The sequence below is a fragment of the Perca fluviatilis genome, chromosome 17, assembly GCF_010015445.1.
Source record: "Perca fluviatilis chromosome 17, GENO_Pfluv_1.0, whole genome shotgun sequence".
In the NCBI taxonomy this organism is placed as follows: Eukaryota; Metazoa; Chordata; class Actinopteri; order Perciformes; family Percidae; genus Perca; species Perca fluviatilis.
In genome coordinates, this window is record NC_053128.1 from 18,334,078 (window position 1) to 18,473,137 (window position 139,060).

The 139,060-nt window shown below is 40.0% G+C and overlaps 15 protein-coding genes across 29 annotated transcripts in view; 6 read left to right on the forward strand and 9 right to left on the reverse strand.

Annotated features, from left to right (window-relative positions):
• Positions 1-8,641: 8,641 nt before the first annotated feature.
• Positions 8,642-26,510, forward strand: rnf34b (ring finger protein 34b). 3 transcript variants are annotated; one of them, XM_039779741.1, is made up of 8 exons: positions 8,642-8,777; positions 14,519-14,737; positions 18,591-19,118; positions 22,151-22,213; positions 22,350-22,551; positions 22,667-22,690; positions 22,927-22,968; positions 24,211-26,510. In XM_039779741.1, the coding sequence occupies exons 1-8, from the start codon at positions 8,772-8,774 to the stop codon at positions 24,393-24,395; spliced, it is 1,269 nt and encodes a 422-aa protein (XP_039635675.1). In that variant the 5' UTR covers positions 8,642-8,771; the 3' UTR covers positions 24,396-26,510. The 3 variants fall into 3 exon arrangements, with proteins under 3 accessions (XP_039635675.1, XP_039635677.1, XP_039635676.1); XM_039779742.1 differs by lacking the exon at positions 8,642-8,777 and adding an exon at positions 9,465-9,625; XM_039779743.1 differs by lacking the exon at positions 22,927-22,968.
• A 191-nt stretch (positions 26,511-26,701) lies between these two features.
• On the reverse strand, positions 26,702-51,502 carry LOC120545434 (lysine-specific demethylase 2B). 4 transcript variants are annotated; one of them, XM_039779736.1, is made up of 21 exons: positions 51,173-51,502; positions 50,437-50,581; positions 50,188-50,266; positions 49,962-50,008; positions 48,606-48,784; positions 48,364-48,470; positions 46,564-46,657; positions 45,772-45,925; positions 45,478-45,593; positions 44,315-44,441; positions 43,785-44,191; positions 43,599-43,685; positions 38,199-38,429; positions 35,909-36,052; positions 35,569-35,655; positions 35,108-35,443; positions 32,806-33,881; positions 32,551-32,714; positions 30,771-30,932; positions 29,671-29,889; positions 26,702-28,667 (listed from the first exon to the last, which is right to left on the reverse strand). In XM_039779736.1, exons 1-21 carry the CDS (start codon positions 51,215-51,217, stop codon positions 28,486-28,488), a joined length of 4,188 nt encoding a protein of 1,395 aa, XP_039635670.1. In that variant the 5' UTR covers positions 51,218-51,502; the 3' UTR covers positions 26,702-28,485. The 4 variants fall into 4 exon arrangements, with proteins under 4 accessions (XP_039635670.1, XP_039635672.1, XP_039635671.1 ...); XM_039779738.1 differs by having other exon boundaries at positions 35,108-35,434; positions 51,173-51,217; XM_039779737.1 differs by having other exon boundaries at positions 32,806-33,878; positions 51,173-51,217.
• Positions 50,731-53,395, forward strand: orai1b (ORAI calcium release-activated calcium modulator 1b). 3 transcript variants are annotated; one of them, XM_039779746.1, is made up of 3 exons: positions 50,731-50,867; positions 52,033-52,153; positions 52,251-53,395. In XM_039779746.1, the coding sequence occupies exons 2-3, from the start codon at positions 52,040-52,042 to the stop codon at positions 52,806-52,808; spliced, it is 672 nt and encodes a 223-aa protein (XP_039635680.1). In that variant the 5' UTR covers positions 50,731-50,867; positions 52,033-52,039; the 3' UTR covers positions 52,809-53,395. The 3 variants fall into 3 exon arrangements, with proteins under 3 accessions (XP_039635680.1, XP_039635679.1, XP_039635678.1); XM_039779745.1 differs by lacking the exon at positions 50,731-50,867 and adding an exon at positions 51,633-51,929; XM_039779744.1 differs by lacking the exon at positions 50,731-50,867 and having other exon boundaries at positions 51,636-52,153.
• A 1,681-nt stretch (positions 53,396-55,076) lies between these two features.
• On the reverse strand, positions 55,077-57,564 carry morn3 (MORN repeat containing 3). The gene is made up of 6 exons (XM_039779752.1): positions 57,218-57,564; positions 56,498-56,667; positions 56,212-56,369; positions 55,957-56,116; positions 55,660-55,844; positions 55,077-55,511 (listed from the first exon to the last, which is right to left on the reverse strand). The coding sequence occupies exons 2-6, from the start codon at positions 56,640-56,642 to the stop codon at positions 55,404-55,406; spliced, it is 756 nt and encodes a 251-aa protein (XP_039635686.1). The 5' UTR covers positions 56,643-56,667; positions 57,218-57,564; the 3' UTR covers positions 55,077-55,403.
• A 97-nt stretch (positions 57,565-57,661) lies between these two features.
• tmem120b (transmembrane protein 120B) lies at positions 57,662-64,802 on the forward strand. Its single transcript, XM_039779754.1, has 11 exons — positions 57,662-57,827; positions 59,223-59,341; positions 59,553-59,669; positions 59,762-59,821; positions 59,936-60,031; positions 60,125-60,214; positions 60,355-60,420; positions 60,544-60,700; positions 62,610-62,690; positions 62,974-63,042; positions 63,447-64,802. The coding sequence occupies exons 1-11, from the start codon at positions 57,765-57,767 to the stop codon at positions 63,561-63,563; spliced, it is 1,035 nt and encodes a 344-aa protein (XP_039635688.1). The 5' UTR covers positions 57,662-57,764; the 3' UTR covers positions 63,564-64,802.
• Positions 64,803-65,061: 259 nt separating this feature from the next.
• rhof (ras homolog family member F) lies at positions 65,062-70,458 on the reverse strand. The gene is made up of 5 exons (XM_039779753.1): positions 68,453-70,458; positions 68,100-68,187; positions 66,919-67,028; positions 66,480-66,614; positions 65,062-66,301 (listed from the first exon to the last, which is right to left on the reverse strand). The coding sequence occupies exons 1-5, from the start codon at positions 68,588-68,590 to the stop codon at positions 66,137-66,139; spliced, it is 636 nt and encodes a 211-aa protein (XP_039635687.1). The 5' UTR covers positions 68,591-70,458; the 3' UTR covers positions 65,062-66,136.
• An 842-nt stretch (positions 70,459-71,300) lies between these two features.
• Positions 71,301-87,372, forward strand: setd1ba (SET domain containing 1B, histone lysine methyltransferase a). 4 transcript variants are annotated; one of them, XM_039779749.1, is made up of 19 exons: positions 71,301-72,328; positions 72,766-72,882; positions 75,225-75,376; positions 75,630-75,728; positions 76,039-76,309; positions 77,126-77,247; positions 77,805-78,908; positions 80,375-81,103; positions 81,808-81,981; positions 82,087-82,180; positions 82,282-82,490; positions 82,611-82,683; positions 82,768-83,112; positions 83,229-84,521; positions 84,950-85,116; positions 85,222-85,347; positions 85,505-85,624; positions 86,091-86,228; positions 86,335-87,372. In XM_039779749.1, exons 3-19 carry the CDS (start codon positions 75,239-75,241, stop codon positions 86,506-86,508), a joined length of 5,376 nt encoding a protein of 1,791 aa, XP_039635683.1. In that variant the 5' UTR covers positions 71,301-72,328; positions 72,766-72,882; positions 75,225-75,238; the 3' UTR covers positions 86,509-87,372. The 4 variants fall into 4 exon arrangements, with proteins under 4 accessions (XP_039635683.1, XP_039635682.1, XP_039635685.1 ...); XM_039779751.1 differs by lacking the exons at positions 71,301-72,328; positions 72,766-72,882 and adding an exon at positions 74,687-75,001 and having other exon boundaries at positions 83,229-83,363; positions 83,829-84,521; XM_039779748.1 differs by lacking the exon at positions 71,301-72,328 and having other exon boundaries at positions 72,574-72,882.
• A 4,167-nt stretch (positions 87,373-91,539) lies between these two features.
• car15 (carbonic anhydrase 15) lies at positions 91,540-95,441 on the reverse strand. Of its 2 annotated transcripts, XM_039780637.1 has the most exons (8): positions 94,651-95,441; positions 94,499-94,528; positions 93,367-93,543; positions 93,146-93,291; positions 92,939-93,031; positions 92,796-92,862; positions 92,540-92,700; positions 92,228-92,452 (listed from the first exon to the last, which is right to left on the reverse strand). In XM_039780637.1, exons 1-8 carry the CDS (start codon positions 94,700-94,702, stop codon positions 92,228-92,230), a joined length of 951 nt encoding a protein of 316 aa, XP_039636571.1. In that variant the 5' UTR covers positions 94,703-95,441. The 2 variants fall into 2 exon arrangements, with proteins under 2 accessions (XP_039636570.1, XP_039636571.1); XM_039780636.1 differs by having other exon boundaries at positions 91,540-92,452; positions 93,146-93,543.
• Positions 95,442-98,384: 2,943 nt separating this feature from the next.
• Positions 98,385-114,066, reverse strand: dgcr2 (DiGeorge syndrome critical region gene 2). Of its 3 annotated transcripts, none has more exons than XM_039780777.1 (11): positions 113,646-114,066; positions 105,086-105,118; positions 103,963-104,085; positions 101,909-101,995; positions 101,581-101,791; positions 101,075-101,151; positions 100,803-100,985; positions 100,513-100,716; positions 99,630-99,782; positions 99,023-99,259; positions 98,385-98,926 (listed from the first exon to the last, which is right to left on the reverse strand). In XM_039780777.1, exons 1-11 carry the CDS (start codon positions 113,725-113,727, stop codon positions 98,694-98,696), a joined length of 1,623 nt encoding a protein of 540 aa, XP_039636711.1. In that variant the 5' UTR covers positions 113,728-114,066; the 3' UTR covers positions 98,385-98,693. The 3 variants fall into 3 exon arrangements, with proteins under 3 accessions (XP_039636711.1, XP_039636712.1, XP_039636713.1); XM_039780778.1 differs by having other exon boundaries at positions 99,630-99,779; positions 113,646-114,065; XM_039780779.1 differs by lacking the exon at positions 105,086-105,118 and having other exon boundaries at positions 113,646-114,065.
• A 1,585-nt stretch (positions 114,067-115,651) lies between these two features.
• On the reverse strand, positions 115,652-120,190 carry ess2 (ess-2 splicing factor homolog). The gene is made up of 10 exons (XM_039780703.1): positions 119,796-120,190; positions 118,653-118,821; positions 118,444-118,527; positions 118,067-118,236; positions 117,630-117,747; positions 117,388-117,521; positions 117,136-117,238; positions 116,886-116,995; positions 116,653-116,768; positions 115,652-116,444 (listed from the first exon to the last, which is right to left on the reverse strand). Exons 1-10 carry the CDS (start codon positions 119,949-119,951, stop codon positions 116,165-116,167), a joined length of 1,440 nt encoding a protein of 479 aa, XP_039636637.1. The 5' UTR covers positions 119,952-120,190; the 3' UTR covers positions 115,652-116,164.
• Positions 120,191-121,098: 908 nt separating this feature from the next.
• Positions 121,099-122,515, reverse strand: LOC120545650 (homeobox protein goosecoid-2). The gene is made up of 3 exons (XM_039780190.1): positions 122,195-122,515; positions 121,838-122,073; positions 121,099-121,474 (listed from the first exon to the last, which is right to left on the reverse strand). The coding sequence occupies exons 1-3, from the start codon at positions 122,457-122,459 to the stop codon at positions 121,397-121,399; spliced, it is 579 nt and encodes a 192-aa protein (XP_039636124.1). The 5' UTR covers positions 122,460-122,515; the 3' UTR covers positions 121,099-121,396.
• Positions 122,516-124,434: 1,919 nt separating this feature from the next.
• Positions 124,435-127,695, forward strand: LOC120545648. Of its 2 annotated transcripts, none has more exons than XM_039780187.1 (2): positions 124,435-124,668; positions 126,443-127,695. In XM_039780187.1, exons 1-2 carry the CDS (start codon positions 124,539-124,541, stop codon positions 127,153-127,155), a joined length of 843 nt encoding a protein of 280 aa, XP_039636121.1. In that variant the 5' UTR covers positions 124,435-124,538; the 3' UTR covers positions 127,156-127,695. The 2 variants fall into 2 exon arrangements, with proteins under 2 accessions (XP_039636121.1, XP_039636122.1); XM_039780188.1 differs by lacking the exon at positions 124,435-124,668 and adding an exon at positions 124,874-125,122.
• On the reverse strand, positions 127,427-132,008 carry rnf185 (ring finger protein 185). The gene is made up of 6 exons (XM_039780189.1): positions 131,382-132,008; positions 130,602-130,620; positions 130,374-130,486; positions 130,182-130,236; positions 128,689-128,806; positions 127,427-128,599 (listed from the first exon to the last, which is right to left on the reverse strand). The coding sequence occupies exons 1-6, from the start codon at positions 131,558-131,560 to the stop codon at positions 128,502-128,504; spliced, it is 582 nt and encodes a 193-aa protein (XP_039636123.1). The 5' UTR covers positions 131,561-132,008; the 3' UTR covers positions 127,427-128,501.
• Positions 132,009-133,140: 1,132 nt separating this feature from the next.
• LOC120545647 (chemokine-like receptor 1) lies at positions 133,141-135,025 on the reverse strand. Its single transcript, XM_039780185.1, has 2 exons — positions 134,932-135,025; positions 133,141-134,823 (listed from the first exon to the last, which is right to left on the reverse strand). Exon 2 carries the CDS (start codon positions 134,807-134,809, stop codon positions 133,808-133,810), a length of 1,002 nt encoding a protein of 333 aa, XP_039636119.1. The 5' UTR covers positions 134,810-134,823; positions 134,932-135,025; the 3' UTR covers positions 133,141-133,807.
• A 2,144-nt stretch (positions 135,026-137,169) lies between these two features.
• Positions 137,170-139,060, forward strand: part of LOC120546057 (iron-sulfur cluster assembly scaffold protein IscU-like) — a 2,793-nt gene continuing 902 nt past the window's right edge. Inside the window, exons 1-3 of the mRNA XM_039780813.1 lie at positions 137,170-137,325; positions 138,573-138,686; positions 138,928-139,038. Of these exons, the coding sequence (XP_039636747.1) occupies positions 137,224-137,325; positions 138,573-138,686; positions 138,928-139,038 (327 nt within the window). The 5' untranslated portion in view covers positions 137,170-137,223. The remainder of the gene's footprint in view (positions 137,326-138,572; positions 138,687-138,927; positions 139,039-139,060) is intronic.

Below are 139,060 nucleotides of genomic sequence, written 5' to 3' on the forward strand. Positions count from 1 at the left end.
AGTCAAAGTGTATGTACTGTAATTCATGCAGTAATTTTTATTTGTCTACAGATTTTATTTGTTTACAGTAATTGATATCATTATTGGTTGATGACTGAAACTGATTATGGTAGAAATACTGTAAGTATTGAAATAAATACTTGAAATATTCAGTCTGCAGCATCAAGTGTTGTGCAGTGCTTGGTAAGGTTATAGTTGGCCTACAGTATTTGTGTACATTCTCCTTAGATCTCAAAACAAATCATGAATGATGTTGTGAGTTTCTCACTATTTTTTGTCACCTAAATTATCTCTTACATAAGAATGTCTGGCCAAAAATCTAATTGCCTACATTTTTTTTTTTTTTACAAATGTGTTTTTTATTTATCACAGCAGTGTGAAACTGGCTGCAATAGTGTATGATCATTGACAACTGTGTTGGTTAAAATGAAAACTAATAGCATTTTTACAAATATGTGTATATGTTTTGACTGAAGTGTGTATTTTTTGACTGAAGTGTTTCATTTTGCAAACAATCTAGGAATTTTGCAAATTGATTGTGGTGTTTGGATAATTGTGATTATATTTTGACAAAAAGAACCCGGTTTTCAAAATTGTGTGTAAACAATTGAAAAAAACTGTAACATCGCATTGGTGTTTACAGTGTACTTTTGAAACCTTCTCAGCAGATTACTTTCACTCTAGAACCTTGTATGGAAATGTAGATATAAACCTATGAAAGACAACTGAGCTTTAGATTTAGAACTTACATGGTATATCCAAAAATGTACTATTATGAAAACAGTGTTTTCCATGCAAATGCTTCATTTTGAGATGTGTTTATGGCATTTTGAATGCAGTGTGTGAATTTTGCATTTTGTGTGTGCAGTTTTGGGAATTGTGTGTAGAGTTTTGAAAAAAGGAGAGGTTTTCTTTTTATGAAAAACTGTAACAAGGGGCATGCATTTTGGTTATTTTGCTAACAAGAGGGATGACCTCCCCCTTCATCACCCCTCAAATCGCCTGTAATGTAGTATTATTGTGACATTGCTAATGTGTTTAGTTGACCACTTCTTAAGGACATGAAACAAAAAAATGTCTGCAAAGATTTTTCAAAAAGATTACACCCCTTGTTTACTAAACCAATATTCCAGCCAAGTCATTATTCATTGACCTGGTTATTTTGAGACTTGGGATGTGTGCAGTAACAGGCCAAAGGTTAGTACACACAGTGCTACAGTGATGTAGAAGGCAGAAGGAATGTTTTCATTAATTTGGCCTTCTGTTTCTTTCTTCCTGTGGTTTGACCCTGGTAAAAACTCTCTAACAACATCTTCCCTTCTTGAATGACAGGAGCAGCGAGTGGCTCGCAAGACTATAACGCAGTCTGTGCTGGCTTGCCATTCTTGGTGGTGGAAGAAGCATTCAGATAATTTACTTTAGTAAAAGTACCAATACCACAATATAAAATATACACTGGAGCAAGTTTTAATTACTTTATGTTTATACAATCAGGCACATTTAGTCCAGCGGTTCCCAACTTAGAGGTCAGGCCCCTCTAAAGGGTCTCAAGATGAATCTGAGGGGTCGTGAGAGGATTAATGGGAGAGGGAATGAGAAAAAACAATGTTCTGCTACACAAATTTGTTTTAATTTTTTTGACTTTTCTCTAATCTTTGCTTTTTGTGAAAAATTTGATTATTTAACCTCTTTGGGCCTCGAACAGTTATATAAATGAAACCATGTGAGAAGTTTGCAAACAACTCACATCTGAAATGTGACAAAGGGCCCTAGCCATACACTGTGTTTATATTTTTCTTTTTTTGTAAATAGAAGTTCATCATGTGTTTTTATGTAAAACCTTAATCAGAAAAGTAACTAACTATAGCTGTCAAATACATGTAGAGTAGTAAAAACAACAATATTTTCCTCTCAATTGTAGTGAAGTAGAAGTATAAGGTAGCAAAAAATGTAATTACTCAAGTAAAGTTCAGGGATGTAAAAACGTATTAACATTAGTTACATCAAAGATTCAGATTAATAATACAAAAAGATCAACAAATAAATGAAGATGTATTACAGTTTTTTCTGAATGCTTAAACCCTAACTGTGATTTTTATTTTTTATTTATTTATTTGATTGGGACAGTGCATGTTAATGAACAAACATGGAATACGTGCATGTAAACATGCCGGATTGTAGCCAAGGGCTAATTTCCATCCATAGTCCCACGGTTGTCATAGCACAATTTCTAAAACTATTAATACTTATAGCAAAACCACTCACTGAGTTTGCAAAACTAAAAGCACAAACACTGCTTTGAACTCAGTTTGCAATGTTGTAACACACACTTTGCAAAACTGTAGGTACAATCCACTGCACAGCACTCTTTTTGCGGAACTGTAAACACAACTAACTGCTTACACTCATTTTCCAAATGATCAACAAACTCCTAGCAAAAATATACACATGTATGGCTATTATTTACACTATTTTTCCAACTGTCTGGCACACTATCACATGTGAAAACTGTTTTAGATAATTAGTTCACTTTGCATTCAGCCTAAGCACTATAAATAAGCCACAGGTGAGCTGTCCGTGTGGAGTACAATGGATCATTCACCATCGTTCACCATCATGCAATCCTAGGCCCATATAACACTGCACACATCATTACATTCCTGGACACCTTACTTGACATGCTCACTAATGTTCAGAGACCAGAGCTGACCAGATACATTATCATATGGGACAATGTTAGTTTCCATAGGGCTGCTTTGGTCTGCAACTGGATTGTAGATCACCCACTCTTCACTGTACTCAACCTCCCCGCATACTCTCCATTCTTGAATCCAATTGAAGAGTTCTTCTCTGCCTGGCGCTGGAAGGTCTATGACCGTCATCCCCATCGATGAATATGCCCCCTGTGGGGGCATGTGGGGATATTGACCAGGCATCATGTCAGGGCTGGATACGGCATTCCAGAAGATATTTTCCCCGGTGCCTTGGACTAGGGGACATTGCATGTCATGTAGACAACATTTTGTGGCCAGACCCAGAGAGACGACACAATGTAGACAGATTTTTTTTTTCTTCTCAGTGAAATTACTATTTTGGGTTTTGACTTGAAAAAAATTGTGTTTGTTTTGATGTGTGTAAATAACACCAATACTTGAAGTTTGGATCCCTGTATGTTTACAGAACTATGACAACAGTATGACCTCAAACTGACAATAGCCTACCTTGTGCACAGAGAAAGCAAAAGTCAGATGTGTTCTTTATTCATGCCATCAGTGTGTAGTTGGCGCATTGTGTGCTTATTAATGTGATGGCTTGTGTTAACTCTTTATTATACGAAAATACCATTTTAACAAAGGTTTGAAGAGTTAAGCAAGGTTTATTAGCTTTTGCAAGAGAACTACAATGTTTTGCTGATTTGGTGAAAGGTTTTCTTATTTGTGTGTAGAGTTTTGCAAAAATAGCCAATAGTTACAAAAAATTTGCCTAAGCCATCAGAAAAAACTGTAATATATATTACAGTTTTTTCCAATTGCAAACACACTAAAATGACATGCACAATTATTTAAACTGACACACAGAGAGCAAAACCTCTTCTCAAGTCTCCATGTTCTGCTTTACACACATTTTCCAATTCAAAGTGGCACTTTTTAAATGCACTGAACACTCTCTGCATAAGACACTACAATCTAACATAAAGTCACATATTTCCCATTTCAAAACACTGCCATTCAAAATGACACTAATTGGCCAATATATATGCCACCTGGCCAAACACCTCAATGGTTAATTGTTACCACTTTAATCAGGAAGTAAACTTCTGCAATTTTCTTTTTCAGTTTATTGTTTTTTTGTGAGCATATTTTGGTTCAGTCCAACGTAAATATATCTGCTGTGCATATGTTGCACTGACTTGTTTGGTGAAAAATAAAAAATAAAAATGTTTCAACAGCATGTGTGTGTATCTGCAAATATTTCTGTGCATGTGAACAATCTGAAGAATTTTCTACAATTTGAACTATTTTAGTATTACGACAAAGCATACTAAAGATGAGAGTGCTTTTCATTATGCCCAACAGTGTGTAGTTGGTTAGACAAAAATCTGTTTATATGAATGAAGTGTGCACCATGTGGTGCAAAAGTTTGATTTTGATAATGCTATATGTAGTTTTGGTTGCAGTGCTTCATTTTGCAGGATATATGAGGTATTTTGCAGTTTGGGTGTGTGGTTTTGTGAATTGTGTTAAGTATTTGATAAAACCAGCCTAGTTTGCAAAATTGTGTTTTAGCAATTGGAAAAAAACTGTAAAGGTGCTGTAGGTAGGACTGTGAAGATCCAGGACTTAGACAAAAAATTTGAACATCGACAACTTCTCAGTCCCTACCCCCTTTTCTGCTGAAGCCGAAACGGTCTCCTAAGCCCCTCCCCCTACAAGGGAGAATGAATGCGTGTGCATGAGCAGAGACTGACACGCAGTTAGACAACCCCCTGGCCCTGATTGGAGGATCTGAACAGGGAGCTGTGGATTTTTGCAAATCACACTATAGGCTGTAGGTGGTGCCAGAGGAGCTGGAAAGTAAGTAAATCTATAAATAGATGACTTTAACTTGTAGTATTTCTACATTACTTTTACTTAAAATAGCTGAGTACTTCTTCCATCACTAATATTATATAGCCTATTTCAGTTTTCATTTTCTATTATTAATGCTTATATTTTATAATGTAGTTAGTGGTTTGCAGATGAGCCAGTAATGAGAAATTGTCTAACATCTTCAATCAGACAAGCAATGAGCAGCAGATTTCTATCTTTCTGAAAGCATACACGCTCCATCTAGTGGCCCTTGTTGGCAGCACAAAACAGCTGCGGATGTCGGCTCCAACTGGGGCTTGTCTGTACAAGAAGCAGCTGAATGGTTGTCTAAAATGTAATAAAATCCTTTATTCATTCTGCCCTGACTGAATGTCTCTGGCCTTAGCAGGAGCACAGACGAATAATGATGTAAGTGTTTGGAGGAAATTACTGTGTTTGTTTAGCACAAACCACCTCCTTAACTCTGAGTTCGTAACACTCCCCTCAGTTCGCAGATTTAGAGTACCCTGGTTCAAGAGCAATAAGAGTAAAAACTCCTTTGTTCTATGTGCAATAACTTGGCTTAATTTGCACATGTAATGTAGAATTTTCTAGAGATTGCTCCTGTGGTGAGAAAAAGATGTTGTACTCATGTCTTTGTATTGTTTGTCTTGTTTATGTTGATTGAATGTGTTTTTTTATTTTGCACTCCTGACTGCATATCAAGTTTCCCATTTGGGATAATAAAGTGACTGAACTAAACTGAACTGAACTGGAATCATGAAACACTGAGCTGCAGTTGGTTGTGTTGCATTGCAAGAGCATTGTTGCACTAATGAGCTGTTTCAATTGGAGTCAAATTAATAAAATATTTACGTAGGAGCAATGATGTGTGTGTTTGTATATGTATATATGAGTGTTGGGGAGAGAGACGGGGGTGGCTGTGAGGTGATCATATAACTCTCTTTTGTTTTTTATTGCTCATGTTTCACAATCCTGGAGACAGATGGGAGTTGAACTTTCTCCCAGAGCAGCCAATAATCCTCGTACAGAGTTTAAACTTGTCATCTGGTTTTCATCCAAAAGTTAGTCTATACAGTCAACTGACCGTAAGCCACCCCCAGAAGTTCAGGGGATCCAAATTCAAACCCAAGACGGTGTTATAGGTTTTGGTTTTGCTTTCCCATTTCTTTTGCCATTTCTTTTCCCAGATGGAAAACACATTTCCAGTAAATTTGGGAATTTTCAAAGTGAGAGTGAAGGAGAGGATAAATTACAATCTATTCTTGTTGAGTTGTGCAATAGGGGGAATATGGGGAGCAGCTGTGTGAACAAAGCACAGATGTTAATGGGAGACAGTGTGGGAAAAAAAGTTATTATTCAAGAGTGTGTTCACTCAATGTGGCAAAAACTCTCAGCTGACACACTTCAGTGGTCCACTGATCATAAATTCATTAATAACAACTTTAATAATGAAGTGTCTAAATAACTAAAAAGAAAGTAAAACTCTTGCCAAAAATCTCTCTAGTTCCAGCTTCACTAAAGTGAAGATTTACTGTTTTTCACTGCATATACTGTACACTAAGAGAATGGACTTTTCAGGGACGAAGGGGACATATTGCATCCAGTTGTCAAACCTTTCAAATTACTAATATGTGCATTTTCATAGATTCTGGATTTCCTAATAAAGAAAAGGGAGTAGCTGTAATTTTAAAGTAATTGGACTTTTTTGTAGAAAAACTATATGAGACACAAATTATTATTACAAACTGCCTTTAATCAATTTTTTTTTTAAACCAGACTAATAAATATAATGAAGCCTTAAAAAAGTCTGTAGCAGCTGACCAGGAAATACTCTTAAACATTTCCTTCAGATACAAAGGTCAATTTTCTCTATTAAAACCCAAACATTGAATGTGTTGTTAAAAAGCCAGTGATGTAGAAGAGTATTATATTTTCTGTGAAGCCATGTGAGGAAACTGAAACTCAAACAAACAAATGTGCAGGAAAATGAAGGAACAAGGGTTGACACAAACAAAACTCCCACTCTAGTGGTGGGTCAAGATTAAGCAGGAAACATAATATGAGAGACTGAGAGGAGCCAACAGGACCACTGGTGTTATTTCTATTTTTACAGATGTTTATTCTCACTGTTTATATTTGGGTGGACCAGATAGATAATGTCTATTTATTTAATATTTATTTATTTATGATTTGGCTTCACTCACCAGCCTTTTTCCCTTTGTTGCTCACTTTAGATCTGCTATCCTGTCTCTGTATCACAGTCTTCTTCTTCTTCTTCTTCTTCTTCTTCTTCTTCTTCTTCTTCTTCTTCTTCTTCTTTAGCAGTTATGGTTAGGTTCAGGGTAGGCATAAAAAGAGTCATAAACACATCTGTGTGGTTCACTTTCTATATTCAGAGGTAGGGCAATTGGCTCAAACTTTACAGGCATCCTCACTGCCAAACAACTTGAGAATAATTGTATCATTCTGTGTTATATAAGGAGTCAATCCTAACACTTGGTTACGGTAAATGCAAAATGGTCAAGTTAAAGGGATTTCATGTGGTGCTCATAGCATCAAATATTAAATATATCAAAATTAGCAGCAAGGTATCTTTTGAGAAACAGTGACCCATTTACTACAGATTATCCGCTGACAGTTCTTATTTAATTTAACTTTCTACTGAAGAAGTAAGAACTGTTGGCAGTAAGCTCTATGGATTATCCAGAGAAATGGGGACACTATTTCTGGAGAAAAAACATGTTGCTGTTGATGTTTTTAAATGTGATGTTTCATAGCTGTTAGCACCACAAACAGAATTCCATTCATTGTCATTGTATTTGGGTAGAGGCAGAAATGTCAGAAATAGATTTGTCAAAACTTGCTCACATAAAAGCAAAGTATCTGTATTGCTCAACACCAGTAAAGGTAGGTGGAAAGATATGTAGTCATTTGGGTGGCTGTCACATCGACATTAACCTCACTGATAATTTGTCTGCATTTGCAAATGTGAGAAAGAGTTTACACACTTCCATCCTCCAATACAACTTTGATGTTTGAACACTGTGGAAGAATATTCAGGCCAAGTCTGAAGCTCTAAAGTGTGTCACTGGTGGCCCGAGGGCCTCCACAGATCTTTTAATGTGGTTGTGTGAAATAAGATCAACATAGTAGGGTCACCGTTTGATGTAATGGCAGAGCATTTAAATAGACACAGGCTGCGGCATAATACTGTATTTGCATCATTATGATTCCTCAGACAGACACCTTATATGCACTTTCTGTCTCATTCTCTACTGCTGCAACAGCTGCATAACTTATAAGTTGTGTCTGACTTCAGAAACATTATACAGTAATAACATAATAAACAGCACGAGCAGCCTTTTCCCCTGCGGCTCAGTTATGTCTGAATGATAATAATGATGTGGCAGGCTATCTGCTGCCCCCTGCGGGCTCACAGCGGTACCGACCATGTAATGGATGAAAACCCCCCTCTAATCTCTTTACTGCAGACAGTAGCCTTGTGTGCGCACGCACACACGGACAGTCACAGACATGCACACATGCACACACCGTGGCACACACAGGCTAAATGTGACAGTAAATAAGATTGTAGGCGTATTTTCATTTGGTACAAAATAGAAATAACACTTCATGTGTTGGTGCAGAGGATAAGGGATAATGTTTTGCCTACTGCGTTGAATCAACAGCATGATAATAAAAAATATAACCCTCCAGTTGATTAACTGGAGGTTTTTGCAACTAAATCAATAGCGCAGAAATGTTTTGTGATATAAAACAAAAACAATTGATAGCATTTGATTTAAGTCTGAAAGTCTGATGCAGCCGAGCACCTTATTTTATTATAAGACACAAGTTTTGGTGGGGGAAAAAAAATGCTAATTCACCAGAAAAAAACGAAGCTGTGAACATAGCAAGATGCGTCTGTCAGACTCATGCGCCTGTACGCACGGCACTGAACGCCCTCTCCGGTGATGTGTTAAAGCGGATTGGCCGCTAAAGATACCGGCGCCTGTGTGCGCTCTGTGATTGGCTGCGGCTCTCTTGGCCATTACGTTATGCTTACTCCACACACACAGGCAGCTGGAGAGAGGGAAGACGTAATGGTTTGATTCCCTGTGCATTTGCAATGGTCGTCGTTCTGACATTACTCGGCAAATTCCTCAAACGGAAGGTGCAATGAAGGTACGTGATCCATCTGTAGTTCGTCTGCGATCCGGATTCCATTATGCTGTATATGCCTTGTGATTTACGCACGATGCTGCACCGAGAGGCAGGGAATACCTCCATCCAAATGTCAAGTAGATGTGTTTGCGTGCATTTAAACATAATTACATCAACAGGCTCGTGTTAAAATGCAGCATTCACGGTTCGATTTGAACTTGACACCCTGATATCTTCTCGCCGCTTGCCCTTCCAGGTCTGTCAGTCTGATTTTTATTTTCCCGGCGAGCTTGCAAGCCTGGAAATGCTTTTCCTGCCTCTCCAGTCGTCCTGATAAACAGTAGGCTATAGGTACAGTCTATGGCCTTGATGAGCCTACTTTGACCCCAGTGTGATAGTTCAGTGACCAAAGCCGCTGGAGCGACGTCCATTCATCGCCAGGCTTTTAATCCGGTCTAATGAGATAGAGACTGCGGTCAGCGAGAGTGAGTGAGTGAGTGAGTGAGTGCGGGGATGTACGGGAGACGTCTCGGTGTGTGCAGAAAGAGAGATTTACCTCTCAGCTGTGTCAGGAGTCTCCTTCCTCTCCGCGTGTGTGTGTGTGTGTGTGTGTGTGTGTGTGTGTGTGTGTGTGTGTGTGTGTGTGTGTGTGTGTGTGTGTGTGTGTGTGTGTGTGTGTGTGTGTGTGTGTGTGTGTGTGTGTGTGTGTGTGTGTACTGTAGCAGAGACAGGCTGCAGCACAGGGTAGGAAAGGTGATGATGCTGCCTGGCAGCTCGAGCTCAGGACGGATAATCATGAAGAAGATGATGGCGATGATGTCATTGGTGCTCTGGTGGCGGCAGGTTTGTGGTGACAGTCACGGTGAGAGGTGAGGTTGAGGCAGGACTGATAGATTTTTTGCATTTACACTGCTGTTCGGATGCTACTTATTTAAAGATGACTGCATGCATTAGTGAGGTGGATGACACCATTTTGCAGAGAAAAATCTCTGTTATTGATAGAGTTGCAAAGTAACTAAGTAGCCTACATTTACTTCCACACTGTTTTGAAGTGCACATAGTATTTATACTGTGAGACATATCACTCTGCTACATTTCATAGTGAAATTTGGTTTAGTGATTTGTGTGCCAGGTCAGAGGGCTTCCCCAAGCAGCTGCTGCAAGCTAAATAGCCAGCTACTGAGCTCTGCTTGATCAGGTATTGTATTTATATAAATGTCCCAACATTTCTGGACTTAAAGGAGGACAAAGTTTAAATGCAGGCCTGTGAAAGTGATATTGGTCTTTTATTTTGTCCAGATAAGTTACTTCCACCAAATCATCTTTTCAAATACACCATATGTGTAATGCTACTCCTCCATGTTGGTTTTAATTCAGCATTGGAAATTTCAGGGTGGAAAAAATCCATTATTTAGTAATTTGGCTTTCATAAACACATTAAAGGTTCGCATATCACAAATTAATAGAAAAAAATCTAATCTGGATGGCTAATCAAAAACATTTGCGGAACTCCCTCCACAACACTGCATACACATTTAAATATTTCTTTAGCTGCAGTTACCTTTAAATAATATGGTTTTACATATAAAACCTACAGGGAGCTCATAAAATATGATGCAGTGAAGAGAATAAACATGCCAGCGGTATATGAAGCCTTTGTAATGGTTACAGTGTTTTGTAGGTTTAGGCCGCACTGACATGGGACAAGATTTTCTGCAGCTCAAACAACAAAAAGTAGCTTTGATCACACGCAATGCAACAATGTAACACGCAATGCAACAATGTAACATTTAACACATTCTTCTTAGTGAATTATTCACTTTTGAAAACTGAAGAAGATGTTCTGCAAATACCTCAATACTTACAATTTTTTTATGCAGTAGGTCAAGCACTTCAATACTGTTTGTCACATTATTGTGGAAGACAAAAGTATAGAGGTGCTTTACTCCTGGTAAACAGTGTGGCATCACTCTTTGTGTCCCCAGGAAAACAAAATGGACGTGATGTTTTATTGACTAATCTGGTTTAAATTGAAAAGTAGCTTTTCTGCACCTGTGGAACGGACGATGTTAGCTAAATTGTGTCAGCAAACATCTCAAAACTGGAAAGACTGCTGTACAATATGTGTTTCAATGCCATTTTAATCAGGGATAGTCCTATGACTTGGTCTATGAAATATACTTTATATTGAAAATGCTCTTACAGTTTAATTTTCAATCCAGTGTGGATGCAATTACTCAAAAATCTAGGATGAAATTATAAGATGTAACACTGATGTAGCATAGTGGATCATGCTTATTCCAAATGAGACTGTTATTTTTCAGACACAAATCCAAATTTGAGTTTCAACAGATTCCGGCAGACATCACTGAACATATATTTGAGTAATGCCTTGTTTAGATAAAATATCATATTTATTCTCATCATTTTTAAAAATTGGAATTTTAGATTTAGTTGTAGTAGTTCAGTGGCAACCTTACTCTCCAGTCTCAACAGTGAGGGAGCTGAATTCACTTTTAAACAGTAAAAGAGTGACATTCCAGTTGATGCCAGAGGAAAAAGAAGGTGTGCGTTGGTGGTGGTGGGGGGGTTCAGCAGAGAGATAGAGGAAATGAAATGCGAGAGACAGACAGTGATGGTTTACACTGAAAACCATCTGATATGTATGTATGTATGTGTGTGTGTATATATATATATATATGTGTATATATATATATGTATGTGTGTATATGTATGTGTGTATATGTATATGTGTGTGTGTTTTTGAGTTTTTTAGGTGTTACATTTGTTGTATTAACCAACAAACATTGTGTCTCAATTTAATTTCTGGAAAATTGTATCACGATATATTGTGTATCGCTATCATGAGCTTGACATATACTCCCTGATTGAGATTGTGTCCCTATCACCCACCCGTTGGTTAGACTTATGGTTAATGGAGGAGTGCTGAACTTTCATTAAGCTGAGGGACAAGAGAGAGACAGATTTAACCAAAACAGCAGAGGAAGAGATATCCTGACTTTTGTCCCTATTATGAGGAAACGCTGGATCCTATATTTCCCACAATGCAACTAAATAGCATTTTCATTAGAACCCCTCTGCCTCCTAAATGCCTATCGTCTATCAAACCCCACACCTCCAGTTTATATTGCAGGCTTTCTGTTAAAAATGTTAAGTCTCAAGGCCAAGCTGAAATGACATCATCAGCCAAAATGACCCCAATGACATCATCAGAGTTTTTTTTGATAGACTTTAATAATCTCCTCCAGAGCCACACAAAACAGTTTTTACAGGCTGTGTACAGGCTCCCTTGTTTTTTCTATTTAAATATGTGCCTCTGTTACTTTTTTGCTGTTTTCCCCTCTCAGTCTTTATGTTTGTTTATGTGCTGGGCTGGATTATTTGCTGACCCTATTTGATGTTGAGGATCCAGCAGCAGTGTAAGAAATATCTCAATTAGTTGGTCCAGACGTGACACTCAAAAGTGTCCGAAGGTGATTGGAACAACAAAAATATAAAAAGTGTTCCCAGAGGTATATCCTACGTGATTGAGCTGCAGAGAAAATCTAAATGATACAAGTAAAAACAAAACAATGTACCACACGTGATGTTTGCTCTTGTCACTTGTTTGTTCGGGACTCCCTGCCTGCAGAGCTTACAGTGTGCTAATTGAAGTGACAGAGGGAACTCGTGCTGCTGGCTCAAAGCCAAATAGGACTGATTTTGTGGCCAGACTGCAGCGGCTCCTCATCCTGGAGAATGCCGTAAACATTCCTTTTATTGGCTTCACTCCCGTATGAGGGGAGGCTGTATCTGTATCTGTATTAGGTCAAGTTTACGCCACAGGCAAATAATTCCAAGTTGTTCTGCATCATGGTTTTATTGAGCACATAAAGCTGGAAGAGTATACTGTATCATGATGAAGTGAGCTGCCTGTGTTAAATTGAACTGATGCATAATAACATTTACAAAATGTACAAAAGTGCTGAAAATTTACAGGAAAAGAATTGGCAATGGTTTTAGTATTTGATTAAACCCCTTTAAGTCATATTTAAAGCAATCATTCCAAGTATTCACTACTTCCTGCTTCTGTGGATTTCATGATCTTCTGTTATTATATCACTTTAAATGAAATATTTTTTTCAGGTTTTGGACTGTTGGTCAGACAAAACAAGCTATTTAAAGATGTCACCTTGGGCTGTGGGTAATGGTGATGAACAATCCAACAAATCATTCTAAATGTCCAGTTTAATGATATATTTAACCTTTACATGTCCATCCTGACTGTCCCACTGCAGCAGGGGCTTCCTTCTTCTTACCCTGACTCCACATATAGTGCCTCGTTCCTAAGATTGCATAACGAATCCCTAAGCAGATGGGTGAGGTCAGATCACAGGGTGTTTGTGACAAGTCCGAGCAGAGTGCTACTTTAAGAAGAGATGTGGCAGGACCCTGTGAATTCCATTGTTTTCCGCATACAGCCGGGAACCACAGAGAGCTTACATTATGCTCATGTCAGCTATTGATTCTGCTGGCTGGGGAACAACAGAAGACATATTCTCTCCTCGCTGTCCTCCCCTCCCTCCTCCTCTCATCAGTATGCTCCAAGGAGCCGTGGCTCCCATCACGCCATCTTTGCTCCCTGTGCCTGGCCTGTCTTGTGGTCAGCTAACACACCCGACACACTTTAACTTTGCAGGCTGAGTACACTAACTTAAAGCTAGTTTGCACGTTTCCTCAGGCTACGCAGAGGAGACATAACATCCACCTCTTCCCATTTGACCCTCACAAGATATTTGTTGTGTGGCTTAGACTATTGGACTATTTGTTTATAAAATTGTATAAAATGACGCAGTGACTGAGAAATTTAACTCGCAGCTCTCTTTGGAGATTGTCATTAATAGGAGCTTTTAGAGTCTACTTCTGTCTAATTATCTCTAACCTCAAATACTCTCACAGAGCACTCTCAATAATGTGCTGCCCAGTACTTTGCCCCTCCTCTCTCTCTTTCTCATTCATTTTCTCTCTTAACCCATACCAAGGGAGGCTCTCTCCTTAAGCTGTTTTTGGTATTGAGCAAAGGACTGTACGTATATATGCTTCAAATCAGTATCATGATAAGAATATTTTTACAAGATTTATTTTTATTTGATTAGGAAAATGCACATTAATCAACATTTCTGTAAATGCGCCAGTGTTAGCCAGTCAGCTAATTTTCAACTGTAGTCCTAGTTACCTAGCACGCATGTCTTTACATTGGGAAGAAACCGGAGTACCTGGAGGAAACCCAGGCACATTGTTCGTGTACAGACGAGTAACCAATTGTAGGAAATACTTGGAATAAAATGCTTGCAAGGCCTCACCGAATGGTTTGATCAGAGATGTGATGCTGTGGCCTTTATAGTCACCGAACCTCAAAGGAATCGAACACCTCTAGGAGATTTTGGACCAGCGTGTTAGACCCTCCATCACTCCATCATCAAAATATCAAATGAGGGATTTTCTTTTGGAAGACTGATGTTTATCCCTCCAAAGTTTCCCAATATGGCAGACTGAACTTTGGGGAAATGTATAGAAAATGATGCACAAGACAAAATTATTCATAAAGAAGATATTCACATGTATGTCCCTGATGATGATGATGATGATGATGATGATGATGATGATGATGATGACACAGAGAGACTAAACGTCTGTGTTAGATGTCTCTGAAAGTTTTAAATGTGTGTACTTATGTGTGTTTCTGTGTGTGTACTCTGAAGGCAGGAGCATCGTCCATGTGGGCGTCATGCTGTGGGCTGCTAAACGAGGTGATGGGCACGGGCACGGTGCGGGCGCAGCAGCCGGGGTTTGGAGCAGGGGCGGGGCCCTTCCGCTTCGCCCCCAGCGCTGGGTACTCCACCTACCCGCCCACCAGCTCAGGGAGCGCCGGACAGCTGTGCAAGGCCTGCGGACTGGCCTTCTCTGTCTTCAGACGCAAGGTAAGCAAGAGCTGTGGGAGTGAAAGTGAAGAGATGCCAGTAGTGGTTTTGATGAGTTTGGTAGTAGATGTACTGTACATTTTCCAAAGAAAACTATATCTTTTGACTGCTTGGTTTCACTTCACGTCAGCGCTGTATAAAAATCAACTTGCATACTGGAAACCTGCTTGAGTAATCCTTCACAGTCAACGTTTAGTCAGCTTTTTTTTTTTTCTTCTCAGAATTATGTAATCATTGCGTGCAGTTGTGACCAGGGACTGTTCCTCATGGTGCGTTCAAGGAAACACTGAATTTCATAATTACTGAGTCACTTGCTGAACAGAGATCTTTTTAATGTAAAAAAACTTTAGAAATAACATTAATGTGGTTCACACTAAAAGTATCCTTTCAATCATCATTTACATCATTTTGTTTCTCTTTCAGGATTAAATCACTGACAAAATATTCATACAGGGTAGGTTGGCTAAACATACATGCTATTTTACAGCAACGCCCTGTTAACAGAAACGAAATAACAGGAACAGACCTAGCAGAATAACAGCCAGTAAACAAGACGCAGGTTCAATTATGACCATGACAGGCAGGTAGAGGATGATTATGTTTGTATAATGTGAAAAGACAACAGGTTGTTCACTGTGATGAAAAACTTATTTTAGGAGGTTTAAAGACTCTGCAAGCTGATTTTCATTTTTGCTGTGGTGAAATGAATGGAAACTAACATCTGTATTAAAGGCAGTGGTGGAAAGTAGCAAATACATTTACATAAGTATTGTTCTACTTACTGTATGTACAATTTTTACTTTAGTTGATGCTACTTTAAAGTTACTCCGAAACTGTGTAATTGTTCATCTAATGATCATAAATGACCTGTAACAGCAAACGAGACCAACAGTGAAAAGAATACTATTTTTTTATAGTTTTTATTAATGCCTTTGCCCGGGTCCGATTTTTCCTGCAAAGTCACAAAATGATTTACGGCAGGTAGACGATGCTAGTCACACATTCTCTCGGGTCACAGATTTCGGCGTAACACCGGAAAAGCCTATGCAGCCAGGTAAAAGGTAGCAGGAGAGTTCTTTATATAGGCCTAATTGTATTTTTATTTTATTTTAGAAGTTATCTGTTGTAGTTATGGCTGATACTGGGGCAGGGCCATCAGAGAAAAAAATTAAATGAAGAACAACTAAAAGCTAAAAGGGAGAGTGACAGACGACGGGCGAGTCAACTTCAGTCAGGCTTTCAACCGATGGAAACAATTACGGGATTGTAAATGATTCAAAACCGACCCCAAATTGGCCCTCAGGTATGTAATATGTCTATTTCATTCCTAAAATAACTTTACAATGTGCAATGTGGTTGTACGTTAGTAGCCTATATTAAATGACGTCCCCCTTCCCTTTAGCGCCTGTTTTTTATTTATTTTCAGTCCGTGTTTGTGTTGGCATACTATTTATCTTTTCCCTTGTCCCCCTGTCTAAGTTATCTAAGTTATTATTACGTTGGTTGCTACAACAAACTCTTAATGCTGGGTTCGTGACACAGTGATACCCGGTTTATCTGACGATACATCCAAAGTAGGCTAAGTTACCGTATGCAGCACTTGAAATACAACAATGCATCTGTAACTTATTCTCTTATTGTAGCCTAAATTAATGATTTTCTGTCTGAGCAAAACATTTATCGCAAATATATGACCTCCCTGTAGCGCTAACTCGGTAATACAGTGGGCAGTACAGCACCGTAAAGAAAAAACCTTTACGGCAGCAGGACGACTACCACACCTGTCTAAAGGGGCCGCTAGAATCAACACAAACTGAAAGTCACAAATAGCCACTTTAAACGTCCACTCCAATACATTTATTTGTCAACTATAGTCACTACCTTTCAGATTAAAGGGATAGTTTGGATTTTTTGAAGTGGGGTTATATGAGGTACTTATCCATAGTCAGTGTATTACCTACAGTAAATGGCAGTCAGCAGGCCCCCAATTTGGAGAAGCAGGCACTGTGTACTGACATGGTAGCTAAGCAATGTACTGCTGTGGATGGGGGCGCCAGCTAAAAGGATTTTAGACACCTAAAAAAGCAATATGTGTGTATGCTATATACCACTTTACCTTTCTGTCAGACAGTTATCTATTCTTTTTTCAAAGCCACCAGAGTCCTTTTAGAAAAACTGCATCTTTACCTCTCAGAATGCAGGAGTTTCCGGTATACCACTGCCTCGATCTGTTAGTTTGTGTTCTTGTGTGACTTTGGTGAATCCAACCAAATCCTTTAAAACACCAAACTTTACTCAAAAATTAAATATTTTTTTAGGTTTTGGACTGTTAGTCAGACAAACCAAGCTATTTAAAGATGTCCCCTTGGGCTGTGGGTAATGGCGATGATCAATCCAACAAACCATTCTTATGTCCAGTTTAATGATATTTAACCTTTACAAGTCCGTCCTGACTGTCTCACTGCAAACAGGGGCAACAAAAATGCAAAATCACTGGCATGTTCCTTTAAGAACATGAGCACCATTCATATTCATTTTGGCATTTGCAGGGTCTCTGCACTGCTGAACATGTCAGAGTTTAATGGCAGAGTGTCTGTCTGGCATTCAGACGCACAGAGACACTGATGAAACCGCTGCATTGCCCAGCTTCCTCTCTGCTCGCTGCTTCAGATATCTCTATCGTCATCCACACACCAGTTGCCTTTCTGACGGCAGGTCAGCTCACTGGAAACACACACAGTTATGTGTCAACGTGATGTTTTCATAGTATGAAAATGACACGCCGGGGGCTAACAACACATGATTGAAGAAAAATATCTGTTGTAGTGCAAATGTGCTTCTGGTGGAGCAGAGCACATTTGTGCACAAGTGATAAGAAAATGTTTACAGCCATGGCTGACCTGCTTTCCTGCCCATTTGAAGTGTCAATCTACTCCGCTGCTGTGTATCAGTAGACAGTAAAATGTCAAACATCACCAGCTACAGATTATTTCTCTTTTCTTTACTCTTTTTCTAGAAAATAACTCACAGGAATACGAGCCACGGTTTCAGATGTTGCTGGTTTGTAAGGTTTTCAAGGGAACACACTCAAAGACAGCTAACTGTAAGAAATACAAAAATGATATGGGGATATGGTTAAAATTATATATATGAATCTGATTATTTTTTTTATATTTATTGATATGATAGCTGATTATTATTTTCACAATCAATCTGTCTATCTACATACAAGTTTGGGAAATAATAAAAAATCGCCATCATCATTTCCCAAAGTAACATTACTTGTTTTATGAAAATAGCAAAAAGCAGTAGCATGCAAATGTTTGGCATTTTTGCATCCTAAATTACTACTTAAAAATTCTGCTGATCGACTGTGCTAATTGATTGACTCAACTCAACATATATTCACTATATGGCAAAAAAAAAAGCACAGTTACATGTAAACTAATCAAACTGATAAATCCAATCTTTGTCCACCGACATAATTCGTCACACATGTAAAATAAAAATCTCAGTAATTCATACAGTTAGTTTTTTATTACATTAGATTAATTATTCTGAACAAAAATATATTGTGAAATTATAAAAAAATAAGATCATGTAGTAAAACCATGTGCTGATGGATTATTCTGGTGCAAATGAAGACAATGTTAATCATTAGTACAAACCCATTTTTCAGAGCTCAAATCGGATAATTGTCAGTAAATGGGTAATGTGTGGATAAATAGTTTAATATGCTAACAGAAGTCAGACATCAGGGCCTATTTAGAAATGATGGAAAATAGAGTTTCTTAAAATAAAAGTATAGCTCATCACATCATGTCTGTCTTTGACTCTCTTTTCCCTCCAACAGCACATCTGCTGTGATTGTAAGAAGAGTTTCTGCGCCCTGTGCTCGGTGCTGCAGGAGGACCTGCGCTGCTGCACGACCTGCCACCTGCTGCGTGGCACGGCCTTCCAGAGGCCCCGGCTCATGCAGCTCCGAGTGAAAGACCTGCGGCAGTACCTGCTGCTGCGCAACATCCCCACCGACACATGCAGGGAGAAAGAGGACCTGGTTGACTTGGTGCTCTGTCATCAGGGGACGAGGGAAACCCCGAGACCAGTGGCGGAAGAGGACGAGGAGGAAGGGGACGAGGAGGAAGAAGAAGAAGAAGAAGAAGAGGAGGAGGTGGAGGAAGATGGAGAGGACACACATGAGGAGGAAGAGGATGAGGAGGAAGATGAAGGGGGAGATGACACAGACAGTCTGCACTCCCTCCCCCACTCGCTTGCCGCCTCGCCCCCCCCTGCCACGCGCTCTGCCTCCGAACAGTCGGTCCTCTCCGCCTCTCAGGGAGACGTGCTCAGCCCAAGTGACAGCTCAGGGACCACCAGCCAGGTAAGACACACACGCTGCTGTTCAGTGTGTGTCTGCCTGCAGAGCTAACACTGCGTACTGTGCAGCCACACACAAACATCCGCTCAATCATTCTCTAATTTACAGTACATATGCCATATTTCTTTCACATCTGTCCTCATTCTGTCCAAGATCATTCATTTCTAAGGTGAAATCAGCTTATTTACAAGTGTCAGTGTGACTTTTTTCAGTCAAGAGAAGACTTCTTCCTTTCAACTCCCTGACAAACAAAATAATGCCCTCTTGTGTATTTCTTTAGATGTTATTTCATTCATTGTATTCTTGCCTTTGTGCCGTTTCTGCGTTTTAAAGACCGGTGGTGCTTTGCTCTGAATGAAGTGTTTCTCCCTTAAAATCTACTAGGCTACATTTCAGTGGATTTATTCCCCCTCCATTGATATTATGAAAGCTCAGATTTGCAGCACTGGTCCAGTGTTCAGCAGAATGTGCACATGACTGCTGGAAACAGCTTGTGCATGTGGATGTGTGCATGTGTGCAGAGCCCTCAGACCAGCCAGCGATGCAGCTTAAGCCCTTTGCCTTTTTTAGGTCTGTTACATAGGCTGAGTCTGTTATGTAACAGGCACACAGGTTGAGAACTCCCCACAGCGTCACAGCTGCAACCAAACAACAGAAACACTACAGTACATCCCTCCTCTCATCCCCCCATAGATCATATTTGCTTCCTTCTCTTAGTTTGTGGCACATACTGTATAGGCTTTCAGATTCTTATGGGTTATTTAGTTTTTTACAACCAAAGGTGAATGTGTGGGTATACTCTGCAAAAAAGGCAGTTCACTAACAAGCTAGATATTTGTATCAAACTACTTAATAGTATTTATTGAAACATACAAGTCAGAATTAGGGCAGCAATCTGCTTTACGTGTAGTCTGGTTCACCGAATGGAGAGTGCTGGGATAAAGCCCTACATCTGCCGCGTGATGTCTCTCTCCTGCAGCTATCACCTAGTCTGGCTATCACCAGACCAAGCTAAATCTTTTAAGATTGAGCATTAGTCTGGGGAGTCTGCTCTGTACTTTCTACTGCACAAGAGGCGTGATCAACGGGCATAGTTCAAATGACGCTGTACGCAATTGGATAGTCCTTCAACCAATCAGACCAACGACCCGGGTGACGTAGCAGCGACAGCGGCATCAACGGGTTTCTGCGCTTCGGTGGCCGGCTTGTTGAATGTAAACAAAAAGCTGCTTGGTAACTTCTCTATCGTCATCGTGTTAAACCTGCCAATAGCGCGCCAGGTGGATAAGCCAGTTTGTGATTGGTCCCCGCAAAATTGTAACGCAAGCAGGATAGATAAACAGGTACAGGTTTCCAGCCTGAGCTGGGTTTACCCAGTCTAGCTATCACCACTATCTATTTAGCAATGGGACTATCACTGTATCCGGGGCTTTCCGCCACCCAGGACAGTTTTGATTGTTTTAAACAAATACAAACAAGCCAGAGTGTTTTTTCCCCTATCCCAGAATTGATAAGCAGTGTAGCCAGACCATACTATCTGTCTATGCAAGACAACCTTTTGTCCAACTAGATTTTAAATCTGAAATCTGATCCTATATCCTACTTCCCTGACTTGGATACACAGTTTCTGCAGTGAAGACTACTTTGAATCAATACAACAAAACAAAGTTATACAATGTTGTTTTTGTTGAACACAGTTTATTGAAATAACCAATTCCTTCTAGTATCAGTTACCTTGAAACAGGTTTAATATTCTAATGTAAATGGTGCTTGACAAGATTACTGGATGAGGAAAAATACAATATCAAAATTCTGAAATAAGATATTATAGCTTTATTGAATTGACTTGAAAAGGAAAACAAAGGAAACTTGAAAGGAAATAAATCCGCCCATGATTGTCTATCCCCATGTATATTTTGATGCAGATGAAACAGTTACTATTTCTAAAATAACACATTTAGCAGTTTGTGCAGCCTTGACAGAAGTAGGCTCTGAGCTCTTTGAGTGCTTTCTAGTACTTTTACATGTTTGAAATGGTCGAATGAGATCTAACATCAAGTCAAAGAAACTGTGCTCCGGTGAGGTTTGGCACTTTGCTTGTGTCGGTGCTGCTGCTCTTGTCTCTGAGGAGTCTAGTCTGAGCAAAAGCATGATGTCTGGGTGAGGGGCAGGCATCTGGCACCATGACGCGGACTGATACATTATTAAAACATCTTCATTCGAGGAAGATGATTGGTCTGCTGGAATGTGCCGAAAGAGAGAGAATTAAATTTTTTACGGTACAGAAACCGACTGCACTCCAGTATCACACAGTTACAGCTTATTTCAACCCTTCACATGCTCTCTTTTGTCAAGCAGATAACAGAATAAAGAGGAGGATATCCTCTCCTCAATGGACATAAATGGCTGAGATAATACGGAGCTATACACTCATACCGAACAGTGTCTGCTAGTACAGACAGTAGCTCCATTTACTCCCCTTTCATCCAGCAAATTCCCGACCTCCACCTTCAAAGAGAATAATTAACCACTGAGTTAGGAGCAGCTGAGTTATAACATCTCTATTCTTTGATTACATATCGAAACAGTTGCAATTTAAAGAAGTGGATTGCAGAGAGCTGTGAAGTCATTTTTTTATCATGGTAGGCATACAGTATGGAGCTAGAAGAAACTATGAATTGTCATCAGGCTCAGTATATATTTTGATAGTGTTGAGCAATGTAATGTGATCATCTTAATGAGACAAACAAATATGGGTCAATTTAGTATTTTTCTTGTCGGTTCAGCTGCCTCAAATCTGCAATGAGGAGATTCTTTTAAACTACAAAAAAAGTAATATTTTTACATGCCATTCGACTTTGACACGTGCTGCATTCATTTTGCTCAAACAGCACGTTTTAATGGACTGATTTGATATTTGGTGATTAAACCGTAAAAGCAATGTGTTTTAATAGGCCGACCAGTGAGATTAATGCTGTAATCAGAATTTAAACTAACTTAAATGAACTTCAGCGTGTTGATTTCTACTCAAACAGGAGCAGGAGGATACTCCAACAGCTTCTCTCTTGAACCTGGAGCCCACTGAACATTTCGTGGAGGTACAACACTTGTTTTGCACATTTTCAGTACTAAATAGTGTTAATAGTGGAAGAACAAAGATTATTGTAGTGTTGACAAGGCAGGGAATGCAGGCCATGTTGTTGACTGCAGCTCTGTGTAACCCTCTGATTGTAGGTCAGTCCAGCGACGCAGAGGAGGATCAGAGCCTCGCTGTCTGATCTGGACAATGAAGAGGCGATAGAAAACCTCTCCGTCCGCCAGCTGAAAGAGATTCTCGCCAGGAACTTTGTCAATTACTACGGCTGCTGTGAGAAGTGGGAGCTGCTGGAGCGAGTGCATCGACTCTACAGAGAAAATGAGCAGAACAGGAAATCCAGTAAGAATTGTACTATTATACTATATTTTTTGCATCTAAATGTCACATTTTGACCTTTTAATGTTCTGTATGATTTAAAAAAACAAAAATACCCTTTTTTCTCCTTTTCTTTTAGTGGAAAATGTGAGCATAACTGCAGGTAATTATTGTTGTTTGATTAGCATATTTCCCAGGCTTAAACTATGACATTGCCATTTAATGTGAACACTAAGATTAACATATTAAATCTATATGCAAGTTCAATTAGCGCCCTCCTGTGATGTGATTTCAGTGTTGAAAAACGACATTGCTTCAACATTGTTTTACAGAAAAGGGTAATCAATGTTTCTTGAACTAATATATTTTCTTTATTACTGCCCATTCTTACATATAAAGTGGTTGCATATCCTCCACCTCTCTGCAACAGTGGAGTTGGAGGTAAGATGTTTTTATAAAAAGCCACTTCACAGCACCTTTTCCATCTCCTCCATGAACACATACTGTGCATCACACTGATCTTCTGATAACAGTGAAGGCATGCTGCAGCATTTCTACCCACTTGATCCTTTATATCATCCTGCATATTATCACATTACGGTCTCTTGAGTCCTTATCTCCTGCCTGATTCAGTGTCTCCACATTATGTCACTGTTGTTTCTTTTCCAGCGTGCATCATCTCATTTTATTCTGAAGGACAGCCTCTCATCCTGTCATTAATGCACTTTCTAAGAGCTTTTACCTCTTGATGAGCCATCATATTACTTCAGTAGCAGCATGTCTCCATCAGGTGTAATTACATTGTCAAGCTTCCTAGAGGCTCTATTGTTGACATAAAGGGCTTGAGGATCATATTAGCCCACTCAATAGTCAGACGTGTAGGGACAGCAGACAGGCTGCAGCTCGATTGGCCTTTTCCCGTCACACAAGATGTAAGCAGCAGGAGCCAGATTTAGGCTTGTGAGCTATTAGCCAGCAAGACATTTAGACATTTAATCAGACATTTAACTCCTATAAACCAGTGCATTGCCATCATTTGCTTTTGTAGTTGCAAATTTCCAATCCACCTTGTTTTAGAAATTCTTTTTTTGTCCTCTAACTAGTCAAGTATGTTTATCACCACCCTTTGTCCAAACATAATTTCTCCCATCTAGTAGTTTGTCCAATTAATATTTCCACTGTACAATAACTTAAAATATTTTTTTTTTTTTTTATTCTCAAGTATGAATTACTTTTGTTAGACTACCACATTTCCACAACAGGCCTTACTGAAATTAGCTTGAGCTTGGTTTCAGTTGTCAGAGGGGATCAGATCAGAACGTAACTACTACGTTACCACCAACTGCTCACCAGTTGAAATTCTCTACAGATTTACATGATTTCAAAGTGACACCTCAAGCACAAAGCAAAAGCAGTTTTGCATAAAACCTGTGTAGAATTTGTGAATGTGATACTAAATAACAGCTACAAACCTACCGGAACGTTGTATAGAAGAGAGGATGTACTGCTAATGACCAAACAGTGGTCAATGATGTGGTTATGTTGTTTATTCTCAGACTACAGCAGCCTAAGTTAGGTGCCACTGGACTGTACAGTATCTGTACTACATCACTGAACTTCTTATGTTTAACAACCCTGCAATGAACCATTGTAACCGAAAAATAATTTGTTTTCCATCCACAGATGGTGTCAAAGCTCAGCTGGCGGCTGATGACAACTTGTGTCGCATATGCATGGATGCCATCATCGACTGCGTGCTGCTGGAATGTGGTCACATGGTAACCTGCACCAAATGTGGAAAGAGGATGAGCGAGTGCCCCATCTGCAGGCAGTACGTAGTGCGGGCCGTGCACGTCTTCAAGTCTTAAAACTCAGTGTGTGTGTGTGTGTGTGTGTGTGTGTGTGTGTGTATGTGTGTGTGTGTGTGTGTGTGTGTGCGTCAGAGTGGCCCTCAGGCGTGCATGCAGCCCGAGCCCTGAATTTATCACTGAGGATGAACTGCTGTGCATGACGTCTCGCAGGGCCTAATGCTGCAGCAGGCACGAGCAACTTCCCGGTCTTTGAAACCAGACTGTTGCCTCTGGCCTACCACCGTTTGTTGTCCCCTCTCCCTTACTAACTCATGTTCCAGTCCCACTTCTCCTCCCTGGTGGACCCTCATCAGCTGCACCGGGCCACTCACTCTTTGTCTGTTTAGTCAGTTAAACACACAGCAGAGACCCATGCCATCACTTTCTACTCTCTATTCTCCATTTAGATTTTACTCGCAGGAGAGGAGAGGAGGGGAGGTGGTCCCATGGATACTTAAAGTGGCTCGGGTTGTTCTGTGTGGTCCAGAGAAGCAGAAAAATATAAGATCGCAGGGTTAGAGTCAATATGGTTTACACAGTCATGCCACATGACGCTGTGTTATCTCCCTCAGTGTTCTTTTAGGATGTGCAATATCAGAAAAAAAGAGATTTACATGTGTTTTATTAAGCGTCTATTTGTTAATCCGAACACCACATGCACCGGGTCATCTCGTCTCACACACAGGAGGGTGCAAGGTGCCAAACACCATGCCTTTTGATCGATTTTTGTTTAGGATTTCACGGTATATGCATCTCATAACCAGCAAGCTTGGTGTGATATTTTACTCTTTTTTTTTCTCAAATGAACTTTAGGAAATAAAGTGTGTACAAGTAAACATTTTTAACACTTGCTGTGTGAAGGATGTGATTGTTTCCTCATCTAGACTTAAGTGCACAGATGTGATTTCTGCCGAAGACACGAACAGGGAAAACTGCTGCTTGATCACACCACGTGCTGCACTACATTCCTGCTATTGCGCGTGAAGGTTCATTCGTCACATTTGAAACAGCAGCTGACAACAAAAAGAAAATTAAACTCAAGGCCAAATTACTAGCTTTTTCCTGGGCTTTCAAATTTTGCGGCTTCATCAGCAGGAGTTTGCTCAGTTGTCATGGAGATGGGTCAGCTTCCGTGACTTAAGGTGGTCGCATATGACGGGGAGATCATGTGAATGGCCTCATCCTTCTCCTGAGGAAGAGAGAAGGAGATAGGAAAAAGCTAATTAGTGGACCTTAAGTGAAGCTTTTTTTGTACTATTTTTATCAAAGACTCATCCCTCTTTCATTTGAAATAACTGCCACCAAGCAATACCATTTAGTTTCCAAGTCTACCAAGTGTCTTTTGCTTTGATTGTGTTGTCCGTTAATGTGTCGAATCTTAGGTAGGTGACAGGTGCTACTTCCTCTTTTCTGAGTGTAACATCAGCATACCTGTCATATTGTCATGGTGTCCTTCCAAATATCCATCACAAAGTGAGAGGTAGAGGAAGCCTGGTTTACTTTAACCTGTTATGCAATTAAACTTTGTTTTCTTGTCACGAGATCCAGTTAACTCAGATGTCACTAAAATATCTGTGTGTACAGTATGCCTGTGGTACGTTTTAAAAAAAAAAAAAAAAAAAAAGAAGCTGAATTGTTGCTGTTAAGTGAATCGCATATATATACAGTAGCTTATATTGTTGCTTACTGATAAGTCATTATATGTATATTTTTTCATTTACTTGGGAGACGACATGATTTAAAATTATGATAAGCCGTTTACCGTTTTTCAGAATGTATCTCTGCTGGTTTTGGTCAGACGAGTTCCTCAGTCCTCTGATCGTGTCACTCTTTCACCATTATTAAAGTTGCGTCAGTCATGGTCTCACTTTCTAGCACTTTTTGTTGTTGTCCCATTCAGATCAAATGCCGACACTGACATCATGCACTGTAACTCTGTAAGTCTGTTTGTTGATGCTGCTGTTTCTCAAAGATGTCATTCATGGGCAGCTACAGTATTATCAGAGTAGAAGGTTATCATGAGCACTCATAATCCTGGATCTTTATATATTGGAATGTTGAACCTTTTTATTTTGGTAAACAAGAGAAAATGATTTATTAGATTCAATAAAATGCAGTACTACAAACCAGAAAGTAAAACCCTGCTCTTCATTTCGTAATGGGCTTGATTTTGTTCACAGCTAACTTAGTGGTTGGGATACAGTTCATTTTCACTTGTAAATAATACAAATCTGATAACAGCAATAATCCAGTATTAACATATAATCGTGTTATATTTATTCAAAATGCTGAAACAAATCTAATAAACCAAATGCACACACAGCTCAGTATTTAAAATGAATTTAATATCTCAAAGGCTGATTTAACTCTTCCTAGCGGCTTTACATGTACATTATGTACAGATTGAACATTTACAGTTATGTACTAAAATATTTAATGGAGACATGGTGGTTTAATAAAAAAAATACAAATAAAATGTAAACCCATCCACTAAACCGTATTAAGTGCTATTCAAAAGTTGCACAGACTTTATCTTTAAAAAAAGTTTAGTTTTCAAGAAAATTGCAAACCTATCAAATCATTAAACTGTCGAGTCTGAAATTTTTTAGACAAGTTCCAATAGCAAAATTACCATTTTTTATAACTTGAACTATGATGAATAAATGTGAATAGAGCAATACTTATTAAAATGCTGACTGATGCAATAGGTTGCAAAGTATTTTATCTTCAGACAACTAAATTTTTTTACTTTAACATGATTTTTAAGAAAACAACCAGTGTTAATGAATGTCTATTTCAGTGGAATCTCTAAGAAAAAAGAACAAAATCCATTTTCACTTTTACATTTGCACACATCATCCAGGAAAGCAGCAGCTTGCAGCTTCTTCAAATAAACAACATATACATATGGCCTTGGCGTATGATCCATACTGTTTACATCCAAACAGTGTGTATTTGGTCTTATACTACTGGTTTCTGTGGTCAGAAGCTGATGTCTGGGGATTGACATGGATTTACAGGATTGATTTACTGATACTGGCTTTATATATCTTTTAAATAAAGATATATTTATATCTTCCTTCGGAAAGAGAATACTATGCTGCTCACTGCAAATGTAATTATATAATATATTATTCCTGGACTTTTTTTTTTTTTTTAATCATATGGATCATGACAGGAGTGAACAGATGGTGATATTGTTTCACAGTTACTAAATCTATTGACTGTGGTGTAAACATGTCTTTGCTGCATGCAGAGCTAAAACGCTTCCTTTCACAAAGAACCAATAATACTAAAGAGTGGTGTTGACTGGCAGAGACGTCTGTATGCAGCTATGTCTTAATATAACCCAGTTATCTAGAAGCTGTTCTCTAGAATTAGCAGAACATTTTAGTGTTGAAAAAATATGCTTTATACACTGTACACTGTATAGTGTATGTGTGAATACATTCATGTATTCTATTTTACTGTATCAGTGCAAATGGTATCATTGTACGGGAAAGAAAAAATGTCCAGTACCTTTGTCCGATCAGAATAGGGCACTGACACATCTGATAAAATATAAAAACACCCACACAAACACAAGCTACCATCCTACAGTTTGGCAACAAATCATTAGACCTTTGCCTCTCAACAATAAAGAGCTTAACAGTAATACCGATTGATTATCAATTCCAATGGTAATGATACTGTACAGTGGTGCAATCAATACTGCACATAAATGTATGAAACACTTTCTGATACAAAAATATTACTCTAATGCAATAAACTTTGCATTGGAACAAAAAAGTATCTATAAACACTAAAAGATAGTCATGATACAATACATAAACAATCAATATAAAGAAATAAATAACCTTTAAAACGGGTGCAAACAACAACAGAACATTTTTGCAATATTGCCTTCACAGGACAGGATTTCCATTTTTACATTCTGGCTTAGCAGCACAGCTACCCTTTACATCAGTTTTACAGAGACAGACACATCTGTCCTGGTGTCTGTTTAGTAGTCCGCAGATTTTAACGAAACACAGCGACGCGGTCATCTGCTGCCTCCATGTGGAAAGTAGTTTTACCACTTGTAAATGTCACACAGTCTTCCGTGTTCCTAACTGATCTTTTGCAGCAGTTTCTCTTCTATCAGTTCAAACTGCACGCTGACGGACATTTCTGCAATGAACTGGTCACATCCTTCCTTGGTCACCTGTTTGCAGTATCGCAGGTCGATATGACATATGCTTCCACAGCGCTTGAAATAGGTCAGCGACTGGTCTGTGACCCTGTTACAGACTGCAGGGAGAAATGGGGTCAGGAGAATAAAGAACAAATGATGCGTAACGGGTCACCTGTACTGACACGAGCTATGACACACATGGATTAATCAACCCTTTAGGATACTCTGGCACATGAAAGCCAAAGGCCTCATTATGGTGAGCAGTGTTTTAGGATAAATGTGGAGACAGAAATCCAAAATGCATTTGCCTTTCAGCTGTTTCTATAATAGCCCTTTGATTCACATTTAATGGTATTCCAGAGAGACACCAAGTATGAGATCTGATTCTTTTTAGCATCAGTGCACTTTGCAATAAATGGCATGAAATTCTATAAACATTGATTTCACAATTTGTATATAATTTCATGCCTCTTAACAAAAAGTAGCACCACAAACTACAACCTCTCTAAAAACAGTTTCAACAAAAATTGAACATTAAAACCATCACAAAGGTCAGATTTGTTGGGATTGTTGTATTGGAGTGCACGACTGAGGTGTGCCAAAAAATAACTGGACCCCTTAAACCCAAATAAAAATGTAGGTGTTTAGATGTATTTCTTACAGTACCTTTCAGACAAACTTTGGTTTCAGTAGGAGCTTTAAAAAAATAAAATAATTTGTTGGCAACTTTTTTACCATTTGACAATGACATGACAAAAAAGGTGACTCAATGTTCACTGTGCTGCGTTGCACATCTGTCACAAGTTCAGGTCTCTTCAGGTTGATTTTCGACCTGTGATGGCTGAAAAACCAGTCACTGTCTGGAAGGTAGGAAATCACTTTGAAAACTAAGCATGTACTTTGGAGAATGCTCTACGGTAGCGTATTATGTTATTTCCTTTAACTAAAGACAAATACTTTATTTACATCTATGAAATTGATGTATAAATTCATTGGAAGTGTAAATCCACTGTGGATAGACATGACAATTCAAAACATCTAATAAGGTTCAGAATTTAGCCATAAGGGGGAGCAAGTCTAATGCAGGCAGACTTACAGCCAACAAAGACAGGCTCCTACCTGACAGGTTGATGTCAGTGAGCGAGTCTCTGGTGGTCGTCCCTGCAGCAGTCAGGATGTTGACAGACTGGTCAGTGACGTGGTTGCAGTAGCTGAGGTCCAGCTTGGACAGCGAGGGCATGTAACGTATGATGAGGCGCAGAGACGTGTCCGTGATGTCCAAGCCTGCCAGGCGCAGGTCCTCCACATTCCGCAGTTTACTTCTGTTGTCCAACTGACCTACAAAGTTTTGTTTATTTTTTTAAAGAAGGAAGGAAATAAATAGTAAATATTTCTGACCATATGAATTAGCCTAAAAAGTATCATCTGTGTATTCAAAGCCTGATACAGGTTCTTCCTTTGTGCCATTGACCTCCGCCAAACATGATTAACTGGTAACATGTTCCTTCATTATTATAAACATGGGCACTGCAGTTTATATTGAGTTAATCGCACATACACCGTATCACTAGAGGACACAATATATCGTATTTTTTTATCGTCATCGTGATTTCAACTGGCGCGATAAACACAATGCAAAAGGCTGCAACAATTGCAAAAGACACTTGTGTTACTTGAAAGAAAATGTCAGTAGAAAACTGCACTTCAAAATGTAACTCGTTCTTTTTTTAGTGGTGCCTTTTATATTCAATTCAATGTTGAATTTGTTCAATAAAAGAATGTTGGAAATGATTTCCTTTCATTTGTTTTAAATTCAACAAGTAATTTGTTTTATTTTTTTATTTATAACAAAATACTGAAAGCAGCAGAAATGCAGAACTGAGTACACTTTTATATCGCATATTTTCCTCCTATCATGCAGCCCTATATTAATCCACGGCTGAAAATAGTCCCAAATAAATGCACTATTCACTCCTGTTTGAGTATTTTTTTTGCCAATAAGTACAGTGCACAGCTGTTTTACAAAATTATTTGTCCCTTTTTTTTTCCTTTTTTTTTTTAAAATGGAAAAATATTTGTGACCCATTTCAAATATGTAAAGTTATGCGTTCAATATCCACTCCTCTCATTAATTTCCTATTACTCCATGGGATTTGCTCACTCATTCAGCCACTAAAGCCTCAGACTGTTTAGACAGTGTGTAAATGGCAGTTTGGTACCTGGTCTGTTATCTGTAGGAGGCGACAGGAGGTCCCTCATCTGGGCATCTTTCAGTCCCTCAACCCACTGAACATCCAGAGTTCGCAGAAGAGGACAGCTGGAGGTGCAAAGAGCAGAGACTGCCACCCAGGAGCATCCTGACAACAGCAGGACACGCAGACCTGCAGGGACAGCAAGGACATACAGGACCTCATGTCAGACGCTTTATACTTTAAGCTACAACACACTGATCTTCTGTGAATGTTATCAAATTTGTTTCATGTGGCCACAAGCAGCTTCATGGCAAGCTAAATATACTGCAGTCTCACATTTAATCTGTTGAGGAAATGTGCCCTATTTTCAATTTTTCTGTCTCCAGAGTTTTAGTTAATCTGAGGTCACAAAATAAACCAACACAGACTCAGTGAGGAGTATTCTTATATAATTAGCTGAGTGATGCAGTAAAGACATTTAGAAGTAACAAAGAAAAAGCATCCTTATTGAACCATCTAAATTCAGGAGCCTCTGGGGATACAATTATCCATATGGAGGAGCCATATGGGGCATATGGGAATTCTAACTTATTAAAACTGCACATGCTACATAAACACGTTTTTTTTTTTATCAATACCTGAAATACTAATTACATCCCATGGTATAAAGGTGTTGCAGTCTTCATCGAGGCGAATATGTGTAATATATGCTGTCATAAAAATACTGAAAAAAAACGCGGATGCCTGCAAAACTCTGTATGTTAGAGTGAGAATTGTGAACTGAATCCTGTATGCAACACGGAGCCAGTGAAGGGACATTAGAACAGGGGTAATATGAGACGTCTTGCGGCAGCATTCTAGATTGACTGAAGACGATCAAAAGCAGACATACTAAGTCAGGACAACAATGTGTTGCAGTAGTCAACGCGAAAAGAGATAAATGCATGTATAAGCATCTCAAGTTCAGAAGTTGAAATTACAGATCTCAGTTTACTAATATTTGTTTGTGTCAAGGTGGGTGACTGTATCCCAACTAACTAACAACTAACAGGTCAAGTAAAACACTTTAACAAAACCCTGAGTTGATTCCTTTCATCCTTTTCAACCAAACTCATATAATTATGTAATGAGATTAACTACATGGTAAAATGCCATCAGACCCTACACATCTACACATCTATAATGCATCACTGTTTGTTGTAACCCATTTGCTTTGTGTGATATTCAACACACACCAAACACACAACATGAGCACTCTCATCTCCCTCCAAAAATGTCCCTCATCTCATTTATTCACTCCCTCATCTTCAACCGCTTATCCGGGGTTGGGTCTAAGGGGCAGCAGCAGCTCCAGCAGGGGACCCCAAACTTCCCTTTCTCGAGTCACATTGACTCCAGAGGCGTTCCCAGGCCAGGGTGGAGATATAACCTCTCCACCTAGTCCTGGGTCTACCCCGAGGCCTCCTCCCAGCTGGACGTGCCTGGAACACCTCCCTTGGGAGGTGCCCAGGGGGCATCCTCACCAGATACCCGAACCCCCTCAGCTGGCTCCTTTCGACGCAAAGGAGTAGCGGCTCTACTCCGGGTTCCTCACGGATAACTGAGCTTCTCACCCTATCTCTAAAATAAAAGTCAGCCACCCTCCTGAGAATTTTGGCTGCTTGTACCCGGGATCTAGTTCTTTCGGTCATGACCATAGCTGAGGGTAGGAACGAAAATTGACGGGCAGATCAAGAGCTTATCTCATTTATTGCCTTTTCATAAAAACACAAACAGTGCAGCGTTTTTACTGGTTCAATGTATTTACCTGGCAGTCTGTTGATGAGCCAGCTGAGTTGTTTCTTGGATATGTTGGTCCAGCTGAGGTCTAGAGCAACCGGCTGTCTCCGGATGATACCACTTAGCATGAGAGGTGTGATGGACTTACAGCGGTTCAGATTGATCTGCTTCCAAAGCCTCTTGTCGCAGCACCTGGTGAGACACACAGATATTTTACAGACGGCCACTGTACAATGAAACGTGGAGGACATGTTTTCAACTGCACAGTACATCTTGTACTCACCATCTGTTCCAGGTCCTGCAGACACGCATACAGACACAAAGATCTCTGTGAGCCAAGTGACTGAATACTGTCATCCACATCTCTCTTCGCATCACGTGTGCTTCACCGTCGTTCAGCGGGAGTCTGTCAGGTGGGGGGCTGATGGGAGGGGGCCGGATCACATGGCGCTCCATTTGGATACATTTTGGCGGTGACCGGCAGGGGAGTGGGCGGGGGCATACTGATGTGATCTGTGCGCTTCTGTTCCAGCTGAGTGGCGAGTAACCCCGTGGCGTCTCGCTTACCTCCCGCCCCCTATGTCGCAGCCAGTCGCCCAGGTCGCTGCTGCCGTTATTAAGAGGCCATTTGGGCTTTTGGTCGTCTACTTTGTTCTCAGGCTCAGGTTTTACAGGCCTGTGGTTTTGATTGGCCAGGCTGTCCTCGGCTTTCAGTGGCCGTCTGTTTTGATTGGCCAAACCTTCCTCTATTTTAAGGGCCCTGCGGCTCTGGTTAGTGGTTGAGTCCTCGGTTTTTAGTGGTTTACGGTTCTGATTGGTCACGGAGTCCTCATTCTTCAGTGGTCGACGATTGTGATTAGCTGCACCTTCTTCCGTCTTCACTGAGCCGTGATTTTGGTTGGACAGACAGTCTTCGGTCTTGGGAATCTCCTGGTTAAACTCTTTGCTCAGCTCTTTGTTGGGGAGGCGTCGACGCTGATGGCGAGCCTTTAGCTGAGCTGAGCTCCTCTCCTGAGCTTCTCCTGATTCACTGCTTGGTCCAGCTCTGGGAGAGTTGGACGATTGTTCACTCTCTCTGGCTGCGGATGTTCTTTGCAGTGGACTTAACAGGACCTTGGCTTTGTCCTCTGCACTGCCGTCTCTCTCTTTTTTCAATGTCCCCTCTTCCTCTCCCTCCTCATCTTCCTCTTGGTCCTCGTCATCATACTCATGTTTCCCCTTTAAATGAATCCTCTCCAAGGACAATCCATCTTCTTCGTGATCCTCCTGGCTATCTTCTTCATCACCGTGAGCATTCTCTGTCTTGATTTGCCGCAACAGCTTCGGAGTCAAAGGATCATCCGGTTTGGAAAGCTTCTTCTAAGAAAGAATAGAAGACACATCATTATTTTGCAGTTGTCAGTTAATCAGTGGGAGGATATTCTTTTAAGTTTTTGCATATTCAAGTTCACTGTATGTTTTCTTTTCAAGAGAATTATTCTCCAAATTGATTAATGAAATGCGGACATGTTGTAAACCATTTACATTTTTATTAAAAATAAACCTATAAAAATACTCTCTTCCATGACCCTGTCTGCATATCAAGCAAATTCACTCAGGGTCTTGACCCAAAGGTTGAGCATTTGCACATTTCAAGTTCAATTCTTCTGTTCTCAGGTCTTCTATATATTCCCCCTTTGTAATATTGCAAATTAACTGCGCTTTGTGACAATATTGTTCTTCTTTTGCAAATTACCCACAGCAGAGTGTAATAAAGCCTTGGAAAACCTCTTCTGCAAATGGAGTTGATCTAATTGCCATGGAATTAAAGACACTCAAATTTTTCAACCCAGACCCTATTTCCCCATGTTTTTGTGTCTAAGTGACAAATGGGGACAACAATTTTTGAAACTGGTCGAGTATTGAGTGAGAGCGCTGCAGCCGGCAGCCGCAGAGTGGGCTGCAATGTAATGGCTTGGGGCAAGTGCACCCTGTCAATGTACAGCCAATAAAAGTGCTTGTTTTTTTACCTTTCGCTTGATTGTTTGTTATTGTGTTTAACCAATTCTCAAAGATGGAAGATAGTATGTGAATTATGTGTACGCAAGAAATGCCTGGATGTTTACTAAATTAGCAAGAGTTTCTGAGTATGAGCTTACTGGACATACTCAACTGCCCAAAATGCATTGCAGCTCTTCAGACTGTCCAATGGCAGACTGCGAGGCAGACAGTTTAAATAATTAACCGTTGGATGAAATAATTACGAATGATGGCGAGTGAAAACAAAAAATGCAGGAGCCCACTTATATAATGTACTGTAGAAAACATTTTAAACTTAAGTATTTAGTAATTTCAATTTGCCTTAAAATAATAATGGTAAATATTAAATTGAGTGAAAGAGGTAATGTTGATTTACATTTGTAATAAACTATTTTCATTAAGTATGTAGTACGCAGTACATTAGTATGCGATTCCGAACACAACAATGAACATTTGAACGTTGATGATACGTTACCACTCAGAATATACGTATATGAGATTAATGCAATTTATGACTCCACTTCATTCAGTATAACTGATAAGATTACAACAGATAAGATTCTTACCTTCTTTTTCACAATGACAGGTTCATCATTGGTGTCAAAAAGTTTTCTCTTTTTCCTTAGTGGGTTGTCCTCAAGCCTCAGTCGGGGCGTACCATCCAAAGACAGCAAGGGGGGACGTTTCTTTGGAGGCTCTTCTTCTTTCCTCTTAGGGATTTCCTCCCGTTCTGCCTTTCTCTTCACAGCAGATGTGGTAGTCAAAGCAGTAACAGTTGCTGTAGCCACCATCGGTGGGTCAGGCTCCTCTTTTGAATCCCGGTTAAACCGTGGTTCTTTCAGTAGAGAGCCAGGGAGGTTTGATGCATACTTGAATCCTGGCCCCCTTTTTTGCTTTGAGGCCAAAAGGTTAGAAAAACAGCGAGCACAACTTTATTTCTCTGGTTCTGAGTTTCTGAGACAGAGTCAACTGTTTAATCATTTCATGATTTAGATACATACAGAATTAGATCCATACAGATACTTACTTTCCCTGTTTTCCCTGCATGGTTGCACTTTGGGCACTCCCAGCAGTTTGGCAATTCATCATTGACTACTCCATTTGAATCTTTTACCTGAACAAAAGCACATTAATGAACGCAAAATCTGATTATTGTAACCCAAACGAGTATTGGACGGATGTTGTGGTTTGTGTTGACCGTCAATAAACTGTAAACTCCCTGCAACTAAACTTTTTCTTTTTGTTAAGACATTTAAGTGTGCATTTGACTGCATTATTTACCTCAGCATTAACAAGTATATCAGCACCATAGCTACCTCCACCCTATCTGTCTAGCTGTCTGACAACATTCAATATGACTAATTTACCTTAAGACAGTTAGGATGAACAATCTCATTGCAGATGGAGCACTCCATGAGCATAAGGTTAAACTTCTCCTCTTCATCCTCCACTGTGTCCTCTTTCCCTGCCTCTCCACAGACGAGACACACTGCTGTGTGGGGCAGGACAGGCTGGAGACAAAAACAGAGGCTTGAAGAGAAGGCTGCTGTATCAAATTAATATCCTCTTTGGGAACAATTCCTCTTGGCCACAATTGTGATTGACAAACTAGTTAACCCACACTTCCTCCCAATTCAATGCTGCAGTCTGTGGATTACACAGTATATTGAGCCAGTTTATACGGTAGAGTAGGATATATTTGGTTGTTACTGTTTTCTTGATTTGTTTTATCACGGTTGCTCATTCAAAAATCAATAAAAGCCTTTCTTAGTCTGCCACAACTATTTATATTGAACATTTGATTTGCATTTGATTATATTCACTGAATTAAATGTCCTGAACTTAACAACTTGCAACTTGTTTGCAAATTAAGCTAGTTTGATTACAACCAACAAATGGGCTAATGTCGCACACCAGACCGTGATGAACTGAGGCACATACTTAGCTCTGAGTACTGCTCCAAAGCAGTATCATGGGGTGAGTAAACATCAAGAGTGGGTTAAGCATATTGGCATATCTTAAAAGTGGGACACAGTTACTAAAGAGCTTAAGACCGCAAGTGTGGGATATTGGGAGAGTGAAATAAGTCTCTCTCACTGTCTTGTTTATCGTGGTCAATCATTCAAACTGGTACTTTCTCAGCGGCTGTGTACAGTATGTTGCAGAAACAATCAAACCCTGTCCTTCTAATATATCTCTGTGCATGGTACTGAAACATTCAAAACATGTCTATGGGTTCATCCAAGGTCTTTAAATTGCATCCACGTTTCCTTGACTTGCTTTCCCTCCTTGAGTCTTACGTCATAGCTCCTCAGAGATCCCCTCAATAGAATGCGGATTGGGCCGCATTTTTCTGTCCGAGCCCGGCCCGCGTCCGACAGAGCAGTAACCGAACCCGACCCGAGCCCGACAGGCATTAAGAAATTTGTGTCCGAGCCCGACCCAAGCCCGACACAGTTAAAATCTTTTTTTCTCATACTAATGACACATGTACGTTTGTTTGTGTGGAAAGCCCGCTTTTATTAAGCAACTGTAGGAAGGCATTCGGAAATGTCAACAGATGAGCACATTAGCGCACACGGGGCAACAAGCACACGTTCATACACTGGCTACCTACATAATAAGCGGTTTTAAATTTAATACGTTTAATGCCTTATCGCGCTGAGCCCGACCCGAACCCGAACATCATTTCTAAATATCTGTCCGAAGGGTTAGGGTTAGGGTATCCATCCCCTACTCCTCAATTCTCGATCTCCGGGGCAGAAATAAAAGCATTGAGACGGCCTTCAAGAAGGCACACCAGAACGACTTCCAGTTCAAGCAAGGAGAGACTTGGGATCCACCCTCTCTCTCTATGGCCTTCTGTGACTACTGCTACACTAAATGTTACTTTTGCTGCTGCTGCTGCCACTACACACATTATTAGTAATACTTGTGTCACTACCATAGCAACCACCTGGAACACCCTAGTAATCGCCCTGTACTGCCCTAGAGACCATGTTGAACACCCTCACAACCACATGGACACACCCCAAATCAAGTATTCAAAATTAAATGAAAGGAAAGCTAAGAAAAGGATTAGTTCGAGATTTTGAGAAATAAATCAAGACGATTAATACCACTCTTATGTCTAAATGCTAAATATGAAGCTAGAGCCAGCAAGCAGTTATCAAGCAGGGGGAAACAGCTACCCTGGCCCTGTCCAAAGGTAAAATAAATTCACCTACAAGCATCGCTGAAGCTCACTGACTAATGTGTCATATCACATTTGTATAATCCGTACAAAAACCAAAATGTAAAAACGACAAGTTGTGGTTACGTACTGGATCCATTTTTTGGTGGTTGCCTGTCAACCTCCTGGTGACAAGATTTTAGATTAAACAAACGTGTTAATAAGTGAGCTTTTGCGGTGCTAGTAGGTTTTAGCTTTTCAGAGCACCAAGCTAGCTGTTTCCCCTTGTTTTCAGTCTTTATGCTAATCACCTGCTGGCTGTAGCTTTAGCACACAGACATGAAAATGGTTTTGATCTTCTAATCTAACTCTCTGCACACAAAAAAACAAATCAGCACATTTCCCAAAACGTCAAACTATTCCTTTAACATCATGTGTATATCAAAATGAAAATTCCCTGAGAACATTATGAACAAAGAACTTACTGCAATGCACTGCCTCATGATGCAGGACTGTTTCATCCGGCCTGGCCCACCAAACTTCTTCATGTCTTTACAAAAGTGGCACTCTCCACATTCCGTCCGCAGGCATGCCTCACACTTCCGACAGCGCGTCCTTCTCCTCCTGGCACCAGATGTTCCCCGACTAGCTGACAGCTTGACTGCTGATGCAGGAGAAGCTGCCATCTTAGGTTTCGGCCGGTTGGGAGGCCGGGGCTAAAAAGATAAAGATGATACAGGGTCAAGTACCTAAAATGATTAGGCAACAGATATTTCACAAACAGGCATTTAAAAGGATGAATTAGTTTGTTGATAAAGGATAAGTATTTAGCAATATCATGATGCTACATAGAAAGTATGCTACTTAAATATAGTTAAGTAGTTGAATACGGCAAATAAAAGTGCATTCATATTAATAACTATGAAGAAAATTTGTAGTACGTACGGTGTAAAAGGAAGAAAGAAGACTTTTAGGCCTGCAGATGCTTTAGAATCATTTTCTCACTAGATACTAAATGGTCAACACATTTAATTTTATTATTAGTTTACTAATTTGACATTTTTACCAACATTTCAGATTTAAGAAAAGAGGGAGGCATTAAGCTCTGAAGAGCACCTCAATCTAATGTTCTAAACTACATTTCATTTATAAATTGTGCTATGGCTTAATAATAAGGACGCATAATCATGTGATGTAATAAGAAAAAAATTCTAATAGTATTAAATTCAACAGGGTCAGTGTTATGGTGGATGTAGGAGGTACTACCTAATACTTTCTATGCTCTTTGTAACTCTTAGTCAATAGATCCACATAGAGATGCATCCACATAGTGTGTGTGTGTGTACACACACACACACACACACACACACACACACACACACACACACACACACACACACACACACACACACACACACACACACACACATAATATATGTGTATATATATGTGTATATGCATACATACATACATACATACATACATACATACATACATACATCTCCACAAACCCAAATCTGATCATGCTTTGTATGAACACACATTTCTTCATGGCTGTTAAAGCACAGCATCCAGGAGAAAACAAACATATCAAGAATGTCTCTGGAGGCATCTTCCAAATTTAGCACTTCACTTGCTTGCATGTTTCGACTTCAAAGAGAAACTGCACTTATGGCTACATTTCACACATGGATCACTAGGAGTCATTATTCTGTGTTAGGCGGCACATATTTCTGATTTATAACAGTACACATTAAACATGCTCTATTTAATAGAACTGGGTAATGGAAATGAGAGCCTTTGATCTCCATCATTGTTGTTCTAGTGTTATATATTCTGCTCCTTCTCAGGCTCACAGCCCCAACCACAACAATGTCTTCTTAATATGAAAACCACAAGTCAAAATACTGCCAATCATGCCACGTGAGAAAATATGTGGCAATGTGTGAGATGAAATAAACAATAAGTAGTGCAAAAGACTGCAGCTCTTGGAAATGAAGATCCGATTTCTTTAGTTACATCGGCAGTGCAGATTCTCCTAGCGTCAGCATAGCAACAGCCACGTCCCATTCCCTAACAGAACAGTCTATGACACACAGACGTGTAACCAATAAGAACTGTAATGAGACTCTAACAGAAAAAGAAAGCAGGCTCAATCTTAGGCATATTACAATAATTTATTCTAACAATAGCCATGAAATAGACTGACACAGGCAGTCAGATATGTGGTTACCAGACAGGATTAGAGTGATATATTGGGGGGGGGGGGCTTGTGCATTCTGCACTGGACTGTTTTGGGGGTATTCATGGGGATTACAGACAGGAGGTCTGCTCTAGAAGGACACTGGAATGAGACCAAATATCCCAGAAAAAGACACATATCTGTCATTTGCCAGTCCCTACAAACATGAGACAACAGGTCAGAGTAATGATCAATCTGCTAATGTCAGATGACATTAAATAACAGGCAGCTAGACACTGTAGTGTGTACCGTCTGATTACACCTGTAACTAAAACTGCAGGTTTAAGAGGCAAATGAAAAGATACATCAGAAAGCTGTCCATATTGTCCCCTAAATCCCCTCTAAACCCTAACCCTGCTAAGTGAGTGATCTCTAAAACAGATATGCCTCGGATGCTCAGAATTAAAATGACAGGAGGGTTTGACAAAAACACTGCCAGAGAAATAAACTGCCTCTCACTCTTAGTAACTACTCTCTGTATCAGGGGCAAGTGTTTTTAGTCTTTAGTTTATCATAAGTAGATGTAGTATACATACCTCCTTACAGCACATACATGTGTCCTCAGTACGAGGAGAGTAATTTCTTGGCTATCTAAAGCTCCTTTAGCTGAGCAACATTATGAGAAGCAGACTTTAATGTTCATTGACACAGCCTTGGAGCCTCTTAAGCTACTGTGGAGAACAGTGGAAATCAATTAATGTGGATATACTTAACATCACCTCGAACACACATTGACGACAGCGCATACCGAGCAAAGATTGCAGAAACAACAGGACATGTTTTGTTTTTTTCAAAAGCAGAAGATATTCAAAATCGGATACACACAACTCTGTGGTGTCTAAAAGTCATAAACAGACAAACGCTGTCCCATTTCTACGATGTTTTTTCATATTATTGTGAGCAAAATCCGTGATTTCTCTTTTCTTTACCTCTAGGAATATAATGTGGAAACAATTAACTTGGCAAAAAATTGGGTTCCCAAGTTCTCGGAGGGATTACGTTCCTGTTAAGCTTTAGAGATGGCATATGTTGTAAAGCTGTATTTTAAAAACAAACAAACACAAAAAACATATGATTGCTATAGTACACAGTATCTAGTGTTAAGCTCAGATTTTTACATGTGACAAAAGGAAAGTGGAACAAGTGTTACACCAACTCTATAAACCTCTGGAGTGTATAGTTACTCAGAAGCTGAGGAATGTTGACTGAACAACAGCAACGGTGTCAATCAGTAAAACACTTTTAAAACTCTTTATAGAGTATGCAGAGCATGTTTTGGAGATATAGAAAATATACTGTACAAGTACATATTAACTAACTAGTTGTTCAGACTGGTGCTAGATGCTGAACTGTTTGACTGTGTGACTTGACTTGCACGTACTTTAACATATATTCCACATTAGCCCTGAGCATATTTCTTTGATGTTCAAATAGCTGTGACACCAAGAACAGGTGCATTTACATCACTGGAACAAACAGAACTTAAAAATGGCGTCAATAATCTGCAGTTTAATGTTTTATTTAAATCCGAATGCAGCCACAGAATTAATGTACAGTAAGGTGTGATTCAGAGTTTAGTAGAAGAAATATTCAAATTAATTTCTTGCTGTGTAAGCAAGTCTCCTCTTAGATCTCCAAGCCATCGAATATTCCTTTCCTAATGACTGCTTTCTCATTGACAGATCACCTTTTTTGGGGGTTAACACATATTCTGACATGCGTATCTGGTGCTTTTACAATCAAACCATGAAAGATTAATCTCCTGCATCTACATGAATTTCCATTCCTCTGCTTCTCTGCTTTATAACAACCAATAGCAGCCCTGAGGCTCTGAGCTATATAAACACAGCATTCTCCTATTGCTGGTTTCACCTGACAAAAACACACAAGCATGTACACAGAAACACACACACACACACACACACACACACACACACACACACACACACACACACACACACACACACACACACACACACACACACACACACACACACACACACACACACACACACACACACACACACACAAACAAACAGCAAACCTATCAAAAACAAAACAACAAAGGGCAAAAATTAAAGACCAAACACAGAGGGTAGACTGAATCAGTGCATTTCTCTCCAGGTAGCTCCATTTCCTCGCTGCCCTGTGATGCTGCAAACTGCTCCGTCTGGCAGAAGCATTCCTCTGGTGGCCTCACTACGCCTGCCTGCTGGGGTTTGGTGTGCTAACCTGCTCAGATTCTGAGTCGTAGTCCTCATCATCAGCGCTCAGCGACATGGCCATGGCTGGTTTTCACACACCGTCCAGCTCACAGCAAACTGACATGGCTGCAGTCTCCTCCTCCTTCTACTCCTGCTACTGCCGTCTGGCCTACAGCCCTCCCTCCTACACTAAAGCTCCACAATACCACAAGCAGATGTAGGAAACACAGACAAGCCTGCCTCATTAATATGGATCTTCTCCCTGAAAAACAGGAGGGGTGTTGGGAAGCGCAGGGCCAATGGGAGGCTGCGGTGCATCAGAATATTTACTGGGGGGTGTCTGCTTCTGTCCAATGAGGAGAGGAAATGCAGAGAAGGTGTTGTCATATTCATGATGAGTATCACAGGGAGAGGAGAGCAGGCGCCGCACAGCCAATAGAGCCAGATGGCATCTCATTACAAAAGGCAAACACAAAGAGGCCCCACCACCAGCAGCTGGCCTTTGAACAAACGGGTGGGGGTGATCCAGAGGGTCCATGAAACCAATAGAAATCACCTCCATACATTCAGATACAACACATTCTATCCGTCTCCTGTTGAGGCTTCTCCGTCTGTTACACACTCCATTCATCCTTTGGACGATGAATTATTAATACAAAATTAAAAAAGCATGTACAATATATAAAATAGCAACAGTTAACTTAATAGAGTTAGTAAATTTGAATTTACTAATTCAAATTTACATTTTTGGCTAACATACCTGAGTCCTAGAATATCACTTTGGTCTAAGGAGGTATTTTGTACAGCATTCTGATGCTCAAAAGGAACATGAATAAGTAGTACTTAAGTAATGAGCATCTGCAAACATGTAAGCAGTGAATAAGTGCTACTTATAATACCGTTCTTAACCTAATTTAATTAAAATTCAGTGTTGATATTGAAAACCAGACCCTTCTTAGACAATAATTCAAATATATCAAACGCAAGATCATATTTTCAGTTGATTTTTAACTGTATGACATTAAAGCATTGATATTGAATAGGCTGTGGTTGTACTATCACTCACTTAGTCATTGTATCTCCTTTAAAACATAAACTGCACTCCTGCCATCGTCTAAATATGCATCCATTAAAAGTAAAGATGATGTAGACAGTGCAAAAACAATTTCACAAAATAAACATTTCAGGTGAAATGTTCGGAAATATTACTGCACCACAAAGTCAAGTGACAGGTGCATGGGCTCAAACCTCTGCCCATCACTTGTGCGCACTTTAATTAAGATGATTTTTGATGAATGATGATTAAGTGATCAACACAAAATCAAGTGTATATAAAGTGTGTATCAGTTTTATCTGAAAGCCCCATATAAAGATGAAGAACAATATTTGGTGCAAAAGCAATAAAAAAAAAAAAAGTCTCACAGTGGACATATGCTTACCTTTATAGTTTTCTTGGGCCAGTACACCACAGGAACTCCAGTGATTGCTAATTTGGGGTCGTCATCGGCGTGTTCTTTGAAGACAACCTAGATAGCCACAGGGACAAACGAGACCTCTGTTGTGTCTATTAAATGGTACATATTATGAAAATGACTGTGTTACTGTGTCTTCTTTTTGTTTCTTACCTTTATGTCCTCCAGCAGGGCTTGTGGGTTCTCTATTCCCACTGGAACACATTTCTTATTTTCAGGGAGCGACTCCAGCTTCTCAACCAGTGTCCTAAGTCCGCTCAGTTCAAATTCGGTCAAATGCGTCCATCTAGTTGGAGACTCCGAGGCTGGGGAGTCAGAGGGGGTTTGGGGGAACTCTAGAGAGGTGGAGCTGGGATTACAACTATCCTCAGAGTCAACACATAAAACAGCTTTGAGATGCTGGCCCCTCCGGTTGTCAGGAGAGCTGGGGCCATCCTGGGCAGCTCTCTCTGGTTTTTCACCCGAGCCATCCCTGACTTGAGTCTCACATGAGTCCTCATTCATGTCCTGGCTCCTTGAATCAGAGGAAAGGCTCTCTGTGTTTGCCTTTGTGTCATAGTCTGAAGGGACAAAATGAAAGAAAAATACTTACATCAAATGACTGATCGTATCTGTTCACATTGTATTTCTATTTCATCTTGTGTATGTCATTGAGTATGTATTGAATGAGTAATTGCTCTCACCCATTTGTACAGGCTCTTTGCGGATCTCCTGAGAAAGGTAAGAGCGTTTGGTGAGGCAGTGCAGGTATCTCTCCAGAACATACCAGCATATCTCATAGTAGAAAGGGAAACGGAACTTGGAATGAACCTGAAAACAGGGACAAAGCTCATCAGTGTAACCTTGAAAAACACCTCCTATGTACATGCACTGAGGTTATCTTGTTATTGTTGGCTTTACCTGATTTCTTAAATGTCGTGTAATCATGTGCATGAGCATGACAGAGACTTCAGACAGAACACTTATCACTGACCGCAACAGCAGTGTAAAAAGGGATTATTACCCGTGGTAATATGTTGTGCTCTATATTACTGCAGACACTGTCCTCTCATGCACACAAAACACACACTTCTTCAGGAACAAACTGCAATTTTAACAGGCATGTTTTATGCAATGTTAAAATAATAATTTGAAATAATACAGATTTTGAACATGCCATGGAGAAGCTAAATGTACTACACAAACGAACCTGTATAGTGAGCCAGAAATACTACTTGAAAGTAGTACTTCATTTTTGTAGTAATTTTTTTTTAAATATGGCCTAAGAGTTTTGTAATGTGGACTTTCATGTACCACAAAGTACACCACACAGATTTCTTAAAATATGATTTTCTTTCTAAGAAAAATAAATCCAGGATCTAAACATGAAGTAATATTGCTTGCTCAGTATGAAGGTGGTATTAAAATGTTATTTTCTTCCCATTTTACAAATATATTTACAATTATTATACACATTCACATTAAAAACTATACTAATATATAATGCAGTATCTATTTGATGTATAATCATTAATATTCAGTGTCCCTTCATGCCCCTCTCCCTTCTCAAGCCACCAACATCTTACAACACAAAGAAGTACTGCTTTTGGGTTCCTACATATCTTCCTGACTTTCACATTTATATTTGTTAACATTTTGTCACTCCCAAATATTTTGTTATTTTACTATTTTCCCTTATTTCTCTTTGAAACGCAGCAGATTCCTCCTTCATCACATCTCTCAATCTCCTGCCTCATTTAGGTGAGCTCACACTCCCCTGGCTCTCTTAAGAGATTGATTTATCCCAGGTAGAGTTTACCGTATTGCTGTACAGGCCACAGTTCAGCCGTACAATGAAAACTCCTACCTTAGTCCTGTTCTCTATCTCATGGATGGTAAGCTGCATAGGAATGTTGAAGCTGTGCAAAATATTGCCTCCAAACACCAGTGTGTCCTCTGGAGTGTAGACAGCATGAATCCACCCTTAATTTAAAAAAATACAAAACATATGTAAAGAGATAAGGAACATATAGAGGATTCATGCTAATTCACATTGCTGAATATACTGTATAATAGTCAGGTAAAGCTTGGGATTACTGTTCATTGAAGTGGCAGCTAATCTTTTCCTGCTGGCTACTTTAAAACAACCATGCCAACACACCAGATGGGATGAAGAAGGTGTATCCTTGCTTAAGCTCCACTCTCTGGCATCCATCAGCTCGGTCACCCAGGAAGATATCACTCTGCTTGCCTGACAGGACCCAGTCCTCATAAAGGGCAAGGTTATGTGGGGTTGGAGGCACAAGCCAAAACACCTGAGGAGAAGCAGAGATTTTTTATTTTAAAAAGGATATACTGTATAGTTGTGGCCAGGTTAGGTGAATTATCAACTCTGAGACTGTTCGCAACACTATATGTTACCAGACATACATTTTCTTAATTTCTCCACTTAAAGGTCCCATGTTGTAAAAAGTGAGAAGTCTGATTTTATTATAAAGCAGATCGAGGTGCTATATAAGTATTGTAAAAGTGTCAGAACGCTCAGTCCATGCAGAAATGCACAAAGCCTGTATTCAGAAACGGAAAGAAGCAACAGTGCCATTACAGTCATTCCCCAGCTGCAATGATGGTGCAGAGATGCCGAGGGGAAAGGCGAGCAAGACCCGGAAATGCAGACCAATCAGAGCAGCCTGGGCTTTTTCGGAAAGGGGGCTTAAAGAGACAGGCACTTAAAAAGATGTGATTCTTGCAGAGGGTGAACAAGGTATATTCAGACAGTATGAGAAAATAACATGATTTTTTTAACTTAAAGTAAGTAAACCCAAAATACAAGTATGAAACTGTGAATGAGCGTAATATTTCCCCTTTAATATTTACTGAAAGGACAACTAATAAATGAAAATTAGTTGCACAAAATATCAGATATGTTACTATGAGACTAGAATGAACTTACTTTCTGTCCCTTGAATACGTGATACCAAACAGAAGTTCCCCCGAAATCTATGTGGAAATCTGTGTAGCAGCCCTTCACACTCATCAAACAATACCTATAGCAGAGAAGGAGATAACAAAATCATTTTTAAAAATCACAATGTAAAACATGTACAGTGTGAGGATGTACAAGTATAGCATAACAGTCTGACATCCATGAAAAGACCTAAAAAAAGGAAAAACACAGCTCAACCAATTAGAAGGCAGCGGTAATCTCAGTCATGTTTTGCTGAAAACAACAGCTACCAATAAAAAACACCACTAGAAATCACTCACAAGAGCACTACAGCATAGAAAATTGTTCACAATGGGACATCTCTCCTTTGGAAATTAATTGAGGAATGATTAGCACTTCAAGATATAAATGATTCAGTAATTTAGCTAGATGGAAACAGCTCTGTTTATCTGAAAAAAATCTAGTATCTATTGTTCAGAGAAAAAAAAAACATTACCAAAGAAATCTATACAGTATTTAATACTATTATGTCTCCCACAGAGAGATGATGTGATTGTTCTTTGAAACAAATGGCTGTGGCAAACATTCAAAAATCTACCAGCGAATGCCAACATCAGTATGCCAAATAGTTCTGCTCCTTCAACACCACTTGGCTTGCTATTGCGACCAAAGCGAGGGCAACAAATTGCCTAAAGTCAGATAGTTTTGCAATAATTTTGAATAATGAAACAAAGACTGATAATAATTTAGGGCTGGGCCTCATATATAGCGACATTATATCGATATATGAGGCTATATGAGGCTAGATATCGTCTTAAATTTTGGATATTGTAATATCCTGATTTGACACAAGTGTTGTCTTTTCCTGGTTTAAAGGCTACATTACAGTAAAGTGATGTAATTTTCTGAACACACCAGACTCTTCTAGCTGTTTACCCACATAGTTATTATAACTATTATAACAATTATTTTAATTAGCAAAGAATAATCTAATGTTTGTTTTATCATGATTAATCAATTGGTAAATGAAAATGCCTGTCACATTTTTGAAACAGCAGACACTAATAACATACTGGTTTCAGCATCATGTCTGCACCGACTACAAGCATCACTGTGGCAGCATAACAATAGCTGAACTAACAACTAGTGGTGACACTGAAAAGAAAACTTTAAGTATCGGTATTGGCTGAAATAATAATGGAAATTATTTGTTACTGGATATCTGTAAAATCTGATCCTCATGTATTCCATTATGTACACCCTAGACCCTACCACCAGCACTCACCTAACTATGATTCTTATTGAATTAAAAATAATAAAAATCAATGAACAGAAAATCAGCAGAGGGACAGAGGGGTAGAAAGTAGGTTTAGTAGGTGTGATGGGAGGAAATGTGAGATTAAAAGGAAAAGCACAATTGGTTTTGACTCTTAGCTATGTAAAGCACAAATAAAAGATTTGGTTTAAGCTATGTACAAATGCTGACAGCTGACTGGCTTAAAAGTCGGTGCAGTCAGACTACAGCTGTTATAAAACCATCCTCCACTGTGGAAAATTCTGCTGCCTAGCAACAATCAAGAGCACTTACAGCGCTCTACAGTGATAGAGCGATACATGAGACATTCAGATGGGAGGAGAAATGATATTTACTGCCAAGGAAGCAGCTATTTCCTCCAAGTATTTTCTTTATCTGGCTCTATACATTCTCTCTATTTTTTTATTTATTTTTTTTTTATTTATTTTTTTTAAACACAGTCTTAGGAGTAATCTTTGTGAAAACAGAAACACATTCCAGTAAAGTCATACCTTTGCACTTTAGGGTACTTCATGTCTGAGATTACATTGGTGGCTTCTGTTTGGCTATGTTTCAGATCAGGAGGCCACATGTTGTCCACCCAGTCCACTTGATCCACCTGGGAGAGTGACCAAAACTGCACTTTTAACAATCAATCACAGTGTTATTAGTCATACATTCTTTGAATATGTACCAGATTTGTGACATTCATGAAACTTTTATGAAATCATACAGAGTGTCATGTTATATTTACCACAGTGGGCCGCTTGATGAGGTTCTCCAGCTTAGTGTGACTGAACTCTAAGCTGATGACATTAAAGAGTTTGTCCCGCTCTTCCTCTGGTGTCTCATAATAACGGACAAACTGAGCCATGCTCATTTCTGAGCCTTTCTGAGTGCTCACATCCATAACATCCACAGACCGACGACTGCCTGCAAGCCACAACCAGGACACAACTTGACTTTAAGCTTTGAGCACTTTTACTGTCATTATCATGTAATACCATATGTCTGTAAGTTTGTCTAAGAACAATCTAGCATGCTATTGGGAGAGGTATACAGAGACAACGTGTATTGTTGGCATTTGACAGATTTCATCATGAACAAGTAGCTCTAATGCATGTCATTCACCATCTTCCCCACTAGATGGAGCAACTACGCCCCGATCCCTTTCAATTTCAGGTTTACTTGTTTTTTAATGTATTAAAAAAATTGCAATTGCAAAATTTTCTGATCACATTTCTTTTTCCATAATAATAATAATAATAATAATAATAATAATAATAATAATAATAAGTGCATGATCATATATGGAAACATATTTAGAATACACAATGAGAAAGTAGAGATGGACATGCAAATATACTATAATCATCCATCACACAACAATGTTATATGACAGGCAGACAAATAGACATATACGTGTGTGTTCATTAATTAAATAATACCCCAAAAAAGAAATAACAATGAACAAAAAAACCAATAATACCATTGAAATAATAAGATATAATACGTATGTAATTTCAACATACTGTGACTATGACTATAAAACAGCTTTTTTAAATTTATAAACATGATTCCCCTATCCACAACTGGGCATTTTAGCTGATAGCACAAGTTTTGGAGCTCACTATTCAAAACAACACTACAAAATCAATCATAGTTGTGGTATGGTTTGAACATGTTTCTTTGTAACATTTCCCTTCCACTTACAGTACTGTGGAAGTAAACATGTACATGGATGTGAAAATATACAATACTTTTAGGACACTTCAGATCACCGTAGATCTTCTGAAAAGCTAAAACTCACTGACCTGCCTATTTTTTCCATCAGTTCTCCACCCTTTTAGATGAGTTTTTTCTTCTTTAACAACATTAATTTCTACATTAGCAAACATGTAGGCATACATTTGTGTGTGTGTGTGTGTGTGTGTGTGTGTGTGTGTGTGTGTGTGTGTGTGTATATATATGTGTGTGTGTGTATATATATATATATATATATATATATATATATATATATATATATATATATATATATATATATATATATATATATATATGTGTGTGTGTGTGTGTGTGTGTGTGTGTGTGTGTGTGGCATCCTACTTACCAACTAAGCCTTTAATTTCACTGATTGTAAATTCTGGATCAGGCATTCTATGAAAGAGAGGGATTGAAGTAACTCAGTTAATAATATATGAATATATAAATAATAAATCACATGTGTTGGTTAAAAACACAAATATACAACAAATGTAAAGTGGGTTCAATCCACGTCAAAGATTATTCTTAATAACCATCTGTAAAATGGTGAACTCACAAAAATGTCTTCTCACCTGATCCCTAGTCCATCTTTCTCTTTAAAAATGAGTGGTGTCCTGAGAGCCTCCCTTTGCACATATTCATAAGAGAAGTCTGCAAGACAGTGAGTGTGTTATGGAAAAAGGCATTTATAGGAAAATACATTTATTGTGGGAAAGACATGCATCTTACCAATCAATCTTATTGCAAAATATATAATAACAAACAGAAAAGTGGTAAATCAAAAGAAAACATGATATGCTTTGTGTAATGTGTTACTTTACCTTTACCCTCCATGCAGTGAACAAATGTGGAGCTGTAACTGTCACTAACAAGCTTTTCCTCCACACTGAAACCTCTGATGTTTGCAATTTCTTCAACATCGGACAAATCCTCGTTTTCGTCGTACATCCTCCGGCAGATGGAGCGCTGCCATTGAAAACGAGATGATTTACATGACATAACCATAGACTGTTAATACAGTCAATGGACAGAACTGAAACACGCGTGGAAAGCAAACTCTTTCTGTTATGACGGCCATCTCTGTCTCCATTAACAGCCAGTAAACATTTATTTTATTCCTAACTTAAAACTGGAGTAAAGGGTCATATTCAGTTTCTGATAACGTTACTATAGTAGCATATTTTTTTCCTAAACGTGACGTCAAGCACGATAACCATTAAACGACACTTGTCCTGGGAAAAGACAGCAGTTGGTATGTTAACGTTACTCCACAATGATACATCTCAAATGTTTGCAAGATTTCACTCATCTAGCTAGATGTTGGTTTATCTTGAACGTACGTCCGCTGAACTGTTACAAATATACAATAACTTATAACGTTAGCACCTAATGCGAGAGAGCTATCGTTTCTGCTCATGCATCTCTAACTTGGAACAGCTTAAGTGACTTGACAAACATGCCAACGTTTACCGTTGCAAACGTTAGCTTTAGCTAACTAATTAGCTCGCTGCCAATCTCGCTTCATAAGCTAACATTAACACGGCAGATGATACACACCAGCCTGCGTCCAGAATCAGCACACGTTTCCACGGCCTGAGCCATCGTCTCTTATCAATGTTTTCCAGTCACTCTGTTTCGGAAATGCATCTTCATGCGTAGTGAAGTTAAAGAAACAGTTAGCACGCTTTTCAGGTTCAAAACAAGGGAACCATGTTTTTGTGTATTACGTCACCGCCAGGAACCAAAACATTGTTGGACAACGTCACGGCATGTTAGTTCACTGCTTTTAAACTGGTTTTACAAAGACGCAACCACATCAGACAAATCACTGTTTGTTTGTTGTCTAAAGCAAAAAGCATTACGTTTAAACCATTATTAACGAATAGTTCAGCCTAGCTACCACATTAAAGAAAAACAAGCGATAAAATAGCCTATTTATAAAAAAATAAAAAAATAAAATCTCTTTATCTAATTCCATTCATTCTAATCGTAATACTGTTTCTGTACGCTGGACGTGATGTGTGTCACGTGGACTGGTGTAATGGTTCATTTAACCGTTCAAGTTGACATTAACATGTTTTGACCATTACTATACATTGGACGTGGTGATTACATCCGTATTCACTAGGGCTGATCAGGAGCTGATAATGGGGCTGATTCGTAATCTCATAACAGAGAAAATGCAACCCACAGTTGAGTGGCGGATGTTCGCCTCAGAGCGCGCAGGCTTATGGGTAATGTGAGGTGCAGGCAGTACACGTTGAAGACTGGTGGTGGAAAAATAGCTTCCGCAGTTGGCGAGGTTAAATGTTTTGTAAGTGTACACTGTTGGCATGTTGAACGCTTGTTTCTGTCGTGTTCCGCAAGAGTAACAAGGTAACCACGTAAGCGATGCTCGCCCAATCCTTTGATAACAGGAGCAACATGAGTCTGAACGAGCATTCACTGCAAGCACTGTCCTGGAGGAAGCTGTACCTGAGTCGAGCTAAACTGAAGGCTTCTAGTCGGACATCAGCTCTGCTTTCTGGATTCGCTATGGTAACATTCTCTTTAAACCACCCTCTTACTCTTTTGTAGAATAATCAGTCATTTTACACAGTATTGCAAACGTGCTTTCCGTTCTCTTTCTTTTCAGGTGGCTATGGTAGAAGTGCAGCTGGACAACAGCTATCCTTACCCACCTGCTCTACTCATTGCCTTCAGTGCCTGCACCACTGTGCTTGTGGCTGTCCATCTGTTCGCTCTGATGGTCAGCACCTGCATTTTACCCAATATAGAGGCTGTCAGCAATGTCCACAACCTTAACTCTGTGAAGGAGTCTCCACACGAGCGAATGCATCACCACATTGAACTGGCATGGGCTTTTTCTACAGTTATTGGTACCTTACTCTTCCTAGCCGAGGTGGTTCTACTCTGCTGGGTCAAATTTTTGCCAGTTAAGCCCAATAAGTCCAGTAATAATACCGTTTCAGCTGGTGTGGCTGCTGCTATTACCTCCACCTCTATTATGGTTCCTTTTGGTTTAGTCTTCATAGTGTTTGCTGTGCATTTCTACCGTTCCTTGGTTAGCCACAAGACTGACAGACAGTTTCAGGAGCTGGAGGAACTTTCTAATCTCACCAGGCTACAAAACGAGCTGGACAACAGAGGGGAGTCTTCCATCTTGCAGTCTCCAAGCTCACATTTCCCATAGTGAAGTATGGCGGATACGCATCTATGGTGAAACTCTTGACTGCAAGTCAGAAACCACATTATTGGCTTCTAATTTTTTACAGGAATGAGGATGTCTCAAATCTTTGTTGTGACATTTACTTTTGTGAAAAGAGTTGTATTTTTTAGAAAACACGTTCGTTCAACTGTGAACTCAAAAATCTGCCGTAATGCATGTGACTTGAAATTGGAGTCTTAATTGAAGTTTTAACTATAATAGTTGTTTGATTTAACTTATAGACTCATCTCATATACACAATGGCAGAGGCTTCTGAACAACTTGGAACCCTGTCTGTTGCCTGCTGCATTTATTTACCTGTTTGTCAGTGAACACTGCATTTGTTAATATATATATAGTACCTTGTTGTGTTTTGTAAACCACAAGTATTTAATTATCCTCCTTGTTCACTGTGTACATGATTTCTTGTGATGTCCACCAATTGTTTTTGTAATGCTTGTAGACTGACTCAACAGCTGCTAAAACAACCATGTTATTAGTATAGTATATTTGCTGACATCTGTAGCACAGGCTGTGGTGTTAAAATAAACGTTTTTTTTTATCAAATGCCATTCAAAGTTTCAGAATTTCACAAATAATTTGAATGTAATATTAGAGAACATTATATCTATGTTATCTATGAAATGTACTTGCAATTATTGACACAGGCTAAGCAATCACACCATTTTGCAAATGCAACATTTTAAGTTGATATATACAGTACATATCAGTTTTCACCTATCATCACTCTTATGCCGGATAACCAACTGAGCCAGCCATATCTGATACTGAATTGTCATTTATCCTCATGAGATTTTTAAAGAAATCCCACTTACATTTCAACATCTGTGGACTACTTGTCTACATTAGACACTAGTGTTCCTCTGTGCTTAATTTTGTTGAGCCTAAGCACTCTACTTGTCTCACCTATCTGGAATTAGCATGTTGCTTTCATCATTTACTCAGAGTACCCATGGAGTGCTTTTCAATTAAGCTGTTTATTCACATTTATTTTAACCAGGGTTTTATTCTCAACAATTTAGAGAAACTGATCAATCTTTAAGTTTATGAGTTAAAAGTCTGTATTGGAGAGATAGAAGTTCCAAAGTGAAAGTTAAAGTAGTGGGATGTTGATGGGATGGTGGTGTTATCTTGTCACGTGTGCTTGTGGTTGCAATTATTCCCTCATAATTAGAGGTTGGGGTGGGTTGGTAATGAGAGGAGATCCTTTCATCTCAGGGTATGAGTATTGTCAGAGTCCAGCGTATAAAAAAATACAGTAATGCTAATATTTGATCAGTCCTTACAAGAGAAAATAAACGGATGTGTCATTTTGATATTGCCATATACTAGTATTAAATGTATCACATAACCTTTGATTATGTGTGTACATTAGTATCAAGTCGGTCTAATGTAGTGAATTCAGTAACTAGGCATATCATTAGGTATTTTCTTAATGTATGTAGTCTAAACTTCAAACTCTCCTCTTCGATAAAGCTTCTAGTTAGGGAGTGAGGAGTTGCAGCGTCCGCCTAGCCCGGCCCACCTGCTTCTCATCATAGTTGTCAGATTCATCTACCATATAATCAATAATATAATCAAGGTAGAGGAAGGCAGGCCAGTACAGCCCGATCCGGTTGCGGAGAGTTCCAGGCTCCTCTCCTTAACCTGTCTCTCTTAATTATGCTTTTATAGTTTTAGACTGCCGGGGGACTTCCTTTGACACACTGAGCTTCTCTCTCCTCTCTCTTTCCATTTGTGTGCATCCATGTCCCAGAAATGCTTGTTACTAACCTAGCTCTGAGGAGCTTATTCCCCGGAGTCCTGATGTTTTTTTTTGCCCAGCATGTTTCCTTGGATTAGGGTGGCACCAAAATCATGGTTGCAGCTGTCGCCGTGGTCCTGCTGCACGCCCTGCTATGCCCTGTTACACCCTGCTACACTCTGCGGTGCCCTGCTACGTCCTGCTATGTCCTGTAACACCCTGCAGTGCCCTATGTCATGAACTACTACAACTACTATTTCTAGTCACTGTTCCATTATCTTTATTGTGACTGTTATTGCCACTGTTCATCACACTCCCAACCGGCACCGTAAGACACCACCTACCAAGAGCCTAGGTCTGTCCGAGGATTCTCCCTAAAAGGGAGTATTTTCTCTTCGCACATGTCACACTAAATGCTTGCTCTTGGGGGATTTACTAGAATTGTTGGGTCCTTGTATGTTATAGAGTGTGGTCTAGACCTATACTCTATCTGTAAAGTGTCTTGAGATAACTCTTGTTATGATTTGATACTATAAATAAAATGTAATTGAACTGAATAGTCTAATGTTGTTTTAGGAACCGTTGAATTGAGCTGATCTATTATATGGTAATTAGAGTTAGCAGCAAGCTTTTTACTATCATGATCTGTGTTAGTAGTAAACTGGATTAACATGTTCAATTATATCACTATTGTTTTCAACTCATTTGAAATATCAATAGATGTTTTTGGTTTGCACCACAGACACGAACAAACTATTTGGGTGCAAATATTTTTGACAAAACCGAACATGCTGAATGCCATGTATTTTCTTTTTTTATTCGTTGTCTGTTGGTGTGTCGTTGAGTGGAAACTTGCTGTTGATCCTCTCAAGGTAGGCTGACTGGGCTTCCCTTAATACCAACTGCATATCCACCAGGTGTAGCTTGAGAAAAAAAGATAGATTCATATTTTAATCCACAATAATGCATTGTAAAAGTGCTTTGTTGTCCATGACTATTTGATTGTGTCACATAAGTAGTGACAGACCACTTATAAACACTGCAAAAGTAGCCAGAGTAAAAATGTTATACCGGTGGAATTGGATACTTTGTCGGTGTCGGTGCTTCAGTCCTCCAAAAGTCAGACAGGGTCCCACATTTTGGTACTCCATCCACCCAAAAGCCTTCATAAAGCTGGCCTTTGTCAGAATAGTAGAACTTTCCATTTCCGTTCTTCATGCCATCTCGCCAGGCGCCTTCATACCAATTTCCATTTGCTTGGACACAAGTTGAAAAGTCAAATTTTAAAATCCACCATCTTGTCCCACTAAACTATTATCTATTTTAGATTTTGTTTTTTGTTATGTGTGTATAGCAAAGTGCTCTTACCAAATCGGATGATGCCCTGTCCGTGATTCTTATCCTTCAGCCACTCTCCCTCGTAGATATCTCCACTCTCATAGTACATCCTTCCCCAGCCACTTCGATGGTCCTCACTCCACTCCCCCTCATAAACGGCTGAGTTATTGTAGAAGTACATCCCATATTCCTAAAGAGATCGAAAACGATGCAAAATATATCACACAGTGTACATACATTTGTTACAGTGTGTGTGACATATATAACAGTATATCAAATACATACATGCTTCTTTCCATTTTTCCATCCACCACAGTACTTTCTTGCATACTCCTTTGTTTCTGGAAGCAGCACACTGTAGGTACCATATCCATCACGTTTTCCAAATTTCCACTCTCCATTATAAATGGAACCAGACTTCTTCCAAACCTGAGTTCCCTTTCCTTGAAAAAAAATAAATAATAAACATTTTAGCTATAGTACTGTAGCCAAAGTACGTTATGCTTCTTAAACAGGCGTTCACAAATTTCTCTGTATAGTTTAGTGGAAGGTCATATAAAAAGTATCTCACCATGCTTTTTGTTGTCCTGCCACTCTCCAGTGTACTCATTTCCATTGACCGAGAAAACTGTGTGCCTTAGTCCACATTTCTGGGACTTAAGAACCAGCAATGTTGACAATGGCTGATTTTTTTTGGATGTTTTAAAATATGGCATGGCCAGGCGTAGCTTGATGAAAACCCTATAACATAAATAACATGTTACACCCATCGATGTATTGGTTACACGCATGAAGCTGTACAGGTTAGACTATTAACAATGGAGGAAAGGAGAACAACTCTACATTGTCCTTCTTTCAATGCAGGAGGTCACATTTATAGACACTGTCAGGTAAAAGAGCGCATGCGTGCACATATATACAGTTATAAGTTTTACTAAATACAAAATAGTTTAGCCACATCACATATCATTAGAGCATGTCTAACGCATGTCACTTGTTTATTTATTCATGTATTTATTTTATAAAAGAAAGAGATAGAAAAAGAAACAAGAAAATAGGGTGCTAACTAAATGCACATTACTTAGATTTAGGATATTCAAGTTAGGTTTGTTTAAATTAGTACGTAAACCACCAGGTCATTTAGCGATTAGATGAGTTAATTAGCTAATTATGTTAGTTAAGTTTAACTAACGTTACCTACGTTATACAGTTAATTTAGCTAGCTAGCTAAGTTAACACCGGCCAAATTAGAATGTCAAACACTCATTCAAAGAAAAGAAACGTTACTTACCTTAGGGATGTGTCCAAGCGGATGACTTACTTAAACTCAATCCGCTTGTAAATTCAGGCTATGTAGCAAACTAGCTAACGTTACCGAATAAATTAAGAAAACATGTTAGACAGCTGATCGAGCTAGCAGTAAACTTTACTAGTCGGTGTCTGTAACCGACACAGTCGAGCATTCGCTGTATCCTAGCAACAGCACTGTGTACTGTAGTTGGTGTAGTGTTAATTAAATTGAAAGTAAATTTAAAGTTATAGTAAAATGTGTCGAGGAGGCCCAACTAATGTCTACATCGTTTTTATTCTTTTGATATTATTATTTTTAAATGTTATTATAGTGTCTTCAGGTTCCAACAGTGTCGTTTGTCGATGTGCGCATGCTCCCTGCAGCCCAGTTAAAGTGTACAGCCAGAGTGTGTGTGTGTGTGTGTGAGAGAGAGAGAGAGAGAGAGAGAGAGAGAGAGAGAGAGAGAGAGAGAGAGAAGATACTCTAGTCTCTATACTCGGGTGAAAGCTTGTGAAGTCGTCCTTGCTACATCAGCAACCCTACCATAATGTCCAAACCAAAGTTTCAGACGGAGTGGGAGGAAATTGACGAGGAATATCAACAATTACAGGTGACAGACAACATTAAAACGAGTAACGTACATTATGTATGGTACGTTGCTGGCTGTAGCGTGTCGTGGATGGCACTGACAGCCGATAACGTTACTCTCGTGGCTACGTTAGTTGGATGGCTCTTTCCTATTCGTCATTCATTCTCAGCTCAGCCGTGGCTGCGGCTTTGAGCCAATAACTGTGCTGTTGGTAACGATATCTAAGGGATGGAATATGTTTTACTGGATGATCAATAGCTTTGACTTAGCTAACGTTAGCAGCCGGCTTGCTGCTAGTGTGAAAGGCGGCTAATGAGCAGCTATGACGTTAGTAACTTAGCTAGCTAGCTAACCACAATAGTATTGTACGATTTATTAATGTTAAATGATTGCAACCAAAGTTACTCAGACGTCGTAAAGGCAACTAAACGCTGTTGCTTTGCTTGAGTAAATCATGTGGTCATTGAATGCATCATCATTCATCATTACCACGCTAGCTCACGTTCGCTGGCTAACGTGAAACATTCTAAGAAGTCAATAATAGGAAAGAATACAATACAGCTCACTTTGAGGTATTATATAGCATAATGTGGTCTGTGGTTAGCTAAGTGGCACGAACACCCCTCTCCTCATGTCGGTAACGTCATCAGACGTGGACCTATGATGCCATCAAAATGTAAAATCTGGAGCGGATCCGTAGGGAAACATGATGAAGGTGACTGTCAGATTGATCGGGGGTTTTCTTACATGTTCTGGCGAATAACAAATAATTTTCACCTGCACATAAACTGTCTCCCATCCATAGTCAGTTGCTTCCTTTCAGATTGTATATTTGTACATCTGTGCACCGAGTCCTAGGGTCTGTGGGTTTAAAGAGGCTTGGTGATTAACACTGTTGATTGGCCTGTGGTAACCCTTTAGAATACATCCCTTTATTTGGCTATGTGTGTATGTTAACAGCATTGGTATCTGAAAACTAGCATGTGATACATAGAATCATCAAGTTGAGTGTGATTAGCTGTCAAGTTTGCTTTTCCTCTCTGAAAGGTCAGGATCCCTTGCTCTTATTACATTTCTCAGTGTCCAGTTTTGTAGCAAGTATTATGATACAGTACATTTGAACAGCACTCCCCAAAACACATTTTCAAGCAAGCCTACAATGACAAAACACCTTTGTTTGGCCACTTCTCTCGTTTCTATGATGAAATGAAACTTTGATTGTGGAAGTCTTTTAACAAAGATTAAACTTCTATGGTCTTGGGTTCTTGAAAGTTCCACATTACGTGATCCCATAGATACTACATTTGTAAAAAATGTCCTGTCGTGGATGTGCAGGGAGGGGGGTGTTCATCAGAATATACATTTTTGTCCTTACACATTTTCTCCACTCACTTTGTGTGTTTGTCTGATAACTAGGAAACTCACAAAATATACAGACAGAAACTTGAGGAGCTCACCAATCTTCAGACAACGTGCAGCAGCGCCATCAGTAAACAGAGAAAATGCCTGAAAGACCTAAGGCGCAGCTTGACCAAGTAAGTATTCTCTGATCAGGATGGCAAACTAGCTTATACTACAGTCGGTACTCTTGTTTATCATTTTGTTTGTGGCTCATCAGCCTATTTAAAGACAAGTTTTTTGGGGGGAAATTGATTCCCTGGTTTTGTGTAAGTCTTAAAAAAGTGGTCTTTCCATTTATTGTGCTTTTGTTTGTGGACATTACCTCATTTTGTCTTCTCTCCACAGGTGTTCACAAACATGTGACAAGAAAGAATTGGAACTAATAAAAGACATCAAAACACAAATTAAAGATAAAGAAAATGTGTTCTTTGATATGGAAGCATATTTGCCAAAGAAAAACGGGTCAGTACTTTTTCATGTCGACAATTTACTCATTACAAACAATGAGTTTGAATTATTTTCATTGTTTATGAGGTTTCTTGTGTGTTTTTCAGGTTGTACCTAAATTTGGTCCTGGGCAATGTGAACGTAACGCTTCTTAGCAACCAGGCCAAGTAGGTGAAGTTGTCAGCCTTAAGGACAATGTGAAAAGTATGGTTTGGTATCTGGAGTTGTGTATGTTTAATCTTTTTTTATTTTATTTTTTTTACCTCCATTTATTCCTATAGATTTGCCTACAAAGATGAATATGAGAAGTTCAAGCTTTACATGACCATAATCCTGATGTTTGGAGCAATAACCTGCCTATTCTTTCTCAACTGTCGGTGAGATCACTTTTTCCCCTTCAATCATTATTGTCATTGACTTATTAAATTTCATAGAGTCGCTCATTATTTTATTTTCTCTATTTTGTTTAGAGTCACTGATGAAATCTTCAACTTTCTGCTGGTGTGGTACTACTGCACATTGACCATAAGGGAAAGCATCCTCATGAGCAATGGCTCCAGGTGTGTTGTGATGTTACTGCTATTTGTTGAAACTGTAAACTAAAACCACAAGAGCAATTGTTCTATGATAGGAGTATTATTTTGAATTTCTGGGGTATACCATTGTAAATCTCTTCCTATTTTCTTCTAATACTTTTTAGGATCAAAGGTTGGTGGGTGTCTCACCATTATGTATCCACCTTCCTGTCAGGAGTGATGCTGACCTGGTGAGTTTTTGTCTTTGGTTTCTTTAGTGTTACATTGTTTCAGCCATCATAATTTAAACTTTTGTACATACACGTAAGGGCTACAGTTGCTTGGTTTAGTTTTAACCTTGTGTCTTTTTACAGGCCAGAGGGGCCCATGTATCAGATGTTCAGAAGCCAGTTCCTCGCTTTCTCCATCTACCAGAGTAAGACTTTAATCTGTTCACTGGACTTGGAACAAAATGTGTTTGTTACATTGCTGTGTATGTACAGTATGGTGTTTTTAAGATGTCATAATGTTGTTTGGGTCATAACCAGAAACATTTTTGTTGATTTCAGATTAGGGTTTGAGGTAATTTCATCAAATCTGCATCCAGTTTTGAATCTGCTCATTGAATCTATTTGGGTTGTCTGTTTGATGGGACCATTTCTCTGTATTTTCTCGCCATTGTGCTAGGCCTACCCAAACATGAGTTGGTTCATCCTCATAAAGCAGCAGTAACTTCTTCCTTTGGTCGTTTGGTAGTGTATGGCAGTTAAAACAGGGAACATGTAATCCCTCCTTTTGTTGGGAGTACCTTGTAGCAAACATTGCATATCACGTTTTTTCGTTGACTTTGGTCTTGTGTAGCCACACTTTGGGACATTTAAAGGCACGCTGCCATGTGCTGCCAGACAGTATGACATCATCAGTTGTAGACACCAGCTGTGGGAGATAAAGGAGAATTGTTGATACAGATGCAGGTTTGTTTTCTGATACATACTATATTTGCTATTTAGTGTGTTTAGAGTGTTTTTTTTCCGATTAAACTGACTATTATTTTCTTGATTAATTAATAAATAGTTTGTCTATAAAATGTCAGAAAATAGTGAAACATGTCTGTTATAACTTCTAAGTCCTCAAAGTGTCTGACTAACCGTCCAAAAGCCAAAGATATTCAGTTTACAGTGACTGAAACAATTATTCGATTATCAAAATAGTTGCTGAAGAACTTTCTGTCGACCATCTACTAAGTGTCTGACTGATCGTTTAAGTTCTACCTGAATGATTTGTATGTTGCTCTTTGCTAATATAAAAAAGAGGCGATAAGAGAATTAACTCTTAGTTTTAGGTTTTTCATCTGTATTGTTATGCCAAAATCAAAACGGATGACAGAACCCAAATCTAAATAAAATATCTAATAACATATACTGTTCATGCTAGAATTCAAAACTCTACTTTAGACTGTGCTCTTGCTTCAGAGGCTGTCAATCCGTCACCCTACGGTATGATAGTAAACCAAGGCGAGAGCAGGTCAAGGATCACCTGCAGCACCACGTGTGTTACACAACCGTGAAATGTTGAAACCAACATGTAGTTGCTGGACATCTCAGTGTGATTAAATACAGTTCAAACATGTTTAGAGGAAGCAGAAACACAACCTTCCTCATACTAATGGCTGACACCGAATTGATTTTAATTTCAGTAGACCTAATTAGACATAAGAATCTTGATGTATGAAGATCTTATTAAGGACATGAATCATGGCTCAGGATAACCTTTTAGCATGAGTCGTACTATACTGTCGATCGGAGAGGTTGGGTGGAGATACTTCACCGCGAGCCTGCTGGTAATGGTTGCCTTTATAATACAACAGTTCTGTGAACATTTCTTCTCAGAATACAGAAGTGAAGTCTTTTCACACATACTGGTGGTTACAGGCATTGCGTAGTATATCACATGTAGACTCATGATGTGATAACTAATGTTGGGGCTCTCTGGTTGGGGTTTTGGGTCATGAGTCATGTTTAAACAGACAGATGTTCATTTTACAAAAAAAACTTCAATTGACAAATGCAGCTTAAACTAAGATGATATGTTAAAACTGAGATATGGATCAGATCATGGTAAGGTAATTGTTCATCAATGGTTTTTTAAAAATTGGTTTGTTGGGTTTGGGGGAAAAAAAAAAGGGGGGGGGAAAAGGGGGGGGGGGGGGGAAAAAAAAAAAGGGGGAGAGGGGGGGGGGGGGGGTTTTTGGGGGGGGTTTTTGTGTTGGGGGGGCGGGAAAAACCCGGGGGCAGACAGTTGTTAACATCAATGGCTGCCAAGCAGATGTCGGTGTAATTTGAGTACTTCCGTCAGTTTGCTTGTCAAACCATATCTGACTGACTGCAGCGACCATTTGTGTAGTATTCTGTGTCATGTTGTCCCAAGGTCACTGTTACAGTTTTGTGTCTCCACAGAGGGATTTCAGTCCTGGATGTGGAGAGGCCTCACTTTTCTTTTACCATTCCTCTTTTTTGGCCATGTGAGTCAAAACCTTTCTTTGTCTCTTTTTCTACTTTTGTTTAATATCAAACTACAGCTTTATCAACTTATTCCAAATATTTTAAAACCAGGAGGACATTTTACACCAGCATTCATTGTTTGATCTGCATTAAGTGCATAAACAGAGATTTATTATTTTTAAGAGCATTTTTTTGAGAGACTGCATCAACTGAGGAGAAGGATGTGGATCAAAGCGTAATTTGCTTGTGCATCGAGCGCGTGCGGCAACATCATGGAAGATAATGCCTCCTCTTCCTTTGCAGTTTTGGCAGCTCTACAACTCGGTGACCCTGTTTCGTTTGGGAGGACGTGAGGACTGTAAGGAGTGGCAGGTAAGGATCATACTGGCCAATCCATTGCTTAAATGGTTAAAAGGAAAAAGGTTTGACAGGTTTCTTTTTTACATTAATTTGTGTTTCTGTATCCAAGCAGTGTACACACAAGCACATTTGAGGCCATATTCAGGCCAGGGTTGGTAATGAGTTTGGCAAGTCCAAAGATGGGCAGGGAACGCTTGTCTGCATCCGACTTGTGTAGCACACATGCTTAACTCGATTTCTTGGTTGAAATGGCCTGAGTCTGGTGTAGTGTTTGAAAGAATGCTATCCCTACCTATGTAACATGTCCCAAGCCCTTAAACATTTCAAATTCCAGATGTAGCTAGTTTAAAAAAAAATAGCATTACATGACTCGTCTTCCAATAAAATCCTTTTTTTTTTTCTTCTTGTTCTTCCAGGTATTTATGCTGGCACTGACATTTCTCGTCCTATTCCTGGGAAATTTTCTCACTACCGTAAAAGTCGTCCATCAAAAGGTTCAGAAAAAACAGGAAAAGGTGCAAAAAAATGACTGAGACAAAAACTCCTCGGATTCTAACAAACGGCCAGTAATTTTAAAGCAACACGCACAATCGCTTGATAGACTGACCCACGCTACGATCAGGCCGGGAGAAGACCACTGGTTCTCTCAGGCTTTGATGGCAGCAGTGTCCAGCCAAAGTATCTGGCCAACAGGCTTCTGCTTTCAAATGACTTGTCGTCGATGTTGCTGCACAGTCGGTCTCAGCGCAGTGTTGTTCACCTGATAGACGGAACAGTTTGTCGCTATATTCTGTACATAAAAAGTGCGAGGGAAGAATGTGTTTTTATTTGGGTGTTTGTGTCAGCGCATGAATCTGTCAGAGAGCCTTTTGTTCAAATCATATGCAACTTAAAAGAGTGCAGGTAGCATCGATCAACCGAACAGAATATAGTTTGCCTTTAAAGACCTAACGTCTGTCATGTTCTTGATACTTCTGTGAAGTAGCGCTGGGCCAAATGTCTCTGGCTTGAACAAAATTGGACATGTTCAGCTTGGCACTGCGCTTCATTTCTTGAATTATCTAACTTTTTATGTGTAGTTCTTAACTCCTCCTGTTCTGCTATTTCACTGCTAACCAGTATTTTTTTTTTTTTACTAAGACTTGTAGGTCGACAACTTTAAAAAAACATAAACCTGATACTTGACTGTCCTTCAATTTCAGAATTGTTTTCTTCCTTTCGGTGTCTTTTTCGGAGTCAGTTGTGGCTCTGTTTTTTGCTGTTTTCCTAGTTCCTCAAAAAAAAGTAAGGACTACAAGGGAAGGCTACACTGTTTCTCCCTTCAGGCAGTGGTCACAAAAGCCATAACTTATTTTTTTTTTATGATCTAATGCTTAAACTTGGTTTGGTCACATGAACACAGACATAACAATTTGTACTGTCCTCAAAGGATTAAAGGGGGTTTTCATGGGAACTCGGCCCTAACGTTTACACTTTTATGTTCTCGTTAACATAATGCTCACAAGTTGTAATGTTTATCATGTTTCACTTATGATCTAACTCTTCCTTCAAGCCTATTAAACATTTTATCACAAAGCCATGCACAGAGGTGTATCATTACTGTGCTGAAACAACATGCTGGTAGTTCCCCCTTGTTATGTGATGTTGCAGAAATGTATTCTGACCAAATGCTGCTATTAGCACTGGTACTGTAAGACTAAGGTCCAGAATGATGATTAAAAATGTGCTGGATTATTGTTTTGTTTTTATTCCAATAAACGTACTAAATAAAATATTTGTATGAATTAACTTACGGCCAAACCTAGAGCTTTTGCTCTAGTTCACTGTAGTGTCGTGTGGTTCCTGTTTCATGCTTGTTAAGTAGGGTCTTTTTGTTTGTTTTTTTCAGAAATGTCTGGTCTCTAATGCCTGGTTCTCCCTCCAGCCTGTAACAGCAAAAAAATAAGTATTTTTATTTAGAAAAATTTAAAGATGGTAGTGTTTTTTTTTGTCATTTCCCAGAAAGCAATCATGCTGAAGAGAATCCCAATATTTATGTATCACTTTTATTGAGGGAACATTAAAGCATGTTGAGTTACTGACCAAAATGTTACATTTGATGCGAGAGAGCTGCCAGAATGCACAAAAAAAACTTGATTTCTTCATTTTTACGATGTAGCTAATGTGAAACAATGTTTTCATCATTCATTTCAAGACTAACTGGTGCCTGAGATCAGTAACAAGACAGTTAACAATTTCTCAATCTGTGTACATTGTTGTAAAAAATATATATTAAACACCTAATTAAATTGTTTTGCTATTTCTGTGTTTCTTGTGCAATGGGATAAAAAGTAATTTAATTTATTTCAGTGTTCCTTCCTTACTGTGTGGGAATTGTGGAAATCCCATAACTGTGCAGCCATACCACACATTCAGTATTTCCAACACTAGTGGGCGCTGCTGGTAAAGGTAAGATTCCTGCTTTAAATTGACACCGCTCCAAAACAAATTCTAGTTCACTGTTTTTTTTACTGGACATGAGCTAATACTCTTGGGTGGTGATCACTTTTTTTTTTCTTTCAAGGCTGTTAAAGCTACTGTGCCGTGATACATTGAATTACACCAGCTATTCTGTCTGGGAATTGTTATCTACCAGCAGCTTTTAAACAAGATTCAGACATTTGAAATCGATTGGCATTACAAAACCTGTGGAAAAATCTGACAACACAAGAACTAAGTGTTCAAATTCCTCCAACAGATGGCTATACATTTCAATAAAACAGGTTTGGAAACAGTACAAAGCTTCTGTCAGAAAAATATATAAAAATACAAAAAACATGTCTCATAGAAAAGTAAAAATACATTCACAGAAGGCTTTTCAAGTAGCATACCGCTCTGTCGCTTCTTCCAAAATTGTCTTTCCTGTTACGTCGTTTTCTTCAGTAAAGGGCTGATGAGTCAGTGAGGCCCAGACTTATGTCTGAACCAGTGGTCATACAGCTGCTTCCACATCTGTCTAGGACACCAAGCATCTTAAGTCTCCAAATGTCCAACCACTTTTAATGTGAATGAGTGGTTTTCAAAAAAATCTAGCCCGTGGAGTCCTCAAGAATCTGTTGTTTTGACTTCACAAAACAACACATTTCTTCTTCCTCTTGTAATTCCTTTTCTTTCGATTGAAGGCCAAAGTTCTTACGGTGGTCTCCCTGAAAATGTCTTCCACGTTCTCCTGATACTTCGCCGAACACTCGAGGTAGAGCTCTGCATTCATCTGCTGCCGTGTCTCTTCACCCTACATCCCAGACCAACCCAACATTGACACAAAGAATTAGACTGTATAAGGTGATAAATCGACTTTGGAAGAGATCTGTTGTTGTATTGATTTACTGTATCAAATTGAAGTGTACTTCCTGTTACCTCATGCATAAGTTTTTATAGATCCCTAAATGTCTGCACACTTCTTGCTTTACCTGTGTGTATGTGATGGGAGCCTGATTCATGGCCTTGAGCTTCCTTGCACACTCTTTATCCTTCCTGAGGTCAGTCTTGCAGCCAATCAGGATGACCGGAGTGTCCCGACAGAAGTGCTTCACCTCTGGGTGCCACTGGGTAAACAGAGTACGAATTTAAGGATCTGAGGCATTGTATGTCTGTTCTTTTTAACATCAGACTTTGTTCTTCAGGATCACAGCTTTCGAAAGCATTCAGAAAAGAGACAGTCCCAGCACACCTGCATGCACAAGGGGGTCAATGTCCACATGCAGGCTCAGTCGCATGAGTTAATCATAGCTAAAAGAATGCAGCCAACTCCAACATAACAGACTCCAACAATCATTTACAAACTGAATTTGAACAGCAAACCTGAAACTGTAACTTGGCATGTTGTGAATGTACCACAGAGAGTATTACCTTTATCATGACATTCTCGTAGCTGGTGGGGTTGGTGACATCAAAGCAGACTAAAATCAGATCGGCGTCTTGGTATGAAAGCGGACGCAGTCTGTCATAGTCATCCTGTCCTGAAAGAAGGAAGGCACACAATACATGTTAGCTGGTAAATGTAAACCTGTGCACACAATTGTACATAACAATTCTTACTGACTAAACAAAAAGTTTGGTCTGCTTCGGATGCAACAGCCTGAACATAAAGATATGAAGTATGTTACAAAGTTTGGGTGGTTCTATAAAACCACATCCTGGCCTCAGCTTCCTGTTACGCTGATGTAAGGGCACCCTGCTGCAATAATGCAAACGATAAGCTGTCATTGGTTTCCTGGAAATAAAATGACTTTAAAAACAATTCCGTTAACAATATGTTCTTCATGTTTCATGCCCCACAAAAGCACAGCAGTTTGGAGTCAAGCTGGGTATTGTTTAAATCGATACTGGTGCCAAATCAATACCTTAATTTAAGTACCACTAGAACACAATGCTACAGTTTACAGTACATGGCATTTTTTTGATACCAAGCCCTTGGGTTAAACAGATGTTGGTATATTGTAAACTAATAGCAATACTATTTAGTACAATATTTATTAGTCTGACTCTATTATTGGTCAAGGGCTTAAATAAAAATACAATAACTCAGCTATTTTAAAATCTGTTTAAATATAATTACACATTCAGCACATTAAATCAGGAAGAATCAGGGGTTTTATTTGATTAGTTTTTTCTCACTTATATGTGAGGTTAAAAAAAAATCTTGCCCTAAATTTGACTCTAAAGTTGGTTCCCTAACAGCTTCTAAGTAGTTGATATGCAAACAGTTGATTAGTTCCTGAAAGATGATGTCGATGCTGCTCTATGACGAACACATCAACCTTTACCACTTCCTCTGTGTCAGTTTCAGAACATCAATACAAGGACTAAACACCCAGTAGAAAGATGTCTGAACTTAAAAATCTTAAAATATATAAAACTATAAAATAATTTCCCCTTCTGGTGACCTGTGACCTGTGTGTGAGTGCTGTTCAACTGCACAATGTTTCTATTGTATTCCATCCAGTGGTCTCTCCACATCATGTGAAACGTACTAAAAAAAGGAATCAAGGGTGTTCAACATGGAGGTGATTTTTGATCAAGAATCTTACCAGCTGTGTCATACAGGTTGAGCTTTATCTCTTTTCCTCCAAGAGAGATAGTGGTGACATATTTTTCGAACACTGATGGCGCATATTTCTGTTTTTGGCACACAAGAGAAAAATGTCCATTTTATGATACAGCTACTGTATATTTATTACTTATAACATCTTATTAGTGATCCCTATAATGAGTGGAGCTCAGGTTTTTATCTTACTAAATTTTGATTGAGAAAAAGGATTTAGATCAGTTTAAACATTATTAGAGTCTCAAATATGGTAAGAAAAAAAAATATCTTTACGAACAAATGGATATACAATATCAAGAGATGAGGTACATTACATGGCATGGAAGCTCTTCTTACCTCTGGAAAGTCACCTTTAGCATAAACCATCAGAAGAGATGTTTTCCCGCAGCCTCCATCTCCCACTATCACAATTTTAAGTTCCTCTCCCTTTTTTGTGGTACCATTAGCAGTCCCAGCAGCACCGTTTTGTGTCATTTCGCCTTCAAATAATCAAACAGGTGCCAGGCAGGACGGAGCTGAAGATATTCCCTCCAGATTTAAGTTAAATACATGGCAAAGCCTGATTAATCTATATTTGGAAAGGCTGAGATGATGTACCGGCAGTGTCAAGAGAGAGGAACAGACAAGCCTCATGTTTTACCGGGTAGCTCGCTCTGTTCACCACTTCCTGTTCCTGTTACACTGAAGCTGTTTCCAATTGACCCCCTACACTCCTCTCCTGTCCTATTATCAGTCTGCTCACTGAAAGCATCACTGGGTAAGAATAGTGAGTTACACATGAGGAGCAGTTGAGTCTGGCTGCTGCTACTCCCTCTATTGCATGTTTCAATTTCTGGGTGGGCACTCAATCTGAAGCACAGCCTCCATCGACAGAAGTGTGTGTGAGAAATAAAACTGAACATATTTACTTGCTGATGTAAAAAGTCAGCAGGTTTTCGTTAACACTAACAGTCATCATTACAGTAAGATCTTGAATATATATATAATAAGTCATGAATGTGTGGCCTTGATAGCTCCATCAGAGCTTTTTACTTTTGGGAACTTGCTTTCTCAGAAACGTATACCAGTGAAAGGCCAGCCCCACTTATTTTTTAGATGACAAAAATAATAACATACCAAGTAATAAACCAGCTGCCTCACTTCTCTCAGATTCCTCAATTATATATAGTCTGTATGCATTTTATTTTGAGTTGCCCACCCTTTTAATTGCCAGGAGTGGCTGTTTGAATCAATATGGAATATTCCTTTAATGGTAATTCATTAAATGCCCATCTAATATACATGGGATTTCATGATTGACCAAAAATACCCACTTGTCTTTATGAGAAACCAAAATATGAGGTGTAAATATGAGGTACAAAAACTTTGAGCAACCAATCTGCTGAATCTAATCAACCAATTTGCTGAATCTAATCATGCAATTGGTAAAAAGCAGATTATTTGACCATGTTTATTCCTGTATTTTCCTTTTAATGTGAGCCATATTTCTCTGTACAGTCTGTATGGCTGAAAACAGCAGTGACATCACAAATTGGGGCGTCAGGATCAACTATTCTTTCTCATTCCATAAAATGAAATTCTGATTTATAGTATGTTACCTTTCTGTAGAAAACGTGTGTGTGTGTGTGTGTGTGTGTGTGTGTGTGTGTGTGTGTGTGTGTGTGTGTGTGTGTGTGTGTGTGTGTGTGTGTGAATTATGGTTGAGCCACGAGTGGTAATGACCAAAAGAAACTACTGGATATCAAACAAAATTGATGATTGAGAATGTCAATGGACCAGTATATGCAATAAAATAATATTTAACATTAGGTTTGGAAATATGTTTCAGCCAAGTCGATAATAATTACAGAAATCAGTTAAAGTGGGTGTCAGAAGAGAGATCATAGAGAATGAGCCTATATAATCAGGATACACAAAAATGTTGTATTTGAGATTATTATTGCTTTAGTAATTGTAATGTATTTTATTTAAACAGGGACAATGCAGAAGTTAACATTAACCTTGTATAAGAACAAGGAGAGATGCATTGTACCTGGTTGTAGCACAAGTGCTATTTTTGAGTGAAAATGTGTGCAAGCTGTCCCTTTAAGAGGATGAGCTGACACTGTCTTTACTTTGACTATTTTAAGAAAACATGTCATCTTAAGTATTTTTGCCAGAATACACACATTTACTACAATAACTAAAAGGGAGTTTAACCTATAAAAAGAAATTGGTGTAAAAAATGTTACCCTAAGGCATGAATTATGTCTATTGTGTATTTTAGTGTGTCTTTCTCATGACAGACTCAAATACCGTTTTAAAGGGAAAAAAAGGAAACATTTATTTAAACTTCAAAATTGCAACAACTTGATTCAGTTTTCACAACAATAAAACATAAAAATGAGAGTATATTCTATTTATTTAAAAATCTCAGAAACACAGACAGGGGATAATATGAATTGCCATGTATAGAGATCACAAACCATAATGTGTAATATTACACTAATAATGCATGCACATATTTAAGAGCTAGAAAAAAGAAAAGCCTCGAAAGAAGAAAAGCCAACGTTTATATAAATAAAATATAGTACTACTAATTAAAAATCCTTGAATAAACAAGTGTACCCATAGATTAAAAAACACAAAGCACAAAAGGATACCTTATTTGATTCAGTAAACAATCCGTCAGAATAAAAAGGCTGAGCATACAAACAAAGACAGGGCAGTTTGCCTGGCTGCCTGATTATTCTGACTGCACAGAAATAGCCATAAAACCGTTCTCATGTGCTCCATATGCTTCTACATTACGGCATGATGTAGTACAAGCTATGCAAAATGCCTGTATAAAAAAAATAAAGAGTGCTTGTTTGACTTACAAGGTGAACTGGCAGCCTAACATGTGAATAACGTAGCATATAAAGGATATTAAATTGTCCTGTAGGTGTACAAAATATCCATACGTGTAAAGCCCCTTTGCATCAATTAATAACCAGAAACAAATGTCAAAAATAGTTTTTTCGCCGTGCAGAGAGACAGCTGTCCTGCAGAAGAGAGGCCAATCCTCTGTGTGGAATATTCCAGTCTGTCAGCGGCGCGCAAAACGGAATGCATTGCGCAACCCACCGGGGAGGTTCTTTTTAACAAAGGCCTATAAATAACCTCATTGGCTGATGTGAACGCAAAATGTTCACCTTTGTAACACACACAAAACCTTCTTCACAAATGTGTCCCCATTGCACTGGGAGTGGGGGTCTCGAAACAGGGTTGACTGAGAGGAATGCTGTCTGCAGCCTCGTGACCTGCAAACGGAGGAACGCGCGCACTTGGCAGACCGAGCAAGGAGAGGATAACAAGAAAAACAGGCCTCTGACACGCACCGACAACGATTTTGTGTTCTCATAAGCAGCTATGTACACGCTCACACACAAAAAAGGGTGTGCGTAACAGGGACCATAGTGGCCCACCTGAGGACCGAATTAAGACTCCCCTTTGTCTATTTTTAACTCGTTCACCGAACAAAAGATGGAATCGCATCTTTGTTAGTTTGTATTTTCTAACCTATAGGCTAGCATTTAAAACACTCGATGTTAGTGATCCGCCGGTCTCTGTCTCGAGCCAGAGAGCACGCGCGGAAAGCCCGAAGCACCCACTCTTTCCAGTGACAAAACAACAGGGCTGCAGCCTGCTGCAGAGAGGATTCCTGATGACCTTATATGGCAGTGTGGGGGAGCAACAACACGCTCGAGCTCTCATGGCAACCGTCCAGAGCTCTCGGATTACTGCTGTTACCAGGGCGAGTCAGCCTAGCAACCGACAGCCAAATTTATTAACGTGTCCTTCCTTTCACGCACTGTCGTTTTTTATTTTTCTTCTATTTTACTTATTATTAAACATACATACATACATTCGAGTAAAATCCCCCATGTCGGTATGTGTTAAGATTTCCTGTTGTATCACCGAGAAATGTCCTTGGAACGAGGCTCTCTCACCGAGTGAACGAGCCTCTCCCAGTTATGGCGCAGCAACATATCACAGCACAGTGCTCTCCTTTGTCTGTAAAGAAGCCATTTTGAGGCAAGAGAACAGCAGATAAACCATTGAACAAGTGTAGCCTACACGTTACCAAAGGGTCTCTTTGGACAAGGGAAGCAGTGAAATTTACGAGATTTCTCCCCATAAGATTCCTTTGCTCGTTTAAGACTTGGATTAGGATGTTTTGAATACTAAACTGTAAGTTTACAATATCAATCAAAAAAAATATGGGTTACAGTTCAAATTTTCTTTTAAAGTCAATATAACGTTAGTTTTGCTGATAACGTTTAAACCACAATTATTTATTGTGGTCTGTCCTCTATTAGAACACGTATGCTACATGTAGACATAAAATGGCAAATTAAGTGAAATAGCTCAAAATCCATTACCTTTCAAAACAACATTTCCTTGTGGCATTATATGATGTAGCTCAGTTAGAAAATGTCGAAATGGAAGAGGTCATACTTGACTGCAATCCTGTCTTCAAGGAGAGAGAGGAGATGGTTTGCATATTGCCCACACAGATGATGCTTGAAGATGCATATTCGCTGGCTGAGAGGCAATGCCTACCACTGATCAAAAAGTTTTCAAAAGAGCGTTCTATCTTTCGTGCTAATGGAATCCTTCTTTTTCAGGAGACGCTATCCCACCCCTTATTAATGCCATTATTAGAGGATCCGAAGATGGAGCTGAAAACATTCCTCCTGCCCCTGCGTTTAGGCCTGTTAACTGCTTTTCACCAAATTGCTGAGGTAAATATTTTCACCATAAGAGTTTTCCCTCCATCTGTTTCCTCTTTGGTTTGAAAGTCTATTTTTTAACCGTTGTAGAAACTGTAAAGGGCTACCTAACTTGGCTTCTGAAAATACATTTAAATGTGCCCTTGAAGCAAGGTCAAGCCAACGATTACACTTTGGACACATTTTAAATGGCAAATGGACAGCACAAACCTAATCGTGCTTGAAGTTGTCTCCACTGTTGTAGGAAGGGTATAAACACACAAGCCACCAGCGTTGCTGTTGTGAGAGGAAAGTGTTTAAAGTCATTAATCAAAGCAAATGACCTATCAACAGTCAAAATTACAGACAGGCATTACAGTAAACTAGTTTGCAAAAGGCCATTAGTTATCCATGGCCTGCTTTCTGGCATTTGAGTAGCAGTGTCATATAACCTGGACTGTATCCTGAACTATATCTATATGTCAGCATGCTAGTGAACATATTCAATAAAGTTGTCTATTATACAGATGCCAACATTTGCATATATGATCAAATTGATGAGTTCAGATAACTTCAGACAGAAATCACTTTTGATAACAGTAACTGCATGCCTCACATTTTACATTACTAAATTAGCAAAACTGTTAAATTATTATAAAAGAGTTGAACTTACTCATTGCTACTCATATCCTACAAGGCCATGAGTGCAATGCCAAAAATCAGCCATTACACATTGTCACTTCAACTGTGTTTTCTCCTAATTTAACATCTCCAAAATCATACAACTGTTTATTCACAACATTAGGTTTCTTTTCACTTAAGAAATATAAATACTATTATATGGGTGTGCCATGACCTAGTTAAGACAAAGATGGATTCCAGGCAGAGGAAAAAAGGCTCAAGATGTCACAGGGTATTACATCCAGTACATTCTCTTCCTTCTTCTCAATCCTTTAAAAGGAGGAATCATAGTTTTATCATAGTCCGTGAGAGATGAGGAAATCAAGTGTAAGATCCCTTTTGGAACAAAGGAAACCCATATAGGCCATTGAGTCCTGTTTTAGGAAAATGGCTGCCGAGAGCGCTCGGCCCCCTCTCTCTGCTCTCTGTTGAAGGACTCCTGAGCCGTGCCTCTAATAGCAGACAGCTTCTCTGCTGCTGCGCTCTGATTGGCCCGCCGAGCTGCCGCTGTTAACCAGCCAATTGCCCGAGCACTGCAAAACACTAGACAATGTCAAACAAAATCCAGTTTGGTCGACAATATACAGTTTACAAATATTACAAACGAGAAATCCATACGGAGTTAAGAATATATAACTAAAAGCTCCGCCGCTGGTTAATACTTTAAGCGAGGACCAACAGAACGGTTTGGCACTAGTTTGTTGGTCTAACTGACAGAAAAACGTAACAAACCGCCGCATTCCAACGGTTATTAACGTTAGCCTGACTGTTAAATTCAATCATTTACCAACCGAGTTGCGTATTATAATCCTGTTCATCTGTCAGAAATTGCACATTAGCAGTCAACTAGCTCTACAGCAGCTCTCCAATCCCATTAGTTTGTTTTGTTTTCGTGTTTGAATCTGTGAAGGACCACAGGTCTGTCCACAGACCTGCGACCAAATCATTTTTATTAGCCTTTAGTGGCAGTTAAGAAGACATTTGCCCCCTGTGCCTATCTTGTGTTTGCCATTTGGGTAAATGCAATCGGCAGATTCCACACAAAATGATTTAGAGGTTTAGCGACAAAGAGCGGTTGTCGGGCCAATAATACGCTCATGTTTTTATTCGAACGTTACTATCGGAGTAATTTAAAACATAACGATTGTATACAATGCTATAACATAATTAAATGACCAGTAAAAATATAAATAAGTTTGTAGCGAAAGTGCGGCTAGCATCGGAGGTGGGCAAGCCTAGCGGTGTATTGTGGGAGAGACAGAAGCTACAGACCAGAGGCACACGATATGTGTTGGCTCTCGCCGAAAAGGAGGCAGTATTCTTCAAGCTAAATCATGTAATGTAAGCGGCGAAAGGAAAGCGATTTAGTCTTTTCTTCAATTAAAGAAAAAACACTCGATCGGACAAACCATGTCCAAGCCAGGGGAGAAAAACAGATTGAACGAAGACCATGGCAGAAAGCAGAGTTCGAGTAAGCTTATTCTTTTTTCCTCTTTCTCCAGCCCTCCTAATGCCTGTTTTCCGTAAATGGGATATACGCTATATCCCGTTTTTGCTCTCCCTTGGGTTAGCTACCCCTGCCACCAAAGTCATGCATCTGTAACGTTTTTAAAGTGTTGGGGGCTGGTAACGGGACCGTGTTTAGCGTTGCCTCACGATAGCTCTTCTCTCCTTGTCGCTGCCTGTCGTTTCAGGTTTGGCGAACGGCATGGACAGTCATCCCGTCTGCGGCTCAGCGGAGAAGCGGAGTCACCACTGGAGAAGTTACAAGTTGATTATCGACCCGGCGCTGAAGAAAGGACCACACAAACTGTATCGCTACGATGGACAGACTTTCAGCATGCCCGTAAGTGGACCGCCTTCGCTGCGAAACGGCTACAATAGTAACCGAGTAGCCGACCTCCATGATAGGTTACAATGTGGCTGTGTTGCTGTGGCCGGCCACTGGTGTTTTCCAGCATCTTGAACGGCTTGTCGGAGGTGTTCATTTTAATCCAACACCGCGTCTGGTTTGTGTAAAACTACTTTGCAACAAGTTCTCGCCGTGTGAAGTTGTGAATGCGATGGATAACAGTGTTGTGCCCCCTCCTCTCCTGCAGAATCCCGGGATACCACCGGTGGAGATGGTCCGAGACCCGAGGATCGGTCGGCTCTGGACTAAATACAAAGAGACGGACCTACCGGTGCCGAAATTTAAGGTATCTACTCTGACAGAAAGAATGATGCCAGCTTTTTCCTTGTGGAAAAGGGGGGCTGTCAAAAGTTGCAGACACACACCCCCCCCCCTCACTCATCTTTGGGATGTCGGGTGTGATTATGTTGTCGGATGGGCTATTAAAACCCAAATTGCATGCACTATAATGCGCGAAGGGGGATGACTGGGTATGCAAGTTCATCGTACCCACTCTGGCAAGGTTGTTCTTATCTCAGCTGTCAGAAATGACCCCACATGGTGCAACGTTAACCCGAAAGCACCCCTAACGTTAACTCCTCTTATTCTTCTTCCAGATCGACGAGTGTTATATCGGCCCTGTGCCTCCAAAGGAGGTGACATTCGCCAGGCTGAACGACAACATTCGGGAAGGATTTCTCACCGACATGTGCAAAAAGTTTGGAGAAATCGAGCAGGTGGAGATCTTGTACAATCCGAAGAACAAAAAGCACCTGGGGATTGCCAAAGTTGTTTTTGAGAATGTGAAAGCCGCCAAAGTGGCCGTGCAGTCGCTTCACAAGACGTCTGTTATGGGAAACTTCATCCACGTGGAGCTGGACCCGAAAGGTAAACAGTGATTCAGTCATTCGAGGAGAAGACGTGTAACCTACATTATGCACGATCAAGCCTGTTTTCTGCTGAAGGAGCAAAACATTCTCCTCAAAGAGGTATATTCTCTTGTTTTGAATTATTAGGAGGACAGCAATCACGTGTGTAAATTCACGTGCGTTGCCTGGTTACGTGGGGTAATTGAATTTCATTGAATGTAAGCCTGCTCCCACAAGCCCAGCGCTGAGGGGGCCTGTGTACTCCCACTGTGCATAATTTCAGACCTGTAAACAAACACAAACCAATCTGTCAGAGTCTCTGTCATCGTCTCTGTTGAGTCACATTTTAAAGAAATCTCTAAAATTGTTGCTAAATTTTCAGTCAGTAACACTGTTAAGATTCAAAGACTCTGCTGTTGCGTCTGACTAATGCAGAACAGCAACTTTAATTACTCTTAGGACAATGTAAAGTATTTATTATTTGACTTGCAACAGTTTTTTTATTTTTTATTTTTTAGTCTGATTGATGAAATGTTTGCACATTTAATCTTGGAGACTTACAACAGTTTTGCATCTGTTAATTTAATTAGCAAAATAAGGATGTTTTGAATTACAATGTGTATCGTGTTTACACAAATGTATTAGTCTTGAAAGGAATGACCGTTGCATTTTGTGTAGCACATGTTTGGACCATTATATTATAGCATCTACCTACTTTATGTATTACATATAACATTTCAGATTACCATATGCACATTAACAATCTTTATTTAGTTTTAAAAAGCCTTCTGACATTAAGCCTGCATTATAGACTTGCATGTTTATCGTTCTGCAGGTGAGAATCGCCTTAGGTACTTCCAGCTCCTGATGAATGGCAGCTACACTCCGCAGACCCTGCCTGTTGGTGGAGAGGAGGCCAGAGAAGTTTCCCCTCGTAGCCTGGCAGAAGCCTTACTGGTAAAAACTTTATTTTGTTCATAGGTTTATGAGAAATTGCTTCCTAATCTGTGGCAGTGGGAGTTCAATAATCATATAGTTTAGTACAGTTTCTCTACTGGTTTATGTAAAGTTAGCCTGATGCTTACTGAATTGCAGTGTTACTTTGTAGAAATAACTTACCAAACTAAGCTGACATGCTTATCTGTAATTTATTTTATCAGTGCAGCAGGTGGTGGAGTAGAGCAGAGGAAATGTTATCCAGACCCTTGCCTGTGGACTGAAATCACAAAGCCACTGAAACGTGCACTTTGGCCTCGTTACACGAGATCCCCCAGGCATTGCGCCCAGATACTCTTATCTACTAGTTTCTTTTTTTTCTTTTTTTAAAGATGCAATGTGAAATGTAACTATTGGGTGAAAATCATCCAACTATTTTTTTTATGACTGCATTGATATACAATAGCTTCTAAATTACAATCCAAGACATGTTTTAGTTGTGATGGTAGAGGTTTTAGTGGTGTGAATGTTTGCCTGTGACACCTTGATTAATCTTAATCCTGTTTGTCTCCTTTAAGGCCTGCGAGCCCATCCGCAGGTTGTCAGAGAGCAGTGTGTCAGCTGTTGGAGGAACACTGCCACCCAGCAGCTCCACCACTCCTCTGTCCCTGGAGACAGGCTACTCCAGCCTAAGGCAGGACACACCCCAGTCCCAGGGAACCCCTCATACCCCACGCCAGACAGGTACGCCCTTCTCTCAAGACTCCAATTTCTCCAGTCGGCAGTCCACACCGGCGTACCAGTCCAGCCGGGCTGAGAGCTCTGGAGGTTACAAATCTCGCAGACACGAGAGTAAGTTCCAGGATGCGTACAACCGCAGACCGGAGAGGCCTCAGTACCGCAGCAACATGTACCGAAGCACGACGTCTGAACAAGCTCCCTTCAAACAGCACCAACTCACCCCACCTGAACCGCCACCCTCCACCCCTTCCTTCACCTACACAGCTCCTCCCCCCGCTACGCCCAACTTCAACTCCGCCTTCTCGCCCTACCAGGCTCCTTTGCCCCCCGCGTTCCCCCCGTCAGAGCCTGCTTTCCATCACCCAGCCCAAAGGGAGGGCGAGTACCTCCGACCGCCACAGCCGCCTCTGGCAGCTGCCACTGACTTTTTGCCCGTCAAGGAGAGACCAGAAACTCCTCCGATCCCAGAGCCCCCGCCGGAGCCCGTGCCCCATCCAACCACCCCTCCTCCTCAAACACCAGAGCACTGCCCCTCACCTGGCTCCCCCACGCTTGATCCAGAGCGCAATAGCCTGGATTCCCGCATTGAGATGCTCCTCAAGGAGAAAAGGACAAAGTTGCTGCCGTTCCTGGAGACGCGAGACTCAGACACTGAGGTGCGAATGGATGGAAGTCCAATTTCCTCCTCATCCTCTCAGCTATCCCCAATTCCCCCTTACACGAGCGGCTCCCAAGGTGGCCACCAAAACTCCCGTCCCTCTAGCACAGGCTTGGAGGATATAAGTCCGACCCCACTTCCAGACTCGGAAGATGAAGAGCCAGTTCCTGGAACTGCCTCCCTGATCAAGAGAATCAGTTCTCCTGTCCAGGAGAAGACAAGGAACAGTGACCTCAAAGATGGACATTTTCGAGGCCACACTCCCACTGAAAAAATGGAAACGGTAAGACACTGATTTTTTTTCTAATATTTGCATGAAACTTGTGTTTATATGAAAAATAACAATATGCATATTTTTATGCGTTAGGTTACATTTCACAAGAAACGGCCCCCCCATTGTTCCCAGTGTAGCTAAAATGAGCTCATATTGATAGTCTTAGTTGATAGTAGCACAATGCTGATGTTTACTTACAGCTGTGACAGTTACACTGAGGACACAGGAAGTGAGGTCTAGTTTCAGTGCAAGGTGGTAGTAGTGAACTTTCCCTTTTGTTTCATTTTCTTTTATTAGGCTATGCCTCGCAAAGGAAGTTCTGATCTCACAGCAATCTATGTATGAAGGCACCTTAAAAAAGGTGTTTGCTATTTCAGTTGACCGCTACTGCTGTTTGTTTTTGTGCAGAGTACAAATATGATCTTTAAAGGATTAATAAGTAGTGTTTGTTCCCGTAATAAAAGTGTATTTGTTAGCACAGTTGTCTCTGAATATGTGTATAAAATATGCATGTAAAACAATTGACATAAGTTATGAATGAAAAGTTTTAGACATAACTCACAGCCTTAAATACTTTCACATTCATATGAAGTTGATCTCCTTGTTTGAAGTCAGAGTAACATCATCTGGCCTATGATGTTGTATTTCTACACTGTGTGCTGTGCTTTGAAAGGAGAAATAAGAGCTGCTCTGCTGTTGGAGAAACACTCTTGTTTCCTCTTTCGAACACTCACCACACGCTCACACAGAGGAAAACACAGTTTGGCAGTTAGCCCCATTCAACACCACACTTCCTGGTTTTGCCCTGACAGTCAGGATTGGCAAGTTATCACAATGCAAGCACTGCAAACAGGTCATTTTGGATAACGATGCCACTCTCATGCTGAGTTTATTCTCATTATTTTCATTCCTGCAGCAGTTGTAACGTAAATCCTTTGTGAAAGTGTTGCCCTCCCATTATGCACTATGCTTTTAGGAATAATCGCTGTGATGCCTAAAGCAAACAGCTCTGTTTGGAAATGCGCTGAGACCAACAACATGGGTCAGTTGTGTTTGAATGTGCTAGTGTGAATACTAAACTTTGAACTCAGATCAGCACTTAAGTAATTTGTTGCTCTTATTTTGAATTATTTGCTGAGTATCCAACCTCAGAGCAAAATGTGTCCATAGCACATAGTACTGTAGGATTATTGAGTGCAGGTATTGTTTAAATAACCAAAAAATAAAAATGTGTTTTAAGCATCCAAAAAAAAGAAAGGATTGCTTTGGAATCAATATGAAATCTTAAGTATTGTATCAGAACCAGTTGAAAAGCTTTTTCCTGAGCTTTTTGACCATATCTCAAGGTCTCCATAAGTTGATGGCGTTTGCTCAGTTGTCATGGAAGGAAAAGGGCAGATGATTGTTCTCGTGTAACCTGTGAAAAATACACGTTAACCTTGCATAGTCCTGACAGGCTGTCCCTTTTCACACAGGGTCATCAGTCGTCGGGAGAAGACATGGAAATCTCTGATGATGAGATGCCCGGGACTCCAATCTCCGGTGGAGACTGTGGAAAGGGCATTGTCATGAACTCTGCGGTGTCTCCGATGCAGAGCATTTCCATCCCTCCTCCCGGCTTCCCTCCTCTCCCGCACCAGGCCGGCTTCCAGATCTCACATCACCACCTGGCCCCTCACTCTGCTGTCATGGCCGGTCATCCCGGAGTGCCTCACCATATGCTACCACCCATGGGTCCCTACCCTCATAGCATGATGCCCCTGGTGCAAATGGAGCTGATGAACTGCTTGCGGTGGGAACAGTGGAGCACCGTTCCCATGTCCTTCCAGATGCAGCAGCAGATGCTGAGTCGCATGGCTCAGACTAGAGGGCCCTATCCTTATCCACATTTTATGGACAGTGGTGCATCTGGGCCATATGGGGGACCCTACGTTCCTCTGACTATGGGTGCTACGCCTGCTAGCGGCGCAGCACCCGAACAATGGCAGCATCCCAGTATACCAAAGTTCAACCCTACTGTTCCTCCTCCTGGATATGAGACTAAAAAGGAGGATCCCCACAAAGCCACTGTTGACGGTGTGCTGCTGGTCATTGTCAAGGAGCTGAAGGCCATCATGAAGAGGGACCTCAACCGCAAAATGGTGGAGGTGGTGGCTTTTAGAGCCTTTGATGACTGGTGGGAAAAGAAGGAACACTCAGCAAAGGTAAGTTATTCCAAGATGCAAATACAGTGTTACCTACTACAGAAGCAAAGAGAGCTTATATCCACACATGCACAGTATAGTATGTGTGCGGGAAAATATACTTGCCCTGACTTCTAACCTATGTAAATTGAGTCTAATAATGTCCATATTATATGATTGCATTACATTATAGAAGCCATAAATTGTAGACTTAATCAAGAAATAGTCATTAAGTTTGCATTGTATCACAACTGTTCATGATGACCATCAATTCATCAATCAAAACATGCTTTTTTGCATATTATTAAAAAAGAATAATTATAACAACAACCTCTCTGTGTAGTTTCAGATAACGTAGCTCTCTGTCCAATCTGCATCCACACGAATCTTACATTAGTGTTTAGTGTAATTTATTTATCAAGGTAAAATGCTAAATATTCCTTGTTTCCAGACTTTTAGATGGGAGGATTTGTTGCTCTTCTCTGTTTTATGTCTCTAAATTGAACACCTTTTTGGTTTTGGACTGTTGATCAGGCAAAACAAGCAAGTTAAAGACATCTCCTTTATGATTAATTGGAAAAACAATTAACTGATCATGAAAATAAAGAGTTGCATTTACATGAAGCAGCATTTGTTTCATGAAAGTTGTTGTCATTGTTCAGTATAATAACAGGGTTTGATACAATAACTTACCAGCATTAAGAATCCTATACATTTTTTCCCAGGCATCTTTGACACCAGTGAAGGGTGCAGAGGGAAAGGAAGAAGAAAGACCCAAACCCAAAGAAACGATGGGTTCAAGTCTGCTGGAGAACTGGAACAAGGGCGAGGGACTGGGCTACGAGGGAGTGGGCCTGGGAATCAGTTTGCGAGGAGCCATACGCCTGCCCTCCTTCAAGGTAAGCCTTGAAATTTGTCTTTTAGTAGGACAAGGTGGGATACTCCTTCCTTTTCTCGATCATTTGCAGATCCTGTTGTGTTTAATGGTTGCATGTTGTGCTTAGGTAAAAAGGAAGGACCCGCCTGAGGCTGCAACAGCAGGGGACAACAAACGAGCCCGACCCTCCACACCAGTGGATGACGAGCTGGAGGATGAGGGTAACCCTCTCTTTTGTCACATTTACAATTCTCTCTTCTTCCTGCTTTACTTTTTTTGTTGTTGCTAAAGGCTAATTTATCATGTGGTTCATTTCTGTCAGACCGGGATCGAGACCCAGCCGAGCTCCCATCGGACGATTCTAAAATGGATGCCGACGCTGCAGCAGCGAAGCGACGGCACTCGCGGCCACTTGAACTGGACAGCGAGGGAGAGGAGGAGCTGGACACCTCAGGAAAGGAAGAGTCATTGTCTGACAGGGAGGAGGAGCCTGATGAAACTGAGGCGACAGACAGGCTGTCGTCAGGCAAAGTAAGCCATCTCAAAAATGACCATTAATTGTGTATCTGTTGGATTGTCTTTTCGTCAATCGTGTGCATTGAATATTTCTGCATTTTGTAAACATTTTCATGATCTGTGATCATCTCTTAGGAGAGTGGCAATGAAGAGGGTGATGATGAAGACTCATCCAGTGAAAGCGCTTCCTCCGATTCGTCTGATGAAGGTACCTTAAATATCAAACAGCAGCAGTTGGTTGGGTTTTTGTCTTTTTCCTGTAATTGATCATTTATTTCCCCATTTCTTGCAGAAGCTGAGAGTTCAGCGTCCTCTAAAGCTAGTTCAGACTCTTCAGCAGAAAGTGCGGACTCCTCCGAGTATGAGTTAAGCTCGGAAGAGGATGAGGTGGAAGAACAGGAGGCGGTGGCAGCACTAGATGTGGAGGCTGAAGGCAAAGTGGCCCAGACTTCCTCGTCCTCTTCATCCTCATCAACGTCGTCTTCTGATGAAGAGGAGGCGAAGACTGAGACCAATGCACTAAGCCATCCTGCGGGACCGGTCCCAGAGGATAAGGAGAACCTGAGGAGGAGACCTCCTAGTCCTGCGGAGGAGGTGACGGGGGCCCTGAAGCCGCCATCACCCAAAGGCATCCCAGGTGAGCGTCTGTTGAAATTATGCAAGCCGACTAATACAGCATAGGTATTAATCGTTCTTTTTTGCAGTATTGAAGTCAGATGTTTAAAGAAACAAATATCTTTTCTTGTCTTCTAGTCAATGAGCGAGACCTCAGTGTGGACCGTGACATTCCTGTAGTGAAGTCTGAACCTCAGGAACATGTAGCAAACCTCCGGCCACCCACTCCCACAGGCGCCCTGCCTGACAGCGACCAGGAGACAAAAGCCAAAGGTAAAGCAGAGCCCGAGGAAGTACCCTGCACCCCCAGTCGATTAGCCCCATCCCACATAGATGCGAACACACCTGTCCCCAAATCTGTCTCCGCATCTTTAATGCACCTCCCTCTCCCTCCACACCCGGCAGTAGAAGGTCGTTCCCTCCTTCATCCGCCCCCTGGTCCCCTGCCTGACCTCCCTCAGCGGGCCAGGCTCCCAACAGACGAGGATATCCCCCGCACGCCGGGCAGGGACCTGATGGAGCGTGCCCGAAGTCTGGGCAAGTCTCAGAGCACGGACACGGTGCCCATAACACCCGGTAGTGATGCCCCGCTGACGGGCAGCAGCCTGCTGCTTAGCTCCCCTCACATCCCCGGTAGCCCCTTTTCCTACCCTGCACAGTCCCCTGTCCTTAGTGCTGGAGTCCCCCGCACTCCAGGAAGAGACTTAACCTTTACCCCTGTCTTCCCTGACCCCACAGCACTGACTCTTAACAGGAAAATATCCTCTGAGAGCCTGGACGATAGACCAGTTTTTAAGGAGCCGCCCATCTGCGCTCTGCCTAACCAGGCCCTGTCAGCTGGAGCAGAGCATTCAGCCAGTGTCCCTGAAGATCTGCCCACTGGTCTCACTCTAGATGTCCCTGTCTCATCAGATACTGCCCCATCAAAGAGGAAACCTGGACGACCCAAAGGCAAAAAGACCCCAGCTGTTTTAGCAGCTGATGAGCCTTTGGAGCTCTCATCCGAGTCCACCCCTTTGCCTCACGACGCACACCTCGGCGATCTATCCACGCAAACGATATCTGCCAAGTCCCCCGACCACCCGAGCCTGGACTTCCGGGAAGGAGAGGTGAAGCCTCAGACGGTCCTGCCTGCCGAAGACGGCTTCCTGTCCTACGAAGAAGAGGCACCTGTGGCCGTAAAGCCTCCGCGGAGGGCACGGCGATGCTGGGAGGAGCTCCTGCTGGGCAGCCTGTCCCCCGTCACCTCGCCTCCCCGGCCATACTTCAAAACGCGCTCCGAGTTTGAGGAGATGACCATACTGTATGACATCTGGAACGAAGGCATAGATGACGAAGACATTCGGCTTCTGCAGATCACTTATGACAAGATGCTCCAGCAGGATAACGGCAACGACTGGCTCAACGACACGCTCTGGGTCAACCATCCATATATCCTTTACTGCTCAACATCAGCTGATTTACACCAAATGGTTTTTATTAATAATAGTAATATTTATGTATATGTCACTTTTCATATACAGTCTCCACAGAGATCAGTCCAGTTAAATAAGTGTATTATTTTCTTTTTTAATAAGTGTGTGTGTGTGTGTGTGTGTGTGTGTGTGTGTGTGTGTGTGTGTGTGTGTGTGTGTGTGTGTGTGTGTGTGTGTGTGTGTGTGTGTGTGTGTGTGTGTGTGTGTGTGTGTGTGTGTGTGTGTGTGTGTGTGTGTGTGTGTGTGTGTGTGGGGCCCCCTCTGGTGGCGTAAATCAGGAACTGTTTCAATTCTATTGAATATCTGTTGAGCTTCAGTGTTTTGGCATCTCAGCTGTGGTCCAAAGCCTTTTTTTTTTTAGTTTCTTCCTTGACTTCTCTGCACCTACCAACATCCCCCGAGTGAAGAAAAAGAGAAGAGATGACGGCATGAGGGATCACGTGACCGGCTGCGCGCGAAGCGAGGGATACTACAAGATCGACAAGAAAGACAAGATCAAGTACCTTCAGAGCACAAAGCTGCAGTCAGAGGAGCCGCCGTTCGACACACAGGTGAGTACAGACTTCTGTGAAAGTGTACACATAAAAACCTCAGAGGCGTCACAGATGTTGTACTGCTGTGGGTGGACACGTCTGACTCCCATCTTCTTCCTGCAGGGTATGAGTATTCCCGCACAGGTCCAAGCCTCTACAAGAGCTGGCTCGGAGCGGCGGTCGGAGCAGCGGCGTTTGCTGTCCTCGTTCGCGTGTGACAGTGACCTGCTGAAGTTCAACCAGCTGAAGGTAAACACTGTCAAACCGAACTTTGCTCCAGTAGGCAGTTTGATTTCCCCCCCCGAATTTTGTTTTAAAATAAGAGCAGTAAGTAAGAACAGATTATTATCACAGACAGATTATGTCATCTACGAAAGTCACACTCTGCTCCACTTTACTCCTACAGTTCCGTAAGAAAAAGATCAGATTCTGCAGGTCGCACATCCATGACTGGGGTCTGTTCGCTCTGGAGCCCATCGCTGCAGATGAAATGGTCATCGAGTACGTGGGGCAAAACATCAGACAGGTGAGAGGCAGTTGATTGGTTCGTTTTGAAGTAGTTTTTTCTGTGGGTACATAAACAATGGTCGCATTTTTGAAAATCTGGTTGCATTTATTTGACCCCATTTATGATGGATTATACTTTGTATATATGTAGACTGTATGGGTTAGACAATTCCTGTTACAAAATGCAGTTTATTAGAATTCTGAATGTTTCAAATTTGCTGGGACACAACCAAATTTTGATGTTGCTTGGACTGCCGTAACAGCAAGTAAGAGAGAGGGTTACTAACAAGCCCGATAGCTCATTTTGCTTTGAAGGACAGGAGCTGTTGATATGTTGGCTGATAGCGAGATGCACGGTCCGGTAAATGAGCAAGTCCCACTGATGGGGTTAAAGTAGAGATCCAGTGGAATTCTGTCAGATAAAGCCAATAGTTTACTTTTAAAGCCGTCAGACCTCTTAATAAGTGATAATCCTTCATTGGCAGGTGATTGCGGACATGCGGGAGAAGCGCTATGAGGAGGAGGGCATCGGCAGCAGCTACATGTTCCGCGTTGACCACGACACCATCATAGACGCTACGAAGTGTGGCAACTTCGCCCGTTTCATCAACCACAGCTGCAATGTAAGACGACAATCCACATGATGCTCCTTTTTGTAAAAGCTTCAGCACCAAGCGCGTGAAACAGAAACCCAAGCTTATAGCAATCTAACGATGCGTTTTCTTTCAGCCCAACTGTTATGCGAAGGTCATCACGGTGGAGTCTCAAAAGAAGATTGTGATCTACTCCAGACAGTCCATTAACGTCAACGAGGAGATCACGTACGACTACAAGTTCCCCATCGAGGACGAGAAGATCCCCTGTTTGTGTGGGGCAGAGAACTGTAGGGGAACGCTGAACTAACATCCATGTGAGGTCAATCGTCTCCAGGGTGTAAAAGTGCTGTCCTCAGACTGGGCTATTTTGGAGCAAGGAGAAGAAACCTGCTCGTCTGTAGGGCCCTCTTCACATATTTAACTCTAGATTTGTTTACGATTCATGGTGCTCTTGAAATAAAAAAAAAACACATAGTTTTTTATGTCTGCCAGTGACCCAGAACTTACTTAAACACTTGACTTGCTGGTGCAGCATTTCCTCTTCAAAACGTTGGGACAGTATTTCAGCATGGCTCCTTCCACATCCAGTCCTGGTTTGTACAGTTTTACACTTCTCGTTTGTCTCATAAGCTTTACGTAGACCACACGTGGTACAAAAACAACAACACAGACTCACATGTTCAGCTGCTTACTAACACTGTTGAGACGCACAAGCCCGCCAGGAAAACGCCTCTCTGTGGGAGAAGACGTGGTCGGGCACCTGAGCAGATGGGATGATGGTGGCGTGTCGCGGCCCGACACCGGACTGCAACCCTGCTCTCTCGCTCCTACCTCCTCTGCACCAGTTTTCTTGGACATTAATCAAACCGATAAAAGAAAATTCAAGCAAAACAAATGGTTAAACCCTACCACAAAATATGGAATATTTGGATATCATGCCTGCTTTCACCAGCCAATAATGGATCATGCTGCTTCCTATTTGTTTATGCAAAAAAGGTAAAGATGACATTTAGAATTAAGGAGGGAGGTCAATTAATGATATTCCAGTGTTTTCCAGTTTTGTTTAGGTAGTTTTCTTCTTGCTTGTTTCTTCAAAGACACTATTTGTGTGTGTGTGTGTGTGTGTGTGTGTGTGTGTGTGTGTGTGTGTGTGTGTGTGTGTGTGTGCGCGTGTGTGTGTGTGTCGCGTGCGTCTTGGCGTGTGTCGCGTCGTGTGTGTCGCGTGCGGCGGTGTGTGTCTTGTAGCGCTATAGGCCACAGCGTAGAAGGCCCCCAATCATGCAGAGCAAGAAATTCAAATTTAACCAGTTCTTGTGCACTGGGCAGCGATTGAAAATACTTGTTAAACTAAGTTTTCAGCTTATGAAGAAATAATAATTTCTCTTTAAGTGCCATATGAATGTAAAACTGTCTATGTTTAACCTGAGCATGCCGGTGGTGGACATAGAAGTCTGTTTTTGCTGCCTATTTTTTCCCGCCGTGGGTGTTTGATGATGATGTTTCGGCTTCTTACATCTGTACCTGGGATGACCGTCTCATGTTAGTGTCCTATTCATCTGTAACACTTATTACTCTACCAGTGTTCTCATGCACAACAAAGTGTTTCTACGACCCAACAGACCTTCTGCCAGGGTTGTTCTTTCTTTATAAAGACATTAAGATAAAAAACAAATATTAGTGAATGCACTCATGGCTTGCACTTCTGCTTTACGCCCCCTCTCAGCCATTCATTTCCCCCATTCAAGACCAAGTCAGTCATTGCTTTTCATTCAGTTGGATCGATTATGGAGATTTTCTTTTTTTTTTTCCACCAGTGATGTTTATATGATTACTTGTACAGAAGATCTAAAGCTTTTTTATCTTAACAGGGGCAACACTTTTAAGATGCATCTTTCTCTCTCTTTTTTTTTTTTTTTTTTTTTAAAGAAAGACTGAGTATTTAAAAATATTTTCAGGGAACTGTAAAGAAATCTGAGGGTTGAAAAAGGTTGTTTATTTAAGGAAAAAGGTCCACTGTGTACAGGAAAAAGTCTCCACCTCCTTTTCTGAAAGATTGTTTCTTGTAGAAACGTCTTCATTTTCTGCCCATTTGCTTTGTAATCCTAAAATGTGTAAATACTGTTAACTGTGAATACTATATAAATATATATATTTTTGTTCCCTGGAATTTGCTACGTGAACACAGCTCAGAGCTCTATGAAAAGAGTGATGAGCTTGTAGCAGGAAATTCAGCTTGTGTCAAGCTTTGTTTTTTTTTATTTTCTGTTGTAAATTCTATGAAAAGTTGTTTGCGGTGTGGAGAAAAAAAACGAAACGGTGCAGAATCGGCATGGGAAGAGGATTGAAGCATCAGCCTGTTTCTCATGTCTATTTATTACACAACAAATGTATGAAAAAGGAAAAATGGAAATAAAGCAATTTTGCATACATCCATAAACAGTGGTTGTTTTTTATTGGGCACACAATATGGAAGATGAAATAACGTAACCATACTATAAGTGGGCTTATTTGATGGATGATCATCTGAAATAAACCCAGACAGTCATACTGATGCTGGTTTTTCATGAATGGAAACAGTAGGCAGCAGCTGACCAAACAATGAGTCTGTGTCAGGCTAGTTTGAGTGAGGAGCTCGTCATGTGATTCACTGTCCTCCGACACACACACACACACACACACACACACGCGCACACACGCACACACACGCACACACACAGCCAGTATGTTTCACACCACCAGTAACTCCAAATGAAAGCATGCACTGTGGTGAATGCAGTACAAGCGACTTTGAGTCTGTGAAAAGCGCTATATAAATTCAATTTATTATTATTATTATTAAAACAAAAAAAAAGGTCAGCAGAACATATTTGGAAAAAAAAGATTGTACGTATATAATATATAATGTAGATTATTTTTGTGTAATGTGATACAGGAATGAAAGACCATACAGATGAAATTCTCCAAACCAGACTACTGCTTTTTAGAGCTGTTTTTAAGTCCTTTTGGGCAAGTCTCAAATTTCCGGCCAATTCTCATATCCTTGAGGCAAGCCCACGCCATGTCACAAGTATTTATAGTTAAAGTACAAGGTGGAAGTGGTGGCCTTGCGGTTAGAGACGTTGGAGAGTGAAAGGTTAGTTTGATCCCCAGGTATCTGCCACTCATTCATTTTTTATGTTCTAGGTTTTTAGCAGGTCAAAATAGGGCTGGGCGATATGGAGAAAATCAAATATCCCGATATTTTTGACCAAATACCTCAATATCGATACTGCAGCAATATCGTAGTGTTGACTATTGGTGCTTTCACAAAATATTTACACAATGAGATTTTTGATGAATAATCATCAGTAATGTGGATCTGACTAAATAAGTTCAAAAAATGACATCACTTTACTGTATTGCAACCTTTAAAACCAGGAAAAGACAACACTTATGCCATATTACGATATTTTCCGATATCCAAAATCTAAGACGATATCTAGTCTCATATCAAGATATCGATATAATATTGATATATTGCCCAGCTCTAGGTCAAAACTTGAGACTTGAATGTTTTTGCTGTGTAGTCTCATGTCAGGCCTTCAGAAAGTTGCAGGTGATTTTTTGTGATGTACTGTAAGGCTGGCTCGAGCTCTACAGCTCTGCTGATTTCCCCCATCATTCTGTGGTTGAAGCTGTGTTATTAATCAGTAAATTCAGCTGCTGCTGTTTGCTTTCAGTGAAAATCTGCAGCCTGACGTCGCCTCTGCTAAACCGTAAACTCACATAGGCTACACATAGTCCAGAGAGAGAGAAAGGCTTACAGTGTGTGTGTGTGTGTGTGTGTGTGTGTGTGTGGCCTCGAAGCCATGACAGGAGCATGGCGTGAAGAGGAACACACACACACACCTCCACACCAAGTGATCTGATTGGTCAGACGTTATCTCTCCAACTGTGTTCTCTTGTTTTGTTTCCAGCTCATGATGTCATGTTTTTATTGTAGCACTTCTGATGTTTACAAGACAAATTGAGGTTAACCAGTTAAACTCATGATTGGCTGTGTCACAGACTGTATGTGCCTGCTGGGGTGTGGTATTTTAACATATGTTGATGCGGACTCACCTCAGCCACAGATTTACAGCTCACTGAAGTCTTTTTGCATAATAGTCATCGCCTCGCTAAACAGTGAACAAAGCAGAGCGAGAGAGAGCAAAAGTCTCTTATGACTTAAAAACAACAGCGCATGGGACACAGAATAGGATGTGTAGGTTTATTGTTTGAATACAGGAAATATATTAAGACATTTAAAGTGTCAACCTCATATTTAGATTTTTTTCTTGCATTTGTTTTTATAGTGTTGCCTGAAGTCCTTCCTACCTGCTGCTGGTGGATCCTGGCAAATATGCAAATGATGCTCACACACAGACTATTTAGTTGGTTGTTGGATGCAGGAGTATATTATTAATTACAGCTATTGTTTTCCTGTTATGACATGTCAAAATATCAGTGAAAAAAGCAGATTATGAGAGTAACTTAATGCAGTACATAGCCTACCATGTTCTGGCAGACATTATGTCCCCACTGCATTTGTTTTTAAAAGAAACTGAGATCTGTATTAATGAATAATACTTAATGTGAATGTTGCCTTCCTCTTTCTTTTTAGTCATGCTAGCGCCACCATGAGGTTTACATTTTTTTTTTTATTGAAGTATTTCAACTTTCCATCAAGTGCCATCACCAGGTCAACATTTTCATTTGTCCCATACTTTGATTTATGATCAAATACCTGCGAAACTAATGACATCCCCATCACCCTCAGGTGAACTTTACTTTGTGTTTATGGCTAATTAGCAAACAGATAAGTGATTAGCCAATGTCAGCATGCTATCATGCTAAACAAAGACTGAACTTAACTTTTTGAAGTGGTGTTCTATGAGCTCCATAGTCCAGTAATACACTGACTATGGATAAGTTGGCTACCTCATACAACCCCACTTCACAAAAAAAAATCAAACTATCCCTTTAAACACGTTTCAACATCAGCACGTTAGCATTGTCATTGTGAGCATGTTAGCAAGCTTACCATGGCATTTAGCTCAAGTACAGCCTCACTCACAGAGCTGCTAGCGTGGCAGTTGTCGCTTAGCCTGTTTCTAACTTTTCACTTAAACTAAAAGTATCCTTTTTTTCTTTTACTATTATCACTCTTGCTTACTAGTCTACACAGCATTCCTGGATAGGAGAAAAACGTGCTCTGGTTTATTAGCATTTCTTTAAACCAATCACAATCGTCTTGGGGGAGCCTCTGCGATATTGCCTCGGGAAGGAACTTGTTTTGAGGGAACATGTGCTTGTTCAAAAGTTGTTTAAGTCGTGCACATAGACTGTATATATTATTAATAATATTTACAGTCAATGGTCATGCAACATAAGACTCAGATTGGACAGATAGTCTAGCTAACTGTCTGGATTTACACTGCAGAGATCTGCTATATTCTCATAAATCGACCAGAGTTTAGAATGCCAACTCAAACAAAGCGGAAGGTGAGGGACATCCGGCCGAAAATAAGGGACATCTGCCACCGGAGCAATCCTCTAAATGAATCCTGTCGATTTAGACTATCACTAACATTTCTCCATATTTTTGTGGAGTTACAATGTCTGACCCAAAGCCAAATGAAAAGACAATATATAGTATTAGGATTGTACCTTTTTCAAAATGATGCTGTGTCCGCAAAAGGCCTACGGTCATTAATGCACACATCGCTGCCATCACAAAACACATTTCAATGCTAAATTCACATTATTTTAAACTGTTAATAATGATGCATGTATTTTATCACATTGTTTAGCTCAATAGAGTTAATCCTGCAGAAAGCAGGTCACAATCATGAAACTTTTAGTAACAACTCAACAGTTTACAGTACTTTTCTTCATAGTTTGTTTCATGTATTTTTTCTTTGCTGGACATCATCTAAATGTCATTTTTGTATAAGTACATCTTTGTTTATTGATGCAGTGTTTCATGATTTGGACTTAACGTGGTGTTAGAGTCCAGAAATAAAGCTTCCCAGCAAGATGATTTGAAGCAGATGCAGTGACACATCTGAGCTGAGGGGCCGACTGGCCGTCCCTGTGAGGAGTTTGGCATCTTTGGACACGGAGACAATGCGACTGAAGGCAGGGTGGATGTGTCTGAAGTTGTTCTGCAGAGGTGTCACCTGCTCTGCATCCTCCTCTGTAGAGAAGATCTGTGAGGTAAACTGAGCCAGCTGAAGAGAAAAGATAAATGATTATTTACGGCACTCCGCAAACCATTAATATGGGTTTTCTTTCAGAGAAAGACTTAAGAGACCTACTTGGGACCATGAGATGTAGATGGGGACTTCATACAGAGTCCATACAACCACTTGAGAACATGGAGGGGTGGTGAGGCTGCCGTAATACCGGTAATACTGACTCATGTTGTGCTTTGGCAGAAGGTTCATCAGCGGGAATGGCTCGATTTTAGTAGTTTGGCCTTGGGGGAGGTGGCACGTACAGCAGTGGTGAGAAAAGAGTTACAAACGACACAAACAGCAAGCAGGAGGGAATTTTCTATGAGTGTCCTCTGACCTTTATAAGCGACAGAGGACAGCTTTTGGGATACGAGTCCAAAGTGCACATGGTCTGCGTAAACAACCTGCAATAAAGCTTAAAATCAGGATGTATTTGTATGCTACAAATGTTTGAATAGAACAAATGTATGTTAAACTGACATCAATGAAGAATCCAAGAACAGCAAGTCCTGTTGGATCGCCCAAGGCCTCTGTCAGATTCGGATGGATGGACTTCATGTTGACTATGTGCATCTAGAAGTAAATAAAAACAAAAAGCACAGACATTAAGGGGAGGCTGCACTGCACCAGCCTGCTGCAACAGTTGCTTAGTGACGGTGTAGAGCTTGTCTACTGACCGTACTGTACCTCCATCGGGTATCTGCGTCTGTCCACCGTGTGCTCTGATCCGTTAGTGGCCGGGCCTCCCCAGTGGAAGTGCAGCTGGATAGTGTGGTAAACACCTGGAAGACCTCCACCGCTCACTGACATGCCACCACCAACCTGCAGCACGACTGAGAACAACCAGAAAGGTGTCATCACCAACACAATAATATACAGGGTCACGACAGGATGTGTGGTGTATTCACCAGAGTGTCCGTCGTTTTTAAGCGCCCAGTGGCCCGGTTGGATCACATCAAAGCCCTCCAGATGTAAAGATCTCAGAGACTCGTTTCTGGTCATCTGGTGGTCCAGATTGATGGGCGAGTGATGCTCTTCAAGTAAAGGGTGACAAGACGGGAACATGTCTCCCCATGCATAAGGATCTGAGGACAGCAAAGAAATTACATAAGAACCATATACACCGGTGAAAGATGGAACAGAAGAAGTGTTATCTACATTAGTAATCTTCAAGATTAACCTCCAGATGATTATTGTGACAGGAAAGAAGAAAAATGTTGAAGGTTAGAGTTCATTCTTGACCTCAGAAACAGCACAAGATGTTGACCAAACAACTTCACCACAAGGTCCTGATTGTGCAGCTGTTCTGGAGCTTTTGATCAACTCACATGATCTTCCTCAGCAGATGGAGTTTTCCCAGTTATCATCAAATTACCTTTTGTCGGTTTAAAGTTTATGAAAGAGCTAACTCTTGATCTTGGAAACTGACAAAACAATCTAACCGCATGGTCCATTTAGTAGCTTTTCCAGAGCTTTCAATCATAACATGCACTCTTCACGTTGCCCAGTTGTCATGAATTTGCGCAGGAGATGTTCAAATGTAAACTTTCTGATTCTTTTTCCGTTTTGTCAACTAGGAAGATTGCATTATACGATCAAAAACTCCAGAACAGCTACTAATGGGGTGTTGTGCTTTGTGGGGAGTTTTTTTTCTTATCACTTTCTCTAATCTTTTCCTTTTTGTCTTGAGAAGTACAGGACAATTTAACCTCTTGAGGCCTCCAAAAACAATTATTCAAAGCACACAATCTGAGAGTTGAAAATTTGCTCAATTATTGCAAGACACTGCTTCATTTTAAGGAGTCACCAACTTGGAACAGCTACACAGTTTAAAAAGAATGATAGAAACAGAAGTTTAATTGTTTAAAATCATGGTCTATTTCAGTTGATTAATGTCTCCCTATGGCCAGTAAATTATTCACCAACAAGTGGGGACAGAGTGCTAATATACTATGAGGACAGTTTACATTTTAATAAAAGATCACATTATTTAAATTGCTGTGTGAGTTTTAAAATAATAAAACATAGTTCATTACTTACCGCAGTGTGGCTCGCTGTAACAGTAGTCCTCTGGAATATAAAAATAGCCAAATATTGGCAAGCATAATGTTTCTTTTGTTTAATTAGCTTGAATTTAGAAATTGCATTATAAATATATTCTTTGTCATCTGAGACTCCAGCAGGACTCTCACCTGAATTAACGTATGAAATCACAATCGTGAGGAGAGCAGCAGTCCAAACCATGGTGGGATCCCGCAGCCCGAAGACTCCAGACAGGTGTGGTATCTGGGGTAGGCTGAAGATAGGTGCGGACGTCCTGCTTAAATAGGAACGGAGCTGGAAGCTGAGTTTTATTTTCTCCTGGTCTGATCAGTGAAGCGTGTCATTAGCAGTCTAGTGGTCTTTTCTGATCAACAGGCGCATTGATGCAGGACAGCTTCCCCCCCCCCCTCCCCTCCCTCCCACTGCTGCCAGCATAGATGCCTATAGTGACCAGTAACAAGACCCATTCATCTCATGGGAAAGTCAGTGGATGTGTAGCACGCTTAATTAGAAAGGAACATAATATATGTGCCTTCATATAAAGGAGGGTGTAGAAATGTAGCACCTGTAACAATCTCAAAAAAGTTCAATAAAATAATGTGGAACAATGTAATCCTCAACTTGACATATAAAAACTCTTATGTTTAATAGGTTTTTTAGTGAGGTTACAATTCAATCATCATCTTCTTGTCTGAACAGCGTTAATGTCTCTTCCATCCAGGAATAGATTATGTGATTCTGTCACTACTTGGCCCGTGTGAACAAAGCCTCTTTTCTTCAGCCACAGTGCTCTCCAGCAGGGTATCGCTATCTATCGCTGCTCCGCCCACTGCCTTATGAGTCACTGTGAGGTGCGCTATATCTGCTTTCTTTAAATTATTTGAATCTTTCCATTGCTGTGGATTGGATGTATCCAACAACCTCCATCTCAATGGTGGTGGAGGGGATTTCCCTGCATCCCACCTTAATCCTCTGACATTTGGTTGCTGCAGACTGAGGACTTTCCTGCAGGACTCATAGAGCAGCTAAATGTCGTGATTGTTAAGGTTCAACATAGAGTTCAGTATGATGCTGTGTTCATACCCACTGACACACAAGTCGTCCTTCATGGTGCAATTTATTTGGCATTTGATTAGATGTACATCTAGGTCAGAAAAACACAAGCCCACCCCCTGCAAATTAAGCTTATTTTTTTGTAATTAAAAGGCTATGAAATAAAAGACAATGAAATGTAGCATGTGTTGTACAATACATAAAACATTTCAAATCCAATAAAATTTGTTCTCACACCACCATAGTCTAGCAGTGTAAATGCAGCTGTTGGGGTCATGGGCAGGTTTGATGGTTGTGATGCACATGGAGATGTTAAACTATATGCAGGAGTCTTTGAACCTACTGTACAGGATGGACTGTTGAGATAAAAAAAAAACATTTCAATAGAAAAGAAAAATCCTGACATGCCAAAAGATAAAAACATGCACTGCAGCTCCAAAAAGCGGGTTAAAAAAAAAAAAAAAGAAAATAAAATTAAAACGATGAAAAAAAAATAAAAATAAAAAAAAAAAACACCCAGAACATCATCTCCTACACACAGACATGCAGACGCTACGTTTTCCCACAATTTGAGATTTTGTTTGTTGGATAATCCGCTGTGGATTGTCAATGCCAAAAACAAAAGAAAAATGGGAAAATAAGCTTCAGCACAACACACAGTACATTCAAACATGAAAATACACAGACGAGTCATTCGGACACATTTACAGCTGGTTTTCTTGAGGCAGATCAAAAGCGGTTTGAATGCTGGTGGCTGTGAGACGACTGATGTTACTTCTTCAGGCTTTGTAAAATTCATCCTTGAGTGAATCAAACGATTGTCGTCATAAGAGGGATCTAACAAGTTCCAAATATACAAGTTTACAATTTTTCTTTTTAATTAAAATATTTTGTTACTGCAATCCAACTGAGAAACAAGGACGGTAACAGACCCATCAACGCCAAACAGAAAAAGAGCCAAGCTACTGTCAGTGATCTTCATCAGGAGCTGAAAACAACCTCAATCACTGAGGCAACTGAGATGTATTGTGTGAAGAACCACACATACAAACACATCAGGAATGGAAGGGTAGCATCCAAATGTGACAGCTTCAAAAAATTCTTTGCAAAAAAACTAAAACAAAAACCTTGATTAAATCGAGGGATGAGCGTGCAAAACATTGAGCCTTGAATCACTAAACATGGTTCAGTTAGCAAATACACAACTATGCTGCAAAGAGTTGATGATAAAGTAACAATGTCTGTATGATTAAACCACCTCACGATTGGAACAGTTATCTTAAATAAATTGATTTCCTCAAATTTAATGACGGTATATCATCCCTAATCTTCACACGAACACTTGAAAAGCTTCATCGCTTCCGCTCGCTGATCAGTGTTCAGACTGCATCTGTCCCACGAGAAAACAGTCAAGATGACAGCCTGCAGTCATACATTATAATAAAAAAAAAAAAAAAAGAACACAATAACAAACTCCGATATATTTATCAGTACCACAACATTCCTTGAATGCCTCGTGTCGGCATTACCTACTTAAGAACCCCTTATAGCAGGAAACTAACTGTACTTCCTTGCAAGGTTAAACTTCTTTGCTACAAAACTTTTTGCTGCAAATATCCACTATAAACCTGGAAGACAGTTTCATTTGTCAGACTAATAAAGTGAGAGGACAGTCGATTCTTATGAGAAAGTAAAAGTTGAGATCTGGGGCTGATGAGAACATTATTGTAGCCTGGAGACCGACAGATCAACACTAGGGGTGGTACGGTTCATGAAAAAACACCCGAACCGCTCGGTTCGCTAGTCTCGGTTCGGAGCGTGTGTGTACCGCACGGTTCGTCAGTACACTGTTAAGCTGCACTAACCTCTTACTGCCGTAGTGCCCACTTTATACACCTATGTTAAAACAGTTACTGGAAATGACGAGCGGGATGAGCGTGACAAACGCAACCCATGGCAGCTGATTGGACGATGTGACGCGATCGTCCAATCAGCTGCCATAGGTCTGGCTGGTCCCTAATTTCAAAGCCAAACTGTCATGGCGGCTCGTTCAGAATACGATCTCATATTCTACTAAAATACGTATCCCGAACGTGTTTCTGAAAACATTTTAAGCGAGAAATAGGCCGTGCAGTTGCTGAATCTGTCTTCATTTCAGATCGACAAAGGTCAGTTTAAAAGATTTTCGTCAGATTTTGAGAGACACCGAGCCGACCGCTCCTCAAGTGGAGTGGGGTGCCGCTGCAGGTCACGTCACCTGCAGAAATGTCAGGTGGGAGAGAGGCTGCCCAGAGCTGGAGGATGCGCCAGCGTCGTTTATAGTCTGGTGTGTGGGAACATTTTGGATTTCATGGTACCTATGATGAAATAAAACAATATAGAACTGCCACTGTGTGCATGTTTTGTGCAACATGCATTCAATATGCTAATTTTAGCTATATATATCATATGCTGAAGTATATTCTGGAGCGTTAAAGATTAAAAGAAAAAATAACAAGAACCGTACAGAACCGAAAACCGTGACCCTAAAACCGTGATACGAACCGAACCGTGGGTTTTGTGAACCGTACCACCCCTAATCAACACAGATAAGTCAACTGGAACAACAGTAAGATGCAAACAAAAACCGCACAAGGAACAATAGCTGGCTTCACTGTCCGTCATTCTCTGTGTTGTGCTGGGACACACAAGTATAACAAATTTGACCGGCACAGACCTGAAGGGGTATTTACATCAGGGCTTCTCGAACCATCAGGCCAACTCTGAGAGGTTTTAAAAGCTTTGCTCAGTCGAGTGCAGCTTTCTCAGCTTCAATGAAGTCTCTCCCCGCGCCGTAAGAAACAGTCCTCTCTGCTCCCTCAGATGCCAGTGTTTAAAAAACAAAACAAACAAAAAGAAATACACTCAGAAGGACAACTGCAGAGGAGTCTTCAGAAAGAGGGCATCCTCGCACCTCAAAAGAAAAAAACGGGCTGCTTCTGATGTGTCTGTACAAACCTAAACTCTTGTCCCTGCAGTCAGCATTTCGATAACCGAGAACACAGTCTGTTGCGTCCTCTCCGGGTGCAGAATGCACTCAGGACCATCCTTACCCAGCAGGTAATGTCCGGATGCAGCTCCCTGCTGTCCGTCCACAGTCCTATATTACGGTACTGAGAGAGGAGGCGCAGTCTGCGGGCATGGAAGCGGAGGCGTGGCCATCTGTCGGGGTGTCGGGCCCGACCAGGAAGGTGCTGCTATCTATAGAGTCCTCCCTCTCCTGAGAGGACGGCGCCGAGTCTGGCATGGGACCAGAGGCGTTAGGAATATCGGTCTGGAGCCCGTCTCCCATGGCGTTCATCTGGCTCGGCACCATGGAAACCCCACGGTGTCCTGCAGGTAACGACAGAGAAGAGAGGGAATAAGGACAAGAGCGTTACACTCGGTACGTGATGAGATACAGGAATCAGAAACAGGATCGGCGCCTACCAAGGTCCACGTAGAGGAGGCTGTCTGGGTTGATGGATGCTTCGTAAGGAGGAGGGGGGTCGTCAGGGTGCTGGATGTCGGGGTATTTGTAGGCTGCGTACGGCGGAGGAGGCTCTTGGAAATGGAAAGCGCCTCCCTCTCCATCATCAGACAAATGCAGGGGAGTGAGGCCCGTGCCAAAGGCATCCGGGCCGTAGTCAAAGCCTGGGACTCGTCTTCCAAGGTTGAAGTGGTGCACTGAGCAGATCAAAACAGAAACAGAGGATGATGTGAAATGACTGTACAATACACAAAAAAAAACACATTCATTTACAGCACAAATTTTATTAGAAAAAATGATGTTTTATGACTGAATCTTTATAGAAATGTTGTGTTTTTACAAGATGTTTTCTTCAATATTCTTGATCTATGAGAGAGTCTGAATTGTTGCTCAAATATGCCATGACTGTTAAAGAGCACGGTGCAATGAGCGTTGGTCGCTATAGTTTAACTTAGAACTGATTATGATGAGAATTACTGATTAGGAGAAGTGTGTGTGTGTGTGTGTGTGTGTGTGTGTGTGTGTGTGTGTGTGTGTGTGTGTGTGTGTGTCAGGCTTAACGCTCACAGTTTCCTCCAATCAGAGTTTCGATGCGTTCACGTCTCCGCTGACGGAGTCTGTGGACCATGAAGAGCAGCAGAGAGAGGATGAGGAAGGAGGAGATACAGCTGACGATCAGTCTCATTCCGCTGGCCATAGAGTCAAACAGGCTGCTTCCATCTGAGGAAAAAAAGAGAAAAAGTGACAAAATAAGAGTATCACAGCACACGCTGAAAGCTCATTGGTCCTCCGGAGTATGACAAGTGCACACATTTCTCTCATCCAGCTCATAAAGGAATTCTGCATTTTTCTACATGTATGAAGATTAAACAATTTGAAAAATTATTCATTACACCTCATGTATCAACTGAGTTCATGGAAAAATCTAGCAGTAGACAGTAGATGCCAACACTTCATTTAAAAACAGGATCAATTAAATCCTTATGTTATTCTTAATCCTTGTGTTGTCTTCCCGTCAACCTTTTTTCAACGCCTTTTTTTCACAGTTTGTTTTTGCTTTTTCCAACGTTTTAAATTGTTACATTTTTCTTCTACACATTTTCAGCACTTATTTCTACATCCCATATTTTCTGATATAAAACAAAATTGAAAACGGGTCAATTTGACCCAAAGTCAACACAAGGGTTAAACTAAAATGTAACAAAATACTTATATAATACTTAAATAATATGTTGAATGGCTCTTGCAAACCGTGTATATAAAAAATAAATAAATAAATAAAAAAAAAAAAACCTGTGGCTGAAAGAGCTCGCAAGAAACGCCACACGGTGCAATAAATTAAATACACTGTAAATTTGTTAGGAGCTCCACCTTGTGCAAACCTCCAAGGATGAATACTCAAGGTTTCTATGCAGCCGCTAACACAAATCTGCTGCTAATGTGGCAGTACCTGGGTCCAGGCAGGTGAACTTGCAACACTCTTTGGGATCCTTGCGGAAGTGCTGGCAGCCCTGCGGACGCTCACACAACGCAGCCACGCACATCTCAGGCTCGCCGTCATGACACGTGCAGCTCAGACACGGGTCGTCCCCCTTAGGGGTGAAGTAGTAGCCCTCGTTTACAACGTTATCTTTTATATCCACACACGTTTGCCCTGTTGGGAAAATGCAACATCAAGACAGAGTCCAAAATAAACACTGTATGCATGTCCTAATGGCAAACACAAAAACGAGCACATACTCCTCTTGCAGAGAAAGGGGAACTTCTTGTAGCAGTTCTCAGCGTGCCAGCTGTGCAGGCCTCGTTCATTCATGCTTTTGATCTGAAAGCGCTGCAGCTGGGCACAGAAGACGTTGTCCTGGGTGGGAGGCGCGTCCCCAAAGTTGGTCAGATCCTCAGGTGGCAGAAACACCTGCATCGACCCTGTCGAGGAAAGACAAAATATTTTTAAGCATTACAACCAATCAAGTCACAAAACAGTCGGCTTTCCTGGAGCAGATAAAGCCACATACCTTTGTAGGAGACCTCCCAGCGGCCCTCCAGGGAGTGGTTCTGATTGGTGATCACATACTGGTAGCCCACCCAGAACCTTCAAAACAAAACAAAAAAACTAAATTGCTACAATGTTTAGATTTTACTGCGTCAAATGATCCATTTCAGGTTTTATTCATAAGCCAGTACTGAGCACTTTTTAACAGCCCCTATTGGCCACTAGATGGCCTGCAACCAATGACAGAGCACCGTCAGCCCCCCACCTCTGCTGGAACACACTGATACATTTGACTGTATGTGTACTGTCTAGTTATTTCATAAAAACAAAAAAGATCAACAAGAACAAAGCATAGGTTTAATTACAAAAAAACAAAACGGGTTAGAAAAGTAGATTTGCAACTCAAAAGGTTTTGAGCTCTAGAGACTGAGTTGAGTTTGCAGAGCTTCCTTTTCTATAAATGAAAGCAGCCATTTTCTACGTAAATAAAAAGGGCACGTAAAAAGGCAAGAAAGAGGAAAAACTCACTTGCACTGGTCTCTGCGCTCACAGACTTTGTCGTCAAAATCCACCTCGATCTTCAGTATGAACTGCAGCTCCTCGTTGGTAACAAAAGTAGCCAATGAGCCATTGACTTTCTGACAGGTATCCACGGCCTGCCAGTAGTTCTCATTCCTCAGGTACACTTTGTAACAGCTGGCCGTCTTCTCATAGTGGTGCCACCCACTGGGGCATTTCTCTATGGACAGAAAAGAAATGTCAGCATTGTGGTTGATAAAAGCTGTGTACGCATAATGCAGTTTCAACAACTTTATAATCAACTACAATTTACGGGGGAGCAAAGTGAGATGCTTACTGTTAAAGCGCACAGGCTGAGCCACACCGATGACGTCTTCTACCTGGTCATATCCATTGCCAAAACGAAACCTCTCCTCCTTTATAGCTGAATAAAAGAAGACTCAGGTTCAACAAGTGTAGACAAGTTTTTGTATTTGCATTATCAAAAAAATAAAAAATAAAAATAAAAAAAAAGGATCTTTGGTTAATTTTCCAGTGAACATATTGGTTTATGTTGTGCAACATGTTAAAAGCGGCACTGCTTCAGCACCGGCTCTGCCTGTTAGGACCACGTTCTAAATCATGTGTGTGCAAAGGCCTTTTTCGTTAAAAAAAATAAATGAAATGATTTAGCTATAAGTTCATATATTTATACAATTTCCACAGACTGCATGGACTACTACTGGTATTCCTCTACGTACACTTCTTTCTCTCGCTTATTATTTACTTTATGTGCTTCGGATTTCTATCCATTTGTGTCGAGGTTGATTATGATATTTATTATGACTCATCCTGAAAACTAACTGACTGGTAATCCTTTACAGCTGATTTTTAAGTGACCCTGTAGGCCATTTAACTAAAATAAACTTGTTAGCGTTTCCTTGATTTAGTGAAATTATTTCTTCTGCTTTGAATTAGTAAGAAAGAAAGAAAGAAAGAAAGAAAGAAAGAAAGAAAGAAAGAAAGAAATAGCAACTCACCTCCCTAAACTGAGACATAAACTAACCTGAACACATAACTGTTGACATTTTGAGAATTCATAAATAAAAAGCTTATAATGGATTGTATTTATTTCTGTTTAGTAGTATTAATGCAACTGGTTCTCTTGTGTACAGTCGGCCATGTGCTCGCTGCCAACTGGATATTTACAGAATACGTTTTCCTCTTTAACCTTCAGTGAAGTTACAAGGTTGAGCAGTTTCCGCTGGCATTTGTCGAGCTGGAATTAGTGTGAGGGATCGCTCCACCTCGTAATGTTATTCAAAAAAGCGCTAATCCTAAACAAGAATATTGATTTCCATGCGTGCTGTTGATTTAGCAGACAATAAGCCCTTACTGAGTTATGCGTTGGCATTGTTTGGCGTTTTCTTGCCTCTCTCTATGAAACCAAAGCTACAAGCTAAAAGGGAATGGGTAAATAATGCACAATGTTCAGCAGATTTGCTTCTGAACATACACAATATACTTTGAATGTATTTGTATTAAGGACTTTTCATGGGAAAACAAAGAACACAAGGAATCTTATTTTAACGAACAATTCCTACTTTTATTGCCGGTTCTATAAATGTGGTTTTTACTGAGGAATGAATAGAGTCCAGTGTTAAAAACTCAATCAGTACATAGGGTTGTTGGCAGGCCTACAGCATTAACGCGAGAGCATGCACAACTACTGCTCTATCGAGGTCACATGCTGAACTCAATCCTTTCAATAATTCCCATTATGCGTTCAGAGATCTGGGGATAAGGTCTCTCTGGATTTAAGAGTCGAAAACAATAGGATTTCGGTCAAAGGCTTAGCACTGTAACGTCTATGCAGTGTTGAAGAGATCAACCGGCAGTAAACAAAAACAGAGACACACGTGCAGCCACTCAGAGTTGAACTCTGCCTCCCCCCTGCCATCTGACGCTGCCAGTCAGGAGCTTCTAGTCCTGAATTTTGATTCCTTGTGGGGTTTTAGGAGGACCTGCAGTGTTGAAGCCACGTCCGAGCTGTTTGGCTAAAGTAAATAGCTGGATTGAACGGTGTTTGGGGTTTGGAACACTAGAAATGTTACAGGGTTGTCCATCGATTCAGTCAGGGATGCATTTTGCGCTCACACTAAAGGCTAATACTGTTCATATGTGGTCGACATGCATCACTGAACATCTCTGGAGGTCTCTTGATTAGATCCCAGTGCGTCCTTAAAGCATTCTGGGCGCATTCACACCTGTATTTAGAGCCATCCAGCTGTGATCCGATTGTCCAAGTGTGAAAAAGGTCCCGGTATTTTGCTGTTCTTTCAAGAAATCAATCACGTTATGGCTGTTAGGTAACTGAGTGGGTGTAAAAGGGCTTAAGTGAGCTATACTCACGGGGACAGTCCATCTCGTCACTCTTGTCCTCACATGCTGTCCAGCCGTCACACTGCCAGGACATTGGGATACACTGCATCTTCCCACTGCGGCAGGCAAACTGCCCAGGGCTGCAGCGCTGCTCTGAAATACAACAAGAGAGTTTGTGTGGTCAAACCTGCACGTGACGGAGCCTTTTCCAAACAAGAGAAAACCATTTCATGTCAGAGTACGGCCACGTGAGCGTTAGTTGATAAAATAAGAGATCTTAAGATGGTGAGGGGTGAAAATGTGGGGGCATGCAACACACACACACACAAATTTTTATTTTATTGAAAATTTAAAAAATAGGACTTTTGGAAATGTCTTCAAGTAACAGTTCAGTTATTAGGTCAACCGGAAAGACGTAGTCTTCAGACTAGGGTTGGGTATCGTTTGGATTTAGACGATTCCGAACCGGTCCTCTTAAAAACGATTCCTAAACAGATTTTTGAAAAACTGAAAAATGACATCAAAAGATATGTTTACTAGTGATCACTTGCAGTGAATGGTTAATGTGCTTTTACTTCCGTTTTGGTGAGCCCAGAGGAAAATATGACATTTTAAAAGTAGCCTACATTTATGGTAGCTAGCTAGCGGTAGACTACAGAGACAGTGTGATATTTTTACGTCCGTTTCGCGTCTACACGTTAAGTGGAACCGAAATGAGGAACCGAAATTTGCATTCTAATCCGGTCCGATTCCTTCCAGTTGCAAAGGAACCAGGTTTCGGTAACCAACCCTACTTCAGACACACACTTAATGTCTTTTTGTCCGTTTATACCCTTCAGCAACACAGTCCGTTGTGATGTTTCACCTTCAACAGGTCCCGACAATTATTGATTACAGGACAAGAAAGTTCAACCGACTGTTATCATGCTCTTGTTTTTACAAAGTTAAAATCTATCAGCTACTTAGAAAATAATATTCTTCTATTATTAAGAAAGTATAAACAATCACAGGGGTTTTCAGGCTTTATATATTTTTGCTTGGAGGTTTCTTTTTACCAACTGAAAATATTTAAGGGTTAGTAATGGTTCAAACTGAAGGAGCTGCGGATATATTCTAACAAAAAGATCAGACAGCCGCTACACTGGGTGCTTACCTGACAATAATCTTGCCAGAGCTAGCCGCGGACCTGAAACAAATAGAAAGAATAGTGTGACTAAACTGTGTTAATGGGTTGTCTTTTGGGACAATATTCATCCTGTTTGTGCTGCTCATTATGTTGTGTATAAGGATATATATTATTTATTATACTGTCAACAGTTGTCTGGTATTTGTCAGTGTGCTCAGTGACTCCCCCCAGTTGCTTGCCCAGTAGAGGGTATATTACACCATCTGTTCTGGGATACAGGTGGTTATGTTTCCCTACAATGGAGCTGGACCACCCACTCCCCTGACAAATATGGCAGTGCTATTTTCACTTGGAAAAAAATCAAGAGGTATTTCAAGTGACTATTGTTTCTGTGTACCAGCCCAGGTTACATTACAGTTTTTTCCAATTACTAACACACTAAAATGACATGCATAGCACAATTATTTGAAACTGACACACAGAGAGCAAAACCTCTTCTCAAGTCTCCAAAAGTCTAAACACATTTTCTGCTTTACACACATTTTCCAATTCAAAATGGCACTTTTTAAATGCACTGAACACGATTCTCTGCATAAGACAACAATCTGACATAAAGTCACATGTTTGCCATTTCAAAACACTGCCATTCAAAATGACCCTACATGAGCTAATTGGCCAACAAATGTGCCACCTGGCCAAACCCCTCAATGGTTAATAGTTACCACTTCAATCAGGAAGTAAGCACTGGGAAAAGACCACAGGTGAGCACAGGTGTGGCAAGATGCTGGCTAATTATTGTTCTTGCCTCTTTTTTTTTTTCCTATATATTTTTTTCTGCAATTTTCTTTTTCAGTTTACTGTTTTTTGTGAGCATATTTTGGTTCAGTCCAATGTAAATATATCTGCTGTGCATATGTTGCACTGACTTGTTTGGTGAAAAATAAAAATAAATAATGTTTCAACAGCATGTGTGTGTATCTGCAAATATTTCTTTGCATGTGAACAATCTGAAAAATTTTCTACAATATGAACTATTTTAGTATTATGGCAAAAGCATACTAAAGATGAGAGTGCTTTTCATTATGCCCAACAGTGTGTAGTTGGTTAAACAAAAACCTGGTAATATGAATGAAGTGTGTGCCATTTGGTGCAAAAGTTTGATTTTGATAATGCTATATGTAGTTTTGGTTGCAGTGCTTCATTTTGCAGGATATAGGAGGTATTTTGCAGTTTGGGTGTGTGGTTTTGTGAATTGTGTTAAGTATTTTGATAAAACCAGCCTAGTTTGCAAAATTGTGTTTTAGCAATTGGAAAAAAACTGTAAACGCACACAAACCAGACTTTCAGCTTTGATGATCCCATAGCGCAACAATCTACAGTGGGCTGTAACACTGTGATTAAAACAGACCTCTATTTGTTCTAGAGTTCTGACTGCTGCACAAATTAATGATTAGCCTGAAATAAATGAAAAATGTAGGTATGTCGTTTAAAAATGATTTACTTTTACAAACCAGATGTAAATTACAAGTTTTGACCTTATTTGCAATCATAGTGCAGCCTCGCCAATAGCTTTCTTTTTAGAAACTAACCATTCAACTGCAGGTTTAAATACAATCCAACAGGACGATTGTTCAGACCTTCAAAAAAAACACGATTAATCATATTATTCAAAAACAGGAATCTCACATTACACTAGACGTAACCTTGTTGTGTTCTAACAGAGGACACAAACCTTGTTTTATCGGGTCATAGTGACTTTATTTTGCACAGCATCCTGCTCCCTGTATAGCTCAGATGTAGCCAAGTGGAACAAGGTTAATAAAAAAGGTATCGTTTGTGTTCATATTTTCACTTGCATAAAGAGCAGAGATGTGCTGTAATGGGCTTCCTGTCTGTTTTTTAAACGTTCAGATATGGCGTTAGTTGACGACCTATCCACTTCCCCACTGGGCCATGTTTAAACAGAGTGAAGCTCCATCTTGAGAGAGCTGATGCTACACAAGGCCATACGATTATCAACTATAAATTATGAGAAAAAGGCTTTCAATAAAGCCTAGGTTGAAAAAAACAACCTATCCTTTAAAAGGCTGACCTTAACGCAGGTTGCCTTCACTCTGCCTAAAAAGGTGTCTAACAGCAGACGTCACCTTGGTTAATGCTAAGTGGATTGAGACGCATTACAGACCCATCTCTAGTCTCCTGGGACCTGATCCCAGGGAGCCTGAATATGTGTCAAATTGATGGATAACATTAGAGACCATATATCCCAAATGTGATGTTAATAATTAATGCATATAAAACAGAATAATAGACTAGATAAAAAAAATGCTTTCAATGATAGTCAATCTATATTAAGTGCCTTGCAAGGTACTATTATCATGTGAACATACAGTATGTCTATCATTTAACTATTTTATGATGATCTTTGAACACATTCACCAGAGGGAGATGTGAAGATTTCCCTTGTCTGTACATGGCTTCAAGGTGATGTAACAAATCCTGCCAAGGACTTTTAAAGTTTAAATATTTGTTTCAACAATACATATTGTAATAAGACTCGTTGCTTTGCTATGTTAACTTGGGAGGCTAGCGAGCAAACAAAACCCATTTCCAGCTGGGGACTGTTTATATAAATGTAGCAGACTCATTTTAGGCTGGATCTGCATGTGCTCACGACTAGAAAATAAACAGCTGGTTTGCGTTTTCTGCTGCCTGTGGTTTAAAGAAGGACTTGCTGCCTGCACCGATCAGTATTCATTCTCTCTGTGATTTTCCAATAACTGCTGCTGGGAAATTCACAAGAGCAAAATGTATTCAAATACGGGTAGCCTACTGCTTTAGGTTATCAGATATCATATCATATATGTTGAAGGCACAGCTTGGACATCTCCAGGTTAAAAAGAACCTTATATCTATAACAGCTTCAAGTTTAAGTGCACTTCCCTTGTCATTATCTGAACTTCCTGGTGATTGGGATTACATCTGCTGTGGTTAACAGCTGCTTTAAAGCTTATCTTCCCCTTCTTGTTTGATAGGGATTTCACCAGAGAGAGATTTTACTGTTTTGAGATACAAGCTAGGAGAAGATGATGGCTCATAATTAACCACAATATGCACGATGCAAGGTAGTGCACAAGCTTGACATGCAAGCACACATGCTTATGCATCTGCCTGGGAATCACTGCATTATTGACTGATTCATGACAAATGGAGCAGTTCTGAGGGCCATTGGCAAGCAGAATAAAAATCATCTATATCAGGCTATTTCTCTCACAGGCTTTTATAAAAAATAAAAAAATAAAAAAAAAGAAAAATAAAAAAATAAAAAGTCTACAAATGAGTGAACACTGGATACCCTGAGACATCAGGGCTCCAGACTAACTTTTTTCACTAGGAGCACAGTGGCCCCCAACTGAAAATTTTAGGGGCACAACCAGAAAATTTAGGGGCACACACCGTAAATCAACATGCTAACCAAATATTCACATTTCTACTAATTTCCACTGTATTACTAATACTTTGATAATAGATGCAGAAATTACAATGTGCTGTTTCAAATTCAGTGTCACTTTTGAAGATGCAACATAGAAGGTAAACTGACAGCCCCATCGCTGTCATGACAGTAAAAACATTTTTTTTTATTATTGTACTTGTAGATTATTTTTTAGCCCGTTTTATTTTCATCATGACCGTTTTTAATTGTTCTTTAACATTTCATGTAAAGCACTTTGAATTGCTTTGTTGCTGAAAGATGCTGTAGAAATAAAGTTGCCTTGCCTTACAACCTCAGCCTGTCAGTCGGTCACCAGGGCATAGAAACCACTGTTATGCCTGCTCGTCTCCGAGCAAGTGTTACGTCAACAGCACCGCGACCGCTTTCGGCTCGCCATTAATATCATATCTCATTAAACGCTGTCTGCGTGAAGTTATGAAAAACTGTAACCACTTTATCGGCATTTCCGTGACTCACTGTGACTTCAATAAAACTGCAGAGCCAACATAGTTTGCACCGTCTGCAGCTCTGCATGTGTGCGAGTGTGTGCGTTTGTGTCAGAGCTCTGCTTGCTGTCAATTTTCAGAGAGGACAGATAAGCTTGTGCTTACGCGCTCTCAGGTACCGAAATTTCAACGTTTAACATAAAAAAAGGGGGTAAATTTACTGGTCGCACATGTGCGACTGGATGTAAATTTAAAATTCAGTCGCACACTCAAATTTTGCTCGCAAAATGCGACCATTTGGTTGCAGTCTGGAGCCCTGGACATGTGAGCCTCTGCATGTCTTACATAACCACCAGGAAAATACAATAAAGACTATGAGACTGCCCCAACTCAGTATAATGGCAGAGTGAACCGGCCTTGTACACTGCATCATCTCTAGCCGCTGATGATTCACATCAACACTCAGGCTCACTGTTAGAAGTGAGTGGGTGTGGGCATTCATTTCTTTTTACCACATCACATTTAAAACCAATATATTTTCTTTACACTGTGTGGATGAATGCACTCTGGATCAAATTCCTTTAAAAACATAGCCGTTTGGTTTGCAAATCATCAGGATAGCCTACATATCAAAAAACAGTTTTGGGGTAGGAAATGAATACATCTTTTTAGTACTAACATGACAACTGACAAAAAGAGTTGCTCTTAAATACAGATCTGTGGCACTGGCATTTATCATATTAGGATAACATATTAATACTAGTCCTTTATAGTGTTTCAGGGATAAAAAGGACAATCTTTACTGACCTACAGCATAAAATAACCATAATCACTCTAAAAGGCAGCTGAAGGGATACCAGGCACAAGATTCTCGGCTTTTGAACGTATTGTCAGTCGGACTGAAATCTCTCTTCCCTGTGGCACTGTCAGTTACCTCCCCTGACATTTTCATTTTCTCCAAATACACTTTCAACGATACAGGACATCAGCATGAGCAAGAGGTTGCCAAATGTTTCAGGTGTGAAAGTGAAAGAGTCTTGTTCTCGAGCCAGAAATATGTGGAAGGTCAGGGCTGCCTCACAGAGTCTTGTAGCAGGAAATAATTAATCCGTGTTATTGTAACTTCTGATGCTGATAGTCATCAATAAAGCTGTTAAAACCTTACTCCTGAAATAATAGAATAATATTATTTTACCAATTTTATTTATTCCTATTGTCAAAAAAATTTGACACTAGCCGTATTGGTGGATTACTTTTCTCACATTTCAAGCCAATGACCTACTCAAAGATTATAGTTATGAACTTGTAAGAATGTTTTAATGGTTTTCATTGAGCCAAGGAACACCTCTTGGCTGTTCTACATCAGAAAGTAAATTATCTGCAAACAATTACTTTCTAGGTTGTGATGAGGAGAATTGCTGCTTCCAGTTGGAAAAAAGATACAGTAATCAATGGACCTTGTGCTTTAGAAAGACAAACATAATGTAGGTATGTCCAAGGTTGAAAACTACATAGTGTATATGCACTCAGTAACAAAGATGATTTTGAGAAAACCCATTAAGTGATCAGTGGAACCATAATCTATCTTAATATTTGGCCAATAATAATCAATTTTTCCAACACCTTTACTTTAATAGTATTTACTTCCTAGTCTTTCACTGTGGCTATAACTCAGGTCTTCTCCTTTTGGCTTACTGCACTGCCTGCTGCAACTGTAGTCTCGTCAGGGAGGTATCAGGTGAACAAAATCAGCTGACTGTTGACGGATGTTGGTCAAAAGCTAAACTACAGCCAATTTTTGTGTGCAGAACACACAGTGATAAACCAGCTGCCAGTGTAACTCAGACGACTCGCTCACCCCCAGTAACGATAAACAAAGCTCAGTGGACTGGTTGCTCAAGTTGATGGCCATGTAGTCACGCATTGCCAGACCTTCCTCCACAGCACTGCGGAGGAAGGTCTGTCTACTTCACACACCATTCCGGGATGGGAGAAAAACGTACTCTGGTTTGTTGTCATTTCTTTTAACCAAGTTAGCCATAGTCCTCATAAATTGACCGGAGTTTTGAACGCCAACACAAAGAAAGCCGAAGGTGACTAACATCCAGCCGAAAATGAGGGACGTCCGGCGGAATTTCCGGCAGCACCTGAACAATCCCGGAAATTAAACGTTGTCGATATAGACTGATGGCATTGCAAATGCAAGGCTAGATTTCAGTCTCAGAATCTCAGACATGTTTAGCCGAACGCTGCTGCTGCTGTTTAGTCTAACCCTTATTTATTGCCAGTCTCACATTCAAACCAAACCTACAAGCTGCCTGTAGCTGTACACAAAAGGCCTATTCCTCTCAAATATTGTTCGCAAATCTGTGTTAGTGAGCACTTCTCTTCCGAGAGAATCCATCCACCTCACAGGTGTGGCATATCAAGATGCTGATTAAGACCGTATGATTATTGCATCTCTCTCTCTCTCTCATAATATATGTCTTAGATCTTGGAGTTCAGCTCATGAAAAGTGGGGGCAAAAACAAAAGGGTTGCGTTTATAATTTTGTTCAGTGTACATTTTGCGATTGTTACTAAGCAAAACACACACATTGAAGCCTCTCATTTCTTAACTTCTGCCATTGCATTGGGCAGAAGGTTGGGGAACACACAGGACAAATGGCCATATTAAAATCAGGTGGACAATGTATTTATTTGCATGACATGCATGGGAGTAAACTGAACCACCACACTGTCCTGTGTATGATTAAATCTATTTGCGTTTTTTTTACATTTGTCACGTACTTTTGCAATATTGTGATTCATGAAAAACATACATGCATGAGCAACCCACAGAGACATTTGCATGTGATTATTTGGATTCTCATCATATTTTGAATTAAAAGCACCTCCAACATGTTTTATTCTCCCTTGGATAGAAAGTATGTAAGGCCCAACTACATAAAAAAATATTTCAACATTTTAAAATGTTGTCTGGCTCACTGGCATGTTCAAAGCTGGTTGTACAAAGCTGAAGGCTATAACCAAAGAGCCACTTAATGGCCATTTCACTTTATGATGCATGTACCTTTCTTAAATCAGCAGCAGTAGATGCTGTCAGATTCTGAAAAGGCGCTGACTCAAGCCTACCTGTGTGAAAGGCAAAGTGTTTCACGTTCACACCTGCTCAAACACGTTCAAGTCGTGTGGGCATCAAACTTTGGGAAGCCTGCACTTCCGTGACAGTCTGTACAAAATACGAATAAAAAAAGATAGTCTTCCCTGTATGAAGCTTGGCATGAAGGCCACACTATCCCCCAAACAACTAGGAGTGGTTTCAAACCCAGACAAGAATACTCTGTTTAAAATTATTTTAAACAAAAAAAGTGTTGTATTCACTCTTTAACATTAGAGTAAATAACAAATTCACCTTTTAAAAGATTAGTTTATTACGCTCTATCATTGAGGTTAAATGAACCACAAAGAGCATCCTAATGTCAACTTAATATTTTCATAAGAATCAATCACAAATGAACTATACAAACTTAAGTATGCAGTGTTGTGTGTACTGCATTTTTTTAGGCAATCCTTTTTTAATATGCCAAACAATGATGTGCTTATTCATGACTTGAACTGATAACGGTTTCTCAAATTCACAAGACTGTCAGGATCACAAGATCAGGCCTAAATTAAACCACAAGATGCATTTATGTTTTTACAGCTTGAAGGAATCCAGAAAAGGCCATCCAAGTGTTTGCATTCAAAGCACGAGTGCAGGCTTTTAATTTAGACAAACGACGTTAATTAATTTACCTTATTTGGATAATAAAACACTGGCATTTTATGACAGACATGACTACCGAAGATGACTTTAGTGTGCCATTAGAGTATTTAAGGTGGCTAGATTATTTTTAAACAAACATGCACACGTGTGTATTTTCTTGGGGTTTCTGTATGTTTTTAATAAGTCATACGATTGTGTCTGCAGTATGTGTTGCACAAAAACGACAGAAGCATCTTAAGGAAAGTGTCATGACAATTACATTACTGTGGAGTTTATCTCTCGGATATGTTTAACTGTGTAGCTGAAGGGTAGCTAAGTCAATGAGAGCCAGCTTTTGTGATGCAAGAACATGAATCTGACATGCATTTCAAATTACAGCTTCACGTCTAAGCGTACCCACAAACACACACCTACGTAAAATCGTTGATACCTGTAAAAATATCCACCTTTTATATTTAATGTGAAGAAAACATTTTCCCCAATACAGCTGTATTGATAATTGGCACAAAAAAAATAGCGTATGAAAGAGAGGCAACGGTCTAGCAGAAAAAATGAATAGCGATTATTGAAAATAATGTTATGTGGACTGTATACATATTTAATGTTTGTCGTTTAATGATTTCCGAGGGAGATTTTAGTTACTACTGCTACTTTTCTTTTCTTTTTTAATTCTACTGTTACAGTGGTAGCGGTGGTCCTCCACGCTGCCCAGCAGCAGTAGCACAGCAGCGGTTTAAAAACAACCAGAGTCCCTGGTTTATCCAACAGGCCTTTCCGCCTGACCTGCCGCTTTCTGCTTACAGCTGTAATCTCTTTCTCCAACTTCCGAGACGAGCTCACGGGAATGTATGCAAAGGAAAAACAACTTGAATTTATTTACCTGTCCGTGGTGGGTCCGTTAACGTGAGGACGAAGAGAAGAGAGAAGAGGACGAAACTGCTGCTGTCAGCCTTTGGCAACATTTATCCTCCATTCATAGTAACTCCTCTATCCAGAAATTAAAAAATATACCGTGGATCTGCACCGCCGCCGCCCTCACCGGAGTTATAACGTTAGACGCTTAACACAGTTTATACCCATTTTTATGCACTCAAAGAGGCAGCTAACGAAGAAAAATAGCGGATGTAAAGCATAGTCGCACCACACAGCGACACAGATTGTGGTTAATCTGTCCGAGCAGCTAACGTTAGTTAACTGGCTCTACCGTTAACGTCCTAAGTCCTCTCCTGCTGCTCAGTGTGGAGCGGCGCTGATCCAAGATGGCTGCGGCCTCCCATCACAACAATCCCAAACATTCAACACGCAGAGGCTATCAGGTGGAGGAGCTGTCGGGGCGGAGTTAAGCTGTTTATGCTGCATTCACGAGCTCCTCCGATGGCCCCAGCCATGGTCCCCGAGTTGGAAAGTCGTCCAGTATTTATTTTCAGTTTAAAGCTTTATATTAGCGATATTGTCCCATACTTGTTACTGCACGAGCAATGTTACATTCCCTAAAGCCACTAAAATATTGCTTTATCTTACTTAAATAACTTTGCTATGTCACCACATGGACAGCAACTAACTGTTACAATAAAGTATTACAAATTACATGTGAGATTTTTTTCAAATGCAATACCGTATTGCATACGATTGCATATCGCCCGCAATGTTACTGCGTAGTATGACGCCAATTCGGCACGTCGTGTAGCGAAAATGTTGCCAACTTGAGGGGGCATTTACGTGAATTTTAAATTTTCCCAGTCGGAAACTTATTTTCCCGATTATTCCGCCACCATATGAATCCAGCATTGTACCCAGTGTGACACACATAACCATTGTGTTCTGTGCACCCGTTGAGATTGTTTTGAAATGTATAGCATATGCTATACATCCATGAATAAATCCAAACCAAAATATTATCAGTGACCGCTTAGCATGACACACAGGCGGCGCTGATGACTGGCGCAGTTTATCTAACAGCACAATGCGAGCTGCTGGCACACAGGGCGGTGTTTTCAGTTGGTTACGCATATCGGATAGACTTTGAAGATTGTACTAATAAAAAAATATAGTTACATGCATTGATATAAATGGTTTACCTCAAGGTCACAAATGTACAAGAACTCATATCATTCCATCATTCCAGTTAAGAAGAGATTTATTGTAAAACCAAGCCACCTAATTTTATTTCACCAAAAGTCATAGAATGAGATTTGCCCATTTATTTGGGATCTTTAAGAAATCTTCGTACTAAAACTGAATAAGAATTTCTACCCTGAATTTGATTGTATAAATGTGCTCCATTTCATCTCCTCCTTGGACAGGCTGACCTAATTGACCTTGTGTGATAGCCCAAGGCTCAAACTCCAAGATTGCAATTATCAGAACGAGTGAGCCTATGTCTTTGAGGAAACTGTATGGCTTACTTTTGTTATCATTTTGTAAAATAATACATAATAATGTCCTAACACCCATTTTAAGGCTATAAATAAAGTGCATAATCATACCATCAAAGGCCATTTACATGTGGGCATATGAGCATTGTTTTTACAAGAAATAAACATGCAAATCAAACATTCGCCATACAACGTTATGTACTAAGGGTAAGTATAATGTCCACAGCCGAGTCAAAATGATGAACAATGAGAGTGTGTGTTGACTTCCCAACCAACAGGACAACCTCATCTTATAATAAATCTAGCTGTGGACCCTGTAACCTCTAATGCTCCAAAAAACAGACTGAGGGCATGTTGGAGTATTTCTAGCTGTAGTTGAAGCACAGAACAGTGTGGCTAAGCCTGTACATTTGAAGATTTCTTGAAAAAAAGGAGGTATAAAGTTAGTATTTACAGTTCTGTTCTATCACCAGTAGGAGGTAGAACAGATCTAATTGACGAAGCTGTCATCTGGTGATACACAGTATTTATTTTACAGACCTTTTTAGTCAAAATGTCCAATTTTATTATAGATTTTAAGGAAAGTGTTGTACAGATTTATGATGCTGAGCTTAGCTCAGCCTTAACATTATTTTCAACATAGGGCAAAAACACCAACACAAAAACATTTAAGTAATTTCTACGATGCAGAGACAAACACTGAAATGTCATGGCAGCATTTATGGAAAGCTGGGTGACAGCTATCGGATGCCGTGCATTGAAATCCCATTTGTATGTGTGATTCTCAGAAACAGCTACTGATTATAATTTCTCGCTCTCTCTCTCGCTCTCTCATCTGCGCAAACATGTAACAAATAACTCCTTTAAAAGTCTTCAGTCCTCTGTGTATTTCTTTATCCAGTCATCCAGCTGAAAGATGTGCTCTTTAATTTGAGAAAACAGGATCTGGACAGTTCATAATCAAATTCTCCACATTATAATATGTCTGTTTTGTACAATCCCAGCAGAGAACAGCTTCTCTTACTTAGAAAAAGTCTGAGGCTTTTCGTCTCTTGGGGAGTTGCAGCAGATTGTCTGTGAGTGATGTAAGGTCCTGAGAGCTCGGAGTCTTGGCTTTGTCTGGTGTTGGCGTTCCTGAGGGAGTGGATGGACCACCGAAGGGAGACTTGCAGCCAGTGACGCCATGCGAGGGTGATGGGGTGTAACTCGCTCGTAGAGCTTTGTCCGTGTATTTGCTGGATGTCCGATTTACAAGCCTCTGCAGGGCGGGGGTGAGGGCTGGACTCAGACCTTTAGGTGTACGACTGCAACGCAAAAGTTGGTGTGGTCAGTTAGTTTATAACAGTATTAATTCCTTCACAAATGCACTAATAAAGAAAACAAGTAGCCTAAAATAACAAACAAATGGAAGCTAAACTGTCCCTTTAAGAGACATGAGTTGACAGATGAAGAAAGCCGTTTGCACTTGTAGAAGCAGATATAATCAAGAGTGCAGAAGGTCAAGTGTGTTACCTTGCGAGGTTCTCTGTAACCTTTCGCAATGCCTCCTGTTTCTTAGCGCGGTTTTTAGCGGCAGCTTCATTGGCCATCTTTAAACCCAGCCTCTCTCTTCTTCCTGGTTCTGGAATCTTTTAGAAACCGATTATAAATGTCAACATTTTACAACCTAACAAATAATTGAAAAAAAAACTAACAACAACAAAAAAAACAATGATTCGTTACAGCTACCACTGTAGGTTCAGTACCTTAAATGATGGACCGTGGTTCCTCTCAACATATGGGGAGTCCGATCCATCCAGACGAAATGGGGTGCTCTCGATCTCACCCCAGGTCATTAGAGGCGACTCAGCTACACCTGAGGGGATAAAAACAGCTTTCAGAAATCTATTCTAAATGTAAGTAGTTTTTCAATGAGCCATTTAAGGCAACATTTAGTTCCATCTGTCTCGGGACTGTTACTATTGTATGTTGAGGAGGGTTTTAAGACCCACTTACCAGGTGCAGGGGACGGCATATTCTCAAAACCATATCCATTCACTGTTGGGGATTCATGTGGGATGAGCTCTTTCCCATCGGGGCCAACTTTACCCTGTTTGAACTTGACAGAAAACACAATACATCAGCTACATCACTCTTTAACAGAGAATAAACAGCCACGCAGAGACAATTCATTCACAAGTATGTGGCACATATAGGCCAAAACAAAAGTACAGCAATGTTTTCATATACTGTAGTCCTAAAATGTACCTGTGCATTTAGGGCAGCAGCCTGCTGAATCTGGCTTTTGTTGAGAGCTTTGCTGAATGGGTCTCCAACAAAGCGTGTGTTCTTGTGAATTACCTCCCGTGGCTTCTTAAATAGAGCATCATCGTCTTTAACACCTGAATAAAATAGTAATAATGTGAAAACACATGAAAATTAATTTTTTCTCTCCCAGCTAAATTTGATCAATTACATACAATAGGGATTTATGTCATTGGTCTTCTTACCCTCTGGATAATACATCAGGGCATTCTTTGCTTTGTACTCCCATGTCTCGAGTCCGGCTTTGACACATTCAAGTGCTGCTTTCTCTGCTGATGGTAAAGCAAGGTTCTCATCATGGCGCTGAAAAATAGAAAAGTGTTTAGAAATGTTTTCAATGTAGTCCAGGGGTGTACCAATACTTCAATAATCATTGACAGTGATCAACTGCCACTGCAAACAAAATCATGCAGCCCTCATAACCATCAAAGATTTTTTCCTTGCAGGAGTAAGCTACAAACTTAATCTTGAAGTATTACATCCAACAATTAGGTCATGGGCAATTTACTCAAAATAAAATTTTAATCAAATTAAAAGAATTCTATGATCAGCACACCTGTAATCCATACTTTTTATTAATTGCTTTGAATTTAATTCATGCTTTAGCTTTGCACATACATACCTGTTTGTATTCAGCCTCGGCCTCATATAACCAGTAATGCCTCAGCTTCTCCTTGTCTTCAGCCAGATCCATTATCTGCTCAAACGATGCATTATCCTCACTGGTATTTTTAGCAAGGAAGCGATCCAGACAGGGCAGCTCTTTCTCTTCCTTGCCATCATCCTTGTTCTCTAAAAATACACCATAGATAGAAATAGGGATAAATTACTGTTAAGCATTAACTAAGTAAGTCCATTCATTAGAGGATTACTGCCAAACATTATTTAAGTAAGTTGCAATAAAGGGTTTTAAAGTGTTCATATAAACACACAAATAAAGAGATCAGAATGGTATGTTATCAGGTTGTTTTTTTTTATCTTAGAAAATTAGATACTTACCGCCATCTAAACCTTTATTGCCATGAGAGGAGGAGGGAGACCCTGAGTGGCCCACTGGCGTCTCAAAGCTTGCTGGTGTCACATCTTTCAAAGAGGAACAAAAGGGGGGAAGAAATATGTGTAAAGCGCATTCAGAAGTATTTTGTTCTGCAAGTAAGGTATAACAACATGAAAATACAGTGTTCAATTTCCCTCCTCATACTACTCACAGGGCGCTGTAGACCGTGGTGTAGATTTTGTCAAAGATGATCCATATCTTATGGATATCTCTCTCATTCTCTCTAGGTCACCAGTTTCCTCTGCGTCAAGATAGTCCTTCTGCGCTTGCAATTTAGTCACATCTGGGAAGAAGTCCCGCTGGATGATCTTCTCTAAACTCTGTTAGAAGTAGACGGGTAGGTATGTATTAGGAAAGATAATGGCATGCTCTTTGTTATTATACAACTATTGTTATTGTGCAACAAAGAACAATTGTAGACATGTATTTCTCATGCAATGCTCATTCAATCAGGTATACTACTTGGCTATCTAGTTCCCAAAACAGGTTTGTAAATATTGATTAATCTGCAAATTATTCTTGCGATTGATCCTTTGGTCTATGAAATGTTAGAAAATAGAGAAAAGTGCCAATCACAATTTACCAGAGCGCCAAGAAGACATTTCTAAATTGCTTGTTTTATCTGCCTGACAGTTAAAACAGAAACATATCCAAAATACAATGATATGAAACGGAGAAAAGCGGCAAATCCTTACATTTGGGAAGCGATTACCAGATGACCTTCAGCCTTTTTTTACTTGAAAATGTAGTTATTATTTCTCAATATCGTAGCCCCTTACCTTTTTGTCAATCTGTTTATTGATTAATCAAATAATAGTTTCATATAAAAGGATGGCATCATGTGATAAAGCAGGATACACAGGCATTTTTAACCACCTTAATGTGACAAAATCATATCAAATATATTATTAGACTAATAAATTAAAAAATCACAATCTATGGTATATCATAATCCGAGTATATCATACCATATCTAGTTTGTTATACTATGCTATGACTCCTGACGTCACACTGGTATGGATCCCATCTTGTTTTTTCCACTAAAATAAACAGGAGGTGGGGTAACGTTAACTATACCTCTGATTTGCCTAGCTAGGTGATAACGTTTAAGGGCTCTAAAGAGTTGTTGTATAACTAAACTGCATTAACATAAAATGTACGTTTGTTAGATAACGTTACACAAATGATTAACCAGGAAAACACAGCACTGCTGTCATGTTGTCTGGTGATGACTGCCGATAGCTCGTCCCTAAATTGTATCATAAACCTTCAACTATCACTTAGCTTACGTTACCTCGATGTACTCCTCTTCATCGAGGACCTTTCTCTGCACCTTCCCCTTCTCGTTCTCGTTCTGCTCGGATTGATGTTGAAGGAGAGCCACTGTTGTGACCGTCATAGGGACGAGAGTCCCGGAAAGCGCTCTCCTCACGCTGGCGCTGCCCTCCATTGAGAATCCTGTTAGCCTCGGCTAACGGCAATACTACCACGACAAATACCGACTGAATCTAAACTGAAGGCGGCTACTGTACTTGAGAAACACAGGTTTAGTATTTAAAGGATATAGTATGTAACTAGATATTTAAGACTACGTGACTTTCACTAATAGTAACCAAATAGCACTGCAGTTAGCTGGCTAGCTAACTTCAGAACCAGCGTACAAACAACGCAGTACCCTGCGTAATACGTACATGTGTACGTAGTCTGTTTTTCTTCTTCTACGTAGGCTTCAAACGGCAGCTTGCATCCTTAATGTTGCTCTACTGCCATCTTTTGGAGTTAGTTAACTACTACAGTGTCAAGAGTGTCAGATTTTGACCAAGCATCTCTGCCTCGTCCACTTTTACCACACAACAGTATGTTCTTTTCTCCTGCTCCTGTTAGCCCAAGTAGTTTCATTTCTTCCAACATGTCCTTTGTTTCTGATACATATTGCCTGCAGACAAGCACATACAGCTTGTGGTAGGCTAACTAACGATCACAAAAAACACCGAAAGTTTGTTGTCTTAGGAAATTTCCAGTATAAAATATAAAGACTTGATGATTTCTCATACATAATGATAATAATATATAGGAGACAAATTAAATAATATGAGTTAATTTTCACTATAACCTTAAGATAAAAAGTTGGGTTCATCAGTGTAATAATAATATTTTTGTAGAAAATGTTTCTGTGTTTATGCCAGATCTACTTGTGTAAGAATGCAATACTGATATTATCTTTTGTAAAGGAATCTGTGATTTATTTTATTGAATAATAGAATAACGATCAAATAAATACTTGTGACCCCACTAATAACCTCCTGAGCTGAGCTGTCAATCACTGGTTTAAATTGACTTACTGATATGTGTGATAAAAGTTGCTGAAGAGCCTGGACAGTGTTCACCTTATCTTCCTACACACTATAGATGAGTTTTTGAGCTAAAAATAGAAAATAGTGAAATAATTAAATTGTATTCGGACATGCTCACTGCATGTCAGCTTTTAAATTGGTTTGGTGCTTTAAATTGGATGTGTTGTGGTTTGTATTAAAAAATGAATTTCCTATTTCTCTTAAAATAACTTTATTTATTCTCAACGACACTTGACACTCACAACCAGTGCAACCTATAACAACCCATTTACAGATTCAAGATTTAGTATCAGCATATACTGCAAGACCTTCCATCATGCACTCAACCAATCAGATTCACAAATAGGCTACACAACTGTCACATGATTTCACTGACACAAAAAAGTTTGTCTATTATATGAAAAATAACACTTTTGTCTGGCTATTATATTTAATAACAATAGCAATAAAAAAAATCCTTGTGTTTATGTAACTCAAGCTCACACAAATAACACAACTCTCTCCTTTTTCAATGTTATGGTCCATATATGTCCTTATAAATTTAGTTTTCTGTGTTTCCCATACCAAATGATAGTCTTTTCTGACGCCTCCACTTTGCTCTTCGGTTTTTAAACCAAACCTGCCAGCAAATAAAAATATGTGTTGTTTAGTTGTCGTTTCACTGTTTCATGACAGACTGCACTTATGTTATTTAGAACATTGTGTATTGACATTTAAATGAACAACAGCATTGTACATCATTACCAACACAGGCAGGCATATAATTAAAATATGACAAATTGACCAGAGCTTATGAAATCCATTGCTATCATATCAGTGCTCATATTAAGTATTTAAACTTGCACTCATCTTTAGTCATGGCCCATCTGCCATTGCTGGCACAATGAATCATTCAGTTGGAGCAGTTTGAAAGTTATCTAACTCTGTATCACTGTAAAAACAGGACCATTATTTGTTGAAAGGCTGAATGTGAAAGTCTTACCTCTACTCTTTCTTCCCTTAAATGAGTGTGCTGTGCTAGTTTCTCCCTTGTGGTCACATCTGGATACTGGTTCTGCAGGAACAGCTCCTCTAGTGCGTCCAGCTGCTCCTCTGTGAAAATAGTGCGGTGACGTCTGGTTCGCCTCTGCACCTGACCGGGTGACTGCTCCTCCCTGTGAGCTTCTCCCAGCCTGCACGTGTCTGTGAGCATCGCTGGGGACCATCCATACTGACAGGCTGCAGGAAGGAGATCTGATTTAAGGTTAGGGAGCAGAGTAAGCATTACTGAAGTCAAAACCACATTCAAACGTGTCAACAGCTGTGACTCTTCTCATAAAGAGAATGGGTTTGGTCTTACCTTCATGAATGAAATCAGTCTGGTATATGTCTCCACAGTGGGAGCAGTAGCAGCAGCACAGGCAGGCATGATGCACAGCCTCTGCATGGCCTCCAGCAGAACTCACTGCCTTCTCTTTTACTCCAGTGCTACATGTTCCACATGATGGTCTGTCTCCATTGCTGTTTGGATATTTGCTCAGTATGTTTTCAATAGTGAAAGGCAACTTTTGTCTCTCCATGTGGATCAGTCCATCCATCTCCAAAGAAATTCCCATAAAACACATGCAGTGATGATCGCAGGGTATTGACACACTTTTCGACAGTTCAGGCTCAGCTGCTCTTCTGCTTCTCCTCTCTCTACAACAGCATGTCAGGCCCTTATAGTGGAATTTGGAGGCAAAAAAAAAAAATAGTAAAACTATAATCCCCCTGTGGACCAGACACATAAAACGGTTGAAACTTAATTCCTAGCTAATCTGAGCAGTTTTGTGAAGAGGTTAGGGAGGACGGCAGATTCAGTTAATCTTGCCTTATTCCTTTCTCCAAAAGAAATCAGATTTCACTGCATAAAATGAGAAGTGGAGAGCTCCTAAGATCCTTATTGTTAAGGTTTTAGAGAAAAGGGGATTGCTTGGTATTAGAAACCTGGATTTAAAGATGAACGTTTCTTTTGGTGTGGCCAGAGACTTGTGTTATGCTGAATTTGAGGATTAGCTCTTACATTTACTTCATAATGTCACTTTCCTATTTAAGCTTGATCAATGATCTTGTGCAAATTAGTAGATATTTTCAGTAAATGACACAAGTTGAGGCTGCACTAACAACAGTGCATACTAATTACACAGCACAGCAGTTGAATAAATGACTCAAGTTGCTAGTGACATGTGTGGGGAGACTAATAGATTTGTACTTATTACTCAATACAGATAAACACAAATGGTAGTAAATTCAGAAAAGGGGTCCCTCCTCAATGTAGTTTGTATTCGCAATCATGCATCATGTGTCTTATCTGTGTCGTGCAGTCTTTCAGTCTCACTTCTCTGACAATGTGCACAGCCAAGGTAAAGCTATTACAGGTTAAATTCATCCCCTCAACAAATCCTCTGATTTCATACAAGGCAATACACCCTTTTTTCCAGAGAATTAATGGATTTCCACAATCTGTCTTAAGCTCCTCTTATAAGGGCTTTTGAAAACAGATAACAATAAACACCATCCCATCCTTTTCACTTGGGTTTAATAGCGTCCAGATTGTTGATGTATAGTTTGCGGAGCATGTGAGATCGCTATCTAGCAGTTATTATGGTTCTCAATAGAAGTAATTGTACCACATCCACATTGGTTCAAACAGTTCAAAATTCATTACTGGGGATTAGAATGATAAAGGTTTATTTTGTTGTTGTAAGAGCAATATTTGGTAAGAGGTAAAGTAACGAAAAGCCACCACCGCCCACATGGCTGATACAGTTTTTCTATAGATTTGTAAGGAGCTGCTTGGACAGCTCTTAACGTGATTTTCATCTGTAATCAACAATCAAACTCAATGTTTCTAATAACTTTATTGTGGTTCTATTCAACACCATGCAATTTTACAGGCCCCCTATTACTCTACAAATACACAACCTGAAGTGACATGTTGGACAATACTAGTGACAAATTGTATATAATTGTATTATAACAAATTATAATTGCTACTCTGCCTTATCGTGATGTGAAGCTGCAAGACAGTAGCCTACATTTCTGAAAAATATTACACATGGTGGTTCTTGAAGAACCAGAAGTATAACTTTTTTTGTAATTTGTTTTCTTCTTTAAATGCATTAGCTACATCACTTGAAAGCACAAAAGGTGCAACAACAGGTTCTTATTTTGTAAAAGTGTACAGCAGAGAATTGTAAAATTAAAAATTGTATGAACAAATCTAGTGGAATGTATTTCTTTTAAACTTGCTTTCGTTATTTTTTTTATAACCATTGTTTACATGTTTGTGCCTCTGTAAATTAGGCTCAGTATCACTTATACAAACATTCTGATATAAAACTACAAACAGTTCCCTTTCAGAAGAGACCACGATGACAGTGACCTAAGGGCTAATCATGGTGACCTGTGTTGGGACCTCGGGGTGCTGCCTGCAAAAGCTGAAATGACCCCTGTCTGGATATAATAACAAAGGGCAACATGCAGAGTCGTGCGCCCCCCTTTGACAAAAGACTACAATGCCCACCATTGAACAGCAGAGCGACACAGCGCGGCAGGCAGCTCGCCACTCGCGATAACTCGCGTTGGGGCAGCAGCTGGGCGGAAAAGGCGGGAGAAGACTGTGCCGCTTCCGCGTCCGCGCAGAGACACAACACTAGGGCAAAATGGACGATAAGTTAATATTGGCTGTATTTAATCACCCAGAGCTGTACAATGTAACTTTGCCTAATTACCGCTGCACGGAAAGTCGGATAAATGCTTGGAGAAGCATTAGTACCGTGCTGGGTCTCCCATGTGAGTATTTGATAGTTTTTTTTGTTTAACACAACTTTACTGACAGTTATTATTTCCTTAGCCTATGTTATCGAGAACGACTAAACACAGCCATTAGAGAGCAGTAGGTGTTTCTTGGAGACAGAGTGATTTCACAAATGTCTTGCAGGTAAGCTTTTTTTTTTTTTATCCGCGCGAGTACAGCCGGTGGTGTCGATGCAGTCGCGCGCACCGTGCTAGCGGTAGCAGCCGCAGCTCGCATGCTGTAGGCCGCGCTGCACCGAACGGCACGGTCCGGTGTTCTGCCGCCAGCCGCGCGTCCAACACGGCTCTTGGAGGAGGAAACATGCAGCGTCGCTGTATTTACCGAGCCGCGTGCTTTTTCGTCTCGCTCGTTAACGCCGCGAGCTTCAAATAAACTGAAAGCTTGTTGAAGTCTCGTGGAAGCGTCGGCGGCAGCTCCACCACCTTTACGGTATGTTGGCGACATGACAGCATGTCAGAGCCAGGGGACAGAGGCCCCCAGCCGGAAATATAATCAGGTGCACGCGGAGGCATGGCCAATGATGGGGCGGCATGTAACAGAGTTGAACTAAAACTGACCTCCAGAGATTGCATGACAAGACCAAAAAAAAAATAGATAATTGTGTATAGCCTCTGTGAAACTTTATAAAGATTTATAATTAAAGCCTAGTTTACTTAATTCTTTACTTGAATAAAGTAGTGTTTTGTCCATTATATAGGCCTACGTGCATTATACAGTCCCTGGCCCCTTTAGGTATACCTATATAATTTAGGCCTAATGCAATACAACAGCCACATATTTTACATTTAGAAGATTTTTTGGTAAAACTTTCTATAGGTGTTAATAGTAGTCACCGCGTGTATTGTTCCATCTAAAGCCAAATACCAGAATATAATCGACACTAGAGCTGAAAGGAGTAGTTGATTGATGGATTGACAGAAGATTAACCAGCAATTATGATAATCACATAATAATTTCAGTCATTTTCAAGGCAAAATACAAAACATTTCTTTGTTCAGAATGAGAATTTGCTGCTTTTGTTTGCCTTTTTTCTAGTACATTGAATATGCTTGGGGTTTGGATGCAAAACAAGCAATCTAAATATGCCATCTTGGACTTCAGGAATGTAATGGGGACTCTTTTCTGACGATTTATAGACAAAACAATTAATCAAGAGAATTGGCAGTTTAATTAATAATGACAATAATCATTAGTTGCAGTCATAATCAACACCTCTCTGACTGTCTCAAAAATAAATTATAAACTTCACAACAATTGAAGTGCTATTGCATTCATTATTGATATAGACCAAAAGCTATGTAAAATGTACAGCTGTTATTTTAACCATTCCTGCTGTATTATATCCCTGACAGTTTTGTTAACCCAGCAGTACTTTTTAAGCCAAAGACCAAATCTGAAGACCACTACTACTGACCATCGTCATTTAACATATTACGGTATATTTTATAACAAATATTTGTCGGGTGAGCGGAGAAGAGCATGTTTCTTCTCACAAGCCAATTGTCTGTACCCAGCGAACATCTGTGCAGCAGACTACTTTTCTACACAACATTTTTGTGAATGTTATTTTATGGAAAATATATTTTAATTCTAGTTTTTAAACCATGTGGTCAAATTCCTTCTCATATGCAGTTTTGGTGGACATCCAGGTGGCTGACTGCCTCATTGTTGTTATCAGTATTATTTTCTCATTCCTGTGCATCAACTTTTTATGAGATTTCATGCTCCTTACTTATTTTACTTTTCCAGCGGAGGAGTGTAAAAGAAAATGGAAAAACATGAGAGACAGGTACTTGAAGGAAGTCCGAATGGAGATCAAAAGCAAGAAGCAAGGAGAGATTGTGCAAAGTAGATGGAAATATAGACAACTTATGAACTTTATCGCACCCTTCACTGGATCAAGAAGCGGCGAGGCAGATATCTGCGGCAGCAATGACGATGATCACGACAATCCTGACAACGAATCTGGCAGTGCCGAGGCAGAAACCACATTGTCTGAGGCAGTCAAGACCAAGCAGTCCGTCATGAAGGTCCCTGTGAGTCAACCCGACCTCAAGTCCCAGGTAGCGTTTGTGACCCAGTATCCTTCAATGTCTCAAGATGCACAGCTGGCCCAGCTGGCTGTTCTGGCTAAGATGCCATCGAGCCCACAGATCACCCCCATCAGCAAAACTGGACGGAAACGGCGCCTAATGCAAGAGTCACTTTCACTGTCGTCTTCTCAAAGTACACCATCCCCTACAAAGTGGCTGGTCAAAGACAATGGCACCCCATTTCCCAACAGGCCACGGGATGAGGATGAACTCTTTCTTCTGAGCTTTGTCCCCGCTCTGAAGAGACTTGCTCCACAGAAGAGGTGCGAGACAAAAATAAAGATCCAGCAGGTTATGTATGAAGCAGAGTTCAACGTTGTACAGCCAGGATCTCAAGAGAAACAGCCGGAGCCAGCAACACAGGACTAGGCCAAACTGACTATTTTTATACTTTATTCTGCTTTCTAAAAACCTCTTCCACAAAATATTTTTCTTTTTTACAGCACAAAGTGGTTGAGTCTGAAGTACATCCTTTTTTAATGTGAAATAATTAACTTTGAGGAATAACTAAACATACAACTATTGAGCAAGTTGTTGAATTTTTTTGGTGTTTCTTGATTTGCATGTTTATTAGATGAGTAAGGCTTATGAGAGAATGAAGCCCTAACAGATTTACCCATTAATAGGAAAACAAACGGACTATGATTAACATCTTTATTTACATAGCTTTACTGTCAATAGAGTGAATTCACATTTAGATAGCTGGTAGGTTCAACCAGCCATCTTCATTTCAGTAATAATTCTGTAATCTACAGTATTTTACATTTAATTACAGTGATGAAGCAAAAAAGGCATTTTAGAGAGGAACACTTTCATAAATTAATATTTCAACTGCTTACATGCATCAACATATTTCTTTTTAATCACATCTAAAATAAAGCGACAATGTCTAACATTGTTTTGATTCCGCAAAACGTGTATGATTTTGATCATTTTTTGCCAATGAGAAGAATGATTGGTAAGATCAGGTCCAGCTGGATAAAAACAAAGAAACATTCTTAGCACAGGTGTAAATAATACAATTAATGATTGTACTGTCGTGGCTTACTGGGACCCTCAAGTAGAACACCGCCCTTGTTAATGTTCTAGTAACACCTGCGCTGTTCCTGCTACGACCACTCATTTAGTTAATTGTCAATAAAAGCTATCCTTAAATGTTTACACGGATCAAATGTAGGCTGAAATGACCATATACAGCATTATGGGATTGGAAGTATGAATGGAAAAGTTAGTGAGCACAGAGTACTGGTGGTCTTATTCTGTTTAGCAGAGTGTATATTTAAATACAGTGATAGTACCAAAACAATACTCAAAAAGAGAGCACCGAGAATGATCTCTTCCACTTTCTCTCACATGAACAACCTCCCGCATGTGACTGATTTAAAAAAAAAAAACAGAGACAGACATGTTGTGTCAAGCGGCATGACGTTTAAAATTGTTTGCTGATGCAGAAGTGTGTTAATGAGTTAAAACATTAGGCAACCAAAGTTACGTGCTTCACATTAAACGTTTTTTATCCTGGGGTTAACACAGATACTGTATCCTGATTTTAGAAAAACCTGCCTAATTCAAATCTCACATCACTTTGTGTCAAGGAGACAAAAGTAACCAGAAAGGCGGCAGAATCACATTGCTGCAAACTTTCATGATGTGCTATAATGTTGCATCTCTGTCAGATCTTTTGAGTTGGCTCAAGATGTTGTCTTTCCATGCATTTATGCAATCAGCAGCCAAAACATAATCACCAGAGCGACAAACAGGAAGAGTCGAGACAGAAACTGTTCATCCATGTGCTGTGGTGTCCCAGGCGCCGCTGTTTGGGAAATTGTTTAACAGAGGTTATTTGATATGTTATTGATAAAAGACAGAGTGGTCATGGTAAAGTGTGTAAAACATAAATACCTGGAGGAGGTCTGCCATCGTTGATGTTAAATGCTGTAGCAAAAATACCAAATGGAAAGGCACCGATTCCAAATGACATTTGGAAACCTCCATCTCCAAAGCCGAACCCTTGAAAGCCCTGTGAAACATATTTCATAATCAACATGAGGACGTGTGTGGATTCTCTTAATGTCTAGCCATATATTCAAAATATCAGTTATATACAGTTTAACATACAGTAAGTGAGATGTGACGCAACAGCCAGTGCAATTTATGATCATTCTCAAGAGACGTCTCTACACCTCAGTGCTTAGCATCTAATAGATCCCAGTGGGAAATGTTCTTTTGTTAATGGATAAAACGCAGGTTTACGCTACAGAACCTACATCCTATGTAATGGTTTCATCATAAATGCATTATGCAGCTGTCCAACATGTTTGGAATCAAGAAAGTATTGATCTGGCAACAAATAATGCAACCATATATATATATATATATATATATATATATATTTTCTTTATTACAATGCAAGTATACTCAGGCCAGCTGACAGTCTTGCCTGGGCCCGGGACGAGATCTTAGATGGGCCCCCCCCTCGCGGCCAGATCTCTCCTTTTCCCTTGCTCTTCCTCTCCTCACATCTCTCACTGAAATTAAGTGTGTAATCAGTCTCTGATCCATCCTGCTCAGACTCTCCGACAGGGCAGCGCAGCCTCTCTCTTTCTCTCTCTCTCTCTCTCTCTCTCTCTCTCTCTCTCTCTCTTTTTTTTTTTTTTCTCACATCTCTCTCTCTCTCTCTCTCTCTCTCTCACCGGTAGCCTGACTCTGTCCCTCCCTTCACAGGCAGCGGGCCCCTCCCGCATCACTCTCTCTGTCACCTGACTGCAGCTGGATCTCTCTCTGTCTCATCCTTACTGATGGAGCTACCAAACTCAACTGTTTCTGTCAAAGTTAACGTGTTGTGTCAGGCTTTTATACAAGCTAATGGACGTTAACATGAGAGCTGGCCTGTTACGTTACGTTACAAGGCTCGTAAACGTTGGCTGCGCTGGTTCTTACCTTGCTCTACGTTGACAGTTCCATCTTCACCGTCACCACCTTTTTTTTAAATATTTGTTTAGAAAATCTCTAAGGCCTCTATTTTCTTCTTCTCTTTTCTTTCCTTTTCCGAGCTCCGGACTTGTGCTGACCGGACATTTTGAGCGTACTGAACTTCAAATCAAGTGACAATATCAAATTTTGATCAGTGGCCAAACCATTTTTATGTTGGGGGTGGGGGGGTTCTTGACCACCTTCTCCAGGACAATTAGGAAGAAAACAAATAAAACGCTTTTATTTAATTCAAATATTATGCTACATATTTTTTCCACAAATAGGCCTATTTAAAAAAAAGATTTTTAATTCTTCCGTAATTTAATGAGGGCCCAGTTCTGCCCCTACTGTGGGCCCGGGACAACAGACCCGTTTATCCCCCCCTATCGGCGGGCCTGAGTATACTTCTACAAAGTACTTACACCACGGTTTTCCGGCTCAGGTCTCTGCCCTTGTGGTCGAGGGGGTGTTCTTTCTCTATAAAACAAAACCACATTTTGTAAAAGCCATGATTACACTGATTTGCACGGTTTATACCTTTACAACGGTTTAGAAGTTATATATTGTGTTTATACATTAAGAGTCAGCCTGAGCTGTAACACAAAAGTACCAACCTGGGGTCCTGTTGACCAGTGCTTCCCCGTCCGTATAAGGGGATTACTTTGTCTCGGCTGATGCCCGCTTTACACACTGGACACACTTGTCTGTTGGGTCTGGTCTCCAGCCACTGCATTAAGACAAAGATTCTAAGGACCTGACTTTCTGCATCAGTTATATACCATCAATAATGCATTGTCATTTGAAAATGGTGAAAAAGGAGAAAACAAAGAGGTTCAGCTTACCTGATGCAAGCAAGGCCAACTGATCAAGAGGAGGTGCAAAGGAAAATGAGAGTTGACAGGGAAGGGGTTTGATTAGTAAAACATGACAGGCTTCCCAGAACAACCTGGCTGTGCAAAATATACAACATTTACTTAAAAAAAAATGACATCCAAATAAAAACAATCACTTCACAATTGAAAGTTGAGGGTGGGCTCAGCTACTGAAGAAGAAAACAATAAAATGGCTTTCCGTTTTGGGATTTAAAATAAATAACTAAATTGGCTGATAGACCAAATGCTAACCTGTCCTGATGGCTAGACGTATATGTGAAGGGGTGGACCTGGCTACAGAGGCTGGCAAGTTTTTATGGAACTGACCAAGATGTTACACTACCAGATGTTCATGCTCATTTTATAAATTATGCTATTTATTAATAAGTCATAACATTGTTTTATTCTAGAAAAGCACTGGTTTGTTTTCTGAAGCAAATGTCAAACAATATTGTTATGTTTTTGTTTTTGTAAATCTCTTAAATTAAGTGCACAACAGGTTCTGCCTTTTGGATCAACACTCTTTTACACCATGACTGCACTTTCCACATGACCAGATGTAAGCAACAACTGATGATGGTTGTTGTTAGTTACAAAATGTTGGCTTTCAAAACTGATATTGGCCGGTCCATCTCTTGTTTAATAATATGAGAAGTAAGATGAGTTACATGAATCTGGCCTTGATACCTTGGCTGAGGTGGGTTATAACTGTAAACGTGTCACAGACACTAACGTTAACTTAGTTCTTACCAGAAAAGGTGTCCACACAGGCTGATCACTGCATCCTTGGCGGTGTCCAGGCATATATTACACTCGAAAGTGCTGTCCTGGTTGCCGCTGTCGGCCGCTGTCGAGCTGCTGGATCCGGGACTTGGGCTTTCAGTGGCCGCAGCAGAGCCAGGAGCTGGAGGGGGGGCAGCGGTGGCCATTTACAGATAGATCCGCTCAGCAAGAGGGTACAGGTGGAATGACTCTGCTGGCACACAGCGTTTCAAAATAAGTACATAGGGGGACCCAGTATATGACCGTTTGTAGCTAGCAAAGAGGAGAAGACGAGGGACTGAGCTTAATACGAATAACTCTTAAAAAAATGAGTGAAATCGAATAAAATCGACCGACTGCTAGCTAACGTGAGCTCCCATCTAGTGTCGTTAAGTAGTTGCTATCGTTAGCAAGCGAAGAAGAAAACAGACAGTTTCACCGTCTGACAAAGCAACGAACAACAGATACAGTAGCGGTAATCCAAAGTTTGGTTCCAAACGTGATTTTCTAACTAACAAAAACAAAACTTGTTGCGAGAAGTTGAGACAGCTCGTTGCATCACACATCCGTAGCGCTACGTACTGTTAACTGATCCTGGGTGTAAGGCAGGGGGCGTGGCTACGAGTCTGTTTCTTCTTCTTGGTTGGAAAATAACGATGCATTGGTGCTTTACCGCCACCAACTGGTATCCTTCCTTATATTTCTGAAAATATAGTATAACATGTTCTACTGTTTCTTCTTGTCCACAGTAATCACATCTATTGTGTTTACCTATTTCAAATAGTGTACTGTTTAGTTCAGTGTGTCCAAATATCCATCTCTCCTGTTCCTTTCTGAACACCTTATTTCTCCCACTTTTCCTTTTTACTCTGTAAAACTATCATCCTTTCCTCTTTTCCTCCCAATGCTTTTGCCACCTTTCCTTCAATATCTGTTTAATAATGCTCTGGACTTCTGTTTTGCTAACTAACTAACTAACTAACTAACTAACTAACTAACTAACTAACTAACTCACTGACAATCAATGTAATTATTTTTTGTATCCTCCTTTGCAACCTTGTCTGCCATTTCAATAACTTTGATACCAATATGCGCCAGTATCCATAAAAATATTGATGTAAGAGCAATCATTTGAATTGAGTTTGTTGTACTTCTATCAAAATCTCTGGTCTGAATGACTGTGCTAAACTAGCTAGTGATGAGCTTGAGTCTGAACAAATGATTGCTCTTAATGGTCTTGTATCCTCTATTTGAACTGTTAAAAGCCCTCCTAGGGACAGGTGTTGCGAATTAGCCATGGCTACAAACACTGTGATACAGGCATCGGATTGTTATTTCTGTAATAATCTATGTTTTTTGTATCTGTCCCTATTTAAATAAACTACAAAAAATAAATATCCACTCTAATACTGCTAACAATATTGCAAGCATTTCTCCAGTGTAAACTGATAATTCATCACTGATCCTTTCCCTACTTTAAGATGAAATTCTGGAAGAATGAATGCTACTCCTATTTTATTGACTAAACTCTTTGATGCATGTGTGTAGATCTTTATGTAACTGGTATATGTGCCTGTATCGTAAGCTATATAAATAATAAGCTTCCTATCCTTGTTCTTTTTTTCTAATAATGTCAATACTGTGGCACCAGGGAGTAAGAAGGTATTGCTGGCACAAAAAAGCTCCACCAATCAAGCATCTTATCTTAGTATCTTTTCCATTGTCCATCTACAAATATTAATAAGAGCAGGTTTAATATGTTTTAATAACTTTAAAATAAAACAAATGCAATAATATACCACAGTACAGCTTGCTAGTAGGGCTACATTAAATCTAAGGGAAGTTTAAAATTTATAGAAGTTTGCAGAAGAAAGTTACAATGTAAGTATGTCACTTATTTGTTTACTTTCCTTTTTAAATATGCATCAATTTATAATAAGATTAAGAGTAAAGATATTTGTTTAAAAAAAATGTAACATTCACAGTCAGCTCAACCAAATTATAATATATCGTAAATTATTAATTTAATACAATTCAAAATACTTTATTCGTCCTGCAAAGGGGCAATTTGAAGCAAGCTGATATGCAAGCATAACAACATTTTTTTTTATATATATTATATTTTATATATATATAATATATATAATATATATTATATTTTTTAAAGTTGAAAGAATTAATGTCAGTGGCTAATTCATAGCTGACCAACAACACTGTGTAATGCAAATTTGATATTGTGTAAAAATCAACAAGGTTTTATCATCATTATAAATAAAGCAATGACACATACAGTAAACACATCTAAGGTAAAACATGCCATGACATATGATTTTTTCAATATCACCCAGCTCTATAATCATGTTCTGTACTGTGAAATACTCATTGTCATTGATGGCAGAGGTTTTAACTTGATTTCAGATCATTTCCATTGACTTAGACTTTGAGTGACCTGTACGGAAATCCTCTGCCATTGCCTCCTCTATCCTTGATGTCAAAGACCGCTTTAGGGTTTGTTTAAAGTCATTACCAATGAACACATAGAGAACTGGGGATATGAAGCTGTTTGCTGCAGCCAGGGTGGCCCCCACCTTCAGGCCAGTTTTAAGTACTTCCAGGCTGTGATTTGTCAAGTCTGACTCTAAAAGAACAAAGCTATGATAGGGGACCCAGCACAAGAAAAATGACAAGATGAGTGCCGCCATGACTTTGTAAGGCTTTGTTGACTTGATAGTCAAACTTCTCAGCTTCACACAGAGCACCGAGCTGCAGAACACAATCATTAGGAAAGGAATCAGGAACCCGCAGACGAATCGAGTCAGGACCACTGCCTTGTGTCTAGAATGGTTCACGTAACTGGTGTGGCACTGAGTGACTGAGCCGTGGACTGTGGTTTGTCTGAAGATCAGTGAGGGCAACGTTAGTAGTGCAGAAAGGACCCACATGAAGACAACAACTCCAAATGCTTTTCGGACTGTCCGGTGGTTATGTGACCACACAGGAAATGAAATCATTAGACAGCGATCAGCGCTGATCAGAACCAACAGAAACACACAGCTGTACATGTTGAGAAACAGGGCTGAGGAGGTGAGCTTGCACAAGAACAGTCCAAAAGGCCAGTGTGAGGTGATCATGTAGAACACTTCCAGGGGCAAGAAGGCACAGAACAAAAAGTCTGAAATGGCCAGACTGATGTACCAGGTGGTGATGACCGTTCTTTTCATTTTCCATCCACAAATCCAGATCACTAATGAATTTCCTCCAAGGCCAATAACAGATATAATGATATTGACTGTCACTAGAACATGGTTCAAAGAAGACTGAGAACTATTGAAAGTCAGTATTCCAGTTGAGGTGTTGTTGTTCTCTGTGTCATTGTCTGCAGTGTAATCCTCATAGTCAACATAATCCACAGCCATGCTGGTTACTTTTCCTAAAATGTGTATTTATACAAAGATAAACATATATGATTATAACAGTTCACAATTTTATCAAGAAACTGTATTTTAGTTTATTATATAAAATGTACTCAAGTACTCACGCAATGTCTCAAAAGAGAAGAAATCACTTGAAAGTACCTTTGTCCCTTTTTGTTAAATGCAACTTCTCACTTCTGTTTTCTGGGCAGTTACTGACGTAAAAAAAAAAATCCAAATTTACATAGCGATGTGACCTCCTCTCACTTACACATTTTATATTTATGGGTGAGACAATTTTCAGCTGTTTAAGTGGGTTCACATAGTCACAGAGGTCAAAATAATTGAAATAAATAAATGTAAATGTAATATTATATGGATATTTCAAGGCCAACAGCCTTTTAGTAAACTGTTGCAATATCACAAAGGACATTCCCTTTTCACAACCCTTCGAAGTGAAGAAATCACTAGCTCGCATTCCTTAAGGGGTGTGCCATTTTACCAGAAGTGCAAGTGTTTGCAAAAACGTATAGGTCAGGGGTGATTTCCTTGTTTGTCACTCAAAGGGAATCATTTTGCTTTGTTGACTATAGATCTGCAGTAAGAAAGATAAAATGTCAAAGATACATCATGAACATCATTCTGAAAATCCCACATTATTACAAAATATACATAGAAATCACAATTAGAAGTCAATTTTTAATTTAAATTCAGTCAGTGTTAACCATTCTCAAAATGTACAAACACTCCTATTCATTTTGGAAGTGTAACATGACAACTTTTCGTAGAACTATGTATCAAGTGTGCTCAAATCCTGCTTGCTTTTTAAAGCAAAATTATACTTTGTGAAGATAAACAATTATAATCTGTCCATCAGAATTCTCTTAAGAAAGGACATTAGGATTATATGTATCACTAATGATAATAGCACTATACCTCTTTTATCTTTGATAACATCATATTAAAAGCAGACCTTGGAGGCTTTAAGATGATTAGGTAGCCAGTAGAACCAGTAGGGGGGTTGTATGAAACACTTTGTCCTACATTTTTATGTATGGAAAGTGCTACATAAAGTCTGATTGATTGTTGGATTGATTAATTTGTTTCATATGATATTTTAGTGGTGATGGAAGAAAAATTCAGATCCTTTACTTAGGTAAAGGTATTCTAAAAAATACCACACTGTACAACATACAAAATTGCAAGTAAAAGCCCTGCATTCTCAGTTTGACTTATATAAAATTATTAGCACTGAAATACACTTAAGTATCAGAGGTAAAAATACTCATTATGCAGAATAACCCCTTTTATACTCTGATATCATTATGTATGCAGTGTTATTGTGTTGTTATCATGACTGATGCCTTCATGTGTAAGTCTTTGAATATAGCAGCTATGAAAGTAAAAATGGAAAGTAAATTACAAGTAGCCTACCTCAAAATTGTAGCCTACTTGAGTAAATGTAGCCTACTTAGTTACATAGTGTAATGCGTGTGCAGGTTAATTAAAGATGAATGCCCAAAACAATTTCATCAGCAGGCAAGAGTTTTATTCAATTCACAACTTTTGATGGCGATACAGTGGCATAGGTCTTAACTCCCCCTTAATACAACAACATAATAATAGCCTACATTTAAGGATAAAACCAATACCATGAAACAAACAATATACACCCATAACATTACCCTCCAGCTAAGCTTGACGCTTATGCCGTCATCAGCAGCGTGCCCGGCTATCGTGCGCACCATTTAAGGTATTTGTACTACCTAAATATTTAAACTGTGTAGCCTACCGCTTAAAACACTGAAGAGGTCACCTTGGACTTTTTTTTTTTTTTTTTTCATTTTATAGACTAAACTATTAGTCAAAAAAGAGTAGTTTTTTTCTCCGTTTCTTTTTATACAATTTTAAAAAGTACAATAGGTCTATAATTTACACGGAAATGGGAAGGACAATTGCCTAAAAACCATCAAGGGGCTTGAAAAGGTGCATTCTCCAGGCAGAAAATGTCACTTTAATATACACAAAGTGTAGATTATGTATCTATCAATAATTTTACAAACACATCAAGAACACTGATTCATATTACATGCAATTTAGCCCTACACAAACACCATCATTAACAGACTAAGGGCATACATTTATGTAGCATGGCCTAGAGTCTTTACCAGACAAAAAAGACAAAGTATAGTAATTAAAAGTATCGTTAGTGGCAGCCCTTCTTGAAATAAAATGATTTAAAATTGGGTTAATGAAAATTCACAACGGATGTTGTAGCAGACGGCGGAGAAAGGTAAACTGGACATGCGCAGATGTGATTCGTTTTAGCTCCTCCCTTTAGAGTGACGTATGGACTTGAGGCTTTGTTTTCTTTGCTTTCCTCTTTTAAAACTGCGCCATTCCCCTTGACTGTCAACATGGCGAGTACCGTTGCAAACAAGTGTCTAAGTCCTCTGGCTTTCCTGACCAGGAGGTTATCTGCTCCGGAGTTCATCACTCAGTGCTGCTACCACCAGAAGGTAAAACACGTAGTTTGTTATAGCTATACTAAAGAATGCCTAGTCACTGTGTGCTAGCTCCTGTTTGGCTAATGTTTACTAATATTACCATTAGCCATGAATAAGAGCATCGTGAGTAGGTATGGTAACAGTGGTTACATGGCTCAGGTAATTAGATGGAGCAGTACATGGATCATGTTACATGTTACATCAGTCTGCTCATATGAGTTATATATCACAAAAAGGGGAGTATGACAGAAAGAGATAATGTATGAAACGCCAGCACGGTAACTAACATTAGTTTTACCGTTATTTGTTCGTTTCATGTTAGCTCGTCAGTAAATTGAAGACGTCACTAATCTGCCCAGCTTTAATACTTGAATGACATCCGATTAATACGCTTTAAGGGTTGTCAGGATGGTAAAGGAGCACAAACCTGTAAATGTTATGTTACATAACTACCTGTGGAAGAACTGTATACTGTTGATGATTAAGCATCTTTCAACTAGCCTTTACACAACAGCCCTATTCAGATATGTCATTGTGTGATGTGACGTATGTTGCAACATATGAGACACATGGTCAATAATTCTATATTAAAATTAACTTAGTTTATGCTGGTAAACATGAATGGTTTTCTCTTAATGTTTGAATGATTTAAAACAGAATATACCTTTTATTGAAGGGCTTTAATTTTGCCTGGGGCGTACTTGGCTTTAAATAAGACATCCCATTTGGCAAAACTGTTATGTATCTTCTATCCTTTGAAGATGTACAGCTGTAAGATCATAAAAAGATTTCTTAAAACTAATTTCAATCTAGACCATAAAATTAGTTGTGAATATGTTGCATAACTCATTTTGGAGAACAAACAAGCACAAACATATATCAAATTTGTGTATTGAATGTAGTCCTTATAGGATATTTTGTGATACAAGGTCACACACTTTATATTGTTTAAGCCAGAGTGACTCAGCAGAAAATAGGGGGAGGGGGGCAGGATGCAGCAGTTGATTTAGTTGACAATGAAATCCGGTCCTAATCTGTTTATTTCAATGTCTCTTACGTAATGGGCCAAACTTGTAGTTGTATAATGGTGATACTCAAGATTTTTGACTTGTTCAGATTGTAGCAGAAAACAAAAGCCTCCCAGGATGCTACTGTTGTTTTACTTCCATCATTTATTTCAGTATTGTGGAATACTTTCAACAGCTTGCTAAAAACCCAATTTGATGTGTTTTTGTGTTTTCTTTCTTTTCTCTCTGAAGGTGGTGGATCATTATGAGAACCCAAGAAATGTGGGCACATTGGACAAACACTCCAAGAATGTTGGGACTGGCCTGGTGGGCGCTCCAGCCTGTGGAGATGTAATGAAGCTCCAGGTATGTTTAGCACTAAGCATGGGTGGATTACAATCTTTTTTATATAGCTATTAAGACTAAAATATATTAACACAGTTTAAAGTACTTGTACTTATAGAAGCCTTTCCCCTGTATTTTGCATATTACATGAACAGTAGTGGGAACAGTTATTTTAATCTAGTTGTTAACGTTTGAAGAATTTAAGAATGGTAGTTCTTTCTCTTTAGCATTTGAGTAAAACTCTAAAAACCTTTTTTGACAGATTGAGGTGGATGACCAGGGGAAGATTGTGGATGCCAGGTTTAAAACTTTTGGCTGCGGCTCTGCTATTGCCTCCAGCTCTTTGGCCACCGAGTGGGTGAAAGGCAAATCTGTGAGTGAACACATTACAGACA

Coding starts and splice junctions, on each gene's coding strand:
- rnf34b (XM_039779741.1), top strand. Junction 19,119..22,150: donor GCTCAGGGACCACCAGCCAG/GTAAGACACACA, acceptor CTACTCAAACAG/GAGCAGGAGGATACTCCAAC. Junction 22,552..22,666: donor TGAGCAGAACAGGAAATCCA/GTAAGAATTGTA, acceptor CTTTTCTTTTAG/TGGAAAATGTGAGCATAACT.
- LOC120545434 (XM_039779736.1), bottom strand. CDS start 51,217: ATGGCTCAGGCCGTGGAAACGTGTGCTGATTCTGGACGCAGGCTG. Junction 32,715..32,805: donor TGCAGGACCTGGAACAGATG/GTGAGTACAAGA, acceptor GTGTCTCACCAG/GTGCTGCGACAAGAGGCTTT. Junction 30,933..32,550: donor GCTCATCAACAGACTGCCAG/GTAAATACATTG, acceptor CTGTCCCTGCAG/GTCTGCGTGTCCTGCTGTTG.
- orai1b (XM_039779744.1), top strand. CDS start 52,007: ATGCTCGCCCAATCCTTTGATAACAGGAGCAACATGAGTCTGAACGAG. Junction 52,154..52,250: donor TGCTTTCTGGATTCGCTATG/GTAACATTCTCT, acceptor CTTTCTTTTCAG/GTGGCTATGGTAGAAGTGCA.
- morn3 (XM_039779752.1), bottom strand. CDS start 56,642: ATGCCATATTTTAAAACATCCAAAAAAAATCAGCCATTGTCAACATTG. Junction 56,117..56,211: donor GGAAAAATGGAAAGAAGCAT/GTATGTATTTGA, acceptor CGATCTCTTTAG/GAATATGGGATGTACTTCTA. Junction 55,512..55,659: donor CAAAGTATCCAATTCCACCG/GTATAACATTTT, acceptor TTTTTTCTCAAG/CTACACCTGGTGGATATGCA.
- tmem120b (XM_039779754.1), top strand. CDS start 57,765: ATGTCCAAACCAAAGTTTCAGACGGAGTGGGAGGAAATTGACGAGGAA. Junction 60,701..62,609: donor TTTTAAGATGTCATAATGTT/GTTTGGGTCATA, acceptor TCACTGTTACAG/TTTTGTGTCTCCACAGAGGG. Junction 63,043..63,446: donor AGGACTGTAAGGAGTGGCAG/GTAAGGATCATA, acceptor TTGTTCTTCCAG/GTATTTATGCTGGCACTGAC.
- rhof (XM_039779753.1), bottom strand. CDS start 68,590: ATGACACAAAACGGTGCTGCTGGGACTGCTAATGGTACCACAAAAAAG. Junction 66,615..66,918: donor ACGAGAATGTCATGATAAAG/GTAATACTCTCT, acceptor CTGTTTACCCAG/TGGCACCCAGAGGTGAAGCA. Junction 66,302..66,479: donor CTCCCATCACATACACACAG/GTAAAGCAAGAA, acceptor TCTGGGATGTAG/GGTGAAGAGACACGGCAGCA.
- setd1ba (XM_039779747.1), top strand. CDS start 74,941: ATGTCCAAGCCAGGGGAGAAAAACAGATTGAACGAAGACCATGGCAGA. Junction 76,310..77,125: donor CGTGGAGCTGGACCCGAAAG/GTAAACAGTGAT, acceptor ATCGTTCTGCAG/GTGAGAATCGCCTTAGGTAC. Junction 81,982..82,086: donor TACGCCTGCCCTCCTTCAAG/GTAAGCCTTGAA, acceptor TGTTGTGCTTAG/GTAAAAAGGAAGGACCCGCC.
- car15 (XM_039780636.1), bottom strand. CDS start 94,702: ATGGTTTGGACTGCTGCTCTCCTCACGATTGTGATTTCATACGTTAAT. Junction 93,032..93,145: donor GACGCAGATACCCGATGGAG/GTACAGTACGGT, acceptor ATTTACTTCTAG/ATGCACATAGTCAACATGAA. Junction 92,863..92,938: donor TTCTTGGATTCTTCATTGAT/GTCAGTTTAACA, acceptor GCTTTATTGCAG/GTTGTTTACGCAGACCATGT.
- dgcr2 (XM_039780777.1), bottom strand. CDS start 113,727: ATGTTGCCAAAGGCTGACAGCAGCAGTTTCGTCCTCTTCTCTCTTCTC. Junction 101,152..101,580: donor GAGCGCAGAGACCAGTGCAA/GTGAGTTTTTCC, acceptor TTTGTTTTGAAG/GTTCTGGGTGGGCTACCAGT. Junction 99,260..99,629: donor AACTCTGATTGGAGGAAACT/GTGAGCGTTAAG, acceptor TGATCTGCTCAG/TGCACCACTTCAACCTTGGA.
- ess2 (XM_039780703.1), bottom strand. CDS start 119,951: ATGGAGGGCAGCGCCAGCGTGAGGAGAGCGCTTTCCGGGACTCTCGTC. Junction 117,239..117,387: donor CTGCTGCCCTAAATGCACAG/GTACATTTTAGG, acceptor TTTTCTGTCAAG/TTCAAACAGGGTAAAGTTGG. Junction 116,445..116,652: donor GTTACAGAGAACCTCGCAAG/GTAACACACTTG, acceptor TTTGCGTTGCAG/TCGTACACCTAAAGGTCTGA.
- LOC120545650 (XM_039780190.1), bottom strand. CDS start 122,459: ATGTGTTTTATGGGAATTTCTTTGGAGATGGATGGACTGATCCACATG. Junction 122,074..122,194: donor GACTGATTTCATTCATGAAG/GTAAGACCAAAC, acceptor TCCTTCCTGCAG/CCTGTCAGTATGGATGGTCC. Junction 121,475..121,837: donor TAAGGGAAGAAAGAGTAGAG/GTAAGACTTTCA, acceptor ATTTGCTGGCAG/GTTTGGTTTAAAAACCGAAG.
- LOC120545648 (XM_039780187.1), top strand. CDS start 124,539: ATGGACGATAAGTTAATATTGGCTGTATTTAATCACCCAGAGCTGTAC. Junction 124,669..126,442: donor TACCGTGCTGGGTCTCCCAT/GTGAGTATTTGA, acceptor TTACTTTTCCAG/CGGAGGAGTGTAAAAGAAAA.
- rnf185 (XM_039780189.1), bottom strand. CDS start 131,560: ATGGCCACCGCTGCCCCCCCTCCAGCTCCTGGCTCTGCTGCGGCCACT. Junction 130,237..130,373: donor ACTGGTCAACAGGACCCCAG/GTTGGTACTTTT, acceptor TTTGTTTTATAG/AGAAAGAACACCCCCTCGAC. Junction 128,807..130,181: donor CTGAGCCGGAAAACCGTGGT/GTAAGTACTTTG, acceptor TATGTTTCACAG/GGCTTTCAAGGGTTCGGCTT.
- LOC120545647 (XM_039780185.1), bottom strand. CDS start 134,809: ATGGCTGTGGATTATGTTGACTATGAGGATTACACTGCAGACAATGAC.